Source organism: Ovis aries, chromosome 4, assembly GCF_016772045.2.
Source record: "Ovis aries strain OAR_USU_Benz2616 breed Rambouillet chromosome 4, ARS-UI_Ramb_v3.0, whole genome shotgun sequence".
Taxonomy (NCBI): Eukaryota; Metazoa; Chordata; class Mammalia; order Artiodactyla; family Bovidae; genus Ovis; species Ovis aries.
In genome coordinates, this window is record NC_056057.1 from 56,058,415 (window position 1) to 56,202,593 (window position 144,179).

At 36.4% G+C, this 144,179-nt stretch overlaps 1 protein-coding gene and 1 long non-coding RNA gene across 3 annotated transcripts; both read left to right on the forward strand.

Annotated features, from left to right (window-relative positions):
- The first annotated feature begins 42,572 nt into the window (after positions 1 to 42,572).
- PPP1R3A (protein phosphatase 1 regulatory subunit 3A) lies at positions 42,573 to 82,535 on the forward strand. Of its 2 annotated transcripts, XM_042249195.2 has the most exons (5): positions 42,573 to 43,012; positions 43,291 to 43,373; positions 77,070 to 77,128; positions 77,225 to 77,349; positions 79,264 to 82,535. In XM_042249195.2, exons 1-5 carry the CDS (start codon positions 42,902 to 42,904, stop codon positions 81,640 to 81,642), a joined length of 2,757 nt encoding a protein of 918 aa, XP_042105129.1. In that variant the 5' UTR covers positions 42,573 to 42,901; the 3' UTR covers positions 81,643 to 82,535. The 2 variants fall into 2 exon arrangements, with proteins under 2 accessions (XP_042105129.1, XP_014950782.3); XM_015095296.3 differs by having other exon boundaries at positions 42,573 to 43,373.
- A 37,755-nt stretch (positions 82,536 to 120,290) lies between these two features.
- Positions 120,291 to 121,125, forward strand: LOC105611832 (uncharacterized). The gene is made up of 2 exons (XR_001039881.3): positions 120,291 to 120,328; positions 120,607 to 121,125. It is a non-coding gene; the product is annotated as an uncharacterized LOC105611832 (long non-coding RNA).
- The last annotated feature ends 23,054 nt before the right edge of the window (positions 121,126 to 144,179 follow it).

Sequence of the window (144,179 nt, forward strand, 5' to 3'; positions counted from 1 at the left end):
TTGTAATATTCTTCACTTATTCTATGTCAGTCAGGGAAATGAGTTGGGGATGACAGGTGAGTGGTATAGAGAGGGGGAGAATAGTAAAGGAGATGAGAGAGACTGGGTCAAACTTGAGGAAGGGGAGGATAAACAGAAGTGGTATCCAAGCACAACTGGATATACTTAGATTCTATTTTAGATTATGTCAGATAACACTTTTACCCCTGTACCTACTGGAAACTGACATTTAATTAGAGAATGACAAAGAAATAGCCAGGTGACATGGAACCACTTAAGAATAAAGCCATCATTATTTCTCTTGCAATTTGTACTTGCAAAAGTTTTACATCTTTATTTACTAAACTTTCACAATATTACTGTGATAAAGATGGACAAAAACTAACTATTCATTCTCCACTGTGGACTAAACAAAAGGAAATTTGCTTAAATTGTAGTCAAGTAAAATCATCTTCAGACTCTTTTGTTGACCATGGTGGCTACTCCATTTCTTCTGAGAGATTCCTGCCTGCAGTAGTAGATATAATGGTCATCTGAGTTAAATTCACCCATGCCAGTCCATTTTAGTTCGCTGATTCCTAGAATGTCGACATCCACTCTTGCCATCGCCTGTTTGACCACGTCCAATTTGTCTTGATTCATGGACCTGACATTCCAGGTTCTTATGCAATATTGCTCTTTACAGCATCGGACCTTGCTTCTATAACCAGTTACATCCACAACTGGGTATTGTTTTTGCTTGGGCTCCATCCCTTCATTCTTTCTGGAGTTATTTCTCCACTGATCTCCGGTAGCATATTGGGTACCTACTGACCTGGGAGCTCCTCTTTTAGTATCCTATCATTTTGCCTTTTCATACTGTTCAAGGGGTTCTCAAGGCAAGAATACTGAAGTGGTTTGCCATTCTCTTCTCCAGTGGGCCACATTGTGCCATGCTGACTAAGCTGAAGTTGAACGGATCTATGAAGACCTACAAGACCTTTTAGAACTAACACCCAAAAAAGATGTCCTTTTCATTATAGGGGACTGGAATGCAAAAGTAGGAAGTCAAGAAACACCTGGAGTAACAGGCAAATTTGGCCTTGGAATACAGAATGAAGCAGGGCAAAGACTAATAGACTTTTGCCAAGAAAATGTACTGGTCATAGCAAACACCCTCTTCCAACAACACAAGAGAAGACTCTACACATGGACATCACCAGATGATCAACACTGAAATTAGATTGATTATATTCTTTGCAGCCAAAGATGGAGAAGCTCTATACAGTCAGCAAAAACAACACCAGGAGCTGACTGTGGCTCAGATCATGAACTCCTTATTGCCAAATTCAGACTTAAATTGAAGAAAGTAGGGAAAACCACTAGACCATTCAGGTATGACCTAAATCAAATCCCTTATGATTATACAGTGGAAGTGAGAAATAGATTTAAGGGACTAGATCTGATACATAGAGTGCCTGATGAACTATGGACGGAGGTTCGTGACATTGTACAGGAGACAGGGATCAAGACCATCCCCATGGAAAAGAAATGCAAAAAAAACCAAAATGGCTGTCTGAGGAGGGCTTACAAATAGCTGTGAAAAGAAGAGAAGCAAAAAGCAAAGGAGAAAAGGAAAGATATAAGCATATGAATGCAGAGTTCCAAAGAATAACAAGAAGAGATAAGAAAGCCTTCCTTAGCAATCAATGCAAAGAAATAAAAAAGAACAGAATGGGAAAGACTAGAGAGCTCTTCAAGAAAATTAGAGATACCAAGGGAACAGTTCATGCAAAGATGGGCTTGATAAAGGACAGAAATGGTATGGACCTAACAGAAGCAGAAGATTAATTAAGAAGAGGTGGCAAGAATACACAGAAGAACTGTACAAAAAACATCTTCATGACAAGATAATCGTGATAGCGTGATCACTCACCTAGAGCCAGACATCCTGGAATGTGAAGTCAAGTGGGCCTTAGAAAGCATCACTATGAACAAAGCTAGTGGAGGTGATGGAATTCCAGTTGAGCTCTTTCAAATCCTGAAAGATGATGCTGTGAAAGTGCTGCACTCAGTATGTCAGCAAATTTGGAAAACTCAGCAGTGGCCACAGGACTGGAAATGTCAGTTTTCATTCCAATCCCAAAGAAAGGCAATGCCAAAGAATGCTCAGACTACTGAACAATTGTACTCATCTCACATGCTAGTAAAGTAATGCTCAAAATTCTCCAAGCCAGGCTTCAGCAATACGTGAACTGTGAACTTCCTGATGTCCAAGCTGGTTTTAGAAAAGGCAGAGAAACCAGAGATCAAATTGCCAACATCTGCTGGATCATCAAAAAAGCAAGAGAGTTCCAGAAAAACATATACTTCTGCTTTATTGACTATGCCAAAGTGCGGGGGGGGCCCAGCCCCGGTGGATCCAGGGTGATTCGAAGGTGGGGACAGAGTCAGCATCCTTGGAAATAACTTATTTAATTACAGATAGAGAGGGATTAGAAAATTAGCAGAGAAAAAGAGGCTGAATAACTTGGTTTACATGGAATACCAATCACCACCTACGTAGGTCGCAGGCGTCTTCCCGTTCTCCTGAAGGAGAGGAGGCACTGAGGGCCCCACCCCCCCCAGTCTGATCTTGGAAGCCCAGGCAAAATTAGCAGGCTTGGTGGGTACCCATGCACCAGATGGGAATTCGGCCAGAAAAACAGAGCAAGAAAGAAGCAACATGGGGGAATCAGTCTTTCTGGAAACTGATCCCGATTTCTTTATTTTTAAGTTTGCTTATATACCTTTTGTTACATAGGTATGAATACGGAGTCACATGGGGGTCAACAGTCCTGACCTTTATCAAAATCAGGTGCTTCACATAAATGTGTAAAAAAAAGGGTCTTAGGGGTTTTACATCAACTTCTGGCCATGAGACCTGCTGACATTTTATGACCCTTTCTTTCTGATAACCAAAAAACTTATTTTTTCCAAAGGTGTTTTTTCTTAAACCAGGCACCACCATCCAAATAAAGTTGCATTCCTATAGGGTGAGGGTGTAGTGAGTTACAATCAAGAAAGGAATTTATTTAACCCAAGGTTAACATGATTAATCTTAAAGGTTAATACTTATTTCTCCTATATGTTACTTACATTCATTATAAGGACAGGGAATATGGAGATTTAGCAGCAAACATCAGCCCAACAAATGAAAATCCTTTCACCAATGTTCCCCTTAAGATCTATTTAGTGTTAAGATAGTGATAAAGTTACATTTTTACATAGCAAGGACACAGTGATTTATAACAAAGTACAGTGATCTATTACAAAAGAGAAAATTCATTAACTCAAAAAGTCTAGTATTGCTAACCTTAAAACTACTATATTTCCTTTTCTATATTCCAAATACATTGCTTAATATATTCCCAGGTGCCTAAGGATATGGAGGCCTGGCGGCAATCATTGACTCAACAATGAGAAAAGCCCTATGCTAATTAAGACTCTCAAAATACTCCAAACTCTCTGTGCTGTTTATGGTTGAGAGGTAGTAAACAATCATGTGTGTAGTGGCAGAAGTATGGATAATCCTGTCACACAAGCTAGTCTGTCAGCAGAGAGGTTTGACTTGAGACACCCCTGTCACACCCAGGGCAGGGAATTAGCAGTAATTATTGGCACAACAAATGAAAAAACCCTTCACCAATATAATTCCTAACCAACCCATTATACTGACAATTTCTAACTTCCCAAAGGAATTTGCCTTTAGTAAGTCTAAAATATCTCGTGCCTCTCAGATTGGGAGGCTGTAAACAATCACATGTGGCCAGACGAACCTATACAGGCGGGCTAGATAACCTTCAGAGGAGTCCCTAAGCTGAAACACTCTTATCACGCCCAGGAATTTTTATTGCCTTGGAGCTGAAGTTAACTCCTCTGAGAGAAATGGTGATGGCGGAGAGCCCCCTGTAAAGTCAGAGGTGTAGATGAGAGCATAAAACAGACTCTGGTTTTGGGGTAGATGCTCGGGAACAGGGGGTTTCCTGAGGCTTGATCACGCCTTTGCATATGCCAAGACTCCTTCCTCATGACCTATGGGCAGAGTTCCTCACGCTGGCCCCTGGCACCAAAGACTTTGACTGTGTGGATCACAATAAACTGGAAAATTCAGAAAGAGATGGGAATACCAGACTACCTGACCTGCCTCTTGAGAAACCTATATGCAGGTCAGGAAGCAGCAGTTAGAACTGGATGTGGAACAACAGACTGGTTCCAAATAGGAAAAGAAGTACATCAGGGCTGCTTATTTATTGTCACCCTGCTTATTTAACTTATATGCAGAGTACATCATAAGAAACACTGGGCTGGAAGAAGCACAAGCTGGAATCAAGATTGCCGGGAGAAATATCAGTCACCTCAGATATGCAGATGACACCACCCTTTTGGCAGAAAGTGAAAAGGAACTAAAAAGCCTCTTGATGAAAGTAAAAGAAGAGAGTGAAAAAGTTGGCTTAAAGCTCAACATTCAGAAAACGAAGATCATGGCATCTGGTCCCGTCACTTCATGGGAAATAGATGGGAAATAGTAGAAACAGTGTCAGACTTTATTTTGGGGGGCTCCAAAATCACTGCAGATGGTGACTGCAGCCGTGAAATTAAAAGACGCTTACTCCTTGAAAGAAAAATTATGACCAACCTAGATAGCATATTCAAAAGCAGAGACATTCCTTTGCCAACAAAGGTCCGTCTAGTCAAGGCTATGGTTTTTCCAGTGGTCACATACGGATGTGAGAGTTGGACTGTGAAGAAAGCTGAGTGCTGAAGAATTGATGCTTTTGAACTGTGGTGTTGGAGAAGACTCTTGAGAGTCTCTTGGACTGCAAGGAGTTCCAACCAGTCCATTCTGAAGGAGATCAACCCTGGGATTTCTTTGAAGGGAATGATGCTAAAGCTGAAATTCCAGTACTTTGGCCACCTCATGTGAAGAGCTGACTCATTGGAAAAGACTCTGATGCTGGGAGGGATTGGGGGCAGGAGGAGAAGGGGACGACAGAGGATGAGATGGCTAGATAGTATCACTGACTCAACGGACGTGAGTCTGAGTGAACTGCGGGAGTTGGTGATGGACAGGGAGGCCTGGCATGCTGTGATTCATGGGGTCGCAAAGAGTTGGACACGACTGAGTGACTGAACTCAACTGAACTGAAAATCATCTTGGCTAAAAAATCCATATCTGTGCTAAAATATATTTTTAAATGAATTTCCCATTTTAGTAAACATTTATTGAATTTACCAGGCTTCTCTGGTTGTAGAGAATCTTGCTGCAATGCAGGAGATCCAAGTTCAATCCCTGGGTCAGGAAGATATTCTGGGGAAGGGAATGGCTACCCACTCCAGTGTTCTTGCCTGTAAAATCCCACAAACAGAGATGCCTGGTGGGCTATAATACATGGGGCCGCAAAAGTCCTGCACAACTGAGACTAACACTTTTACTTTTCATTGAATTTAGTAATTTTTTATTTTTTGCAAAACATGAGTTTTAAGCCAGGATGATTACATTGGAAGACCCAAGGTTGAACATAGACATAGGATGCAAAGGTAGCTTTCTACACTGTATGATTTACAATCACTCGCCCTTAACTTTTTTCTCAAAAGACTATCACATTTCCTGAAATTTTCACATTATTGACTTTTGGGGATGAGCCACTGAGGACTCTACAGTGGAAAACTGTGTCTAGAATACACTGCACATAATTCTAGTCATCTGCACTTAGACCTTATTTTTTAAAGAACAATTCTCAATCATCTAGAAAAATTCCAAGAGATTGAAACACAGGTGTAGGGAAGTGAATCCAGAATCACTTAAGCCACAAAAGTCACAAAATTCCCTAGTGGGTGGCTTGTGTGCATGAAAATCCCTAGAGAAGGTAGTCAGCCATTTGAGAGTACAAAGAACATGTCCAGCAATTAAATTTTCTACTCAGCAAATATGTACTGAGCCCATGTAATAATGTGGAAGACATTGTCCTTGGTGCTGGGGCTAGGGTAGTTAATAAAACAGATAAAAATCTTTGTCCTTATGGACTTTTAATTCTAATCAGAAAGGCAATCAAAAATGGTAAATGAACCAAATATATAGAGTGTTAACTACTGACATGGGTTAAGATGAAAAGGAAAGCCAAGAAAGGGGCCAAGAAGTCTGCCTGTGTGTATGCACATGTGCTTGTGTGCACGCTTCCCAGAAAGGAACTTACAATTTTAGAGCAGGTTGTTTTATGGTGAAGGTTAAAGGAAGCCAAGGAATGAGACATCAGATATCTGGGGGGAAGATGCTTCAAGTGGAGGAAATAGCAAAAGGCACTGGATAATCTCATAGGTATAAAAAGAAAGGAATTCCAGAAGGAATGATGAAACACTGCAATCCCTTCCTTAGTAGCTTGGTATACTGTCAGTCTTCCCTTGAACCTTCTTTCCACCTGGGCGCACATCACCTGATGAGTCAAGTGATGATAGCCCTGACTCATCACTCCCTCTGCCAGTGGGGCCATTGGTTCTTTGTGAAAAGCGCTACTATCCATAGGCACTCTTCTATACATTTCATCTCTTTTCAACCCACATTCTCATCTCCCTCTATTCATCACTTGACTATTGATTTCTTCATCTCTGGAACTTGATTCCTCTGTCAAGTTTTGTGACTTCACTACTCTGTTATCAACTTTACAATGTCCAGGTTTCTTAATTTTCTGTCACAGTCTTTCTTTGCCAGCCTTTGATCGTCCCCATCACCCTTGCCTTAGATCAGGTCTTTAAATATGATCTATGTATGGCAGCACACTTTCCTGAATAAATCCTACTACCATCATCTCTCAGCAGTGATCCCATCACCTCATCCCATGTACCACCACTGTGGGCCTTGGGCACACAGCCCGTTGCTGCCTGGCCATGGAGTGGACAGGCTCAGGACACTGGAATTACTTCTTGTTGTCATTTGCTGCCCCTGTGACACTTGTGGGGAAGTGAATCTAGAATCACTTAAGTTACAAAAGTCACAAAATTCCCTAGTGGTGGCTTGTGTGCATGAAAATCCCTAGAGAAGGTAGTCAGCCATTTGAGAGTACAAAGAACATGTCCAGCAATTAAATTATCTACTCAGCAAATATGTACTGAGCCCATATAATGTGGAAGACACCAAGGACAAGGCTGACCCATGTGTAGTTCTAATGCAAATACCACTACCAGCTGCCACAGAACTCTGTCCAGCTTCTTAAAGTAAAGGAAACCCCATTTCCTTCCAGGAGGTTTGTAGCTTTTTAGTCTCAGCTTTGTCAGCCTTTCCAGTATGCCAGCTGATATTGGGAATGCTGAGTTAGGCTGGTGCTTGAATATGATGGGCCCCCAGTGGCTCAATGGTAAAGAATCCACCTGTAATGCAGAAGATGTGGGTTTGATCCCTGGGTCAGGAAGACCCCCTGCAAGAGGACATGGCAACCCACTCTAGTTGCCTGGAGAATCCCATGGACTGAGGAGCCTGGAGGGCTATAGTCTGTAGGGTCACAAAGAGTTAGCCATGACTGAAGTGACTGAGCACGCACATACAGTAGATTGTGATACCTGTCTGGGTACCATTCCCCAAAGGAAGGCAACATTTCCTTTTGAAATTTTCAAATAATTTCTCCTTAGGGAATGAGCTGTTCGCCTGCTTTATCAAGGCAAGCTACCCACGGTACTCCATGGGGACTTGTCCTCTAAGGGAGGATCTAGACAGGAGGAAGTGTTCAAGGATATGAAAGTCACTCTCTGGCAAGCAATAATTAGCCGAATAAAACACTCTTCAGCTAAGAAAATATGAGAAACGCCCTCCTAACCAAACCCCTCTCCCAACATATTGATTTCATCTCTCCTGTATTGAGCCTCACAGTAGTAAAAAGAATTGCCCTAAGTTTTTACGGAATTAACAATGTAGTTGAGAAGACTAAGATCAACTTAACTGAAGAGGAAGAATGCTTTCTTTAGAGTCTCTTCACCCAGAGTTCTCAATTATTTGTTAAGGCTATTGCTGCATAAAGTAAAAAAGAGAAGATAATGTATTAAGTTTCAGATTTGTAACATGTATAAAAGCCATGTAAATTGAGACATCCAAACAAATAATAAAGATAAATAAGGCAGAGGCGGGCTTTATGACTTGAAAAGGGGACTAGGGTATCATCAAAATAGTGATGAGAGGGAAAAAAAGACTAGACTGCTATCCTAAAGGAAGTTGATGCTGTTGTTTAGTCGCTCAGCTGTGTCCAACTCTTTGTGACCGCACGGACTGCAGCATGCCTAGCATCCTTGTCCCCCACCATCTCCAGAAGTTTGCCCAAGTTCATGTTCTTTGCATCAGTGATGCCATCCAGTCATCTCATTCTCTGATGCCCTCTTTTCCTTTTGCACTCAATCTTTCCCAGCATCAGGGACTTTTCCAATGAGATGTCTGTTCACATCAGATGACCAAAATACTGAAGCTTCAGCTTCAGCATCAGTCCTTCCAGTGATTATTCAGGGTTGATCTCCCTTAAGATTGACTGGTTTGATCTCCTTGCTGTCCAAGGGGCTTTCTGGAGTCTTCTCCAGCACCACAGTTTGAAGCCATCAATTCTTAGGCATTCTGCCTACTTTATGGTCCAGTTATCACAACCGTATGGGATCACTGGGAAGATGACAGCCTTGACTATACAGACCTCTGTCGACAGAGTAATGTCTCTGATTTTCAACACACTGTCTATGTTTGCCATTGCTTTCCTGCCAAGAAGCAATCGTCTTCTAATTTCATGGCTGCAGTCACCATTCCCAGTGATTTTGGATCCAAAGAAGAGGAAATCTGTCACTGCTTCCACCTTTGCCCCTTCTATTTGCCATGCAGTAATCACTCACCTAGAGCCAGACATCTTGGAATGTAAAGTCAAGTGGGCCTTAGAAAGCATCACTATGAACAAAGCTAGTGGAGGTGATGGAATTCCAGTTGAGCTCTTTCAAATCCTGAAAGATGATGCTGTGAAAGTGCTGCACTCAGTATGACAGCAAATTTGGAAAACTCAGCAGTGGCCACAGGACTAGAAAAGGTCAGTTTTCACTCCAATCCCAAAGAAAGGCAATGCCAAAGAATGCTCAAACTACTGCACAGTTGCACTCATCTCACACGCTAGTAAAGTAATGCTCAAAATTCTCCAAGCCAGGCTTCAGCAGTTCGTGAACTGTGACCTTCCAGATGTTCAAGCTGGATTTAGAAGAGGGAGAGGAACCAGAGATCAAATTGCCAACATCCGCTGGATCATGGAAAAAGCAAGAGAGTTCCAGAAAAACATCTATTTCTGCTTTATTGACTATGCCAAAGCCTTTGACTGTGTGGATCACAATAAACTGTGGAAAATTCTGAAAGAGATGGGAATACCAGACCACCTGACCTGCCTCTTGAGAAACCTATATGCAGGTCAGGAAGCAGCAGTTAGAACTGGATGTGGAACAACAAACTGGTTCCCAACAGGAAAATGAGTACGTCAAGTTTGCTTATTTACTGTCACCCTGCTTATTTAACTTCTATGCAGAGTACATCATGAGAAATGCTGGGCTGGAAGAAGCACAAGCTGGAATCAAGATTGCCGGGAGAAATATCAGTCACCTCAGATATGCAAATATCACCACCTTTATGGCAGAAAGTGAAGAGGAACTAAAGCACCTCTTGATGGAAGTGAAAGAAGAGAGCGAAAAACTTGGCTTAAAGCTCAACATTCAGAAAACGAAGATCATGGCATCTGGTCCCAGCACTTCATGGGAAATAGATGGGGAAACAGTGGAAACAGTGTCAGTCTTTATTTTTTTGGGCTCCAAAATCACTGCAGATGGTGACTGCAGCCATGAAATTAAAAGATGCTTAATCCTTGGAAGAAAAGTTATGACCAACCTAGATAGTATATTCAAAAGCAGAGACATTACTTTGCCAACAAAGGTCCGTATAGTCAAGGCTATGGTTTTTCCAGTGGTCATGCGTGGATGTGAGAGTTGGATTGTGAAGAAAGCTGAGCACCGCAGAATTGATGCTTTTGAACTGTGGTGTTGGAGAAGACTCTTGAGAGTCCCTTGGACTGCAAGGAGATCCAACCAGTCCATTTTGAAGGAGATCAGCCCTGGGATTTCTTTGGAGGGAATGATGCTAAAGCTGAAACTCCAGTACTTTGGCTGTCTCATGTGAAGAGTTGACTCATTGGAAAAGACTCTGATGCTGGGAGAGATTGGGGGCAGGAGAAGAAGGGGACGACTGAGGATGAGATGGCTGGATGGCATCATTGACTTGATGGATGTGAGTCTGAGTAAACTCTGGGACTTGGTGATGGACAGAGAGGCCTGGCATGCTGTGATTCATGGGGTCACAAAGAGTCGGACATGACTGAGCGACTGAACTGAATGGGGCCAGCTGCCATGATCTTAAGTTGTTATCTTTTTTCTTTAATATATAGTTTTAAGCTGACCCTTTTACTCTCCTCCTTCACTCTCATGAAGAGGCTCTGTAGTTCCTTTTCACTTTCTGCCATAAGAGTTGTATCCTCCACATATCTGAGGCTGTTGGTGTTTCTCCCACCAATCTTGATTCTGGGTTGTCTTGACCCTTCATGGATCACTGCCTTGTCATGGCGAAGGGGCTTGTGTAACTCAATGAAGCTATGAGCCATGCCATGACGCATAGGGCCGCCCAAGACAGATGTGTCATAGCAGAGAGTCCTGACAAAATGTGATCCACTGGAGGAGGCAAACCACCCCATATACCAGCTGTGAGAACCTCATGAACTATATTAAGGAAGTTGCTGCTGCTGCTAAGTCACTTCAGTCGTGTCCAACTCTGTGTGACCCCATAGACGGCAGCCCACCAGGCTCCCCTATCCCTAGGATTCTCCAGGCAAGAACAATGGAGTGGGTTTCCATTTCCTTCTCCAATGCATGAAAGTGAAAAGTGAAAGGGAAGTCGCTCAGTCATGTCCGACTCCTAGCGACCCCATGGACTGCAGCCTACCAGGGTCCTCTGCCCATGGGATTTTCCAGGCAAGAGTGCTGGTTGGGGTGCCATTGCCTTCTCCACATTAAGGAAGTTAGGTCTCATTAAAGATTATGCTGCTTGAGATTTCAATCAGGTGGGTTCAGTTCAGCTGCTCAGTCATGTCTGACTTTTTGCAACTCCATGGATGGCAGCACACCAGGACTCCCTGTCCATCACCAACTGCTGGAGTCCACCCCAACCCAGGTCCATTTAGTCAGTGTTGCCATCCAACCATCTCATCCTCTGTTGTCCCCTTCTCCTACTGCCTTCAGTCTTTCCCAGCATCAGGGTCTTTTCAAATGAGTCAGGTCTTCACATCAGGTGGCCAAAGTATTGGAGTTTCAGCTTCAGCATCAGTCCTTCCAATGAACACCCAGGACGGATGTCCTTTAGGATGAACTGGTTGGATCTCCTTGCAGTCCAAGGGACTCCCAAGAGTCTTCTCTAACACCACAGTTCAAAAGCATCAATTCTTCAGCACTCATCTTTCCTTATAGTCCAACTCTCACATCCATACATGACTACTAGAAAAACCACAGCCTTGACTAGATGGACCTTTGATGGCAAAGTAATATCCTTGCTTTTTAATATGCTGTCTAGGTTGGTCATAACTTTTCTTCCAAGAAATAAGGATCTTTTAATTTCATGGTTGCAATCACCATCTGCAGTGATTTTGGAGCTCCCAAAATGTAAAGTCTCTCACTGTTTCCACTGTTTCCCCATCTATTTGCCATGAAGTGATGGGACCAAATGCCAGGATCTTATTTTTCTTAATGTTAAGTTTAAACCAACCTTTTTACTCTCCTCTTTCATTTTCATCAAGAGGCTCATTAGTTCTTCTTTGCTTTCTGCCAAAAGGGTGGTGTCATCTGCATATCTGAGGTTATTGATATTTCTCCCACAATCTTGATTCCAGCTTGTGCTTCATCCAGCCCAGCATTTCTCTGCATATAAGTTAAATAAGCAGGGTGACAATATACAGCCTTGACGTACTCCTTTCCTTATTTGGAACCAGTCTGTTTTTCCATGTCCAATTCTAACTGTTGCTTCGTGACCTGGATACAGAATTCTCAAGAGGCAGGTCAGCTGATCTGATATTCCCATCACTTAAAGAATTTTTCAGAGTTTGCTCTGGTCCACACAGCCAAAAGCTTTGGCATAGTCAACAAAGCAAAAGTAGGTGTTTTTCTGGAACTCTCTTGCTTTTCAATGATCCAATGGAGTTGGCAATTTGATCTCTGGTTCCTCTCCCTCTTCTAAATCCAGCTTGAACATCTGGAAGTTCATGGTTCATGTACTGTTGAAGCTTGGCTTGGAGAATTTTGAGCATTACTTTACTAGCATGTGAGATGACTGCAATTATGAGGTAGTTTGAGCATTCTTTGGCATTGCCTTTCTTTGGGATTGGAATGAAAACTGACCTTTTCTAGTCCTGTGGCCACTGCTGAGTTTCCCAAATTTGCTGGCATGTTGAGTGCAACACTTTCACAACATCATGTTTTAGGATTTGAAATAGCTCAACTGGAATTCCATCACCTCCACTAGCTTTGTTCGTAGTGATGCTTCCTAAGGCCCACTTGACTTCACATTCCAGGATGTCTGGCTCTAGGTTGCTGATTATCTGGGTCATGAAGATCTTTTTTGTATAGTTCTTCTGTATATTCTTGCTACTTGGTCTTAATATCTTCTGCTTCTGTTAGGTCCATACAATTTCTGTCTTTTATTGTGCCCATCTTTGCATGAAATATTCCCTTGGTGTCTCTAATTTTCTTGAAGAGCTCTCTAGACTTTCCCATTCTATTGTTTTCTACTATTTCTTTGCACTAACCACTGAGGAAGGCTTTCGTATCTCTCCTTGCTATTCTTTGGAACTCTGCATTCATATGGGTATATCCTTCCTTTTCTCCTTTGCCTTTCACTTCTCTTCTATTCACAACTATTTGTAAAGCCTCCTCAGACAACCATTTTGCCTTTTTGCATTTCTTTATCTTGGGCATAGTCTTGATCACTGCCTCTGGTACAATGTCATGAACCTCCATCCATAGTTCTTCAGGCACTCTGTCTATCAGATCTAATCTGACAGGTTTCAATAAGTAATGATTGTAATAAGTAATAATGATTCAATAAGTAATGATCTGGGAGGTTTCAATAAGTAATGATAAAATCTGTTTATTTTCTATCAATGGAGGTATCTCATTTTAACTTCTTAAAAACCTTATGGGGTGGATATTATAATTCCTGTTTTTTTTTTTTTTTTTTACAGATGACACTCAGACCACATAGGTTACTTTTCAAGATCATACCTAAGAATCTGAACTTCAGAGCTGCACTGAAAAAGACTAATGACTTGATGGCTTCTTAGATTTTACATATTGCTACATATTGTGAATTGCTTTGACTATATGCTTGTGTGTAGGTATGTACATATATATATAGATGGATAGGTGTTTGGTTTTGCCTCTGATCCTTAAACTAATCTTGTCTCAAATCAGAGGAAATGTATAAGATCCTGGACTCATAACCCAGAGCCTTAACCTTGTCTTCTATCTTTGTGCATACTCTTCTGCTACGAAATTAAAGTACTCAAGTGTATGAACTCAGATCTTTAATGTGTGAATCTTCCAAGTATTCAAGTTTACACAAAGCTCAGTTTGATGAAGCCCTCTATCATGTGAGAAAATAAATCTAAGAAACTTTTCTGATGGCAATATACCAGCTTTGGTGATTGATTGCATCAGCGAGAAAGTATAATCTGCATTATTACTCTCACTTTCTCTCTAGCTAAATAGATGGGATATTGAACATGAGCCTGCCCCACATTTCTGGCCTGAATTGTTGGATGAATGTTGATGCCTCCATTTGAGATACAGAAGGAATTAATAATAGAAGATGGGGCCAAGAAAAGGATTAAGAATGAAGCCAGTCTGCTGACTAGCTGGCTGGTGGTGCCATCAACTAAAATAGAAAATCCAAGAGAGAAGAATGGGGAGACTATAGTAAATTATGAATGAAATTTTGGACATAAGTTTAATATGCCTTTGAGAATGAAGATAAATATATAACTCTTGACTTTATTTAACTCTTGACTTTAGAAGAGGGTTAGTGTTAGAAAAATATGGGTGTTACCTATATATAATTTTATGTATCTACAGTGGCCATATCACTGAATTGCTTGAAAGAGGAGAAAACATATTAATTCCCAATAGTATTTTAAACTATATCTTATATAAAAATATGGTTGGTTCTCTGTATCTACAGAGGATAAAGAAATAGTTGATACATAGGGCCAAATATCCCTGGAGAAGGAAATGGCAACCCACTCCAGTACTCTAGCCTGGAAAATCCCATGGATGGAGGAGCCTGGTAGGCTGCAGTTCACGGGATCACAAGGAGTTGGACACGACTGAGAGACCTCACTTTAGGGCCAACTATGGTATGCCACTTTATATATGAAACTCCAACATTTTCTGATTTTGGATATCCCCTTGTGAATATTGAGGGATAACTGTAATGGTAATAGAGTAAGGGATAAATGTAATGTGAGGATTTGTGCTTTTTTACGCTTATGTAAAAGCCAAATAAAATTTTATAATTTTATAATATATTGACTTTTTATTGTCATATTTATTTATTATTATTTAAGTCTAAATAATAGCAGTGTACTTGCTTTGTAAATATAACATCAACACAAGACCCTTGGCTTGACCAGATTTTTGCCCTAAAGTTCCACTCATCTAAAATTTTGAATCCATCATTGTTTGTGTAACATATAAGTTTTGGGGATTCACTTTTATTAAGATATTCAAGACTTTGCTGGCTATACATTCAGTATGTTTTAAGAGGAGTTCTACTTTTATTCACTCCTGAACAGTATATGAGATAATTCACAAGGACAGTAAGTAATTTCTCACTAAAATTAGAGAGTGAATAGGAATAGAAGTATAGCAATATATGTTTCTGAAACTCAATCTTGTGCTTACTATTTACAATAATAATTGAATTTATAGAATATCATCAATTTAAAAACACTTATAGATAACAATTTAAAACTTTATTAGTTGGTTACTCAAAGACAATGTTTGTATTTAGTCATAACACTACATTACTCTATAGGCTAATTTTTCTACTTGCCCTCATTTCCATTTATATCATATTACTTTGTATTAAATTAAAATAAATTTACACTAAACTTAGCATTATGGTTGAGAGAAAGAATTTTTATTCAACAAGTAGAGAATGATTTTTTAATTTACATATATTTTCAGAATTATATTTTGTGAACTTTTCTTACAATATTATGAAATTAAAATAATGATTATAAACTTAAAAACTTAAAAGCACCTATTGGACAGATGATTAAAAGTTTCAGAAATTATTGTAAACAATATTTTGATATAAACATTAGTGCCAAAATATATCCTGAAGAAAGTGAAAGTGAAAGTATTAGTCACTCAGTTGTGTCCAACTCTTTGTGACCCTATGGACTGTAGCCTTCCAAGCTCCTCTGTTCAATTCTCCAGGCAAGAATGCTAGAGTGAGTTGTCATTCCCTTCTCCAAAATACAGCCCATTCTATCTATATTCTTTCAATAAGCTTTCTTATACTTGGTCATAATCTTTTAGCAACTTTCTTATGAAAGGCAAGCATGGTGCTATCTGTGACTGTGAACTAGTAGTTAGAGGAGACGTCAATAAAAGAATTATTCCTGATTTTCTGTGAAATGCTTTCTTTAAATCATTCGGAAAATTATTTTTTAACAATATTCAGTGATTGAAACTCATTTCCTTCTCAAATGTGTGTGCTGCGCTGCAAGTAAATATTTTTAATAATATACTTGTATGTTGCTTAATAGTAGGAAGTGTGTCTTTTCCATTTTTGGTAACACTAGGCTTCCCAGATGGCACTGTGGTAAAGAATCTGCCTGCCAAAGCAGGTGACAAAAGAGACATGGATTCAATCCTTGGGTTAGGAAGATCACCTGGAGGAGGAAATGGCAACCACTCCAGTATTCTTGCTTGGAAGATCCCATGAACAGGGGAGCCTGGCGGGCTACAGTCCATGGGGTCACAAAAAGTCAGACATGACTGAGTGACTGAGAGCACAGTGCATGGCACAATCCTTAACGTGTAATAGGCGCTTTACGTCTGTCAACTAATGGAAGAGGCTTTTTTTTTTTTTTTCACATTTATTGAGTAGCATCCATAATTCTCAAGTTTTCTTGCTGCTGTTGCTGCTCATTCTCTGGTGATATAAAAATGTTCTCAGTTTAGACAGGAACCAGGGCTATGCATTTTAAACTGAGCCACTCTTAAAAATATTTTAACAAATATTCTTTTCTTCCTTCTAGGTTAAATCAAAAGTTATCTATTCTGGAAAACATTTTTAAACTGAAACCAATCATTCATATCTAACTACTCAGCGACAGTATAATAGTATATGTTGACCATCATGTATGTAACTTACAGCCTTCCTGAGCTGTATTCCATTAAAGAGATCCTCCTGCTTTGATTTGGGTAAGGTTTCTTCTAAAAAGAATGAAAAGAAAAAGTCTAAGATAATAATTAGTATTCAAGAGTAGACTCTGATGCAAGGCCATAGTCTGTATTTCAGTAATTGAGAAATGAAGTTTCTAAATTTTATTATCTATTATTAGAATAGACTTAGGGACTTAGTCCATAGATTTTTACATAAGCATTCCAGACATAAAGAGGATGAGAAAAAAGCCTGTCCCTTTCTAGTCCTGAGGAAATGTGTGAAGAAAAGAGAGATGTGGGAGAATATGATAAACAGATATATCCTTTCTATGAGTAAAGCTACCAGTGGGAACAGAGTGAAGCCTTGAATGAGGCCATCACCATTTGGGACTCTGGGTGGAGGTACTCTCATAGTTTTCCTTTCTTTGTATCATCTTAGCTAGGTCTCAGCCATACAACCTGAAATTTAATTTTTTCCAGTTTACTCTTGCTCTTTCCTGTATATTATAGGCCCCCGAGTAGCTAAGCATCTGACTGACAATGTGTCAAGACTTGGCAGTGTGGTGTATTTCAGTGAGTGGATCACCTAGGCTTGTATGGAATGGGACAGTCAGCTTACTGTTTATAGCAGCAATATGAGCAAAAGTGAGGCTGAACCCACTAGGGGAGAAATCTACACATCATAGAAGCCAAAGAAAAAGGTTCACAGTTTTCTTATTTACCTCTCAGCACTGGAGGACCATAGAGGATCCAGAAACTAAGCCAAAGGAACACAGCCAGAAAGCTGGCAGAGCCAGACTACTTCACCAAAGGAGTTTTCCACCCCTGTCACCCTGACCACAAACCCAGATGCCCTGTTGGAGAGGAAACTGGGAGGCAGAACAAGAGTAAGGCATCGGAGAGACATGATAGTTTCCTGCACTTTCTGAATATTACCCAATATATTATTTCAATTGTCCTACTGGACTAAGTTTTAGTTAATGCTTCTCTGAATAAACCAGAAGAGGGACCTCTTAAAGAAGACCAGATCAACTACATAAAAAGTAAAGAAATTGTATGCTCTCTAGGAATTAACTTTTGTAACCCAGCTTCATATTTTTATTAGAAAAAAATGAAATTTATTCTCCCCCAATATTTAATTGTACATCTATTTAATTGTACATCTATCTATCTATCTATCTATCTATCTATCTATCTATCTATCTATCTATCTATCTGTCTTTGTACTAGTCTTCAAGGTTGCAAGTACCACAAACTGAGTGGCTTCAGGAACAGAAATTTACTTTTGCATAGTTCTAGAGCCTAGAAGTCCAAGATCAAGGTGTTCGCAGAATTGGTTTCTGGTGAGACGTCTCTTTTTGGTTAATTCTCATTGTATTTTCAAATGCACTTTTCATGGTGTATGGGCTCTTCTGCTGTCTCTTCCTCTACTTATAAGGACACTAGTCATTTTGGGTGAGGGCCCCACCATTTTGACCTCATTTAACCTTCAGTTCAGTTCAGTTCAGTCAGTCTCTCAGTTGTGCCTGACTCTTAGTGACCCCATGAATCGCAGCACGCCAGGCCTCCCTGTCCATCACCAACTCCAGGAGTTCACTCAGACTCATGTCCATCGAGTCAGTGATGCCATCCAGCCATCTCATCCTCTGTTGTCCCCTTCTCCTCCTGCCCCCAATCCCTCCCAGCATCAGAGTCTTTTCCAATGAGTCAACTCTTCGCATGAGGTGGCCAAAGTACTGGAGTTTCAGCTTTAGCATCATTCCTTCCAAAGAAATCCCAGGGTTGATCTCCTTCAGAATAGACTGGTTGGATCTCCTTGCAGTCCAAGGGACTCTCAAGAGTCTTCTCCAACACCACAGCTCAAAAGCATCAATTCTTTGGTGCTCAGCTTTCTTCACAGTCCAACTCTCACATCCATACATGACTACTGGAAAAACCATAGCCTTGACTAGACGGACCTTAGTTGGCAAAGTAATGTCTCTGCTTTTGAATATGCTATCTAGGTTGGTCATAACTTTTCTTCCAAGGAATAAGCATCTTTTAATTTCATGGCTGCAGTCACCATCTGCAGTGATTTTGGAGCCCCCCCAAAATAAAGTCTGACACTGTTTCCACTGTTTCCCCATCTATTTCCCATTTAACCTTAATTACTCCCTAAAGATTGTATCTCCAAAGCCAGGCAATCTATGAGGTTGCAAAGAGTCAAAAACGACTTAGTCACTGAATAACAACATCGGAGATATGGACAGAGGAGCCTGGTAGGCTGCAGTCCATGGGGTCAGGTTGCAAAGAGTCAGACTCAACTGAGCAACTTCACTTAAAACCATTATAATATTGTAAAGTAATTAGCCTCCAATTAAAATAAATAAGTTTATATTAAAAAAAAAGATTAAATGAGGTCCTAAGGCTGGGGCTCTCATCTAAATACAATCACACTGAACAACTGGACTTAGACATAGGCATTTGGCAGGGGGTAGGGGGAACACATCTTCCCTAGTGGCTCAGACAGTAAAGAATCTGCCTGCAATATAGGAGACCTGAGTTCTATCCCTGGGTCAGGAAGATCTCCGAGAGAAGAGAATGGCAATCCACTCCAGTATTCTTGCCTGGGAAATCCTGTGGACGGAGAAGTCCGGTGAGCTACTGTTCATAGGGTCACAAAGAGTCAGACACGACTGAGCTGACTTAGCACGCACGCCTGGGAGGAACACATTCAGTCTATTAATATATTAACTGAAGACAGGAAACTTATCATTATATCCTTAATCCCTAGCATGGTGACTGACACATTTTAAGACACAGATATAAAGAACAGACTTTTGGCCTCTGAGGGAGAAGGAGAGGGTGGGATGATTTGAGAGAATAGCATTGAAGCATGTATATTACCATATGTGAAACAGATGACCAGTCCAAGTTCGATGCATAAAACAGGGCACTCAAAGCCGGTGCACTGGGACAACCCTGAGGGATGGGATGGGAGGGAGGTGGGAGGGGGTTCAGGATGGGGGACACATGTACACCCATGGCTGATTCATGTCAATGTATGGCAAAAACGACTACAATATTGTAAAGTAATCAGCCTCCAATTAAATAAATACAATTTTAAAAAGTACTTAATGAATGAAAAACAAAACACAAAAGAAAGTAATACACATAAAATGCAGTATAATGTGGTGATTAAGGACACAGACTTTTGAGACTTTTCTTCCAGTTATATCTTTTACCCAAACCTAGCTTTTAAATCTGTAAAATAGGCATAATAATAATAATGCCTCTCTTGAATTGTTACAATATTAAATGAGCATGTCTGGTAAGTTATAAGTGCTCAATAAATGTTAGCTATGACTGTTATGATTCGTGGTTCATTTGATCAGCCTATTTTTCATTTGCATGTCAGCCAAAACTGACTTCATTCTTGTCTGAGAAGCAGGATCAGAGCACCCTAGGTTGCAATCAAGAGCTGCAGGCATGGGAGTAGAGAGAGCATGTCATGGAGCCGTCATTCTGGGCAGTCGTTCTCCAGGGATGGTTGCTGTCTGCTTGGGGGCAATATTTTGGCTCTTGTGGTGGCTAATATTCTTAGTGTTTTCAGGCAAAGTTAGGCTGAATTAATTTTAGAACTGACCCACTTACATATTTTTAAACTTTAGACTACAGCAGCTGAACAGCTAAGTTGGACAATTTACAAACTGTATTATGGCTTATATGGAGCAGGCCATTCTCAAAATAGGACCAAGAGGCTCGGAAGCCCAAGTGAGTGGTTCTTGACAGATTCAAGATATCAATTAAATCCTTAACCCTTAGTGGTCTGCTGGAAATCTAACATTTTAGAAGGGGAAGAAAAGAAAACATGCTATAGGCTGTTTGAGGAATAAACAACAAAAACAAATCAAATCTAGATGTCATAGTGAAAGTCACTCAGCCATGTCTGACTCTTTGTGACCCCATGGACTATACAGTCCATTGAATTCTCTAGGCCAGAATACTGGAGTGGGTAGCTTTTCCCTTCTCTAGGGGATCTTCCCAACCCAGGGATCAAACCCAGGTCTCCCTCTTTGCAGGCTGATTCTTTACCAGCTGAGTTACAAAGGGCACCCAGATTTCATAGAACTGTTATCAAATAAATAGAAGCTTAGAAAAGTTTCAATTACATTGAACTAACTTGCCAAATTTTGATTTTAAAATTTGAATTAACTCAGTAAATATGCAGGCTCTTCAAGTGTTCAGGGAATGGTATAAGACTGACAATGTGAAAATATCTCTATGTCCTCAAAGAGCTGAGACTTATACAAAAAGTTTATCCATTCTTATATTACAAAACTCATAACCATATAAACTTTACATGTATATTATCACAAAGAACTAGTATGTATAGAAGGAAATTTAAAGATATTAGAATTTTGTCTCATCAACCAAACTGAAGTATAAATTTACTTCATATGCTAGGATTTATTTATTGGCAAATAGTTTCTTCTTGTCAAAATTCTATTAGGATCTGATTTTCTAAGCCTATTAAAAATAATAGGAAAATCAATAATAATTTAGTGAACAACTTCTTTATACTTCAACATCCTTCATGTAAAATGAATGAGAACATTCCATTTGACTACTTATTGAAAGAGAAATAAAGTCATAATCTATTGACATAGAATCAATGTCTCCTGTTTTGCCTTGGCCTTGCTGTTTTATCTAAAGCAAGTAGATACTACCTTGTGAAAATATTTTGGTTTAAGTACATCCATTTTTAAATTAATTAATTCTAGTCAACTAAAGAGAGTCACAAAAGGGACACTTTAATTCTACCAACATTTTGTGTATAGTAAATACTGTGGCCAAAAAATCTTGGAGTTTATCAATAGCACCAGATTAACAGCATGATTGTGGATCATATTTTGATGGTATGTTACTAGCAACAGTTGTACATAGTTCTAATACAAGGCATCACCGATTCTAAGGACATGAGTTTGAGTAAGCTCTGGAAATTGGTGATGGACAGGGAAGCCTGGCGTGCTGCTGTCCATGGGGTCGCAAAGAGTTGGACATGACTGAGAGACTGAACTGAATACAAGGAATTAAAACATTGCCTCAAGCATATGTTCATAGTTATTGAATTTATTAGCAGTTATTATCTATATTATGTGAGAAATAGTTCAAAAATACTCACCAATATAGACTAAAATCATTAATTACTATTTATGGAGCTGATTACCTAAAAGCATTTTTCAATGACAAGACAAAAAAATCCATAATTAAAAAATGGAAGCATACATGACATTCAAATTTAAAATTACTGAAAAATTAATACAAACACTTCTGCAAGTGGAGGTTGTTTTCATTCTTAAAGGAGAAATCATGGGATAATAATTCACTTTTTTATTAAAATATCAGTATCCCATATCTTTTATCTCCCTTGCAAAAAATAACTTTGAAAACTAAAATCACATCAGTTCTCAACTTTGTGTTTTTATAACTGCTAAAAAGAAAAATGCTATATGCCTTGTAAGCTTGATGAAAAATTTAATCTATACTAGCTGTAAAGTTGCACAAGATATTTTTATAATTTTTTTAGGTAAATGAATTAAAGGTGCAAATGGAAGAAAGTTACCTAAGGACTCTAGAATATCAACATTAAACTGTCCTCTGCCTTGAGCCCTGCCATGTTTTTAGTCCCCATCCTATTTTCAGTTCTGTCTTTGTTCTTAGGACATATTTCAAACTCTATAAGAAGACCTTACAGGGAGTCCTGGCATGAAGCATGCCTTCCACATGCTGGGCAAATAGAACCCACTGTAATTATCTCTATTTTATAACGGATGAAACTGAGATGCAGAAAGGTTAAGCCATTTGTGAGAAACCACATATAAGTAAGCATTCTTTGAGATGGAGATAGAAACCTTTAATCAAGAAGAGGTTAAAATGTCACGATTCCAAATCTGAAATAGATGGTCTGAAATGGCAGATTCTTAAGAGAGAATAATTAAAGGAGTTGATGCCTCATTGTCTTTAACGATATTCCTTGCTGTTCCATCAAATCACTGAATAGATAAGAGGTGAGCAATAAGTTTCAAGCTGATCTTTTGTGTAGCCACATAATTTAGACAAAAGCTCATAGGGATGGTATGGAAAGTGTATTCACCTGCCTGGCTTCCAAACTCCTCAACTTTCAGTAGAGGGTGAGTGAGTGACAGACACATAGAGTGGATTAAAGTGACTCTGTATTTTGATTTCCTTTTTGGAATTTACAGTGTCAGGCCACAGGCCATGTATGCTGATTGTAGTAATTTGAGCCTTGGAAATAGAGATTGCTATGCCACCTCTGAATTTTAGACTGGGCAAATGAACTTTATTTATATGCTATTTTCACTTCACCTATGTTAAGAAGACTTAAACCTATAATGCTACAATATAAGATGGTTAGACCTTATTCTTTGCATAGTGATTATAATTTCAGTTGTTTAAGGGTGGAAGAAAATATTACCTTCCAAGCAGACTAGGACATTTTTATTCACGCTTCTCTTCATGTCGAGGAAAGATCTGGATCAGAAACTTGTAAACCTCCAACCCCTAATTTAAATTTTGACTAGTCTCCTGGAGAAAGGAAATAGGCTAGCCCTAAATTTAAAATTTTTACAACCAGGTGGAAGTAGGGGCAGTATGTATTTATCACACCTCTTCTAACAATTTGAGCTCTATAATATCAATTTTTAATGGATCATTTTCCTTATGCCTTTATGAAAGTGAAAAGTGAAAGTCACTCAGGAGTATCCAACTCTTTGTGACTCTATGGACTATATAGTTCATGGAATTCTTTTAGGGCAGAATACTGGAGTCATCACCTTTCACTTCTCTAGAGGATCATCCCAACCCAGGGATAGAACCCACATCTCCTGCATTGCAGGCATATTCTTTACCAACTGAGCTATCAGGGAAGCCCCTTCTGCCTTTAAATTATGTTTAAAATTATACTTGAAAATGATCTAATGTTAGTATACTTGTCCATGGATTCATAACTGTTTTCTTTTGTACTCTACTGTTCTTTAAAGTTCCTTTAAATTTTCTAACACCATACACAAAAATAAACTCAAAATGGATTAAAGATCTAAATGTAAGACCAGAAGCTATAAAACTCCTAGAGGAGAACATAGGCAAAACACTCTCTGACATAAATCACAGCAGGATTCTCTATGACCCACCTCCCAGAATTCTGGAAATAAAAGCAAAAATAAACAAATGGGATCTAATTAAATTTAAAAGCTTCTGCACAACAAAGGAAACTATAAGCAAGGTGAAAAGACAGCCTTCTGAATGGGAGAAAATAATAGCAAATGAAGCAACTGACAAACAACTAATCTCAAAAATACACAGGCAACTTATGCAGCTCAATTCCAGAAAAATAAACGACCCAATCAAAAAATGGGCCAAAGAACTAAATAGACATTTCTCCAAAGAAGACATACAGATGGCTAACAAACACATGAAAAGATGCTCAACATCACTCATTATCAGAGAAATGCAAATCAAAACCACAATGAGGTACCATTTCACACCAGTCAGAATGGCAGTGATCCAAAAGTCTACAAGAAATAAATGCTGGAGAGGGTGTGGAGAAAGGGAACCCTCTTACACTGTTGGTGGGAATGCAAACTAGCACAGCCACTATGGAGAACAGTGTGGAGATTCCTTAAAAAATTGCAAATAGAACTCCCTTATGACCCAGCAATCCCACTGCTTGGCATACACACCAAGGAAGCCAGAACTGAAAGAGACACGTGTACCCCAATGTTCATCGCAGCACTGTTTATAATAGCCAGGACATGGAAACAACCTAGATGTCCATCAGTAGATGAATGGATAAGAAAGCAGTGGTACATATACGCAATGGAGTATTACTCAGCCATAAAAAAGAATACATTTGAATTAGATCTATTGAGGTGGATGAAACTGGAGCTTATTATACAGAGTGAAGTAAGCCAGAAAGAAAAACACCAATACAGTATACTAACACACATATATGGAATTTAGAAAGACGGTAATGATAACCCTCTATGTGAGACAGCAAAGAGACACAGATGTATAGAACGGACTTTTAGACTCTGTGGGAGAGGGAGAGGATGGGATGATTTGGGAGAATGGCATTGAAACACGTATACTATCAGGTAAGAAACGAATCGCCAGTCTATGTTTGATACAGGATACAGGATGCTGGCTCAGACGGTAAAGCGTCTGACTGCAATGCAGGAGACCTAGGTTCGATTCCTGGGTGAGGAAGATCCCCTGGAGAAGGAAATGGCAATCCACTCCAGCACTCTTGCCTGGAAAATCCCATGGACGGAGGAGCCTGATAGGCTACAGTCCATGGGGTCGCAAAGAGTCGGACACGACTGAGCGACTTCACTCACTCACAGGATGCTTGGGGCTGGTGCACAGGGATGATCCAGAGAGATGATATGGGGTGGGAGGTGGGAGGGGGGTTCAGGATTGGGAACTCATGTACACCCGTGGCTGATTCATGTCAATGTATGGCAAAATCAACACAATATTGTAAAGCAAAATAAAGTAAAAATAAAAATTAAAAAAAAGAAAATATAAAAAAAAAAAAAAAGAAAATATAAGTAAGAAAAGAAAAGATTCTTTTTTTTCTTTTGAGAAATCTATGTAATATATGATGCAAATTTATCCCTTAGGGCCTCTTACATAAGTCAGTTCAGTTCAGTTCAGTCACTCAGTCGTGTCTGACTCTTTGCAAACCCATGAATCGCAGCACACCAGTACTCCCTGTCCATCATCAACTCGCGGAGTGCACTCAAACTCACGTCCATCGAGTCAGTGATGCCATCCAGCCATCTCATCCTCTGTCGTCCCCTTCTCCTCCTGCCCCAATCCCTCCCAGCATCAGAGTCTTTTCCAGTGAGTCAACTCTTCGCATGAGGTGGCCAAAATACTGGATTCAGCTTTAGCATCATTCCTTCCAAAGAAATCCCAGGGCTGATCTCCTTCAGAATGGACGGGTTGTATCTCCTTGCAGTCCAAGGGACTCTCAAGCCTTCTCCAACACCACAGTTCAAAAGCATCAATTCTTTGGTGCTCAGCTTTCTTCACAGTCCAACTCTCACATCCATACATGACTACTGGAAAAACCATAGCCTTGACTAGACGGACCTTAGTTGGCAAAGGAATGTCTCTGCTTTTGAATATGCTATCTAGGTTGGTCATAACTTTCCTTCCAAGGAGTAGCGTCTTTTAATTTCATGGCTGCAATCACCATCTGCAGTGATTTTGGAGCCCAAGAAAATAAAGTCAGACACTGTTTCCACTGTTTCTCCATCTATTTCCCATGAAGTGATGGGACCAGATACCATGATCTTCGTTTTCTGAATGTTGAGCTTTAAGCCAACTTTTTCACTCTCCTCTTTCACTTTCATCAAGAGGCTTTTAGCTCCTCTTCACTTTCTGCCATAAGGGTGGTGTTATCTGCATATCTGAGGTGATTGATATTTCTCCCAGCAATCTTGATTCCAGCTTGTGCTTCTTCCAGCCCAGCGTTTCTCATGATGTACTCTGCATATAAGTTAAAAGCAGGGCGACAATAAATAAGCAGCCTTGATGTACTCCTTTTCCTATTTGGAACCAGTCTGTTATTCCACGTCCAGTTCTAACTGTTGCATCCTGACCTGCATAGAGATTTCTCAAGAGGCAGGTCAAGTGGTCTGGTATTCCCATCTCTTTCAGAATTTTCCACAGTTTATTGTGATCCACACAGTCAAAGGCTTTGGCACAGTCAATAAAGCAGAAATAGATGTTTTTCTGGAACTCTCTTGCTTTTTCAATGATCCAGTAGATGCTGACAATTTAATCTCTGTTTCCTCTGCCTTTTCTAAAATCAGCTTGAATGTCTGGAAGTTCATGGTTCACATATTGCTGAAGCCTGGTTTGGAGAATATTGAGCATTACTTTACTGGCATGTGAGATGAGTGCAATCGTGCAGTAGTTTGAGCATTTTTTGGCATTGCCTTTCTTTGGGATTGGAATGAAAACTGATCTTTTCCAGTCCTGTGGCCACTGCTGAGTTTTCCAAATTTGCTGTCATATTGAGTGCAGTACTTTCACAGCATCATCTTTCAGAATTTAAAATAGCTCAACTGGAATTCCATCACCTCCACTAGCTTTGTTCGTAGTGATGCCTTCTAAAGCCCACTTGAGTTCACATTCCAGGATGCCTGGCTCTAAAACCACTTTAGTATTCTTACCTTGAGAACCCCACAAACAGTATGAAAAGGCAAAATGATAGGATACTGAAAGGGGAACTCCCCAGGTCAGTAGGTGCCCAATATGCTACTGGAGATCAGTAGAGAAAAAAACTGCAGAAAGAATGAAGGGATGGAGCCAAAGCAAAAGCAATACCCAGCTGTGGATGTGACTGGTGATAGAAGCAAGGTCTGATGCTGCAAAGAGCAATATTGCATAGGAACCTGGAGTGTTAGGTCCATGAATCAAGGCAAATTGGAAGTGGTCAAACAGGAGATGGTAAGAGTAAATGTTGACATTCTAGGAATCAGTGAACTAAAATGGACTGGAATGGGTGAATTTAACTCAGATGACCATTATATCTACTACTGTGGGTTGGAATCCCTTAGAAGAAATGGAGTAGCCATCATGGTCAACAAAAAAGTCTGAAATGCAGTAGGTGGATGCAATCTCAAAAATGACAGAATGATCTCTGTTCGTTTCCAAGGCAAACCATTGGATATCACAGTAATCCAAGTCTATGCACCAACCAGTAACGCTGAAGAAGCTGAAGTTGAATGGTTTTATGAAGACCAACAAGACCTTCTAGATCTAACACCAAAAAAAAAGATATCCTTTTCATTATAGGGGACTGGAATGCAAAAGTAGGAAGGCAAGAAGTAACAGACAAATTTGGCCTTGGAATATGGAATGAAGCAAGGCAAAAGCTAATAGAGTCTTGCCAAGAGAACGCACTGGTCATAGCAAACACCCTCTTCCAACAACACAAGGGAAGACTCTATACGTGGACATCACCAGATGGTAAACCCTGAAATCAGATTGATTATATTCTTTGCAGCCAAAGATGGAGAAGCTCTATACAGTCAGCAAAAACAAGACTGGGTGGGAACTGACTGTGGCTCAGATCATGAACTCCTTATTGCCAGATTCAGACTTAAATTGAAGAAAGTAGGGAAAACCACTAGACCATTCAGGTATGACCTACATCAAATCCCTAATGATTATACGGTGGAAGTGAGAAATAGATTTAAGGGACTAGATCTGATAGATAGAGTGCCTGATGAACTATGGATGGAGGTTCGTGACATTGTATAGGAGACAGGGATCAAGACCATCCCCATGGAAAAGAAATACAACAAAGCAAAATGGCTGTCTGAGGAGGCCTTAGAAATAGCTGAGAAAAGAAGAGAAGCAAAAAGCAAAGGAAAAAAGGAAAGATACAAGCATCTGAATGCAGAGTTCCAAAGAATAGCAAGAAGAGATAAGAAAGCCTTCCTCAGAAATCAATGCAAAGAAATAGAGGAAAACAACAGAATGGGAAAGACTAGAGATCTCTTCAAGAAAATTAGAGATAGCAAAGGAACGTTTCTTGCAGAGATGGGCTCGATAAAGGACAGAAATGGCATGGACCTAACTGAAGCAGAAGATATTAAGAAGAGGTGGCAAGAATACAAGGAAGAACTAAATATGGTGAACAGCTTCATATATATGAGACTGTCTATAATGACTGATTAGTACCTTGTGTGCTCAGTCACTCAGCCATGTCTGATTCTTCGAGACCCCATGAACTGTAGCTGGCCAGGCTCCTCTGTCCATGTAATTTTCCAGGCAAGAATACTGGAGTAGGTTGACATTTCCTTTTCCAGTGGGATTAATATTTTAATATATGTTTATTGTTGACTCTTTTTAAAGGGTCTTTTTCAGAAAGATAAAAAGCACTCTCTTTTAGACTCCAGATAGGCAGTGGAAAAATCACCTCCAAATGGGGATAAGCAGAAAAATGACATATCACTGTTGTTGAAAACCTTTATCAATTGTGGAATCATCTTTGGATTTTCCTATTGCCATGGAATATGCTAATTATCCCAGTGTGGTTTCCTTTGATTAAGAGGATAGATACCACTTCTGTTAAGGGGACTTGATTGATTCTCAGAGTTGCATTTTATAGAACATTCCTGTCTTATGTATAGATACAGTAAAAATATCTAGAAAAGAAGGGTTCAGCTGCTACTATTCAGGAAATACCTTCAGGAAAGGCAGAGAGACCCATTTCAAGCAATTCTCTTAAACCAGATCTACTTAGTAAGTTTGAGGAGAAAGACCGCTGATTTGTGAGCCAGCCAACCAAGTGCTGGCTTTGCCTAAGCTGCTAGTGCCCTCATAAAAGGAGGGGGAAAACCCCTCTTTCCTACAGATCTGCTTCTTTTCACAATAAATTGAAGCAGAGGATCAAAATGTCTCTAGAATCACTTCCAATTTAATTATGTTCTAGTACACAAACATCTTCTGGGAAGCCTGTGTACTTAGAGCTGTGGGAGATGTGATAACATATGAATGCTTTTCTAGCCCTTCAATAGCTAGCTCTCCATCATACGTGAAAATGACTGAGACAATTAAACTGAAATTTTGAGCCAATCCTATAATAGGAAAGGAAAATGAAAGTGAAGTCGCTCAGTCGTGTCCGACTCTTTGTGACCCCATGGACTGTAGCCTATCAGGCTCCTCCGTCCATGGGATTTTCCAGGCAAGATTGCTGGAGTGGATTGCCATTTCCTTCTCCAGGGGATCTTCCCGACCCAGGAATCAAACTCGGGTCTCCCGCATTGCAGGCAGATGCTTTACTGTCTGAGTCTACTATGCAAGTAAAGGAAACAAGCTCATAATACTGTCTGATCTGAATCTAGTAACAACTATGAGATTATCTTCATGGTCTGTTTCTTGGGCATGCAGATTTCCTGATAAGAATGAAACACCATTCACCACAGCAATCCAGTGTACTTCAACCTGATGCATATTTGATGTAGGCGATTTACCTAAATAATATGCTGAAAGCTATGGACTAAGATTTTAACAAATTGAAGGAAGTCACAGGCTGATAAACTTTTAAAGAATTAAAAGGATGAACTCTAATCACTGCATACAAAATGCTTGTCTAAATTCACAATGGAGAAGTTAAGCTACATTTTCTGTGATAAATTTTGGTCCCCCTGAAGGCAAGGGAACATTCTATTCATGCTTTCATAAGGTTAGACTATCGATGGGCCTCCCTGGTGGCTCAGATGGTAAAAAATCTGCCTGCAATTCGGGAGGCCTGGGTTTGATCCCGGGGTTGGGAAGATCTCCTGGAGGAGGGCATGGTAACCCATTCCAGTATTCTTGCCTGGAGAATCCCATGGACAGAGAAGCCTGGTAGGCGAGAGTCCATGGAGTCACAGGGTCAGACATGACTGAGAGACTAAGCACAGAGTATCGATAAATATTTACTGAAGTAAATCTTATGAAATAGAAGTTTTAGGAGGGTCAGTCAATAGTGCCTGTCCCAGCACATGCATGTAAACATACAATGAACAAATAGTCAAAATTCAATATACAAATTTAAGCACACTGCAACAAATTTCATGGGGCATAGAGTCAGAAACAGAAAATTAAAAAGTACCTTGGAGATCAACTAATTGTTTTATGATAGTGAAATTTTGTTTTAATGAGAGAATATAACTAGGAATCACATTCTCATTCCATGGAAGCTGAGGATGAGAAATAATTTATATTTAACCTTTCTGAGGGAATTAATAAATTAAAATAAGTTTAAATTCCAGAAGTGTAAAAAGGGTAGTATCAGATCCTTCCCATCCGTACCCCTTTATACTTTAGGGCCGTAGGAACTTCTTGTGTTCTGTTGGACTATTTCAGTGCGGTTTGAGAGTATATGTAGGTGTGTGTTTTTTAGATGAACTGATGGGACTTGGGGCTGGGAAACTGGAAGACAGAGAGTTAACATTAAAGAAACAAGATATGATAATTACAACTCTTCATCTTCGATGGTTCTTATGTACAAGCTGAGCCTTATAAGTTACTGTCTTTAAAGGAAAGTCACACAAACAGAAATAGAATAAAATAAAATTATAATATCTAGTGAATATTGTACTTTAAAAATGTAATATTTTACACAAATTTAAAGCAACAAATTACCTTATTTTTATTTTCACAAAATAACACATTGAGGGAGAATTGATATATTTGAAAGACAGTAAAATTAACTGCCTTTTTTGTTATGATGCCATATTTATGGCACACTAATTATTCTGTCAAGGCCTAGGAGAAAGAAAAATGGATATCAGACATGGATTTAAAAATTGCTGTGAAAATAGTGCAAGATGGAAAATTTTACCAGAGAATTTGATCTTAAAAACTGAGATAAAATTCACACATCTTAATATTCACTTTTCAAAGATATGATACAGTTTTTAGTATTTTCACAGATATGCACAACATCATCATTACATAATATTTTCATCATTGCTAAAAGAAATCCATTACCGAAGAATTGATGCGTTTGAACTGTGGTGTTGGAGAAGACTCTTGAGAGTCCCTTGGACTGCAAGGAGATTCAGCCAGTCCATTCTGAAGGAGATCAACCCTAGGATTTCTTTGGAAGGAATGATGCTAAAGCTGAAGCTCCAGTACTTTGGCCACCTCATGCGAACAGTTGACTCATTGGAAAAGACTCTGATGCTGGGAGGGATTGGGGGCAGGAGGAGAAGGGGACGACCCAGGATGAGATGGCTGGATGGTATCACGGACTCCATGGACGTGAGTCTGGGTGAACTCCGGGAGATGGTGATGGACAGGGAGGCCTGGCGTGCTGCAATTCATGGGGTCACAAAGAGTCGGGCACGACTGAGCAACTGAACTGAACTGATGGGCAATCTCTTCCTAATTCTCTTACCCTCACCTTCTGACAACCACTAATCTATTTTCTCTCTCACTGGACTTGCCTACTCTGAGCATTTCATAAAAATGGAATCATGCTATACGTGGTCTTTTCTGTCTGCCTTCTTCCACTTAGCATGATGTTTTCAAGGTTCATCTGTACTATAATATGTACTTCACTTTTTCTATTGTTGAATGGCATTTCATTGTATATACCACATTTCACTAAAATATCACAGTTTGTTTAGCCATTCATCTGCTGATAAACATTTTCCTTTTCAATTTTGGGTTATTATGTATAAGCTTTTGCGTAGATAGATGTTTTCATTTCTCTTGGGTATATACCTAGGAGTAAAATTGCTGGTTAATATGGCAACTCATACTTAGCCATTTGAAAAACTGCCAAGCTGCTTTCCGAAGTGGTCATAACATTTTACATTCCCACCAGAAATGCATGAGAATATGTATTTCTCCAAATCCTCAACAACACTTGTTATTGTCTGCTTTTTGATTATTGTGGGTATGAAGTGGTACCGCATTGTGATTTTGATTCATATTTCCTTAATTACTAATGAGGCTGAGCATATTTTCATGTACTTATTAGCTATTAATAGATTTTCTTTGGAGAAATGCCTATTCAAATCCTTTGCTGATTTTTGAATGGGGTTATCTGTCTTTTTACTAAGTTGTAAAGGCTCTTTGTGTATTTTGCATATGAATTCTTTATATGTTTATGCAAATATTTTCTCTTATTCCATAGTCAGTCTTTGTATTTTCTTGAAAGTGTCTTTTGGAGCAAAAAAGGTTTTAATTTTATGATGTCCAATTTATTTTTTTCTTTTGTCATTTGTGCTTTTGGTGTCATGCTAAGAAACTATTGTCTAATCCAAGCTCACTAAGATTTATGCCTATGCTTTTGTGCAAAAGTTTTCCAGTCTAAACTCTTAAAAATGTAAGTCTTGGCTTAGTTTCTGAATTAATTTTTGTTTATTGGGAGCCAGGGTCCAGCTTAATTCTTCTGCATGTGGATATCCAGTTTGACCAAGATTAAATTTCACTCGATGGTGAAATATTAAAATCTTTACCACATAGATAAGGATTAAGAATGCTCGTTACAGCCACTATTACTGAACATTGTATGAGATTTTTTTTTTGCTAGTGCAATAAATCAAGAAAGCACAAGATAAAAAGATGAGAAACCAAGAAATAAACTCCCACTTTTCACAGATAACATGATACTGTACACAAAAAGCACAAAATAACCTAAATTAATTACTACAATTAATAAATGAATTTAGTAAGGTCACCAGTTACAAGGTCAGCTTATCAAAGTCAATTGCATTTCTATATACCAACAAAAGGAATTAGAAAATAAAAATGAAAAAATGGAAAATGAAACATTTAGAAGATAGTATAAACACTAGCACAGAAAATTAAATATAAACAAATATAATGTAAACAATTAAATATAAACAAAATTAAATATAAACAAATCTAAACAAGATTAAATATAAACAAATATAAACAAAATTAACTATAAACAAATGGATCTAGTAACACATATGACAGAGCTCCTCACTGAAAACTACAAAGTATCATTGAGAGAAACTTTAAAAGAGCTAAAACCATAGGCCATACCATGTTTGCAGACTGGAAATCTCAGTATTGTAAAAATGGCATTTCTCTTTAAAATCTATTCAAATAATCTATTGGCTCAATGCATGCCAAATAAAATCCTAGCAGAATTTGTTTTTTTGTAGAAACTGATAAGCTTATTCTAAAGTTTAAATGGGGTTGCAAAGAGTTGGACACCATGGAGCAACTAAGCACATATAGAGAGAAAGAGCAATCTTTCCATAATTTATGCAATACACATTGGATATTTTTATGCAACAAAATTAAATCTTGATTATCCTACCTCATATTATATCCATAAATCAATGCCAGATAGACTGTAGATGTAAATGTGAAAGATAAATCATAAAGAATTTACCTGAAGGACTAACAAATGAATTCTACTTCTTAAATTCCATTCATTGAAAGACACCATTAAGAGTAACAGGACAGGTCACATAATGGGAGAAATAATATACATATAGACATGCATACATGTATTTCTGGGAAAAACATTAATATCTATATATAAATTTATTGATTGATTGATTTATCTGACTTCAACAGTCACTTCACAGAACAAGACATGCATATGTTCAAAAAGCGAGAAGATGCTTAACTTTATTAGATATCAAGAAACAAAGGTAAGATACCATTTCATAACGACCAGTGTGACAAATAAAACTACTGACAATACCCTGGGCCTGCAAGAACTCATAGTAACTCAGATCCTTATACATTGCTGTTTGGAGTGTATATTTGTCCCACCACTTTGATAAACTGCATTCTGAAGGAGATCAGCCCTGGGATTTCTTTGGAAGGAATGATGCTAAAGCTGAAACTCCAGTACTTTGGCCACCTCATGCGAAGAGTTGACTCATTGGAAAAGACTCTGACGCTGGGAGGGATTGAGGGCAGGAGGAGAAGGGGACGACCGAGGATGAGATGGTTGGATGGCATCACTGACTTGATGGACGTGAGTTTGAGTGCACTCTGGGAGATGGTGATGGACAGGGAGGCCTGTCAGGCTGCGATTCATGGGTTCGAAAAGAGTCAGACACAACTGAGGGACTGAACTGAACTGAACTGAACTGAGTAGCTTCCCTCCATGGGATTCTCCAGGTATTCTCTGGAGTGGGTTGCCATTTTCCTTCTCCAGGGGATCCTCCTGACCCATGGATCGAACCCGGGTCTCCCTCATTCCAGGCAGACGCTTTAACCTCTGAGCCACCAGGGAAGCCCAATAAATGTTTAGAATATACCTATGCAGTTTAGAATATATGTTCTTAAACTGTCTTTAGGGTTCATATATTAACAAACCAAAGGTCTTTCAACAGTAGAATGAATAGTAAGTTATGACCTTTTTTTAAAATAGAAGAGGACACCTCAAAGAGAATGGATGAATCTCACAAATATTATATTAAGCAAAAGAAACTAGACCAGAGTTTGGTTTCAGAAAAATTAAGCTTAAAAAGAAGAAAAACTAATCACTGGTGATGGAAGTCAAGATAGTGGTTACCTTTAAATACAGCTTTTGAGAGTGGGTGTGAGGATTTCTTGCTGGAGTTGGTAATCCATTTTTCAAAGTAGTTGGTTAAATGGCTAAGATCACTTTGGGAAAAATTCAGTGAGCTGTGCATTAATGATTTGTGAAATTTTAGTATAAATGTAATAGTTTAAAAGTTTTGCTTCAGTTGATACAAAAGACTGTGGTTAAGGCAGTAAGTTCTTATAAGGATATCAAATGCTGCTTCTGAGACAACAATAAAAATAAAACACAAAAACTAATGTAAATTAAACTATAGCACAAAATAATAGAGCTTTTATTAATTTTTTCAAGTGGAATGTGATGCCTCACGAAGCAGTGAGTTTGCTGTCACTGGATTTATACAATGTAAAGACAGAAGCATTCCTGTTTAAGGGCGGGCTTTGGATGAAATGATCGCCAAGGAGCTTTCCAATTCTAAGACAAAATAATGTCAATCTTACAGTGAAGACACAGCCTCCCAAGTGTGTAATACCAGACAATTTGCCAAACAACTGTTAATCAGTGAGAAAATCATTTAAACTATCAAGCTGACTCCACTTAAAAAATACATTTCTCACTTCCTATAAGTTTAACAATATTTTGTTATATAATTTAATATATATGTATATATATGTTATTAAGATACTGAGTTAAACCATAGATTATGCCTAGATCTTTTTAAATATATTTTAAGAAAAACCTAAAATAATCCAGTGACAGTTGACTACTCTATTGGTAAAAGATGATTTGCCACGGGAAAATTTAGAATGATGTCAACTATATTCACTGTACCAAGAATGCCTTATGAAAAATTAAGCAAGTTCTGTTTATTGCTCGCCGAAATAGTCAGATGAGATACACATAATGTGTGTATGTTTTGATATAAATATCATCATGTATTTTTCATATTCCATAACAAAGAGATTTCTTATAAAGGATTTTGATTCAGTTTTGGATGAACTTCAGGTGCATGAGAAAGAGACTCAATTATTCTACTTTTAATTCATAGGACCAACTCCTCTTGGTTGTCAAATGATTATTTTCAGATATCAAAAATTCTTAAATTTTTTGTTTCAGGGCTTGCAATAAAAATTGTGTATAGTCAACACAGTAAAATTTAGACATGAATAAATTTAACATATAATTTTAGAGAATTTTCAGATCCTTTGCCTTCCACCTACATATCCAGCAGTGTAACATATATCATAGGTCCTGGCCTGGTTAAGTAAAATAATGTATATTTGAGACAAATACTGGCAGTGTTTTGGCTTTGTTACAGTATTAAACAATAGTAGGCATCCTACTCTGCATGATACATTCAGTTTGAGATTCTTTAAGTTGTTGAAGAAGCATTAAGTATTTATCATCACCCAAAATTGTGCCAAACATTGCATAAAGTATATACCTGTCTTTGAAACTTTGAGAGAAACCCATAGTTAATCCTGAATTTTTGCCTATAGTAACCCAAATGACATGACATAAAAAAGTAAGTCACATATATTACAATTGTACCCTGTAAGTAGATTGAAAAAACTGTAGTACCTGCATGCTTACATAATTATGTAGGATCTCATGGTAAAATCTCAGAAACTCTTAATTTTCCAAAACTGAATTTTATATCCTTCCATGTCTTATATTGTTTCATTCTATCTTAAATAATTTACTTAATTCTGTAACAATAAGGAAGGACTAGTATGAAGTGGAGGAGAAGGCTAAAGTATCTAGTGGTCTGAACCCATGGTGACTCAGTGCAAAGAAAATATATTTATGCCTCTAAAATAATGAACTAGGAAGTGAATCTGAAACTAATAGAATTCTTTCTTATGTTTTCCCAACTGCATGCATTGGTCTTTACATTTTCTTTACTATGGAAAATATTTAACCTGAACAAAGAATAGAGTATTCTGCTTAACAAATTCTTTTGGCAGATGGAGAATTGCCACATATTCCACATATGAATAATAATTTTTTAAAATAATTTAAAAGTTACTTCAGGATTTTACATTAGAAATATTGACTTTACTATATTGCAGAAGTACAGAATTAACAATAAAAAGGATATTTGAATTCCAGGAAGATGATGGCTTATGTTGAAGTCCTTCATTCTGCTTACCACTCATCCACCCATCCACCCATCTATCCATCTATCTTTCTATCCATGCACACACCCATTTTGTATAATATGGGATATATGGAAATATAGTGGTACACAAGATGAATAATTCTTCTCATGAAGAATTATTCTTTCATGAAGAAAATTGCACAGTGACTATACTAGATGATTGGATTAAAAAATTAGTGCAATATAATTGACATATAGTACTAGTTTGGGGCTTCCCAGGTGCCTCAGTGGTAAAGAATTCACCTATAAATGCAGGGGACTCAGGAGATGTGGTTTGATCCCTGGGTTAGGAAGATCCCCTGGAGAAGGAACTGGTAAGCCCCTCCAATATTCTTGCCTGAGATATTCCATGTACAGAGGAGCCAGGCGGGCTGCAGTCCATGGGATCACAAATAGTCAAACACAATGGAGTGACTGCATGCACCCTTAAGATTATTAGATAATTGTTCCAGTTTAAAGTGTACAACATCTTGAATTCATAAATTTATATTTTGAAATATGATTATAATTTGGTGGTGGTAGTTTAGTCGCTAAGTCATGTCCAACTCTTGCGATCCCATGGACTGTAGCCCACTAGGCTCCTCTGTCCATAGGATTTTCCAGGCAAGAATACTGGAGTGGGTTGCCATTTCCTTCTCTAAGGGATTTTTCTGACCCAGGGATCGAATCCAGGTCTCCTGCACTGCAGGAGCTACCTACTGAGTTACCAGGGAAGCCCCCGTCACATAATTTAGATGATGAAATTTCGAGTGATTTTTTTCCTTGTGAATTTTAAAACCACCATAATTGTATGTTTTTATTTCTTCATAAGCTTTCCATTTATTAACTCATTTGATCCTTGTAACAACCTTGGAGGTAGGAACTATTAGTATTGCTACTGTACAGCTACAGAAATAAAAGCACAGAAAGGTTAAGTAACTACCTAAAGCCCCTCAGCTAATAAACAGAAGCCGGATATAAGCATATACAGTGTGTCTCTAGACACTGTTGTCAAATTCCACAGTTCTATTATCTGTCAAATAGAGGTATGTGAATATGATCAACAATACTGCAATATTATCATCACCAAGAATAACAATAATAATATATACAATTTTTATTCTTTATATAGACTTGTCACTAGGCTTCCCAGGTGGTGCTAGTGGTGAAGAACCCACCTGCCAATGCAGGAGACCTAAGAGATGCAGATTTGATTCCTGGGTCAGGAAGATCCCCTGGAGGAGGGCATGGCTTAATCCTTAAAGCATGCGTGAAGTAGGACCCTTTAACAGTCCTTTAAAATAATAAATATCCGTATTAGCTCTAAAGAGATTATATAATTCATTTTTAATAACTGAGACCAATAGTTCCCAAATAGGAGTATAACAAAGTCTGAGGGAGAGAAGTAAAACAGTGTAAGATATAGTTACCAAAGGAGCAGGGGTTAAAAAAGGTTGAGAGACTCTGTCACAAAGAAAAATTATTGGGACATCTTGGGAGATCGTTCATCAAATGGAAAAAAGAAAGTTCACAAAAGTTAATTGATTATAAAAGTAAACTAAATCTAGAACAAATGAATTTTAATGACTATCTTTCAAAGAATGATTATTTTGTTAATTACGCATTATAAAACCAAAAGTCGGTGTATGGATGGTATACTATGGAGAATACTGCACTGAAAGCAGAGACATCTGAGTTTAAGTCCCAGCACTGTTACCAAATGTTGGGGTCCTTCATTGTTCTTGATTTCAGTTTTCTTATGTGAAAATGAAGGGATAGCCCAGAAGACTGTTAAGTGCCTCAGCGTTCTGCTTCTCTATAACTCACCTAAACTTTTGTTGTTTTTTTGTAAAAGTATTTTGTAGCCTCCGCATAAGAAAAAAAAAAAAAAGATGTGATAATTGAGGGATAATAGCTACAACTCTAATAGAACCTAAGTCCTTGACCCTAAGGCCAACAGACTAGTAGATTATGCATTATAACCATTCTGCAAACCAGAACCACTTGTGGGGCACCAGTAGATCTGTCAGTGCACCTGAGCCTATGTAGTTTGAGCATCTCACTCAGTGATTTTTGTTATGTATCAGTTGGCTTCCCTTGTGGTTCAGCTGGTAAAGAATCCACCTGCAATGCACAAGACCTGGGTTTGATTCCTGGGTCGGGAAGATCGCCTGGAGAAGGGAAATGCTACCCACTCCAGTATTCTGGCCTGGAGAATTCCATGGACTGTATAGTCCATGGGGTCGCAGAGAGTTGGAAATGACTGAGCGACCTTTACTTTCACTTGTGAATATTCATTGTTCCAGATTCTCTTTTGACAAAATGTTACTTGAATTTAAGTTGCAAAGACTTATGCTAACAAGGGAAACAAATGCAACATTATAATTAATCTCATAAAAGACTATTTCTTTTTTAGTCATCTGTGGATAAGATCAATATTTCTTATGTGACTTGCACTGTATCAGAGCTTACAGATCTTAGATACTTGAACTTATCTTTTTGCTGTGATAATAGAAGATCAAGTAATAGAAACTCAGTTGGCATTGAGACGGAATATTCAGAAAATATATATATACACATATGCTTAAACATAGTACATAAGCTCATAAAGATACATAAATATAAAACTTTTAATCTCCATTATCTTTTGTTTGCTCTTCCAAATTCATGCACCACTTTTTTCACCCTTTTCCATCCTGCTCTGTGCTCTGGGAGACTGACCTGAATGAACTGTGATAGTACCCATAGCCTTTGGCCAACGGGTAACCAGTAGGATACTGTATGAAAGGATAAGAGTGAATGAAGTGTTTTTGCCCACGGATCACTCCTGCTCATCTTCAGCTGACTGTGTCCCTTGACTAAAGATCACTGATCCCCTTTAGCCTGGTGAATAGTTTATGACATTCTGTGCTTTGAAGTTTTGATACTTGGCCCCTTTCCTCATTTCTTGAAAAACTGTAGCAGTTCTGATGCAATTGGCCCCAGTTTACTGCACAAACTCCTGTGGATTTTCTGCATTTACACTTTTAAATAGATACTTGTAAATAAGCCCTCCTGGAATTATCAAATTTTGTGCATGGCGTCTATATTTCCTATTTACAGGGATCCTGATTGAAACAGTCTTTTATGTTAAAGGTACCTTTGAAAATCTTTGGTTAAGACAAAAGAAGTAAATGCACGGAAACTTGAACTGCAATTTGATTAAATAAATAAATAGTCATAACTGATAAAAACAGTATACTTAAGTAATTGAGGAAAAATATAAAATTTATATTATTAAAATTGAGGTAGCAGTGAATATAAGAAAATGAGACGTTGGCCTGATATGGAAAAAAAGTAAGGAGATGTGAATTTTAACTGATACAAACACCAAGTCACAAGGCTGAAACTGACAGAGCTTCCTCCATGCCCCAGAGACACCTGATCTGTGCTACTACATTCATCTAGGGGCAGCTCATTACTGGAATAATATAGGCAAGCTGGAAAGATTCATAGAAGAGTAACAAAATGATAAAAAGTGCTGAAGGACTGACCTATAAGAAGAGATTAAAAAGAGGAAATCACTCTGCTTTAGCTAAGCAGTGACTAAGGGGAACATCTATAATTATGCGAAGGTTATAAACTCCAAAAGATAGGCAGCGATTACTACAAATCTAGGGTGTAGTGCTTTGCAGAAAGATAAATTAAGAAAAGGAGATTTTAACTCAAAAAACAGGACCATTTCCTAATGCAGAGCTATTTTACGTCTTCTAAAGCTAAGTGTTCTATAATATAGCCTTTGAAAACGACAAAAATGAAGCAAATTACAAACCATTACTTATTATTATATATATAGATTCTGTACAATATATTTCTATCTATCCTATCCACCTAACTAGCTGATCTAACTATTGGTGTATCTCAGAAATCAACCTTTCACAAACATACATATAGCTATTTATTTAGCAATATATTAAATAAATATTTATTTAGTAAGCATCTCATTTAATTGTTAACATTACATTTTAGCAATCAGAGAAACTTAGGGTAAGAAAATTTAAGCAATGTTCTGAAGGTTACCCAGCTAGTAAGTATCACAGCCAGAGTACAAACCCAGGGGTCTTTATCTCCATGTCTCTGCTTATCATCCCTGAATAGTTAAACTACTTCAGTACATTATTATATCATTTCCACAACAATTCTCCATTCTTGAACAATCCATGTGGTCAACATCCATTCTAGCTATGTGATAAAGCCTAAAGTAGTTTTCATTTCCTGATCCTAGATAGATAATACTTATTTTTAATCTTGCAAAATAATTCCTTAATTCATTATTGTACACAATTCAAGTTATTCGGTAAGTTATAATTATTTATAAAGCTTAAATTTAAGAAAGTATGCTATTGAGTTCTCTTAAAAAAATAATCACCTCTCACAATTTATTTGAGTTGAAAATACACTGAAAGAAAACCTTGGTCAAGGCTAATATTTAAAATAGTACAGAGACCATAAAGTAAAATGAATGAGTCCTTTTCACTTAAAATCTTCAGCCTCTGTGGTTAGAGATTACTGCTATAGTAGTTTCTTTTGTGTATTTCCAGGAATTTTCTATGTCCATATCTGCGTATACTTTCTATTCTTCACTTAGAAGTTATTTTGGTTGTCTTTCCACATCAACACATAAATTGGTACTTTATCCTTTTTAACGACTGTAAAATATTCTATTGAATGGGTGTAACATTGTTGATGGATATTTAGATAGCTTCTAAAATAATCAGTCCTATTATGAACATATATTTACATTCATCTTTGCAGACTTATCCCTTACTGATAGGGCAAATTTGCAGCTGGAGCATTTTCTAGGTCAAAGCATATGTATGTTTACATTTTAATAGGTATTTCCCAATTGTGATCTACAAAATAGATTTTACATTAATACAAAAATATGAGAGTCTAAACAGGCTGCTCACACTCTAAAATTCACATAGAACCCAACATGTCATGGTATTAACTTCTGCTTTGTGAGCATAAAATGGCATTTTGCCAAACATTTTATTCTACATAAATATTTTATTCCAGGTTTATCATTGTCTACTTATATTTCAAGTCATTAACATATTACTTGTTTATATTTTTCTGTGACTTAATTAAAAGAAACTTGCTAGTGTTTGAAATAACAGATTTTACTAATTATTTGTCTTACACCTTAACTTACACGATTTCTTCCACCTGGAAAATCTACCTCATTCTAACCCTACATGTCTATGTCTTATCTACCTTTCATGATTTCTTTCAAATGATACCTTCTCCATCTTAATCTTGTTTCTTTCCTCAGAACTCCCAGCATCTTCTTTAACCATTTAGAGTTACATTATATATAAGTCCATGATCAGTGGTGGCTATCATTATTATTAAATACTGGATCTTTCCAGTTCTATATATGTTCTTATTCTCTCCTGCCTTCCTTTGCCTTCTTCAATGGATAGATCAAACTCAAACTACATATTTAGTATTGTGATACTATTTTTATTCTCTTTTAAAATAAATGGTTCAATTTTTAATTTTTAATATCAACAGGTTAAAGTAATATTTTTATTTAAAGTTGCAGATTTTCAAACACAGAAGAAAATTATTTAAGATGTCTCTTTAGAACTCATAAACACACTCAATTTTAAAAATTAAGAGTTAAATCTGAAACATGCTGCTGAGAGTTAATGTGGATGCTATCATATTAAAGGCCTTTGGAGGCAAGCAAGCATAGTTTACACGCCATCGGACCTATTTATAGAGCTGACTCCTTTTTGTAATGTCAACTGTAACCTTATACTTATTTTAAGCCTCAGTGTCTCAAATATCAGCCTCTACTAGTTGTACAGTTCTCCCTTATTTGATATCAGAGAGCCCAATGGAGCCTTCTGAAGAACCTAGTCAGATTAGCAAAGATAACTTTTTAGAAGTTCCTAGTTTATCTGATTCTCTTTCTGAAGATGAAGAAGTTAAAGCTACCTTCAGACCTGGATTCTCCCCACAACCTAGCAGACGAGGTTCTGATTCATCTGAAGACATTTACCTGGACTCTCCACCATCAGGTGCAAGAAGAGTTTCATTTGCTGACACCTTTGGATTCAATCTTGTATCTGTTAAAGAATTTGATTCCTGGGAATTACCGAGTGGTTCAACTGATTTTGACTTAAGGAAGGACGTTTTCCACACAGAAGAATATGTTTTATCCCCACAATTTGGCTTGCCTTCTTCAAAAGAAGATCTTATGCAACAACTTCAAGTACAGAAAGCGGTACTGGAATCAACCGAGTATCCTCCTGGATCTACAAGTATGAAGGGCATTATTCGAGTTTTGAATATTTCTTTTGAGAAGTTAGTATATGTGAGAATGTCCTTAGATGACTGGCAGTCATATTATGATATATTAGCAGACTATATCCCAAATTCATGTGATGGTGAAACTGACCAGTTCTCCTTTAAGATATCATTGGTTCCTCCTTATCAAAAAGATGGCAGTAAAGTTGAGTTTTGTATACGTTATGAAACTTCTCTTGGTACATTTTGGTCAAATAATAATGGCACAAATTATGTATTGGTTTGTCAAAAGAAAGAACAAGAGCCGGAGCCTGAAAAACTACAGGAAGACGTTCCTAATAGACAAATAAAAGGCTGCTTAAAGGTAAAATCAAGGTGAGGATATATCTTACATCATTACTTTTCATAATTTGAAAGTTTTTAAAAGTCATTCTTTATTTCACTACTAAGAAATAGCCATGCTGTTTAAAAATTTAGTCTTGTTATGTATAAAGCAATGGTGCTAGGCTTTAACAAGGTCAGTGATATTTGAATAATAGCACTGTGTCATCTCTCCTCCAGATGTAAGGAAAATATGGGTATAAGGTAACAGATAGCATGGGGAGTGCAATCTGTATATTTCCTACCTAATGAGCTATAAATTGCTTAAATTCAAACCATGGAATCTAGATTCTTAACATGTAAAACTTTATTTTGCCATTTAAAGTATATTTATGTTTAATATTTTAAATACTTTTGCTATACTTAAAAACATTTCTGATGAGCATAAAACTGTGTTTCAATATGTACCTAGTGCTCAGAAATTCATAGACTTCCCCTCAAAATTTTCAATGACATTTAGTTGTATAGGGATGTCTGGAGTGACACATATTTAGTTACATTTCAAGAGCTATGATGACTTTAGTGATAAGCTCAAAGAAAGTAGTATATGAGCGGTATATGAATTATCTATAAAAATTTATAATTATAACCAAATGTAACATTATAAAACACAAAGTAGTATAATTTAGTAAAAGTAAAGGGAGCAGAATAAAAAAATGACCCAAGTATAAATAAGGATATTAGCTTTATAGATTAGAGATTTGGGATATGACCCTTCATTAGTAACCTTGCTCTCCTGTTAACGTAAAAAAATAAAATAAAATAAAAATAAATAGGTATTCAGTTCTCTCTATTGTAGAGTTGGCTCATTTCCATGACGGTAGGTGAGTAGATAAAACATCCAGGAGGAGATGGATGTCTTCTGCTCCTCAGAGTGTCCCAGAGGAAAATCACATTGCTGTACCAGCCACAGGCAAAAGCTTGATTATTTTCTGGATGGTCCATCCTAACTGTCATTAGACGCAAAGATTCTAGTAACTGCACCAGAAATAGTGTAATATGACAAAAAGGGAACTGTATTAGGAATCAAGACATCCAGATTCTAAGTGGAATTAAATAAAAATAAAAACATAAAGAATTACATTGGAAAATTTTCAATCTCTCATGCTCTAATGCCTTGATCTATGATCTAATAATAACCACTAAATGTGCTATTCTAATGCATTAATGAACTAAATATAATGTAAGTGAAACAATTCAATCATAGAAAATATTTCTGTTTTCATTATTCTTTAAAGTAATTTAAAGGTTGGTTTACCTGACTTTGTGAGTTATGCTGTCTTTCTTAGTCCAAATAAACTTTCTTAGTTTTTAACTGATGCTATTGAGAAATAATAAAATCATAATCTGTGTGCTAAAATAATTTATGTTTATGAGATTACTCAGCAACATGTTAGTTATGTAGACAAAATATGTTCAACACTATTAATAAACTAATTTGTATATATAAACATACACATATTAAATACTTTACAAATAAGATCATCATCAGTGAATAATGTACAGGCTGCAACTTGGTCTATATATTAGAGAAAAGTGAAATTTTAAAAAGGCACACCCGTATTGTCAAAGATCTCATAAAAGAAGGAATGTTTACCTCTGGATTTTTCTGCAAGTTAGAAATGCAGTTTAAAATTATAAGCATTACAAGCTGAACTATGGTAAAGATAGAGGATTCCTTTGATAGACCAAACTTGACTTGAGAATAAGAACAAAAATGGATAACTGCTAGGCCTAATCTACCCCAGTCTTGATATTATTGAAACTTCTCCTAGTCTAAGATATGTGTAACTGGATATATATCCATACCCACATTTATATTCAGAACAGTAATTGTTAGGTTCATAGCGGACACCATTCAAGTTTTAATATTGCTTTGGGGAAAAACTTGAGAAGAACTAAACCACAAAATGGTCTAAAGGCCTGTAAAGTTTCCTAATGAGTTATAAAAATGGAAAAAATCTCTCTCCTTCAAAACCACAAATACATTTTCTGCACTTCTATAACTTAAAAATGACCAACATAATTCAAACCACATTTTGAAAAAAAAATGCATTTGCCTCTGGAGAAGGCCTTTTGTGCTAAGTTTCAGTCCAACATGAATTTTTACATCTGATTTATATACCACTCAAAATGGAGTGTATAAAGGAAATCCTGACAGATCCTTAGAACAGCATGTGCCATAATAGAATATTTATACAGCTTTTCCATGATATAATTTATATGCAATGGGGTTTCAAATATTCCTAAAACTCACACAAGAGAGCATTATCGAATTTCTAAATGAATATTGCAGTTGGATTTCATTGTGAAGAATTTGGTTAAGGAAAAATAGCACATCTTATTAGTGTTCCTTTATGAAATGTGTACTCGGCTAAAGCAAAAATTCACTAACACATATTTGATCAAAAAAGTTACAGCTTCTAAAATATCTTCCTCCCTTCAAAAGTTACAGAATTTTGTAATTTAATTTGTAATTTAATTTAGTGGTCAGTTATTTGAGAAGATAAATGCTGAAGAGAAATATATGTCAATTTTTACTTCATATATGCAAGGTAGATTAATAATAGTATGTAATATAAGTCAGAGTTAGACTGAAAATAAGTCTGTCTTAACGTGGAGAGTAGCAACTAACGTGAATTCCTCTTGATTCCAAAGTTAATTTGCTATCAGGGTCTCAGAGAGTGTATCTTCTAAAAGCGTCAAGAATCCCTTCTAAACAGGTACAGAATGAACTGTGAGAACACATTTAGTGAGGTAGGATTTCTGTTATGTCAGTCACCCTAGGCATGATGTTTTCTCTATGGAAGATTTTTTCAGTTCAGAGTTTGCAAACCTCCACATTGATGTGGTTGTCTGATTTTTTTGTTTATGGTTTTTCTTCATTCTTATTAATCTATCCCCTTTGGATAGAAAGAAATATCTAGTGGGGGAGGAAAAGAGAATTGTAACTCATAGGCATGTGACCGAGAGTGACCCAGAGGTATTTAATTGCACTGAAAGGCATGCATCATGAGATACTTGATAAGTGTTACCGCATATGTAGTACTGAAGTATGTGTTAGCAAACAAACTAAGCAGACTGCTGATCTACGTCCCATGGACATCACTTCAAAATAAGTGACCAAAAGAATTAAATAACATTGATATAAGTAATATTAGGTATATTAGATAAATAAACTAAAAATAACATGCAGAAGCAATATACCTTCAAAGTTAAAATTTGGGTTTCAGAGATAAACATATCTGGGTTTGAGTCTAAGCTGCACCACATGCTAGCTGTGTGACCTTCTGCAAGTTAAACTCAATATCCCTTCTGTTAATTGTGAACAACAATGGTACAATCTCGTAGAGATTGCTAGAGATTTCCATAAAATAATACATACAAAGTTTTGGCCTAGTGTATGGCACATAGTAAGTTATCAGAAAATAATAACTCCTGTAAAAAGCCAAAGCCAACTCTAGCTTTAGGTGGATCTGAAAAACCCTAGAGAGGCCCAAACTATCCAAAAGTTTCTCTTTTCTTTCTTTTCAGAGTTTCTGAAATTTCTGTTTTGGAGAGCAATTTTCTTTGTTTTTTTTTCAGGATTTTAATCAACAAGGGAAACCCACTGAATTGTCAGTTTTCTTAAGATGTGTGTTACCTGATATATGGAACATCTTAAAGTTGGAAAAGATCTTAATGACTATTAAAATTTTCATGCTTAATAAATTAAAAAATTAAGGACTAGATCAAAAGGATTAAAAAAGGCTTGACTGTGGCATTGAACAGATATTATTTATCCAAGTTCATATTCATATTTATAATATTCATAATACATAATAAATATTTATAATATTCACAATGCATATTTATCCCAGTTGATATTCACTTAATAACTATGTGGCTACGGACATATTATTTTACTTCTCTAAGCTGCTATTTCTTTATATGTAAAATAGGGGCAATGGTGCTTGTCCAGTCTTGTGATGATTAAGTTAACATAAAATGAGATTATATTTTTAAAGCTTCTAGTAAAGTGTTGGGCACATATATAGCCATCAAAACTCAAATATAATTGCCATCATTATTATCAAACTGTGTTCAGCTAATTTCTTGGTTCTTGGACTTGTGTTATTTCTTCTGACATCATAGTCTTCTTGTTAGGGTTTTATTCCATAAGTGTTTATTAAGGGCCTGTGTGTCAGGTACTGTGTTGTTAGGCACAAGGTTGGAAACATGACTCAGTGAAGACCAGAGGCCCCAAGGAAAGTGAGGGCTGAGAGCGGAGGGGGTGAGGAGAGAGAACATTAAAGCCAAGCTCAGATTCTTCAGGTAAACAAGGGGAGCCACAGATGAAAAATAAGAACCACTTACATTACATTTTGAGTTTTCTCAGATCTGTGATCAATAACTGATCTTGAGTACTGGCCAGGGGACTGACCTTTTCAGCATATCCTTTTCCCTACCAACAGCTGCTAAATGTTCCCAACTGTTGGGTACACAGACTGACTTCACATGGTCTTGTATTTTATTAAGTGAAACCAATTTATTATTTTAAGTAATGAAATGGCATGATATAGGTGTTGGATGGTATTTATAACTTGGCCAGGTGAATGCAAATAAATTCCTGAAAGATTTCAATGCCAAAGAAAAAAAAAAAAGATTACTCTTCAGTTTCTGTACCTGAGGAATAATAGAAACGGGCACATTCAAGAATGGGAATGAGAGAGAGGCTTTCTAAAGTATGACTTGAAGATTACAGAGAGTTTATCTTTCAGGGTGGTAAACTGTTAAAATGAGGCCAAGAAAAACATTGGAAAATGGTGCCTAATACATGCTCACATTGCCTGTTCCAGTCAGAGCTATAGCATTGTGAGACTTCCTTAATTTACACTTACAGTATAATCTGGAGTGCTGGAAATAGTCCAAAAAAGTGTAAATAGCCCCATGAAGCCTTTAGGACTTAATATATTCCATAACTAACCTGTTTTGAGTCCTAACTAATTGTGGAAGCCTGGTCTGTTTAAGGGAGGGACCTCTGGCAAGGCCACATGGAAACATAAAACACAGCTGCACAGGACCCGTCAAGAGGACTGTTTGGAAACTGCCGGCTGGTTGACAACAAGGAGCCAACTAGCTTAGAGTTTCCTTGGAGATCTACCAGAGCTTTGTGGCTTCCTGGTCTTGTGGGAAATCCATACTCCTATAAGCCTTGACTTTCCCTAGAGTAGTTTTGAACCTTTTCTGAGAGAAGAAGAGGGTCTCATCACTCAAGAGTTTCTCTCAAGCCCTAGCTGAAGGGAATCACTATAGATGCCAGGCCTCAAATGGGTCCTCTGGGATCTCTACGAGCCTGATTTCCCACCTGAAGCCCATCTGCAGCCTGTAAAAATGGAACGGGGGCCAAGGACACAGAGCCAATAAAGCTCCAGGCAAAAGATGATTGTGAAGTGGGACACAAGTTTTTCACCTTCTTCCAGTTCTGCTGACTGTGACTCCTGTCCTTGTTCCAAGGTTTCACCCCAACAGGCCAACAGGAATAGTGTAAGGGAAGTTATCTCAAGGGCAGATACCTGAAGTGGGCCTGATTGCCCACTATGTTGTCAGACTTAAAAGATCATACAGATATAGGTATATGTGTGTTTATATGCGTATGCACACATTTACACAATACACACACACAAAACTCTTCTTAAATGCAGACACCTCCAGGATGGAAGGGACTATACCTACCTTATACCCAGTTAAAGTCAACTGCACAAATGGGCTTTGAGTTTGGATTGAGACAACGGAAATGGATAATTTTAGAGCAGAGAGCACTATGGGCTACAAGGCAGATTTGAGTACAGAGTTGTGGTAAGAGCTGTACAGAAGCAGAAGGGCCCAGGAGATCTGGAGTATGTGTTTATATTTGGGAGGGAAGGAGGATTCCAAAAACAATAAGGCATATTGGAAACAGCATAAGCAGTAAAGTAGGGCATATTTGGGCTTTCATTCTTACTAATTAGTAGCTGTATGAACTTGGATAAATTACACTTTGTATCCATTTTATTTAGATGTAAAATAGGGATATAATTTGTACTTGGCAGAGTTGCTATGAGAAATTCATTAGCTAACATATATAAACATTTATCCCAGTTGCTGACACTTTGTAGATACTCAAAATGGCATTGGTGATATATTCCATATTTTAAAATCTTGTATATGGCTAGTCCTATGACCAAAATTAATGAAGAAATGTTTTTTCCCTCAATATCATTTCTGCTACCTAGACCCAGGTTAGTACAAATCCATAGTTTTGTAGCTCAGTTGGTAAAGAATCTGCCTGCAATGCAGGAGACTCAGGTTCAATCCCTCAGTGGGAAAGTTCCCCTGGAGAAGGAAATGGCTACCCATTCCAGTAATCTTGCCAGGAGAACCTCACCGACAGAGGAGCCTGGTGGGCTACAGTTCATGGGGTCACAAAGAGTCAGGCATGACAGAGTGACACACAGACACATGTTTTAGAATTATAGATTTTTCAATAAGTTTGGGGGCACTAACTAGGGAAACTAATATTTTATAACATTGCTACTATGGGGGGAGAATGATTCTCAAATTCCAGAAACTTCTGGGCTACAAAAATTTTTTGGAACATCAGTCAGAAACTAGGTATTTTTTTTAAATGAAATACAACATGTGTTTTCCTTAAGGTAGTTCTTAAGATGGTTCTTTTGGACTAAAAACTGAGTTGGCTATACACAGTTTCATCTTATCATCTCTGTATAAATACATGAATAGAGAGTGAAATTTAATTTGATATCATTTTTTCCTTTAAGAAGATATATTATGCCCCTTTGAATTTTAATCATTCCTCTGCTTTTAAAGCATTTTCTGTACCCCATCACTGTATAAAAAGAAAAGGGTCCTTAGGACATAACTCTCAAATCTTTTGAGGTTTTTATTCTGCTTCTCTAATAACTTTTCTTGGGTAACTGGCACGGTAGTATTATTGTCTATTATATAAATAATACTGCAATTTCCTGTTAGTATGGTGGTGAGTATCCCCACCTGTCACTCTGGAGACCAGGGTTCGATTTCCCAATGGGAAAGCAGCGGAAACCTTCTGGGCTTCCCTGGTGGCTCAGACAGTTAAGAGCCTGCCTGCAGTTGGGAAACTCGGGTTCAATCCCTGGGTTGGGAAGATCCCATGGAGAAGGACATGGCCACCCACTCCAGTATTCTTCCCTGGAGAATTCCATGAATGGAGGGGTCTGAAAGGCTATGGTTTATGGGGTCACAAAGAGTCAGACATGACTGAGCAACTAACACTTTCACTCTCATATAAATAATAACTGGTTTTGAAACCTTAATCAGACCATCCTGCTGTTTAAAGATTTTATGACCAATAGAAATAAATTGCCACACTGGACTGTTACACAGCACTGTAACAGAGACCAACTGTTCATTAAAAAAACCTGTCCTAGGAAATTTCGTTGTTCCCTCCCCTTATAGTTACTCTGAAAACTGTCTGTCTGTGTTGCATACCAGTGCTATTCGAATTACAACTAGAAATGGGATTCAAACATCCTAAGACAATGATTTGTCCTATGTGCAGCTGTGGATTTGAATTTCATTCACCCCTTTTGAAATTTGTGAAGTAAAAAAGATCAAAATACCCCCAAGGTTTAAATCTATAAAGCATGCCAAACTGTAGATGCTTTTACTAATTATGTGAAACAGATTTTATAGCCCATTTAACACTGATGGTATTCCGCTTATTTTACAGAATTAAACCATGATACAAAGCTATCCTATTGATGATGAAATTATAAGAAAAACCCCAAACTGGTTTTCACTTTTAAAAATTATTATAGATGTCTTCACACAATTACAAATTACATAGAACTGCTTGGGTAACTTTCAGCTTCATAAACCATATAGGAAATAAAGCAGTATTTTTTCATTTTAATAAGTCTCCTCCTGGTGATTAATCTTAAAATAACATATTGTTACTACTTAAATATCCTGAGTATTTTACCAATAGAAAAATCTCACCAAATTTTAAAATTACATTCAGGCACAAGCAGGAAAAAAAAAAAAAAAAAGATCCTCAGATGTAATCTTGAGTATGTATATAAGACTATTGTGGTTTAGTGTAAATGAAATTATAATCGTTTTTCCCAAGGCACTAGATCTGAACAGTCTTCCTTGAATTGTATTGTAGGAGAGGCCATCTAATTCTGTCCTTTGCTTTCAGACAAAATTACTCTGAAAACTACCTAAACCAAATGCTTATAATATTCTCTTCTTAAACATCTCCTGGAGAGATTGTATTCTTTAGTAAAGTAGTCTATCAGGAAATTCTGTATCTTTCATGTAGTCATTCCTGTTGTTCTATGTCTTTAATCTCGTCCTTTTTAATGCTGATTCTCAATTGAAATAAATGTTGGCATTCCTATCCTTATACTTAAAGTTAGAATTACACTGTTTATGTGACTGATTTCTATTTGCTGTATCAAATAAGCTCAATAAACTTAGATCTCCCCTCGAGTTCCTGACTATTAAACTAATAAGCTAGTTTGTAGTATTTCAACGCAAAAGTCAGAGAAGAAAAAGATCACCACCAAGCAGTGAATGATAGCACTGTTATAAGGGCTGTGCACTGCCAGAACCACGGTTATCAGGGAAAGCTGAATGGATTCGCAGGCTAGCTAAGAAGCGCTCCCAATCCTACCTTCTTTACCTTTGAGTCCTGATTATTGAACTCCTGTTGAAGTCATAGAAGGGAATAGACTTTATCTTACTAAATGACAACATTAAAAGTACTTCAGAAGATCATTACATTTATTCCTCAATCCTACATATAAAGTTAGCCGTATTAGATTTGTTGAAGCTCTTTTAGACAAATAATGAATAATTTTGAATAATTGTTACTATTTTCTAGAAATCTAATCTTTAATACAATTCATTCAATAATATACTTTTATGAGTACATTGAAAATAAATTTTGAATAGATTTATAAAAGCAAATATAATACTGACGAACTGAAATTTAAGCTATCTTAAATTTCAATGATTAAATTTAAGTATCATTTTGTAGAAAGGTTAATACTGTGTCTACAAACAGAAGTCATTTGAATATATGTTAAAATGATTGATTCTGTGTCTATGCATGTTTACATTTTTTCCCATATATGATTTTTAATTGGAGGATCATTGCTTTACAATGTTGTGTTGGTTTCTGCATACATCAACATGAATCAGCTGTAGGTATACGTATGTCCCCTCCGTCTTGAACTTCCCTCTTAGCTCCCACCACATTCCACCCCTCTAGGTTGTCACAGAGCTCCAGTTTGAGTTCCCTGAGTCATACAGCAAATTCCCACTGGTTATCTGTTTTACATATGGCAGTGTATATGTTTCCACACTACTCACTCCAAGAGTGTCACAATTGTAACTGAAAGGTATTGTTTGAAGGAATTAATATGTACAGAGTATTGGTACAGTCAACCTAGTTGACAATGCATTTATTAAACATGTGTGTGCTAAGTCGTTTCAGTCATGTCAGACTCTTTGTGACTCTATGGACTGTAACCCCTCAGGCTCCGCTGTCCATGGGATTCTCCAGGCAAGAATACTGGAGTGGGTTGTCATGCCCTCCTCCAGGGGATCTTCCCGAGCCAAGGATTGAATCTACATCTCCCATGTCTCCTGCATTGGCGGGAGGATTCTTTACCACTAACACCACCTGGGTTTCAAAAATTCTAAACATGTCAATATATACATAAAATGAATGAATAAAAATAATCACTTCAGCATGAAATTCTTGAGCTTCCTCCATATTTGTCTATACATTCAATATCTGTGCTGAGCTTCTAACATGGGAGAAAGAATAAGTAATTGTGCCCACCTGCGTGCAAGTCATCCTTGATGCATTTTTTTCTTGGTGGAAAGTACACATATATGTACATAGCAGCTTCTCACTTTTCACAAAGATAGTAATTTTCCAGTATTTTATACTGTTTGTATTAGTAATAATACCTCATTCAAAGCTAACTTTGGTAAATCAAGTTAAGTTTGAGACCATGGCAGTTATACAAATATTCAAGGCATTTATTTACAAATATCATAAAACTCATGCAGTTCAGGGCTACTCCTATGGCCGATTTATTCATGTTAGGCACCTTGCTTTTGCCCTTTCATGGCTTTGACAAGCTTCCTTAAAACTACCTGCATTTCTGGCAACATTTTCCCATAGAGTAGCTACTCCCATGACGCAAAATAAAACAACTCCTTAAATAAAAGGGTTGATGTTTGCCATGTTTGCATCTGATGCAACTTATAGGCAAAGAAATTAACATTCAGTGAAACTTTACTGTTTATCAGATATCTTTATTTTAAGGAGGAAGACTGTTGTCATATACCCCTTTACATATGTTTAGTCACAGTGTTGTCAATACTACCTTTACAACAGTGGCCTTTCCCCGCACTTTCAAAAGTTTCAGAAACTTTTATGTGTGCACCATCTTCCCGATTGGACTGCAAGGTCCTTGAGGTCAGTGATGATATATTTGTTTAAGCATTATTCCCCACTGTGACTGTCATGTAGAAAAGCTCTAAGAAAAATATTGATTAAAGCTGATAACCATAAAGTCTGGTAAAATCCTAAAGTATTCATTCTGAATAATTAAGGAATGAATTATGCTTATTATAACATTAATGAAGAGTGGTTTTATTGGTTTCACAATCTTTAAAACTCAGGGGCCTTCTGGTCATCTCCATCTGGATACCCAGGTGGGAAATTAACTTCCTTATGTCCAAAACCAAAGTTACATTTCCCCTTCAATCCTAGTCCCTCTTTCTTTATTCTATATTTTGTTTAAAATCATAAACATCATTCCAGCCATGAAAATAAGAATTGTCAACATAAGAAATGATGACGTGATTTCTCTTTTGCCAACTCATATTAATTCTGCACTCATATTCTATTCCATTGCCACAGAAGTGATGATTGTGCATTTGATTAAAAATAAACATTATTTTTAAAATAAAGAATAAAGTATACAAAAACCATAGTTACATATAAAAACAACAGATAAGAGAGTAATTTATCCCTGAATATTTGCATATTTGTTGCCTAAATTGACTCAAAATTGAATTTAGAATTGAGCATATCACCCATATTAACATCTTGTAGTCAGTCTAAATTTACTTTCAGGTACCAGGATATCAAAGGAAGATCAAATTGAAAAATAAGTTAATATAGTCAGTGGCACCCCACTCCAGTATTCTTGCCTGGAAAATCTGACAGTGGAGCCTGGTAGGCTGAGGTCCATGGGGTCACTAAGAGTTGGACACAACTGAGCGACTTAACTTTCACTTTTTACTTTCTTGATTTGGAGAAGGAAATGGCAACCCACTCCAGTATTGCCTGGAGAATCTCAGGGATGGGGGAGTCTGGTGGGCTGCTGTCTATGGGGTAGCACAGAGTTGGACACGACTGAAGTGACTTATTATTTCTTAGGCAGCATCGGATACTAAAGGATCATTCAGTCTTCCCTTTTTTGTCTTCTAAAGAGCTGACTCATTTTCTTTGGGACCCTTTAGACTGTAGTCTGCCTGGACGCTCAGTTTATGGGATTCTCCAGGCATGATCACTGGAGTGGGTTGCTATGCCCTCTTTCCTCTAAGGGATCTTCCCCACCCAGGGATCAAACCTGTGTCCTGTGCCTCCTGCAATGCAGGCAGATTCTTTACCCGCTGAGTCATTGAGGAAGCCCACTGAGTCACTACAATGTTACTATTCTGTAATGTCATATAATCTTAATATTCCAAATAAATATCCATTGGTCAGCTTTTGGCTTCCTTCATACCAAAAGGGTTGCAAAAACTCAGACATGACGGAAGCAACTTAAAACACACACACACACGCCACAATCCAGACCAGTGGGAAAATAGAAAAATCCAACAGGTTGAGTAACAAAAGACCAGAAACAGATACTGTATGTCCACCGATCAGAACTGAGTCATTCATTCTTTCTTTTTGCCAGGACCATGGCCAATACTGATTATTCATGTTAGTTCTACTGCTGCTGCTTGCTGCACTCACTGATTCTGACACCTGTGGATTCCGATCTGGCTGTTGTTCTGTCTCCTTTTCTTTACCTGAATGACTTCTTTTGAATGGGCCTTTTGCCTCTACCAGATTCCTCTTGTATACCTAAACCTAAACACTTCCTCCCTGTCTTGAGACTGTAGATTCTCCGTCTTTGTTTATATGAAACCATAAAAACGAAAGCAATTAAAGAGAAATAATGCAGTGTATGTAAATGGTTAACCTTAAAACCTACCTAAAGATAGAATAATGAATCTGCTACATTCTGTTGAGTACTTTAAACAATTACTTTATATATTTTACACTTAAAGAAAAGTTACAGGAATAATATGAATATATCCCATATTCTTGTAAGCTATATAATAGTCCAGTTGCATTGATTCTTGTAGGTAAAAGTATTTATCATTGAAAACCATAAGCAATGGTAACTTTCTGATGTGTAGCTAATTACTGATTTTTGCACAATATAAAGTACATTTAAAATTTTTTGTGAAAACAAGCTCAGATGGAAATAGTAGTTATCACTATATTATAATGCTTTCAATTTTTAATTATAGTATTTTTCTCTTTATGATATAAGAATTAGGAAACATTTTTAGGAAATTAGCATAAATAATTACATATTTTATATGGCAAAATAATAATAAACCCCATGTATAATGATATATTAATAATCTCTGACATCACTATCCTCAACTGTCATCTCATAGTTTTCCTAAGTCTTACTATAATTTTCCTAATATTCTAAAGAGCTTTACTGTATTAAACATGAAGCTTCCATCCAAAGTATAGATGTATTATTGAAGTAGGTAATGCATGGTATTTGTAAGTAGCTATATTTCATTATCTCATAAGAAGTGTTTTAATGAAATGCTGAAAATTAAAGTTTTACTATTTACATTTGTTGTCCAATTAACTTTCAGTATGCAAGTGCGGATGGGTTCCTACTGAAAATGACATTTGTGAGACTGAATTGAAGAATTCTGGGGGATAGCTTAGCTATTGATTGAGCAGTCTGGAGGGGTATTCTTTCTTAATACAACAGAATATACTTGTCTGTGACTAATTGTATCCTCCGAGGAAATTAATTTTTCAAAAACCCTCAAAATTATGTTGGTGTGATTATGAGTCTTTTTTTTTTCCCTGTGTTATTCTTCAATTTCTGGAGAATCTCTTGACCACTTATGGTAATTTTGGACCAATTTGCTCTCATTCTTTCAGTTTTTATCTGAGCATCTATAACATTTATTAGAACCTGTCTACAAAACCAAGTGGGACTCTCATCTTATTCATGGACTGTAGCCCATCAACGGCTGTAAATTTATGATATTTTACTACTTTAACACGTTAGCTTGTTCTTTTATTCAGAAATATCTAATTATATAAACTTAAGGAATGCATGTTTTAAATGTCTCTCCTATTATTTCTTAAGTGATATAAAATTATCTCCCACTAGAACACTTTTATACATTGTAATCAATAAGGCCCACTCTATTTACATAAGAAGAAATTTAAGCAACAAGGGATTTGTTTGATCAAGTTCAGGAAATACATAAGATGAAAAGTTGTTTTGTGATTTAAGTTATTTTGTGATTAAGGTTTCTAATTCCCTGTGCTCCACTAAGCCAATTAATCATAAAGAAATTATGGAGCCCTTGTTTTCTTCTAGTTAGCCTTCTATTTTCAAGTATTAATTTCGTTAACAGATAATATTTATGAACACAAGAAGTTAGCTATCAACACCGTATATGCCAAATGGAATGAAACAGACAGAGGAGATCATAGGAGATATGAACATAGGCATTAGAGAAATGATATACTGCAGGCTGCCCTGATTAGAAACAGTATCACAGAGGAATTGAACTTAATCTTGAAATGGGTAGATAGAAGAGTTAAGAGACTGTTTATACAGTATAAAATATACTTGTGGACACAGCAGCAAATAGATAACTAGGTGGTTTTGTTAGTTAGTTTGACTGCCTGGAATGGAAAGAATCGTGAGAGTCAAACATGAAGAACAATGTTGAGAAAGAACTTCACAGTCTTGCTAGACCAAGGATTTTGAATTTAGTTCCTATGCTCAGGGACAAAGTATTATTTTAGCTATATCAATTCAGAAGGTGCATGCAGAATAAATCAGAGAAAAGTGGAGAGAAAAGCATGAACTAGGTCACTGTCCGTAAGAAGGGACATAGATTTTCAACATTCATAACTGTTTATTACTGTTTTATATGTATAGAATGTTTAAAACATAGATTTTATCCTTTCTCATTTTTAATATCAATAATTGGATTCTGCTATAGGTCATCTTTAATGTAAATAAACATATATATATATATATATATTATGCTACTAATTATTTTTTATTTAGGCATTTCTACACTATTTCCTGGCTGATTTATTGTACTATTCTGGTGATACTTAGGGAAAATTTACTGCTATAGTTGTTTTTTTCACCCAAATTCTCCCTTCAAAATCTAATGTGTATGGTTTGATTTCGTGAAAAATGTTAGTCCAGGTATTTCAGTCTTTATCCTCTTGGATGGCTACATGGAAATCACACCAGTATGATTTTTCTATAATACCAAGATTGAGAGGGTATTGATCTTGGTTCAGATGAAAAAAAAAAAATGATCAAAGTGTTACTAGCAAAGTTCTAACTTTGCTTTTCAGCTTGCATATTAAAAGGGAGTAAAAAAAGATTAGTAACTAGAATAAATGATCTTCATACATTCAACAAATATTTATTGAACACCTACTATGTGCCAGGTACTGTTCTGAGTACTAGAGATACATCAATGGAAAAAAAAAAAAAAAGACAATCCCTGTCCTCATGTAGCTTACATTCTAATGGAAGGAAAACTAATAGGTAATAAACATGAATATTAAGTAAATTATCTTGAAAGATGATATATGCTATTGAGAATATAAAGAGCAGAGCAGAACAAGAAAAATAAGAAATAAAGACTACTTCATTGAGAAGATGACAAGTGATCAAAGATTTGATGAGAGTCAGTCATGAAGAAATCTGGGGGAAGAGAGCTCCATGCTGAACAAAGCAACCACTGCAAATATTCTAAGGAAATTCAAGATCTCCCCTTCTGTTTGCATTAGGTTTTCATGCTTTTCAGGTCTCCAGTACATTCTTGGGCTTATTTCCCTCAGGATCCATCACTACTCACAAAGCCTCTGAGAGAAGGAGGGAGTACAGCATAGGTACGGATGAGAACGCATCACTGGCAGTTTGTCTTTGGCATCAGCTCTTTCAGGGTCCCTTTTCTGCCTCCTCTGGCTGTCCAAATCTCTGTATCCTATCTCTTAGATCCGTCTTTTCTACTGAAGGACTGAGTTGCAATTTTGTCTCGGTGAACGTGCAGTTGTGTTATTGTATCTATCATGATTTTATTTTCAAAATGTTCCAAGTATCCTAACAATTGACTGTGCTGTGCTGTGCTTAATCACTCAGTCATGTCCAACTCTTTGCAACCCTTGGACTGTAGCCCTCCAGGCTTCTCTAAGCAAGAACACTGGAGTGGGTTGCCATGCCCTCCTCCAGGGGATCTTCCCAACCTAGGGATCAAACCCAGGTTTTCCACATTGCAGGCAGATTTTTTACCTCCTGAGCCACCAGGGAAGCCCAAGAATACTGGAGTGGGTAGGCTATCCCTTCTCCAGGGAAACTTCCTGACCCAAGAACTGAACCAGGGTCTCCTGCACTGCAGGCGGATTCTTTACCAGCTGAGCTACCAGGGAACCCAAACAATAGATTATGAGTATTGTAATATTGAATAAGTTTATGTAAACTGATATCTGTAAGAAGAAAATATTCTTCATAAAATCAATGCCATATACATATAAATTAAACAAACCATTTTACATTGATGATTTGGAAAGACAGTAAATGTAATCTTGCAGGTTACTTCACTTTTGTAGCAAATAAGGAAAAAAGAAGACCTGAATGTATGCAGTTTTGATCTTTCTTTATAAAACATTATTTTACATATTATAAACTCCAAACACATTAAACTATCAGTATTATCCACAGATATATTTAAGTTATTACATTGCATATTCTGTTTTTTTCCATAACTGTCAACTCATCACTACCATTTTCATCTCAAGACTAATTGTCTCTTTTATGGGATCTAACCAACTAGTGTCCTTGGCAATGCAGTTTATTGTTCTTGCATTTACAATAATTGTTGGGGCAATTTGCCACATAGTGCAATTGGAAAACATTTTACCATCCCAGGTTTAAGTCTTAATAAACACCATCAATTTTATAATCAACAATACAGTTGTTAAGGTAGAGAAGATTAATGTCTCTTACTCTAAATAGCATCTAGATTTCCTTTCAGTTTAAAAAAAAAATCAGTAAATTTAAATTCATTGATGTATGAATTGGTAATATCCGTGATGAATACAAATTAATTGTTTTGTAGACCTAACAGGAGCAGAAGTAAAATCTTTATAAAATTTACATTAATGCTAACCTACTTGATTATGAATACCCTCTCCTCCTCCCACTCCACAGAAAATCTTCAGTTCAGTTCAGTTGCCCAGTCGTGGCTGACTCTTTGTGATCCCATGCACTGCAGCACTCCAGGCCTCCCTGTCCATCTTAATAGCAGAGTATTGTTACTGAAGGATATATTTTCTCACTATCCATACTTTGATAAAGTAAAAGCCAGTGTAGAACAGTAGTGTAAAGCAGTGTTTCTTAAGCTTGGGTGCACATCGGAAGGGGAAAACTGAGGCACTCTTGCCCAGATCCTCCTATAAGACCACACTTTCATTGGTTGGGGTTGGGTTGCAGGCACAGATTTTTAAAATCTCCTCAGCTGATTCTGATATGCAGTGAGTTGTGAACAGTATAAACAAAAGATGAAACACAGATATTTTGAGTTGTAACTTTGAAAAATTTTTGAAAATCACTTAGTCTCAATATCCATTAAAAGAATAACACTATTAAACAAAGGAAAAATTAGCAAATAAAATAATTCTGTTGCAAATGTGGCATGAGGGATTTTTAAGCATTAACAGCAACATTAAGGACTGTGGGAATTAAGATACCAAATGTAAGCTTTACAAACAGGGCATTTATTAAAGAAATTTTGTCCTATCATTCGTGATGACTTGGGAAAGAGAGAAAAGACTCATTAAATAGCATGGTAAAGTTTTCCATTTAGAATGAAATAAGCTTTCAGAAAGTATTTACTTTTTGAAAAGTATATATTTTACAATGCAGAAAAATCAAACTTTTAAATATGGTATGTAATCTTATTAAAGGATATGATCTTCTTTCAGTCTGATCTCTGCAAACCCATGCACATGCACAGTTGCTATTATCTTCCCTGAGTTTGAGTTATGGATCTTATTACAGTTGACCCTGTATGGATCCTGTATGAACCCTGTTATGGATCTTAATACAATGAGGATACCAGGGGTGCTGATCCTCTTCGTAGCTGAAAATCTGAGTATAACTTACAGTTGGCCTTACATACACTCAGTTCCTCTGTATCCATAGTTCTGCATCATCAGAGTTAACCAACTGCAGTTCAGGCAGTACTATAGTATTTACTATTGAAAAAAAAAAATTGGCATATAAATGGACTCATGCAGTCCAAGCCTGTGTTGTTCAATGGTTAAACGTATTTTCTTCTATAGGATTCCACATTTCCCCAATCCTGAAAGGTATGGCTGTGATTTTAAATGGCCAGTTTTCATTTATCATTCTTCAGACTGTAAGCTCTATGAAGGCAGAGTTGATTCAATCACAGCTTGTGCTAGTGGTTTAATTTCTAGCATGATCTAGCATGATGCCTAGCACAAGTTAACTATTTGTTGAATTAATAAACATTAAATTTTGTCCAACATTATTCTGACTTAGCCTGATTTCCAATCTAATTTATAATAATGTAGAAGGACAGAATCCTTTTAAAGCCACTCGATAGCTGTATTCTTCAGAACGTTAAGTGTAAAGCCCTGTGCCATCATGTTAAAAGTGTGGCAGAGATCCCCATCTTTGGCAGCATAACCGCATCCCTACAGGATTTCGCTCTTGTGTCTGACACCTTCAGCAATTCCAGCCTGTGTCCCAACTTCTTCAGTCATCTGTTCTTTGTCTTTTAGTTCATATTCGTTCTCGTCTTGTCCTTCCCAAACATCATACTGCTCTTCTAATCATAGTCTATCTTAGTGAACCCTTCACACTTCATCTTCTCAGGATTCCCTGGTAATGTATATCACTTTACTTAATCAGGGATCCAAAAGCTTTCAACTGAGAGAGTCATCTCGGCACAGATGAGCTCCTCCTGCCTGCTCCATCTCCTCCAGTGAAAGGCACCAGAGGAATAATATGGTGTTTGTACTCTAGCTTCTTAAATCAGCTGGATTTCTTTTCTTGAACCTGTAGGTTTGTTTGCATCATTGCTGAATCTGCTTACATCTACTCCAGTCTAGAAATTAGCTAGGACCAATAACTAGTGTATGTTTTCTAGCATCACAGTATTGAAATTAACATGAATAAGAATATGAGATGTAGATAATTGCATGTGATAACACTTATAGAGAGTATTTATTTTAAAAATAATATTGCTTACTATTTAAAGAATTTTAATCAAATAGATTCTATGTAGTGTATCAGCAAGTTAGCAACGATCTTAAAGCTAATTTAAAAATTCTACTGCTTGGACATTATCAAAGTTAAGCACTCTGCACTCCAAAAGACACAGTCAGGATAGTGAAAATTGGAGAAAAAACTTACAAATCATCTATCTAATAAATGTCTTACCCAGAAGAACTCTTACAGATCAATAATAAAAGACAGCCTAATCTGAAATGAGCAAAGGATTTAAATAGACATTTCTCTGGAGAAGATACAGTAATGATCAATAAGCTGCAGTCTGTGGGGTAGCAAAAGAGTTGAACACAACTTAGCAATTGAATAACAAAGAGCATGAACAAGAACTCAACATCATTAGCTACTATGAAGTAAGTGAAGTGAAAGTCACTCAGTCATGTCCAGCTCTTTGCAACCCTATGGACTGTACTCCATGGAATTTTCCAGGCCAGAATACTGGAGTGGGTAACCTTTCCCTTCTCCAGGGAATCTTCCCAACCCAGGGATCAAACCCAAGTCTCCCACATTGTAGGTGGATTCTACCAGCTGAGCCACAGGGGAAACCCAGTTACTATGAAATGCAAATCAAAACCATAACGAGATGCCACTTTACGCCCACTATAATGACAACAATCAATAAGAGATAATAATAAGTGTTTGGTGAGAATGTGGAGAAACTGAAATTATAGGATTATCATAAACCCAGCCATTTCACCTCTAGGTATCTAACCAGGGGAAATGTAGACACATGTCCATCCAAGCACTATATAAATTGTTCACAGAAGCACTGTCTACAAGAGCCAAAAGGTGGAAACAACTCAAATACCTATCAACTGGTGAATGCATAAATAAAGTCAGTGTATCTATACAATGGAATTCTATTCACCAATAAAAAATGAAGTATTGATGCATCCTACAACACTGATGAACCTCAAAAACATTTTCCTCCATAAAACAGGGAAGAAGCAAAAAACACATATTGCATGATTCTCTTTAGTATGAAAAGTGCAGAGCAGGCAAATATATTAAGACCGAAATAAGATTAGTGGTTGCCTAGGACTGGGGAGAGGAGGAAAGAGTGATTCTAATAGTCACATCCTTTTGAGGGGTTCTGGAAATGTTCTAAAATTAGATTTGGGTGGTAACTGCACAATTCTGTAAATTGAACAAATCTGAATTAAACATTTAAAATGGGTAGATTTTGTGATATGTAGATTTTAGTTCAATAAAGCTGTTACCTTAAAAAATATATTACTAATTTTGTGTAGAGATACAAATATTTTATGATAAACAGATCTTGATTTCTGAGCTGCACTGCAGAATTTAGGGTTTATAAGTTTAGAAATAAGGGTCTGTTTCTTCTAAAATTTAGTAGAGAAACAGTAGTAAAAGCTTGTTTTGCTTTTTAGATAAAGCTAGAATAAAATGAGAAGAAAATGAATATAGGTTAGCATATAAAGTCCCAGAACAAAAACTGTATTTTCCATACATGGTATGTGTATAAGCTTTAAAAGATACTTGAATACCTTTCCATGACTTCTATAGCTAATTCTGTTGTGGGAATAGGAATATAAGTTTGATTTCCTTCTTCATAGTATGTTAATTCAAGAACTGAACAGCTTTCACTCTATAACATTTTTCTTATTGTTTCAACAGGGAATGCAGATATTAATTTCATCTTTTTTGCAAAGTGTAAAGTGTTGATGTAATAATAATAGCTAATACTTATTGATTGCTTGCTGTATGCCAGACACTGAGCAATTCAAATCCATTTCTTCACTCATGTGTTACATTGGCACAAACACTTACTCGGCTTACTTAATTGCACTCTTTTTCTTGTGTCCTCTTTCATGGCCTTTCTCTGCTCTCTTTTTCTTGTTTCTACTCTGCTACTCTTTCCCCATCCACCTTTAGAGCAAATTATTCAACTGTTGGCTACACTATTTGTTTCAGAGTTTCACTTTTTAAAAGCTAGTGTTTTGTTCACATTGTTCTGCCTTTAGCCAAAGACCAATTTGATATTACAGAAAAATATCAAATCAGATTTTGTGCTGAATTTTGATTGATTTAGTCAAAATGTGCAACTGGTTTGTTTATATAAACCTGCCTTAAATCAAAGAAAGGTGGGCTTGAAGGGGAGGAGGGCTTTGAAAGTGACGTGGTAGATTCCACGGGAGAGTAGAATCTTTTGTGAAAAAAATCTGCCACAGAGGACAAAAGAAAGAAAATACTAGTTGACAAAAGGTGTGGGTGAAGGACTGGCAAAGCAAACCTATAACAGAAGATGTGGACATTTGTGAGTATGCCTCAGTGCATTGCGTTAATAATTTGCATATTAAGAAGTCACGAGTCTTCATGTTAATGAATCCCTAACTAGTCTCTGACACAATAGACTGAGAGTCCCTGGAGGAGTCATTATGGCCCATCATGTCAATGATCCGCATATTAATGACTCCCTTCCAGGCTCATCAACAGGTAGCCTCATAGACTTCCATTGAGTTCTTTTTCATTTGCTTTTTAAATGTACCTTCTTCTCCCTTCCTTTTGTAATCTATTGTGAAGAATTGACAAAAAGGTGCATTAAGATGATTTTAATGGGATGTAAGTTCACAAAAGCATTAAATTTAGAAATAATACCTTAAGACTTTCTGAGTCTGCCTACAAAACTTTTCAAAAGCAATTACATACAAATCCAGTTTGATAATAGCATTATTATTTGGATTTTAACAGAAACCATCCAATCTAATTTATCATATTTCTCTTTTCACTGATATATCAATTTATGCTATGATTAGCATAAGTAGAATAGCTAGTTTAAAAATGTTTGTGAAACTGAATTTCTTGAAAATGGAAATGAATTTCAATGGATTTCATATCATAAAGATTACTAAACACTTACTAAAACTATAAAACTAAAAAGCAGAAACTGCTAAGATATAGAATTTTAAAATAAAAATGAATTTTAAATTAAGAGAAAAAATAAGACAATAAATAAATGGTCCTAGGAGCTAAAAAAAAATTTCATAACTTATAAATTTAACATTTAGTTAAAAGTAATCACAGGAAGGCAGTACTTTAATATTTCTAACTTGATTTGGCTTGCTCTGACTTTTGTTGGTCCTAATTATTATATTATTATATATGAAATGCTGGGCCGGATGAAGCACAAGCTGGAATCAAGATTGCCAGGAGAAATATCAATAACCTCATACATGCAGATGACACCACTCTTATGGCAGAAAGTGAAGAGGAACTAAGGGCCTCTTGATGAAGTGAAAGAGGAGAGTGAAAAAGTAAAACTCAACATTCAAAAAAACTAAGATCATGGCATCCGGTCCCATCACTTCATGGCAAACAGATGGAGAAACAAATGGAAACAGTGACAGAATTTACTTTCTTGGGCTCCAAAGTCACTGCAGATGGTGATTGCAGCCATGAAATTAAAAGGCACTTGCTCCTTGGAAGAAAAGCTATGACCAACCTAGACAGTATATTAAAAAAACAGAGACATTACTTTGCTGACAAAGTCTGTCTAGTGAAAGCTATGCTTTTTCCTGTGGTCATGTATGGATGCGAGAGTTGGACCATAAATAAAGCTGAGTGCTGAAGAATTGATGCTTTTGAACTGTGGTGTTGGAGAAGACTCTCGAAAATCCCTTGGACTGCAAGGAGATCAAACCAGTCAATCCTACAGGAAATCAGTCCTGAATATTCATTGGAAGGATTGATACCGAAGCTGAAGCTCCAATACTTTGGCCTGATGTGAAGAACTGACTCATTGGAAGAGACCCTGATGCTGGGAAAGATTGAAGGCAGGAGGAGAAGGGGATGAAAGAAGATGACATGGTTGGATGGCATCACCAACTCAATGGACATGAGTTTCAGCATGCTCTGGTAGTTGGTGATGGACAGGGAAGACTGGGATGCTGTAGTCTATGAGGTCGCAGAGTCATACATGACTGAGTGACTGAACTGAACTGAATTATTATATTTAAGATATCTGGTGATTTTTTTACAAACATAAAAGGTATAATCTCCTATATGAAATACTGTAGAACTGCTCTATTGGTACTTATATTGAATTACACATCATTTCCCCTGATTTACTCTACAGATAAAGGGAAAAGTATTGATATATGCTTGAAACTCTCAAGAGACAGGAATGGGACAAAGGCTAGGGGAAGAGTTGTAGAAGCTTGCCACTTTGCCCCCCATTAAAAAGAAAAGAACAATCACATGCAAACTATACTATCTTGGAAACAATACAGGGCACAGATGCTCAGGGAAGTGGCTGCCACCCTAAGTTGGGCAGCAGATCCTTGTGGGAGGTGAGGTGTCACTTCCGAAAGATTTGATTTCACAGCCTGGAAGTCTCCTGCTCCTTCGTTTTCCTTCCTGCTCTGAGCCCTTCCAGATACAACCTTTCCACATACACACTGGGAATATCAATTTACATTTTAAATTGCCTTTTTCTTAAAACAGTTTTCAAAGCAATAAGTAACACAAGTTCTGTACAGCTTGGATGTCAAAGCTCAGTATTGAACAAACCAAGTATCTTAGTGATACTCATATGTAGATTTCACAGAGAAAACAGGTTTAATCAGGAGTTCCTTAATTGCAGTTAGTTGGCTCACAGTCATGGCTCTGTGATGACATTTTACACAACCACAAACAAATCAGTAATAAATAAAGCCTGAGAAAGTATCCTTAGGAAAAAACAGATATTAATTCTCTGATAATATTTGAAAGATAGACGAAGTATAAAGTTCTTAGAAATCACTTTGTAGAGGAACATGGAAAATCAGAATGTCAGAATTCTAAAGCAGTAAGAGTCTCAGCTGGGCAATCATTAATTTTTTGTCATCCGTGGACGACAATTACTTCCATTAAGAGCTGAGGTAAAATAAGGACTTTAGACCCAATAAATTTAAGAATTTTTTCCGGTATCTCTCTGATATACATTCTCTGGTTTTTCCTCCATCACTTAAAAACATTTAAATTTCTCTCTTGCTAGAATATAATTGGCAGATTGTGGCAGAATAGTCCTTCGGGCCAGGTTTTTTTTTTTTTTTTTTCCCCATTTAAAATTCATGGATTCTGGTTGTGATTATATTGCTCCCAAAGCAACCTACAATATTTTTGTTGTTCACATCTGAACTTCCAAGATTTGACTTAATTACAGACTAGATTCTCACATTTTTGTATTCCTTTAGAAGACACTCTAAGGAGATCTCATCTCTACAAAATTGCACATGATGCCCAGATTTCATCACAGAATTAAATCCAAATAGTTTTTTCACTCTAATTCCTATGGGATGGGGTGAGCAAGAAAAAAATAGTACCCACCACTTTGATATGACAAAAGATTTGAAAATAGCAATCCTTGGGAGAAAACAGAATTAGGAAATAAGGCAACTTTGGAAAAGAAACTTACCAAAGAATTCTTCAACAGGTTATGTTTTTCAGCTGCTTCTTTCTCTGCTATTGAAATTTCTTGCATCAAAAAGGCATGACACCATTATTGTCAGTATGTTTTCAAGATCAAGGACTGAAGCAATAGGCAATGTGCTAAATTTAGTAGAAGAAATAGAGATTTGGGGGAACATAGCAATTCAGCTTTATGGGAAACAGGAAAGTGACTCAATAAAACCATCTGGTCACTAATGTGGTAGTATATACTTAGTTACCAATACTTAAGCAATTCACTAGAGTTTACTCAAGGGTCTTATGGTTTGCAATGGCTTATGCTTACATTTTAAAAGTAATAAATTAACTTATATCATATATGTTACACAATATATTTGCTCATCCCAATCACTTGTAGATATTGGTAATGTTTTTTCATTATTTGAGAAGTTTTATCTGGACATAGTAAAATAATGGGGGAACAAATTATTGTATAATCTACATTATAAGTACTACAAGACTAGTTGACAAATTGTAGTGGTAGGATTTCTGTAGGTATTAAATTTGAAATGCTAACTATAAGATTTAATTGAGAATTTATCTTTGTATTGCAATGTTAATAGTTATTTCTATTGATCCTTCTAGCATTTATATGTCTTTTGACAATAAATTTTTTAAAATTCCAAATCATATTTCAAAATTATATTTATGGGGTGCTATTAGTTATATAAATATGTAATCTTAAAGCAGAAGGCATACTATTTAATATCAAAATTGAGAAAGGCAAATTTTTTCTATTTTGAACAATAAAGGAGTTGATAGGTAGTGGCTGCCAGGCTGCATAGAGAACGGTCACCAGGCTCAGTCTGGACTCAGCAAGGAAACCCCTTGATCTGTTATCAGTGCTTGCCATGGATGCTAGAGAGGGAGGCCAGCGTGAGAGTATTGTATTTGATATCCCTAATCTAATCCGGAGCTTTCACTTTGAAGATAAGGAATGTGATGCCCACAAAAACCATGTTCTTCAGCATATTAATTATTAGTCCCCAGATTCAGCATCTTAAGGAAATACAAAGTCATTTTAAAATGTTTATGTTTTCTCTTTGAGATTATTTTTCCTTCATTCAATCCTTTATTGATGCAGAAGTGTCTTCATTTTGTTTTCCTTTCCAGCATTATCATCAAGGAACTGAATTCTAATGCATGTTTTCATCCTGAACTCCTTCTGGCATTGTGCCTTTAAACTTTTTTTCCTTAGACACTTTTTTTTAAAATTTTTATTTTTACTTTATTTTACTTTACAATACTGTATTGGTTTTGCCACACATTGACAGGAATCCACCACGGGTGTACTTTTGTTCACAATTAGACATTTATTGCTCTAATTGTCTTTCTTTTGATCAAATATTTCTTTTCTGTTTTCAGTTTTATTCCTGATCAAAAGAAGACTACTAGTGTTTTAACACCAAAGGATTAAATACTGAGCCCTTGTAGTTGGTTAATGTATTATGAACTTCACTTCTCATTAAGTACAAGTTTCTGCTCTCCTCCCTCCTCCAAATCATAAATGGCTGTAAAATGTTAGAACATAAGAAAGTCCATTTTTAGAGAAATATCACAATAAGACTATGAAAATAAACAACATATAATACATAATTATTTATTTCAGGGAAGCCTTTTCAGTATAAGTATCTACTTAGCAACACCAATTCTAATATTAAATAATTCTTCTTAAGCGTCTTTTAAAAACTCTTAAATGAGGCACATATTATTTCTAACTTACAAGCTCTCCATTCATTTATTTTCCTTTCTTCCTTTAGGGAAGGAAGGTAAAGGAAATCAAATGAGAGCACCAGCTTTGAACAAAGAGGGCAGACTTAACATACTTTTTGAGGAGTTCAATATTGACTTTTTAGCTGCTTTATCAGAAAAAGAGGTGATGCCTAAGAATTCCAAGTTGGTTATCTTTAGTCAATGCTGAGTACTTTCAAGCAGAGTTGTTAAAGAGACACAAATGCAACATTCATGACTCATTTTGGAAATGATCCTTTTTTTATGCCAACTCTTTGATTCCTCTTGGAACAGAGTTACACTTCTATAACTACAACCTAATCCTGACATTTACCCTGACTGGCTGGGTAATTCCATCACATTAGACAGATTGTGTGGAACAGGTTTCACTCACATTTTAAGAGATATATGAGCTTTTAGCACAATAGCATTACAGAAACTCAGGAAAAATGATATTACTACTTATACTAAAACTATTACATTTTGGCAGTGTTAAAATTAACCATAACTCTAAAAGCCTAAGTGCCACATACCTAGAAACTGCAGGAATATTAACAGGGTGCATAGATTCTGACACTGAATAAATCAGTTGGGTAATAATAGAGAGTGTGAATTAGCATTCCCATGCAAACTGTATTTGGTGAAGACATTTTTAAATAGAAAGGTACTTTCACTGATGATCTAGTGATCTTTCTTTGGAGGGTGGCCTTCTGATAGTAAAGGTCTATTTTTTAAAAAAAAAACTAAGCAAGTATGTTATCATGGGCTGCCAGTTTTACACTTGAAAGTAACTTGTGGGAAAAAAGGTAACTTGTGGATTAAAGACAAGAGAGAATGAAGTAAACCTTAAAAAATATATAGATAATTGCAAGTAAAAGGAGAAGCACGGGAATTGGTTACTGCAGCAGTGGAGAACTAGTAATCAGCATGGTATTTACTACATGTCACTAATAATGATAATAACAATAGTGATAATAATAATAATAATGCATTTATTAAACATTTCTGCATATTGAGAATTATGTTAAATAATTGCCCTGTGTATAAGGACTAGGCAATAATTGGAAAAAAATGATACACAGGTTAAGTGTTGTGTTGAGGTTAAGGCTTGTTGGAGGTTGCATGGCTAGTAAGTGACTTAGTAACTTGTAAGTAACAGGAAAGACAGATTTGAATCCAGGTCTTTCTGCTCTTTTTCGCTATGAACTGACTAAAATAAAAGCCAGGAGACTAGGCATAACCTACTGATGCACTGTTCAGGCACACATACCCGAGAGTAGAAAGGAAGGCTGGAAAGTGTCGACATGAGCACTCGAGAAGCAGATTACCCAGCCTGGAAGACATCAGAAATCAGCCAGCAGACTAATTCAAGACTGCTGATTTATAGGACAGGAGCCACAGATGACCACTGACTTAATTCTCCCTTGCTTAGATCTTGGAAAGGGCAATACTTGATTTCTAAATCTCATGAATACAACCAAGGTTAGGCAGAAAGAAGGCATCTTTAAAATCTATATCCAGGCAAGTATGTGTGTATTAGCTGCTTAACGTGGCCGACTCGGCAATCCTATGAACTGTAACTTGTCAGGCTCCTCTGTCCAAGGAATTCTCCAGGCAAGAATACTGGAGTGGGTAGCCATTCCCTTCTCCAGGAGATCTGCTGGCTCAGGGATCGAACATGGGTCTCCCACACTGAAGGCAGATTTTTCACCCTCTGTGACACCAGGGAAACCCTATATCCAAGGAATCAATCAACAAATCACACTGATGCTACAAATTTGATTCCTCTTCACCCTCCTAATTGCCATCACCTTTATCATCATTTGTGCCTGAAGTACTGCAGGAGTCTCATGACTTACCTTCCTGCTTCACTATGGCTTATCCTATTCAGGCTCTCCTAAAGAGAGATCCTTAAGGGTACTTCCAGAGATTGGTCCCTAAATGTAAAACCTACCCTGTCTCTCCCCATTTAACTCCTCCATTGCCCCCTTGTCACTGCCACCCCTTCTCAAGCATTGATTTAAAAGTAAATAAAGAATTCAGACATTCAGTCCCACTTTTCCTGGCATGCTAAGTCCTTTAAAGCTGACTTAAACTAACCCCGGTACTATTCTTGGCATTAAAGAAAAAAACACAAAACACAGCCCAAACCCTCTGAACATCTCTTTGTTTCTGGATGGTTCTCATCTTTTTGTGCTTTCTTACCTTTAATTATTTGACCGCTTCTAATTTTTTCTGCCTGGAATGACTTTATCTTTTTTCTCTAGTTGAGGAAGTCCTATTTCCCATAAACATGAATTTTCCTTTGTGAAAAATTCCCTGATTCCTCCAACTGAGTGCTCTCCTCATTTCTGTTCTTTGTTCTCTGGAAAATATCATATCCCATTATTTATTATAAAATTTATCACATTATCATAATTGCTTGCTGATATATCTATTTCTATCATTACATTAGAGCTTCCTTGAGGTAATTGTATATATGCATATATAATTCATCTTGGATTTCTCAGTGTTTATTAAAATGTATGACATATAGATTTCCCAGTGTTTATTAGAACTTAGGGCATAAAGTGGGTTCTCAACAATGACCTGTCTTATGATTAAATGATACTAATGACTGACTACAGTATATATTTAAGGTACACTAGCAATGAAGTATCCCTCCACAAATGACATATCTTTTTGACTTTTTAATTTCTAAATTTATACTAGATTTAAAAATTTTTAATTATTTAAGCCCATAGTTAAAAACTTTGCCTTTTAACTTTGGAGGGAGAGGTACTTCAAACATTATAAGACACAAAAATATGCATGCTTTATTTATGACACTAACTTTTAATGAGGAAAGAAAAGAAGAACAATGTTACGATAATGCTGATAAGAGGTAGACAGAAAGGAAGAGTAGAAAAGACACTGCATTTATTCAGCACAATGTCAGACACTGTTAACCACTAGGAAGGCCAGTAAGAAACTCCCCTGCTCAAAAAGGACTCAGGGAAAAGAAAATCTCTTTAACAAGTGGTGCTGGGAAAACTGGTCCACCATGTGTAAAAGATTCAAACTAGAACTCTTTCTAGCACCATACACAAGAATAAACTCAAAATGGATTAAAGATCTAAATGTAAGACCAGAAACTGTAAAACTCTTATAGGAAAACATAGGCAGAACACTCTCTGACATAAATCACAGCAAGAACTTCTATGACCCATTTCCCAGAGTAATGAAAATAATAAACAAACGGGACCTAATTAAACGTAAAATCTCTTGCACAATGAAGGAAACTATAAGCAAGGTGAAAAGGCAGCCTTCAGAACAGAAAAAAAATAATAGCAAATGAAACTACTGACGAAGAATTAATTCTCCAAAATATACAAGCAGGTCATGCAGTTCAATACCAGAAAAATGAACAACCCAACCAAAAGTAGGTCAAAGAACTAAAAGACATTTCTCCAAAGAAGACATACAGATGGCTAACAAACACATGAAAAGATGCTCAACACCTCTCATTATTAGAGAAGTGCAAACCAAAACCACAATGAGGTATCATCTCACGCTGGTCAGAATGGCTGCCGTCAAAAAGTCTACAAACAATAAGTGCTGGAGAGGGTGTGAAGAAAAGGGAACCCTCTTACACTGTTTGTTAGAATGCAAACTGGTACAGCCGCTTGGAGAACAGTGCAGAGATTCCTTAAAAAATGAAATAGAACTGCCATATGATTCAGCAATCCCACTGCTGGGCATATACACCAAAGAAACTAGAGCTGAAAGAGACACTACAGTGTTCACCACACCACTGTTTACAATAGCTAGGACATGGAAGCAATCTAGATGTCCATTAGCAGACAAATGGATAAGGAAGCTGTGGCACATATACACAATGGAATATTAGTCAGCTATAAAAAGGAACACTTTTGAGTCTGTTCTAATGAGGGGGATGAAACTGGAGTCTATTAAACAGAAAGAGAAACATCAATACAGTATATTAATGCATATATATGGAATTTAGAAAGATGGTAATGATGATCCTATATGTAAGGCAGCAAAAGAGACACCGATGTAAAGAACAGACTTTTGGATTATGTGGGAGAAGGTGAGGATGAGATGATTTGAGAGAATAGCATTAAAACATATATGTTACCATATGTAAAACAGAAAACCAGTGTAAGTTCAATGCATGAAGCAGGGCCCTCAAAGCCAGTGCTCTGGGACAACCCAGAGGGATGGGCTGGGGAGGGAGGTAGAAAGGGTGTCCAGGATAGGGGGACACGTGTATGCCTGTGGCTGATTCAAGGCGATGTATGGCAAAAATCACCAAAATATTGTAAAGTAATTATCCTCCAATTAAAATAAATAAATAATTTTTTTAAAAACAGACTCAGAATATAAAGGGGAGACTAGAAATTTTCTCTAACATATTTCATTTCTACCATGACTGTATATAGTTCTGGGGCCTATCATCATCAACCATAAAGTTCTTTGCCTTTATTTTCAAATTTTCTAAAGTTGTTTTAATTAAACCCTTTAAATGTAATTGGTCATATAACAGATACTTTGGGTTTTGGAGTGGGATTTTATCTATACACACCCTGTAATTTAGACCAGAGAGCAATCCATTTGTCTGAATATATTACCTGAAACTAGAACTTAACAATTTAAATGACATTTTAAATGATACAATAAACACCTGTAAAACAAAACAACTTATCATTTCCTCATTCCTTTCCTCTGACTCACCCCACTGTTATGTAATCATAATCTTGAAAATCAAGCTTTCTTGTTTACATGAATTATATCCTATGTATTCCTTAATAAATATATTTAGATTATTTCAATAGCTTTTATCGCAATAAAAAAGAACCTACTCTGATGCAATGTTTTAGCACTGATCATTTAATATTATGTGTTGCTAAGATTTATCCATATTATTGTGTGTCTCTGTGTATTTTGAATCAATTTTGAGTGCTATATATATTTCTCTTGTGGTATACCAAGTTTTGCATCCAAACTTCCATTGATAAACATTTGGATTGGTTCAATTTTATGTAGTTGATGACGATCAACTATCAACTGATAAAATTGATGGTCAGTTTTATAATTGAATAAGTATAAAATAGCATCTCCTTGTGGTCTTGATTTGCATTTCTCTGGTTTTTAATAATGCGGACCATCCTTTATATGCTTATTGACTATGAGCATTTTCTCTCCTGTGAAATGTCTGCCCCTCTCCCCTGATTCTATTGAAATGTTTGTGCTTTCTTATTGAATTGTAGAAGTTCTTTATATTTCTTGACATTTATTTTGTGTTGATGCTGTATAATGTAAGGATCTTCTCCCAGTTTAGTTATATTTTTCTGTTATAAGGAGGTCTTTCAATGAACAGAAGTTTTAAATTTTGATAGAGCTAAACTGATAATCTTTTTTTTTTATAGTGTTTTTTTCCTTCTTTAAGAAAACATTTTCTACTCTGAGGTCTGAAAAATATTCATATATTCTACTAAGAATTTCAAGGTTTTTGACATATAAAATTTTAATCCATCTGGAATTGATTATTGAATATTTGTTGTGCTAATTTCACTTTTTTCCCCTGCGGGTAGTCATTTTCCCTATCTCCTTTTACTGAGAAGTCCCTTATTTCACTGATGTCTGACATGCTACTTTTATCAAATACCAAAGTTCTAGATATGTGTGGATCTGTTTATAAGCTCTCAATACTTTTCTGTCTCAGTGCCAATATAATTGTTTTAATGACTATATCCTCATAAGAAGTACTGAAACTACATAGAGGTGCTTCCTCTACTATTTCTCGGAAGTAGAACAGCTATTTTTAGTCCTTTATTCTTCTCTTTAGAATCATATCTTCAAATTTTGTGAAAACATGTTTTGAAATGTTGATTAGAGGTGAATTTGTAGATCAAATTTGGAGATACTATCTTCATAATTTTCCTATCTATGAACATGGTATATCTCTCAATATTTTCTAGGTCTTTAATACTTATTGATGCAATTATATTCTTTTCCCTGTAGGAGTTTAACACATTTTCTATTAGTTTTTTAAACAAGTATTTGATATAATACTTAAATTTCATCTATTTCGGATTCTTTTTCTTGTTTTTACCTATAAATCTAAGATTTCCCTCCTATATTTCTGTCTGTATGTAATGTTTTCGTAAGATATCAAATGGTTTTGTAAGATATCAAAATAGTAATACCCAGTTTGATACCTATTTGTCCTCACAGTGAGTTAAAAGCAAGTTCCTTTCCTTTTGATGAAATTATTTTAAAAATTTAAGCATTCTAAAGAATTTAATAAGAAAAATGATTAGTAACATTTTGTTTAGGCAAAAAATAAAGCTTTAATGATATTTTCCTCTACAAAGGAGATTTTCAATATTGTTATCAGATGAAAGATAAAGAAAATACTTAAATGCTGTTTAATGGTTTATATATTTTTAAGAGTACATAGATTTTCTGGACATAGAGAAAGAAAAATGTGTTAACTTGCAGTTGGAGTTCACAAAAATGAATCTTTGTATAATTATAGGCCTGATAAACAATATAGATTATATATTAAAACGGTATCACTTATGGTAGTATAATATTTTCTAATGAAATTGTCTATGTAAAAACATTATTTTCATTTCTGGGCCCACTGCAAGGTAGCAAATAGTTTTGGCAAAGCTAAAATTGAGCATCATAAATGTATACAAAGCTGAATTACTTCTTACATGGTCAAGATGGAAGAATTTGTAAATTTCTTGTGATTTGTCAAAACAAGATTAGCCCTCTGGGGATTTGGATCAACACTGTCCATGCAATGAAAACTAGGTTCTATTATACAAATTCACCAGTCATTGTGAACTCTCTGGATTTCTTTTATTGCAGAAAAATCATTGAGAAAAGTCAGTAGGAGAAAATTCAGCTGAGACAGTACAAGAAAATGTGAATGTTGGTCCAATCATTTCTGACAGACTGACTTGTGACATAACTATATACATAGTGAGCTTTTCACTAACTATTTTCTTGCTATTGTTGTGGGCAAATCTAAATTCTTATAATTCCACAAATACACCTATAAACAGAATACATTTGAAAGGAAAAAGTATTTAGCTTTCTCAAAAAGTATGCAGAATATGAGAGAAAAGCAAGTATAATCTGAATTATTTTAAAGAAAAAAAAATATATGCTTCCACATGAATGGCCAAAGTCTTGGCTGTAAAACTGGCCTTTGGCAATACGCACATGAAGTCTTTAAACTGTGTATAAATTTAGCTGCATTTTAGTTTCTATTAAATTTGTTTGTTTTCTCCTTTTCTGGAGAGAGAAAGTTAATATTATGTCAGTTCAACTGGAAGAATTTTGAGTAAAAAGGAACACAAAAAATTAATAATTGGAACATTAGAAAGTAATTTCAATGACCACAACAGACTGTCAGTTCATAAAACTTCATCATTTAAAACAAGAGAGAAATATTTGGACTTTCAAAGTGAAAATTATGGGATAATCTAGATTTATATATATTTTTCCTTTGGCTGTATGTTTTACTATGAGTAGAATAATTTTATTTAGAATTATGGTATTTTGTAAATAATTTTTACATTTTTCTACAACTAATATACATTATTGCATCATTCTAAGAAATTGTTTTAATGAAAAAACATACAAAGTAATGCAAGAAAATGTGAAAAGTTAAATAATATTTTTTAACTTGTAACTCATTTGAATTTCCTATAATAAAAATGCTATACATTTATAGTTCCTGAAAAAGCATAACATTTTGTTGTAAATTTAACAGTAAAGAAGAATCATCGGTAACATCAGATGAGAATAACTTTGAGAATTCAAAGGTTACAGGTAATATTTCCTTAATTTTTAAACAGAATATATTTCTTTTGTTAAAGCCTACAACTGGAACAATCTTACATAGGTACAATTATCTTAACTTTTCAGATATCTATGTCCCAACAATTGTTTGTTCTCATGAGGACAAGGAAGATTTGGAAACCAGTAATCAAAACGTAAAAGATGTAAACAGGGAACAGGATGAATGTAATGAAAAAGAATTAGAGCCGATGGTAAGTATTCTGGCTGCCAAGGTATTAGAGAAGATGAATCCATTTACGCTTCAAAGATGCTGCAATGTCTGCTTTTCAACAGCTTCATCTAATATAATTTGCAAATGTGAAAGCATAGCCTATTCTGTCTTTGCGTCTCTGGCTTCATCAACAAGGCTAGTGATTTGATTTCAGTATGTTACTTCAGGTCTCTGCAGTGGCAAATTAATGACATTCATTTCTTATCTCTTTACCAGCGGCTCTGAGTAACAGTTTGTAGGAATTACAGAAGAGGTAGCGCTATCCTGATGTGCATTTCTAATCTTTGTGACAAGTGTACACTTATAAACTCGTCTGTAAAATGAGAGGGCTGGACTGGATGATTGTTAGGGTTCTGTCCAGCTCTACAAGTCTGATTCTTGCATTTAGCAGTTTTTTTTTTTTAACTTACTTCCATCTTTGTGAGAATCTCTAAGTTCTATATCATTGGAAAGTATTAAATTACCAAATGAGGATAAAATAGCTTGCATCATAATTTTAAAACAGAAAACAAATTTAGAACTGTACAATTTAGTATTAAATTTGTTATCATAAATTTCACACTTTATGAACATTCAATCTATTTGGGACTTTTAGGGGGATGGTTTAAATAGCATTTTTATCACAAAGGAAGAAATAGGAGTAAATGAGTCACATAATGCAATTTATCCTTTACTGTATTTGGTTGGAGCTCATATCATTAGGATACATGGATTCATAATCATCGAATATTAAAATGACATTTGCCTCTTCAAGTGTCAGTGCTGAAACAGAAAAGAAATAGAGCTCATCTCTTTCCCCACACATTCTACCCTTTCTATAGTGATATGGAAGCTGCATCACTAAAGTATGCAATTTACTTTGCTCCAACTTTAAGAAACTACAAAGTTGTCACCCACTGTGTGAATTCTCACCAGCTGAAAGTTAACACAGCCATTTTTTTTCAAACCACAGAATATAATGAAAGGACTCTGAAAAATCACATACTTCACCAATACACCTCATTACAATGAGCAGGCGCAAATATAAAGTTTGTTTAGAAGTTACTGAGATTGTACGTCCAATAAATGAACAGGGAGCTGTAATTTAGATGCTAATTTGCTCCATGCTGACGTTAATGCATAAAACAATGAAGCTCTATAATAGATGGAAATACAACCAAATCTGTGGAACCCACAGGCATTGGCTTACAAGACAGCTGTGCAGTTGACAAGTAACATGAGCCTTATGTGAGAAGAAGGGGAAAACGTAAGATTTGCATATAATTATTGAGATCATGCAAATGTCAGTTATGAGGAGAAAAAAAAACACAGGCATCTCACTGTTAAATCCTGACAGTTGGCATCACTGAAGAGCTCAAATACATTTGAGTACCAGTTGGCAGAGGGTCATTAAAACAGAATTTGCAGAGACATTAACTCCCTCACTTTTCTTTGAGTGACGTTTTGCTATTAATAGTTTGCAGAGGCTTTGCAGAAAACATATTAATAAGAGAAACTATAATAGGGGCACCTACAGCAAGTGTAAATGCAGCAAGGGGCATCCAGGAAGCTGCTCTCTAATTGATCAGCATGGAGCTATCAATGTGTATATCCTAAGTGAGGAGAAAGTGCAATGACAAGCAAGAATAGTTGAATAATACAATGTGATATTTGGAAGCTGGGAAGGAGAGTTATTAATTTTGGCCCCTTTTCTTATTAATCTCATTCCTAAGTCATAGCCTAGAAGAATCTCCCCCAAACATTCATCTTTCAGAATTTGTGCAAAATCTACAAATGAAATGAATTGAGGAAATCTACCAGATAATCACTAGCCAAGTTAATGAATCCTATCTAACTTGCTTTGTAAATTTAAAAACAATAAAAATCATTATTTTTGTTGTTTTTACCCCTTAAGATAAACCAACACTTGCTAAGAAGTACTGCTTCTGGAGATGAAAAGAATACAGTCAATTTTCCAAATAACACTGAGAGATTAGAGAAGAAGCAAGTCCATGATGATGTATACACTGACTTGTTTAAAAGGCCTTTGTCTTCAAGTTCATCGGCAGAAAGATCCTTAAAGGGAGATTTTTACCACAAGGAAAAATATTTCTCAGGAAATGAGCACACTTACCCACCTTCAGAAGAATTTACTTCAGATACAGGAGAAGTCAAGCTGTCACTGGGAAATACTAGCAGTGATGAAGTAGTACAGTTATATAGTGGCAGCAAAGAACTGGATGATAATGCTAATCCAGCCAAAGTGAGAGGCAGAGTGCAAATGTCTTGTCCCTCTGCAGACCAACTAATGGCAGACAACCTTAACAAAAAACCTGAAGGAGAAGCTAAAGAAATTGCAGTAAAAGATTGGGAATGTTTAAGAGGTGACTTTCACTTGGATTTCCATTCAGAAAAATTGACAGAAAAAAGATCTTCCAAGAAAGATTATGGCAATGGTAAGAATGAGGAGGAGGAGCAAAGAATATTCTTAGGTGTTAATGAAAAACAAAGCAAATGTTTTCAATCAGTCTTACATGACCAAGAAAGAAAGACGAGCCACTCTGAAGTAAGTGTGGAAGGGATGGGAGCCAGTAACAGAGACCTAACTGCTCTGCCGAGTAAAGACACTGCAACTCATGACCAGTCAATCAGAGCAGATACGTTTCATTCACCAAGGACAAATCTAAGCCTGGAGGAAACTGTGTCAGCAACCTCAGACTGTGATCTCTTGGCTAGCAAAGTCACTACTCTAGGAGGGATGCCTGGTCAAGCTGGTTCACCAAGAAATGGAAATGTTTTGAGGAATAAGTACCTTTTCCAAGCTGAAGAAGAAAAATCAGTTTGGATTAATCCTGAAGATCAGAATAAGAACACACAGCATAAACAAAGTTGGAATGTTCTGGAAAGTCAGGAAAGAGCAAGAGGGAGTAAGACAACTATAACAGAGCAGTCCATAGAAAAAGCAGATTGTGAAGACATGTGGGGGAAAAGAGATGATACAAGGAGCTTGAAAGCTAATCTTACAGAAGAATTGTTTACCTGCCAAGAAACAGCAAGCTGTGAACTGTCTTCTCTAGCTGATCATGGTATTACTAAGAAAGCAGAAGCAGGTACAGCTTATATAATTAAGACAACATCGGAAAGTACTCTAGAATGCATGTCTGCTAGAGAAAAAGCAATAATTGCTGAGCTACCTCAAGAGACAGCACAAAGTGACAGGCCCATCGAAGTAAAGGAAACAGCGTTTGATCCATATGAAGGGAGAAATGATGATTCACATGATACCCTTTGTCAACGAGATACAGTAGGTGTAATCTATGACAACGATTTTGAAAAGGAGTCATGTTCAGGTATTTGTAATGTACACGTAGATGAAAAGGAGAAGGAAGAAACCATAGCTATGCACAACCCTGGGAAGACGCATGACAGGAAGAAATGTGTCACTGGGAATACAACATCTGTAGAAGAATCCTCACAGGTCATTACAGACCATCAAAAAGCAGCCTCAAAACTAGGTTTACATTTGGGAATGTTACCAACAGACAAAAAAATATTTCCAGAAAATAGAGATCCTGAGCAGGTCCAAGAATTATCAAAGAAAACAATTACAGATGTCACTATTCATTCTTCTTTAAACTCAGACGCTAATAGAACTTCTCAGAATGGCTCTCAGGTTTCCAATCACCATGCTAAAAGTTCAGTGTCCTCTGATGAACAGGCCACTACTATAGAGCATGCAGTTACTACCATGCCTCTCCAATCTATTTCTTCTAAATCAGAATTTAATTGTAATCCAACAAGTGAAATCCAGGGTACTGAAAAGCACTCTCATCCTGCATCTCCACTGGAAGAAGTTTCCAAAAGTTCAGGAATAGTGACATCAGATAGTACAAAGGAAAGATGTATAGGCCAGATTGTCAAACAAGGGGAACACAGTGTGGAGAAACCTCTAGGGCCAACGATTTTAATCAGTGAAGCTTCTGAGAACATAGAAGGGGTAAGGCACGAAAATGAAGGATTAATAAACTCTGGACAATCACTGTACTCTTCAGGCGACAAGGAATCTGACAGCCCTGCTTCTGATAGTCTCCCTGCCCAGGAAAGTCAATCTCAAAGTGAATCTCTGCTTTCAAAATACATCAACTCTAAAGTACCTTACTTCCTTTTGTTTCTGATATTTCTTGTAACCATCTATCAGTATGACTTAATGATTGGCCTGGCATTCTACCTTTTTTCATTGTACTGGCTATCCTGGGAAGGGGGAAGACAAAAAGAGTCTGTCAAAAAGAAGTAACCTCAGCACTATCATTACTCTCTCTTAAAAGATAAGCTATTTAGCCCCAAACATTTGGATTGGTGAAAGAGACTATTCATTGTTCAAAGAGCCAGTGCAGTTTTTCTCTTGAAGGATCATTTAAAAAGGAATGCGTATGAAGTTTGCTCCTTCATATAAGTAATTATTCTATATAGGACCATTATATTTGGATCATTAAATACCTATATGAATATGAGATCTGAAGCACGTCAAGTTGAAATTAGGTACAGCTGTTGCTCCTTAGCAGGCTATGAAGTTTCAATGCTTCATGTCTCTTCACTACTTAAAGTGCCATTTCTTGCATTCATTTCTTTTGCAGTAAAGCTTCATTTTTTTCCCTGAGCGTATTTTTCCCTCTGTGGTTTTTAAAAATAGATAAAACGTGGACAATGACAGAGGACTCTTTTTGGTCTTTGAATATTGACTATGAAATTTGCATTTACCACTGTATCACTTATCAGCACATTCTGATAAATCAAATCTTTCAACTTTAAGTTCATATTTTTAAGAACAACATCCAAGCATAGATTTAAGCTGAAGAAACACATTGTGTACCTGAATAACAATACACATATATACGTTTTATGTCCTGCATACCTACAAAGTCCGGGCATTTGTAAGCCAAATTTGACAAAGACCGAAGCAATTAAGAGATGATCTTTCAGTTTTACAAAATTTGGGGGATGGCCTTTCTTTAAGCAATATTTTTTCTCTTTTAAAGGAAGATTGTATAACACAGTTGAACAACTTTGACGTCAACTATTATTCAGAGCTGGAAATTTAAATGAAAAGTTCCACAAGCATTGCTTCAGAATGAATTTGTACCTATAAAGCATTAAATGGTAATAATTAAAAAAAGATTTACAAATGAACTACTCGGTATTTTTTTTTTGTCTTCAAGTAAATTTTTAACTTTCCTCACTATAAAATAATAAATTATTCCCCAAGGTGCTTTAAGAGAATAAACAACTAATCGTTGGTGATAGTCATTATACAGTTACCAAGTTGTTAAATGATAACTCAAATTTTAAAAAGTCAAATAGGCAGACAAGGAGATCTTGTGATGGAGAAATGAATATCCAATATACCAGTGACTGGTTGCTGCTATTAGCTATGGCTAACTATGTGAAATAATGGAACTAATCATTTTAGTCACATAGGTATAATAAAAATATTACTATACAATTAATTTCAACAACTATTTATTAAATGACTCTTGCCTGGAGAATCCCATGGAGGGAGGAGGCTGGTAGGCTATAGTCCCTGGGGTCACAAAGAGTTGGACACGACTGAGCGACTTCATTCAAAGTATGCAAAATCTTGTGGTTTGTTCTCCAGCAGAGCACTTCCTTTGATACCCCAAACAGCTAATCCTCAGGGAGGAGGCATCAATAAATAATTTGATGCTTTTGGCTTGGTCAGAAATAAGGGACAGAGTCACACTGAGGGAGCCCATTTGGGTGATTTCTTTTTAACAGGAACTTCTTTCATAGAGAAGGTAACACTGATCTTCAGAGAGAAAAGGTAATCTGTTTATTAACATATAAAGGTAAATTCAATGACTAACACTTGTATATACCATCCTATACTCCTAAGAAACATGCATGTATGGGAAGACAACATGAGAATGAAGCATTCAAACTGACTTTCATGTGGTAGTAGATAATTTCCGTAATTTTCTTAGGTTTAAGATAATTTTCTTAATTTCTTAATTAGGTACACAACTATTTCCAAATCTCTTAATTGCATGCTTGACTCAAGCCCCACTGAAACTGAATGCTTGACTTTAACTTCTTAGTTGAACAAATACAAACATCCTGAAGTAGAACTGAGAGCAAATATTTGATTGTTTGAGAAAGCATATTTTCATTAAATACAAGTGGGATACTGTAGGCTGTACTTAGAATATTATCTCTAAAATTGCTATCTTGATAATTTTGTTGACAGGTCTATATTACAACAAAGATAAAGTTAGCATTTCTTCAGTTCTGAATGACTTGGTTTTTGCATTCTACCTTTAAGAGTTTCAGTCAATATGCAATGTCTTGTTAACGCAAAGAACACTATATTACTTATGAACACAGGTGTCTGAACTGTAACTATTTTCTTATACATAAAAGAATGCAACGTCTTTAATCTCTTTTATTTGATTTTAACATTAACTTACTAAACCTTCTCATGCATACTTGCAATACTACAAAGAAGTTTCAAAGGGCTTAAAATACGTCATGTGTACTTCAGTGCAGGCAAAAAAGAAATAATTAGTGGTTTAACTGATTTTGCAATGACCACTTGTGAAGACTTGGAAATAAAATCGCAAGACTTATGAAACTATTGCTAGGTGGAGGGGAGGTAGGTTTTTGCAACCCATTTTGGTCACATCGCTATGTTGAACAAGAAAAGTGGATCTCAGGAAGAACTGGCAGCCCCTGGTTAATAAAGATTTTACTCTGAACCATCATAACAAGGGTCACCTTTACAAGCTTAGCTGCCTTCATCATGTCCCCTCAAGTACTGGTTAAGAGCCAAAAGAGGATGTGGCATGAGAATAAACGAAAAGAAGTGTATTATTGCACATCTGTTTCTATAGTGGGTAAGAAATGTGATGTAATAACCATCACCTTTTATCTTGCTGGGCTTCTGACTATTAGAAACAAAGTTCTAAAAATTAATTGATGAGTCAAGCAGGTGTAGGTAGTACAATCAAATATCTTTTAAAAATCACATCTACATAAGCCACCAACATCTCAACAAATTTTTCAGTGTAAGAATAAATGAGCCAATGAGATGACATTCATCTCTCAAGAATATTGGCTTAATACTATATATATATACTATCATCATTTTGTAAGAGAGATAGGATCATATTTTATATGTCATCATAAGCCAATCTTCTGGTTAAATGGAAAACTTAAAAATATCCAGAAATAAGTACATTTTTTCCCAGATAACACTCATGATACTTTCTTAGTAATTTTTTAGTCATGGAATATTATTTTATATTGCCAGACCTGCTATCTTTATTAGGCTCAATTTTTCCATATAAATTTTGGCGAAAAAAGCAAACAAAACAAAACAAAAAACGAGCAGGGGAACTAGTGAAGATGCAGGCAAGAGAGCAGCCACCCTCAGAGTCAGTTCATCTACTGAACTCTGAAACCTTTAAACTTTTCAGAGTGAATACAGAAACTGAACTAGGCAATAAAGATTGTGGTTTGCTAATTAAGTTCTGTCTTAGCTGATTCTGTGGAGCTGAGGAATAGGACCTACTGTGATTCTGCCACAAGGTAAGAAAAGAATAGGGAAGGACATGCTCTTCCAACATCTACGCAGTTGTACTCCTACATGAAGAGAACAGCTTAAAAAGTTACTTTTATTTATTTAATTTGCTTAATTTTTTTCTATTTCAGAAATAATTCATAATAAAACACAGAAATGTAAGTTACTTTTCATCTTTTAAAAATGGATTCAGTCACTAATAAAATATATTTCCATAATTTTACCCAAACCTCTTTAAAGAGCTAATCAAATTTTTACTAGCTTTGAACATGTTTTATAAGGAATGTCATTACTATACTGTGCTAAAACCTTATTAAGCAAATAAACTCTTTAAAAAGTTCAGTATTTTTATTTTGTGTCAATTCTGTATTTGTTAGATACCTCCATACTACCTTCATTTGTCAGATATGAATCAATGTATTATATGAAAATTTAAGAAAAAATGAGCTAAGTCTTTTCCTAATATATTCAATTCTTTTATTCAAGATAGTAAAGAGTAGTGTGGGTAAGTCAAAAGTGGATTACAGAGAAATCATTTTTGTTTTGCTGAGACGACACCAAGACTCGATTTTGCAGCATACTTCAATGTCTAATTAAGTTACTGGTCTTAGTTGGAATCAGTGCATTGTCCTTATCACCTCATCTAAACCATGCACCCCTAATTTCCATCGCTCTTTGCTTCAAGTCTTCTGTCAGCTAAGCAGCTCACACTGTCCCAAGAACATGCCATGTTCATCTGTTCCTCTGTGTCTGCTCATGTACACGTCTTTGTCTGGAAGATTTCAGTTACCTTTCCTCCTCTCCTCATTCCCAACTCTGTACATTTTTCTATGGACCACTTTAATCCTTGCGAAGTCTTCTACTATTTCAGTTGGTGGTGTCTCTTTATTTTCAGGTCTCTTATGACACTAACTGTTGTGTAGGCACCAGTAATTTGACTAATTATCCTGACTGGACTGCCTGTTTACTTAGGAGAGGAACATGAAATCTTCCATCCTATCAGTTCACAAGGTCTAGTTTGTAGGAATCCATAGTCAATACTTGTGGATAGAATAGAATTGTAGCAATATCTTTTTCTTATCCTATCCCTGAAATGCAGACAGGATATTCTGAGATCTGATTAGCAAGGCTAAAATGTTTTTGTATTAATAAGCTACCAAACACAATATAGAAAAAGGCAAAGAAAATGTATCTACAAGACAGAGTAGTGCAGTGGATTTTGGATGTGGGAAAGAGGAAAAAAAAATCTTTTCTCTCATACCTCTTAGCAATTAAATTGTGTTTTATATTATTTCTTCCTGGCACAGGAAACATTCCCTTCATTCTATTTCATGGGAAATATTATATCGATTATTTGTTAAAAGAATAATAATGAATACCTTAATTCACTGGCTAATATGAAAACTAATAGAAAAAGGCATGTCTTCAAATAAAGAAGCTTAGTAGATTAAAAACCAACAGACATCACAAGGTATAAAGTGTAAGAAACTCAATCTTCCCAACTGCTGCCATGCCCTTCAAAAATGGCTGATCTCTCAATTTCACACCTGTTCTGCATGTCAACTTTTAGGATGCACAAACAGAACAACTAGCAAAGATAGTAAGTAGATTTTTATAAATGGAAATATTTGCCTGATTAGCACATGAGATTATCTATATATAACTCAAACATGCACACATATGCACGCACACACACACACATAAATACATGTATTCTAAGATCTAATAAATGACAGTAATGATAGTAAACTAGTAAACAGTCTACTAATATCATATGGAGTGATATAGTAGTGAACATAATATAATATATAAAAGGTTTATCTTTTCTTTGAACAGACTCATTCTATTATATTTAGATATGAAGTTAATTTTTATTGATTGATTGATTGACTTTTGGCCATAGTACACAGTATATAAAATCTTAGTTTCCCAACCAGGGATTGAATCTGGACCCCTTGTATTGATGTGTGGAGTCTTAGCACTAGACCATCAGGGAAATTCCTAAATATGAAATTAAAATAACACAAAGCTAAGCCTGTTTAGCAGGTAGAGTCTAAAGGAAAGCAGTATATGGCCTAGAAATGTAGTAGCAAGGCATTTAGCAGCTTAAGACCATTAGACCATTCTTTAAACTCAAGATTTAAAAAAAAAGCCAGATACATGTCTAGTCTATCGTAGAAGTCATCAATATTATATATCAGTTGACTTGGTTTTGATTGGAAGCAGATTTAAAATTCCCTAAAGATACACTCTATAAAACATAATTTCAAACAACAGAGACAGCGGGTTTAAAAAAATCACTATACAAGGTTAGAAATTCTCTTTGTAAACACTTAGCCCATAACCCACTTTTAATAATTCTATGTAGGTAGCTTTTATGTACAGTTAATAAAAATTTTTAGCATAAAGTATTTATGAATATATAATACATCTAAATCATTTTTACACATATAGTCTACAAATGATATTTGCTATTACATATTAAGTAATTCTTCACAGTTTATCCATAAATCTTTGGGAATTCAGTTGTCATTTTTCATTATGCACCTGAACTTTCTGTGTTTAATGAAACAATTCTAAGCCCTACCTAAGAAAGAGAATAAAAGCTAAAGAAAAGATAATTTATTTCCTATCTTCACAGATATGGGCAGGTATATTTTAAATACATCTTTACTCTTTGAAAATTGGAAAGAAAAATAAGATAAGAGATTATAAATGTCATTCATATTTATTTCATAGTCTTTGGTGTTTGAGATCAGGCATATTTTAAGCTTTTTTTCCTCCCATTTGAATTCTTTGGCCTACATGATCTTACTCCCATGTTTAAATTAGTATTTAAGTGCAGCGTGTTAATGTTTTATTACATGAATAAGTAAACAAATCAGTTGTAGCCTGAATCTTTGAGTATAACATCTATATCTGTATCTTTATTGATCTATGCAAGTGAGGTTCAACTTTTAACGATAATAGGTAGTAATAGTTATAATGACTATTATTATTACACTATAATAGCCACCTCTTGAGTGTTAAATGTAATTGGGCACTGATTTAAGTTCTTGATGTGAAAAACTCATTCATGTTTTACAACTTCATGAGAGAAGTTACTGTTACTTTTCCATTTTATAGACAGAAATAAATGCACCAAGGCTAGTTTTCCCAAGGTCATATGCTGGCACAGATTAAGACTCCAACAGTCTTTCCCCAGAGTTGATCCTCTTGAACATTATACCATGTTGTTCCTTCAATTTAGATATACCGAGTTATCTCAGAAACTGTACTTATATGTTACCATGCTGCATGGTGCCGTACTAGTATATAAGTATATTACATACTGCAAGATATCTCTCCCACAGATGATCGTATCTTTGTAACGCTCTTGTAAAGTTCCTAAAAATATTCAGTTCTCATCAATTTATTCAAATGACCTAAAAAAATACACATTGACCTCCTTCCAAGCTTTGTGCTAGTCCCAAATCTTGCCTAGTTTGAGTATAGTGAAGATAGAGTTCAATAATCAATTGCAATAGCTTGTTGCCAGTTCAACAGTAGAGTTAAGATCAAGGAACAGAAGTGGAACGAAGGAAGGACTATTTGGTCCTGTGAGGACTCTGCTTCTTATATTCAGTATTTCATAAATGTATTATCCTTACACCACTATAATTTTTGGTATCAAGGAAATCACAATAAAACCTTCCAAATGTCCCATTGTAACTGGTGTACTACATAACAACTACAATGAAGATACATGTTGATGTGACTGGTATAGTGCTTATTTATGATTGATGTCCCAGTGTAATTATTACTAGCATTCCTTTCACTTTCAAAAGCAATGTGATTTGGATGAAAAATGAGAAGGTCAGCCTAAAAGTCCAAGAAAATATCCTGCTAATAGGTGTATTTCACTCTGTGTCCAAGAATAAAGGGGGAACTTCCCATATGAATGTCATCTATAACCTACTGGCAGAATTCCTGTCCTTAGGTTTGTATAGTATAATTCAGATATACTATTCCCTGGTCAGCCTAGGTAAAGAAGAACAACATTTCTGCAGATTCAGTATTGCAGAGGGCAATTAAAAAAAAAAAAGTAGGGATGTTTTGTAAAGAATGTGCTGGTCAAAATCCATTAGAGAGAAGTCATTTACATTACTGACACTGGATAATCACAACACTTTGGAATCTGATACTATAGCCTAAAGCCTACTGAGACGGCTCAGGATATGATAATTCCATCATTCAGTATAGTAAAAGTAGAACAAGAAGGAAGAGACTTATGCCCAAGTTGTGGAAGCCATTGCATGTTACTCAAAATTATAATGGCATATGTTGCTGGAAACTTTATTATGAGTATATGCGTTGTTCATAATTTGTAAGAGGAACAACATTTTTGTACATAAACTACATATTCACTTCAGTTCAGTTCAGTCGCTCAGTTGTGTCTGACTCTTTGCGACCCCATGAATCGCAGCACGCCAGGCCTCCCTGTACTGATATTTAATAATCATGAGGCAAGACAGTAGTATTTTAACAGCAAAATAATTAAAATATAAACAAATAATCACAAATAACCAATAAGAGACAAAGACATTTTAAGGCAGAATGAGTGTCACTCCATCTAGTTTTGGCCTTTACAATAACCTTCACTTTTGGCCTCATTTCACACAGGTGCGCTGTGCTAACATAGCGAATGATATTGGATCAGCATTTCTTTCACTTCTGCTTAAAGGGTGTGCATTGGCACCTTATCCAAAGAACAACTATCATAATTCAAGACTGCAAAATATACTCGTAATGAATGAATGGCAAAAAGCTAGCATAGTTGTCCTTGTTGTTATTCAGTCACTAAGTTGTGTCCAACTCTTTGCAATCCCATGGACTGGAGCCCACCACATTCTCTGTTCATGAGATTGCCCAGGCAAGAATACTGAGGTGGATTGTCATTTTCTCCTTCAGGGGATCTTCCTGACCCAGGGATTGAACCCACATCTCCTATGTCCCCTGCATTGGCAGGTGGATTCTTTATCACCAAGACAGCTGGCAAGATGCATAGTCCCTCAAATAGAATTCTCCAAAGGTAGTCTTGCATCCTGAATATATATATCCACAAGTTAACTGGTGGAGTTCCCTGGATCTCAGTTCTTAACTCCTAGAAGAGAGAAATTTATTCAGATGTTCGTTCTAGATGCAATCCATTGTTTCCCAGTAACTGGAGGCAGAGGGTGATGGACTCTGAAAAGAAAATGTTTGCAGGTTCTTGAAGGGTAGGTAGGAATATGGAATTTGTAATGTGTGTTTCTAAAGTGCTGATTTTTATATTTTATAGATATATTTCTGCCTCTCTTTTTCATTTTGTAGATTTGCATGGCCCAAATTTCTATAGATTTATAGTAGATATTGATACCAGGTAAGGCAAATTCCTACACATTGTTCTTTAAAACTCTGTAATGCTTGTCCTTTGCTGTGCTTCCACATAAATTGTAGGATCAGCTTATCAAAATTTCATGAAAAAATTAATTTTTAATGGAATTTTACTGAATGTACATATTAATTTGGGCTTCCCTGGTGACTCAGATAGTAAAGAATCCGCCTACCATGTGGGATTCCTGGGTTCGAACCCTGGGTTGGAAAGATCCTCTGGAGGAGGGCATGGCAACCCACTCCAGTATTCTTGCCTGGAGAATCCCCAGGCACAGAGGAGCCTGGTGGACTACAGTCCATGGGGTCACAAAGAGTTGGACATGACTGAGCAACTAAGCACAACACATACATTAATTTGAGGAGAATTGACATTAAAAATATTTTTTAAATTAAAATATTGTTTTCTCCATCCAAAAGAATAATATATTTCTTATTCATTTCTGTTCCTTCAATTATGATTCCAAAATATTCTCCATAAATACATTGCATGTTTACTATTAGATATACTCCTAAATCTTGGAGGAAGAAATGGTGACCCATTCCAGTATTCTTGTCCAGAAAATCCCATGGAGAGAGAAGTCTGGAGGGCTACAGTCCATAGGGTCACAAAGAGTCAGACCACGACTGAGTGACTGACCACCATACTCCATAAATACCTTATGGATTTTTTAATTATTATTTTGAGTGAACCATTTTCCCTATAATATCTTCCTTGGGTAAATTATTGATATTTTGTAATGCTTGATTTTTATTTGTCACTTATTCAACTACTTTGCCAAAGTTTCTCACTAGTTCTACTAGTTATTAGTTTAATATTTTGATTATTATGGCAATAATGCATAAAACACTATTGAGTTTTATGTGTCCTTTTATGTTATGCCTCTTGCCAAATTCTATCATTAGTACAACTAGTTTGTGTTATGTTTAATTCACTTACTTCTATTTTCTTTTTCTTGTCTTCTTGAGATAAATGCATATCCTATTTATTTTTAATCCTTTCTCTTAAGAAAAGTTCATATAAACCAAATATTTTTAACCATGTTCAGTTGATTTTAAGATAACTACCTATATCTTAAAAACATATATGTGTGTATACATATATGCAATATTTAAACATTTTAATTCCCTTTTATTTCCTGTTTCCCATAATTTCCAGTGTAATTTAACACCTTAGTTATTTAACAAGATATTTAATTTTTTATGATATTTTATAATTGGTACAAATTACATTACACCACTCTCATAGAACGTGATTGACAGCTATTGTTTGAAGTGATATTTTCTTTGTAATCTACTGCATTGTCAGTGTAATTAGTCTACGTACACACTCTTTTTTGGGTAGAGTTCTCTATGTATTTATTAGGTCATTCTTCATAAATCTGTTGTTCAAATATATTCAAAGTCTAGAAAATACCTCATGCACCTATTGTCAACTAATTTATGGCAGAGGAGGCAAGAATATACCATAAAGAAAAGACAGTCTCTTCAATAAGTGGTGCTGGGTGAATTGGACAGCTACCAGCAAAAGAATGAAATCAGAACATTCTCTGACACTATACAGAAAAATAAACTCAAAATAGATTAAAGACCTAAATGCAAGATGGGACACTATAAAACTCTTACAGGAAAACAGAACACTGTGACATACATGACAACAAGATCTTTTTTGACCCATCTCCTAGAGTAATGAAAATAAAAACAAAAATAAACAAATAAGATTTAATTAAAATTAAATGCTTTTGCACAGCAAAGAAAACCATAAACAAAATGAAAAGACGACCCACAGAAAGAGAAAATATTTGCAAAGAAAGTGACTGACAAGGGATTAATCTCCAATATATGCAAACAGATCATGCAGCTCAACATCAGAAATGCAAACAACCCAATAAAAAAAAAAAAGGGTGGAAGATCTACATAGATATCTATATATACATGACAGGCTAAAGCAAATCAAGCAACAACCAAAAAAAACCTGTGACTTACTTTAATTTAAAACTGTACATGGTATTCTCTATTTGCTAGAAGTTTGATATTTGGAAAGAAGAAGATACAGTCAGCCCTTTGTATCTGCATATCCATGGATTCAACCAAAGGATGGCAAATAATTGAAAAAAATTCCATGAAATTCCAGAAAACAAAACAAATTTGCCACCCATCTTCAACTATTTACATAGCACTACATTATATTTGAGCTTTCCTAGTGGCTTGGACAGTAAAGAATCTGCCTGCAGTGCAGGAGGCCTGGGTTGATCCCTGGGTCAAGAAGATCCCCTGGAGAAGGAAATGGCAACCCAGTCCAGTATTCTTGCCTGGAGAATTCCAGGGACAGAGGAGCTTTGCAGGCAACAGTCTATGAGGTCACAAAGAGTTGGATGTGACTGAGTGACTAACACTACAGTATGTATGCATAGACATCTTCCAAAAAAGACATACAGATGGCTGAGATAATTGAAAGATGCTCAGCATCACTAATTATTAGAGAAATGCAAGTCAGAAAAACAATGAGATATTACCTCATACCAGTCAGCAAACATGATCAAAATATCTACAAACAATAAATATTGGAGAGGGAGTACAGAAAAGGGAACCCTCCTACACTGCTGGTGGAAATATAAATCAGTACAGTCAGTAAGGAGAACAGTATGGAGGTTCCTTAAAAAAATAAAAGCAGAGCTACCATTTGATCCGGTAATTCCACTCCTGGGAATATATCTGAAGAAAGCCATAATTTGAAAAGATACATGCTCATTGCAACTCTATTTACCATAGCTAGGACAATGAAGCTATCTAAATGTCTATCAACAGAGGAATGAAAGATGTGGGGGCTTCCCTAGTGGCTCAGCAGTAAAGAATCCACCTGCCAGACGCAGGAGATGCAGGACTGAACCCTCTGGAAAGATCCCACGTGCTGCAGAGCAGCTAAGCTCATGTGCCACATCTACTGAGCCTGTGCTCTAGAGTCCAGGAGCCACAGCTGCTGAGCCCACTTGCTGCAACTACTGAAGCCCATGTGCCCTAGAGCTCATGTTCTGCAACCAGAGAAGCCATCACAGTGAGAAGCCCACGCACCACAAGCAGAGAGCAGCCCCTGCTTGCTGCAGCTAGAGAAAAGCCAATGCAACAACAAAGACCCAGCACAGCCACAAATAAATACATAAAAATTATTTAAAAAAAAGAATGTGTGGTGCATATACACAATGGAACATAGCCATTAGAGAACAAAATGATGTCATTTGCAATGATATGGATGCACCTAGAGATTGTCATACCGAGTGAAGTAAGTCAGACAGAGAAAGACAAATATCATACAATATACCTTACATGTGGAATCCAGACAAATGGTACAAGTAAGCCTATTTACAAAACAAAAATAGAGTCACACATGTATAAAACAAACCTACAGTTACCAAGGGGTAAGGCGGGAGGAATACACTGGGAAATTGGGATTGAGGTATACACAACTATATATGAAATAGGTAAGTAATAAGAACCTATTATATAACAGGTGACTCTACTCAAGACTCTATAATGACCTACATGGTAACAGAATCTATAAAGAAAGGTCACATGTTTGTCTATTTCATTGTGCTGTACAGCAGAATCTAACACAACACTGTAAATCAACTGTACTTCAATAAGAGTATAGTTTAATTCTAACTAATATTTAGCCTGCTTTGACAATCATTATTTCAATTTTCCTAATGCTATAAAATTATCCATTTCTTCTTGTAATTGTGCTAGTTTTGCTTTAAATATTTAACACTCTTAGCTTTCAGTTGCAAATAAAATGCAAATTTTACCATTTTTAGTGACTTTTTCCTGTATTATTGTACATGGCATTCTTATTAATAATTGCCTTAAATTATATGCCATCAGATATTAATATTGATGTACTGGGTTTCTTATGATTAGTGCAGTTTTCCTCATCACTTTATATCTCTTGCAGTTATACTTTAAAAATACAACCTATAATCTGTCTTTAACACAGGAGTTTGAGCCATTCATAGTATTTTGATTAGGTAATACATTTGGACTTATCTTTACCATGTTATTTTGAGTTTCTATTTAAAATTTTTCTTTTCCCTCTGTCCTGTATTCTTAATGAATTTCTTGAATTACCCTTCTAATTCAGTAGTTGTGTCTTCTACTTTGTCTAATAGGAGTTATTTTTCATTTTAATAAGAATGATTTTTATTTAAATACATAGAATTTGTTCTTTTTCATACTTAGCCATTTTCATTTATTCTTCTTCAAAAAATAATTCTGTACACCTGAAACTAAATCAATATTGCAAATTAGAAAATATTGTAAAAGCATGTTCAAACTAACACACAATTGCAGTCATCTCACATGATAGTAAGGTAATGCTCAAAATTCTCCAAGCCAGGCTTCAACAGTACATGAACCGTGAACTTCCAGATGTTCAAGCTGGATTTAGACAAGGCAGAGAAACCAGAGATCAAATTGCCAACGTCTACTGGATCATTGAAAAAGCAACAGAGTTCCAGAAAAATATCTGCTTCATTGATTAAACCAAAGTCTTTGACTGTGTAGATCACAACAAACTGTGGACAATTCTTCAAGAGATGGGAACGCTGGATCAATGCCTCCGGTCCTATCACTTCATGGCCAATAGATGGGAAACAATGGAAATTGTGACAGACTTTATTTCGTGGGCTCTAAAATCACTGCAGATGGTGACTGCAGCCATGAAATTAAAAGATACTTGCCCCTTGGAAGAAAAACTATGACCACCCTAGAAAGCATATTTAAAAGCAGAGAAATTACTTTGCTGACAAAGGTCCATCTAATTAAAGCTATGGTTTTTCCAGTAGTCATGTATGGATGTGAGAGTTGGACTATAAGGAAAACTGAGCAATGAAGAATTGATGCTTTCGAACTGTGGTGTTGGAGAAGATTCTCAAGAGTCCGTTGGACTGCAATGATGCAAGGAGATCAAACCAGTCAGTCCTAAAGGAAATAAGTCCTGAATATTCATTGGAAGGAATGATGCTGAAGCTGAAATTCCAATACTTTGGCCACCTGATGCAAAGAACTGACTCATTGGAAAAGACCCTGATATTGGGGAAGATTGAAGGCAAGAGGAGAAGGAGACAACTGAGGATGAGATGGTTGGATGGCATCACCAATTTGATGGCCATGAGTCTGAGCTAGCTCCAGGAGTTGGTGATAGACAGGGAGGCCTGGTGTGCTGCAGTCCATGGGGTTGCCTAGAGTCGGATATGACGGAGTGACTGAACTGAACTGAATTGTTATGCGAAGTTAATTTCTTGAATATTTATGATGGATCCATAAATCACACCATTATATATCCTTTTATGGATTTCAAAATGTGTAGAGCTTATATTTAAAAATGATCATGTTTGAAAGGGAAGGAAATGATCTATTACTAGAGGGTCTTAGACATTTGATAAAATACTGGTTTCACTATGACCTAAGTATTCTCTAGGGTTTGAAAGGTACATAGCCAAATTACTGGTGCAATCACACACCATTTGTTCTGAAATTCAAGTTCATGTGTTTGAATTAGTTGATACTAGTTTTTCTCATAGTCCTCCTTCTTGTAGCAGGGAAATTGAACATAGGTTGTGCAAGAGAATACAATGTCATTGAGAAACCTGAGAGAGAAAATTCAACTTTTGGATTTTTAGGCTTTATCTTTGCCACTTTCATATTACATCCCACTCTCCTTTTTATTTCTATCTTTGCCCCTTTGAGTATATTACATATCAAGATGACCTCAGACATTAAAATGTATATACATGTAAATTTAAGGACTAGGTCAAGGCAGATTAGTGTTTGCTATGGTTCCACTAAAGTATAATCTCACTGAAATATGAAATATCACCTAATATTATATAGATTATTCTCATTAAATGACTAGAGAAAAGAGATTAAAAAATTATTTCAGTGGCTAAAACCATATTAGCCAAAGACTGATTTAGACTACTCTCACGTTTTAGTTTCAAAAGTCATGACCAAATTGAACCACATCAAAATACTTCATTTCAATCTCACTGTTGGATATTTATGCCACTCTACTGAACCACACTGTGGAGTATGGCAGAGTTAACAAGTTATCCAGTCCTGACAATTATAAAATTGCTTTCATCTTATTCAGAGAAGGCCTGGTATATATTTATTTTTCATTACAGGAAAATACATTTTTATGGATTACCTCATCAAAAACATTCTGTAATATTACCTAGAAAATTGAGTATGATTCCTCAGATAACAAAACAATTCTTGTATGGGAAAAGATTGAATTAACTTGGGATTTTACTAGAATATTGAGTAAATACTTCATCTTTCATATGTCAATGCTACCTGAGGACCTTCAGAGAATTTTTTCCTTCCAACTTATAAATTAAAATTCTACTGTAGATGTGACCAAGTAGATTCCCTGAGAATATTCCTGAGTATATTCCCACTCAGGTCTTTCGAAGTATCCTTCTTACCACAAGGATAGTTTTTAGAATAATTTAGGTAAAGTCAGTAGAAAGATTGAGTTCAAAACACAAAAGTTTAGACAACCATATGTTTTATTATGAGAAAAAGTTAGTAATTCTATAGATATTTCTCACATTATTGCAACTATAACTGACCATAACTATTTCCTAAAGTAATAGATGTTAGTTAATTGCTATGTAAGTTTACAAGTACACAATTCTGTGAAAATGTTAATCCGGGGGGCATTGGGAATGATTTCACAGAGAAGCTGGCTCATTAGTAAGTTCTTAAAGCTAGCATAGGATTTTGATAGGAAGTGAGAAAGTAAGAAGTGTTTTACCCAAGAGGGTTGAATTAATTTAACTCAACAAGTAATTAGAACAAACTATAATATATAGGGTTAACTTCTAATCAGCACTGCAATGTGCTTAGCACTACTCTAAATATTTAACATGAATTATCTAGTTTAATCTATTAAAAAATACCTGTGTTAGGCACTATTAATATTTTCATTTTATAGATAGAGCCCTGAGGCACAGAGAGATCACTCAGCTATTAAGTGGTACTATCAGGATTCAATTCAGAGCAGCCAGCTCCAGAGCCCACACTGTTAAAAACGAGGATCCTGGAGTCAACAGCCTGGCTTCACATTCTGGCTTCATCTACAACACTGCGGTTAGTTCCTGGCCCCTCTGGGTAAGTGCCTGGATTGCTGTTGTTTAGTCGCTCAGTCATGTTAGACTCTTTGTGACCCCATGTACTACTGTAGCCCACCAGGCTCCACTGTTCATGGGATATTAAAGGTAAGAATATTGAAGTGGGTTGCCATTTCCTACTCCAGGGGATCTCCCTGATTCAGGGATTGAACCTGCATCTCCTGCTTGGCAGGCAGATTCTTTGCCACTGAGCCACCTGGGAAGCCTGGATAAATGTTAACTATTTTAATTATGTTTATTGTTATTAATAATGAACTTCTCTGTCATTGCTACTTCTCTGTGGCTATATGAAAGTTATACAATGTACTGTAGATGATACAAACATGCCAGATTGAAAGTCTTAGTCCTCAATGAACTTTCAGTTTTCTGGGAGCAACAGATATAAACCCAGCAGTATAATAGGCTAAGTATAGGGGAGATTAATTTCAACTGGATGAGATTAAGGAAGACCCCAGAGGTCGTTTCTGATCAGAACATAGGATGGTTATACTTACAGTTGAAGACACAAGAGGGAAGGCTTACAGGATGAGAGGACCCTGTGCACAAAGGCACAGTGTTTTAGAAATGTTCAGAATATGTTTGGAGAATAGCTTAACTCATATTTACTTTAAGGGAGAGGAGAGCAGTGAGTGCAAAGGCAGGAAAGCAAGCCTTAAGTTCATGTCTCCTGGAGCCCTGAAGAGGTCTTTAAACAAAGCAGTGGCAGTTCAAAGGCATTTCTGGAACACATTTTAGTAACAAGACACAGAGTAGATAAAGAGAGGGCAGGGTTACTAATACAGACATGAAAACGAATTCAGGCTTGCTGCCACCATTTTATTCGACCTTCATAATTCTAACTAAAATTTGATTAATTTTGTGTGTGTGCTGGACTATTTTGGTCCTCAGTTTCTCACCTACAGAATTAGGGAGTAAAAATTGATAAATATACGATCATTAGCTTCTAGAAGTCATGGACTCCCTGTGCTTGACTTTGTGCCTAAATACTTTCACATGTAATTTTTGTTCATGATGTGTGCTGTGCTTAGTCCCTAGGTTATGTCCAACTCTTTGCAACCCCATGGACTGGGGCCTGCCAGGCTCCTCTGACCATGGGGATTCTCCAGGCAAAAACCCTGGAGTAGATTGCCATGTCCTCCTCCAGAGGGTCTTCCCAATCCAGGGATCGAATCCAGGTATCCCACATTGCAGGTGTATTCTTTACCATCTGAGCCACCAGGGAAGCCCAAGAATACTGGAGTGGGTAGCCTATCCCTTCCGCAGGAGATCTTCCTGACTCATGAACCAGGGTCTCCTGCATTACAGGTGGATTCTTTTATCTGCGGAGTTATCAGGGTTCATGATAGTGGTCACAGATATGAATATCTTCCCTCTCTAAGTAAATACTGATTTTATTTAATATTTCTATCCATTTAGCACATAACCCTATATTATTATTATCTTATTTTCATTTCTTCTCAACTAAAGTTCATTAAAGACCATATATACTCCTATATATGAACACATTAGCATATGATATAAGTGCAAATAAATTTTATTTGATTGATTAGTTGATTAACAGCAATATGATATTCTATGTTTTGATTAGATTCCTCTACCAGTAGTCAAAAAATTTACCAAATTAAGCTTTTAGAACAAATTCTGTATGTGAAATTAAAAGGTTAATTTATGTTACTATCACTGCTTATGTAAACTAAAAATTTGCAATTATTTCCGGCATATGTATTTTTATATCTCATCTTCAAAACTGGGAGAGGTACCACAAAAAAGAGTGGAAGAGGATTTTTTTCCCTCAAAATAAATATACAAATCCACAGAGTAAGAAACAATCACACAAAGTTTACTTTTAAGATTCTGAAAAGTCTAAATATTTTATCTATTCCAAGTAAGGAGAACTGACCTCAAGTTAAATGGCTTCTATTTGGGAACTTTTGTTGTGATTTTTACATTGACCATATATAGTCGCATTGCTCTTTGGACTAGAGTGAAACATAGTATTCCTTGATAGTTGAAGTGTGAATGTCCCCTAGATACTTTAAGATGCTACAGCAAACAAAGTCCTGTTGGTCTGAAAAGCCACAAGAAGCAAATCTTAAAACTAATTATGGTTCTTCTGCTGAGAGTTTCTTCAAGAGTCACTTTCCAATTTCTGTCAAACATTTGCAGTTCTAGTACAAATACATTTATACTTTTTCAGAATCAATGCATATCAACCTCAGGATAATGTTTGCTTTTCACTGTGAAACAGAGAAAGGTTGTGAAGAAACTTCCAAGGAATTAAAATATTAACTCTTAATATCCTATTTTAATTTTACAAAAACCTAATGGACCCACTCTTAACCATCATACAGTTATACAAGTATCTGAAAGATTTAGAATGATCTCATTGTCAATTTGGGCTTTGAAGAAAACAAAATCAGGTTCATTAAAATGTTTCATAAAAACTCTCTGAACTGATAGTATTGCCAATCTAAACTTTAGTGGATCATCACTAACCATTCTTTATTCTGGTTACTTTTATTACTTTTCCCCACAGAAAGAGCAGCGATATGTTCCCTGTATTATTTTCTGACCATCACAGCTGAGGCAGAAGTGGCTGTAAATGACACATCTCCCTAGTCAAGAGTTGCATGGACTTTCAACATTTAAGGTGTCTCTGCTGACACCATTTGTTGTTGTTGTTCTAGAAAAGGAAGAAAATTGAATTCAGTCCAGTTTGTCTCTAATGCGCATGTCTTAATATTTGTTCAAAGAGAAGAAGCAAAATCAATCAAACTCTAATTGAGCCATTTTCACCAATTATCAATAGAAACTTATTATTTAAAAATCATTTGGTACTTAGGCAAATGCCATATATTATAAGAATTATATGAATAAAAAACTTGAATTTGTGTTAGATTGTGAAATGCAAAGGTTAATTGTCACCATCTCAACTAAATAATTCATAGAAGACATCTCTTGTGGCCTCTAATATATTAACCACCTGAATGAATGAAGGGTACTATTTAGAATTCGCTAACATATCCAATAAAATGTGTAAAGTAAGTTCTATTAACTAGGTTTACATAATGCATTTTTCTTGACAATCATACCTCTTATAATATTCAAGGATATATCTGCTTTATACAATGTAAGTGAATGACTCACTAATTTTTTTCTTGTTTCATTGTCATTTGACTGAACCCCACAGTTATATTCAATAAGAAGTAAGTTAAAAATTTAGTTTCTGTCAACTATTTTCCACTAGCAAACATAGTGACTCACCTTCCAAATAAAAGCATATCAACATGAAAGTTTCCCAAGGGTATATTCTAGGTCATAATCTTTATGTTAATGAATTCCTTACTGAATAGTAAATGGTAAGAATATATTAACTTATTCCTCTAACACATTACCTGTCAGCAGGTAATTATCCATCAAAACCTAAACAGAGAGAGAGATTGCCCTGTGACACCAGTGACCCCTGCAGGTAAAATTAAGGAAAAAATGTACACTGTAATTGGACGAAAGATACCACTGCCTATCTCAATGTAGCAAGATAATGCCAAAGCATAACATTTACCAGTAACTCCCCATAAGACTTGTTATTATTATTTTCTAGTTGCCATTGGAGATTTTTAAATCTGTGGAATAAATCAAGCATACATTTTTGTATTAGCTATTATTTAACTCATTTACATTTTGCATATCATGACAGTTTCTAGAGAACCTTGTCCAAATACAGAAAAGCTATTTAGAGTTACTTGATTAAGGATTTGAAATAGATAACAAACAGTCATCTGGTTTATCCGAAAGCATGATAATTAATTTCAATAACCAGCATATGTATTCTGAAGAATTCCCAGTGAGATAAATAATATTTACACATTATAGAAAAAGATGGTTAAGTGGCATTTACATTGCAAAGCTGGAAAACATTCCCAAAGTATCTGTTCCTCGGCATTATACTGTCAGACAGGGTGAAGTCAGGTTCAGGAAAGGTCACACAACCACTATGTATACTTTAAGTCTCAACTTAATAGCATACATTCAATGACCACTCACTTATTTAACAAGTAGGAAATGTTTACATATGTCATGGGCTGCGTCCTGAAGAGATACAAAAAATAGCCAACAATAAACATGGGGGATTTTTTAAAAGAATAATCCATCACATTCATAGTTTAAATAAATGCCATTTGATACTCTGATTGTAATAGACACCAATTCAAACATTTCATATATATAATTGAGTCATTGTTTGTAGTACTTATATCAACATTAAAATTCCGCAACAACCTATGAAAGGTATAAACAATTTTTATAGCTACACTTTTTTTTCACCTTAAGAGTTATCTTTAAAAAAAAATGTGCTTTGGAATTTACTATTAAGTGCAGCTTTGTTTTTTATATTCTCCATTACCTCATGTAAAATGCAGAAGAATGATGATTTTTGTTACTCTTAGAATATAATGAAGGAGGGCTATGGTTAAGTATTGCTTTTAAAAGAGCAATTAGTCAACCATAGAACTCCTAAAATCTTAATGTTGTTCCTTAGCCACATAACAAAAAACAAAAGCAGAACATTCAATATCTTGCTAGTTCCCTGACTTCTGTCACATGCTAGTAAGCAGACTGACAACAACATAAGTGTATCAAAAATCCACCAGGAGTTCACAAGGAAACCAAGTGTTAAGTGCTTATTAATTTTTCCCACAAATAGTTAATAAACATCTTTTATATATATAGGCAATGAGAAGGAACCTGGGTATATTGTGGTCAACAAAACAGATATATTCTCTGTATTCACAGGGTTTACAGTCTAAAGGGGGAACTGATAATAACAGGTAAATGAATAAATAATAAAAGGTGTAAAGTCTTCTTAAGGAAATAGTGCAGAAGCTTAGAGAATGACATGGTTGGAATCTATATTAAACGAGTAAACAAGGAAGGCATCCCTCCAAATTTGAGCTGAGGCCAGTAAACAGAAGGAATAGCCCTTGAGGAGGAGAGGGAATAACATGAGCGGAGGGCCCAGGAAGGGAAGGAACTTGCTCTTGTTGAGGGACTATTGAGAACTACAAAGTAGCCGGTGTGGCAGTAAGGCATGTGCTGGACAGCAGGGCAAAAGAACTGAATCAAGACGAGGCAGCTTCTCATGAACCACAATGAGGAGGCTGAATCTCACTTAATGTGTAATGGATGTCAGGTAGAGATCAACAGAACCGTCCCTTGCTGCTGTGTAATCATAATTCATGGATGGAAATAATAGGAACAAGGGGAGAACAAAGAGGATGGTACAGTAGATAAAAGCTAAATCTTACCATTAAAACAAATGATTTCCTCAGGTTCCTGTAAATGGATCAGGCATAGGGGTACTGTCTTAAAAATACCAGGTTGTCATACTAATTCTAAAATTCAAGGTTTGTATATCTTGAATTCAGTTTTGGTTATAATAGATAAACACATGTGTTGTCATTATTATAATGGTTTATTGTATATGGTTTCAAATGCTGAGTGTGGGCTCTAAAACTAAGTAAAATAAAATAATATCCCTTTTAATTAAAAAAAGCCGAAAAATAATGTATTAATCTTCCAAAAGACTAGGAGAGAAATAATCTTCCAAAAGACAAATTAAGGATGAATTTTTCCCTTTATAATAAGCACAGCCCAAGCATAGAACAATAATTAGTCAGTCTGTACATAATGCCAAACAGCCAGTCTAGTAACTGAGGGAAAATTAAGAAAGCCAGTTATTTAGCTTCAAGGAGAATTCAAAAGGGTGGGTTTTCTGTATTTAACATGTTATAAGAAGCAATTGTCCTCATGTAACTACTATTACTTCATTCACTTATATGTAAGATGGATAGAAAATGCCAATACAATGGGACTTCTGGGAGAGTTGTATGAAAAGCTTCTTGCTCAGAGCCTGGCACGCAGTAGGCATTTCATCTATAACCAGAGATGAAGGCCCATCTAAAGAGAATCTAAATGACAGACAGAATTAGAGATTATGAGGCCTATGCTAATTCATTAGTACCCTGATCTAAATAAACATTTAAAATAAATTTAAAAAATAAAATTAAAAAATCTACTTTGTATGACATTAATATAACTACTAGCTTACCTTTGGCTAATGTTATATCTATTTACAGCCTTTTATATCCAACCTTTGAGTCTTTATCTCATTTATGCAGCATAGAATCAAGTCTGCTTGATGCTTATTTGGTTTTGTTTTTTCACTGAAGTGTAATTGACAGAGAGATGGGCTTCCCTGATGGTTCAGTGCATCAAGAATCTGTCTGCAATGCAGGAGACACAGGAAACATGGGTTTGAATCCTGGGTTGAGAAGATCCCCTGGAGTAGGATATGGCAACCCGCTCTGGTATTTTCGTCTGGAAAATTCCATGGACAGAGGAGCCTCGTGGTCTACAGTCCAAAGTGTCACAAAGAGTCAGACATAACTGAACAACTAAGCATGAATGTATAATTAACATATAATGTTTAAAAAATTACAGGTTATTTTAAAAATTTCATCAAACAAATCATAAACTATGAACAGGAAACTGTTCTTCAAATATACTACAGTTTTAAAACTATAACAAAGTGAGAGGTGAAGTCGCTCAGTTGTGTCCAACTCTTTGGGACCCCGTGGACTGTAACCTACTAGGCTTCTCCGTCCATGGGATTCTCCAGGCAAGAATACTGGAGTGGGTTGCCATTTCCTTCTCCAGGGGATCTTCCCAACCCAGGGATTGAACCTGGGTCTCCCGCATTGGAGACAGACGCTTTAACCTCTGAGCCACCAGGGAAGCAAGAATGCTGTAATTAGATTGAGAAGGTAAGAAAGGTGGTAAAATTCAAACAAGCTTCAGGTATTCTCACAATTTCTTCCTCTTCTTTTTTTTTTTTTTTTACTGAAATGTGCTTTTCATCTATATGTATGATCCAAAATATATCAGGTTTCGGAGAAAAATAATTGAGAATTGTATGGGTTAAACTGGTTCCTTCACAGATATGCAAAAATCCTGAAGTGAAAGTCAACGTGTTAGTTGCTTAATTGTGTCTGCTCTTTGTGACCCGGTGGACTGTAGCCTACCCAGCTCCTCTGTCCATGGAATTCTCTAGGCAAGAATATTGGAGTTGGCAGCCATTCCCTTCTCCAGGGGATCTTCCTGACCTAGGGATTGAACCTGGGTCCCCTGCATTATAGGCAGATTCTTTGCCATCTGAGCCACGAAAGAAGCCTGCAGAAGTCCAAACCCCTTAGTAAATCAGAAAGTGAACTGATTTGGAAGCAGTCTTTGCAGAAAAGTGGCCTTGTGATAACAGAGGCAGAGGTGGGAGTGATGTGTCTAACAAGCCAAGGAATTCCATGGCCCACTGACGAATATCAATAGTCGGAAGAAGCAAGGATGGATCCTCCCCTACAGATTTCAGGGAAACGATGGCCCTGATGGCACTTTGATTTCAGACTTCTAGCTTCCAGAACTACAGGACAATAACTTTCAGTTATTTTAAGCCTCCTCCTTTGTGGTACTTTGTTACCACTGCCCTAGGAAACCATCAGGAGACTAGAGCTGCACAGAGACTGAGCTGACAGTAAACTTCAATGACAGGTTTTTACTCTCAAACCAGGGAAGCTAAAGCCCACATAGAATGAGAGGGTACACATTCTCAACTTTGATTTTCATCTGGTCCAAAGCATGCCTTAGCAAAACCAAAATGAATCCCACCAAAAAAGCAAGCAAAGGAGCAAACACCCCTCCACATGCAGATTAATTATCGTATCTTCCCTTTTGAGTCACTTATGCCTCATTTTAAGTGATAAATATTTATCACTGCTGGACTCCTAGAGCCTCGCCTGCTGTAGAGAAATAAGGTCTATTCCACTGACTTTATGCATCTTTAACAAAGGTGCCATTGCAGTAGAACCCCAGAAATCTCTTTTATTGGTGATGATATATGCAGCTAAAAGAACACAATCTGATTTTTTTTCAGACCTAGATACATGAAATTGAGCATACAGTGCTGCAAGTTAGGAGGATCTTGTTTTCAAGGCTGTAAACTGCATATAACTTTGTGAATGTATTCATATGCATGATATTAAAATAGCTTATCTGTGTCTAAAATCCTAGATTATAAAAATAGCATTGAGCTAAGAACTGGATTTTTTTTCAGCTGATACTCTGTCTTTCTGTGACCATTATAGTTTTCTGTGTCCTGTCTTCCCTGCCATTTTTATTTGCCATCAGTCTTAATTCATTTTAACAAACAAATTAAGGCAGAGAGCCAGATGAGGTATGCAACTCTACTCTCTATCATCCACTTGCCTACGCCTCTGTCAGAATCAATAAATACTCATTCAAAGGAAGGGGGCCAAACAACTCATTAATCCTCCTGCTCACTGCTTCCAAAATATGGGTGGCTTGTTAGGTGCTCTCTGAAATCCACAGTGCAAAGTGCAGCTCTTGAGTCCAGTTAAAGAGCCAGCAATACAGGCACAGAGCATGAGGAAAGGGACTTAGCAGTGACTAGATGGGTGTATGTGTGTTCTGTCATTTATCCACTCACAGCATTTTCCAAATAATACTTTTTTTCCTTCATATAAGATATAGATTGTCTTTGTTTTCTAAGACTCTTCCGAGCCTGATGTCTCCTCATTGTTTAAATCTGTCCTTGAACATAAACAACATCCTGGAAATTTCGAATTTCATATAACACTTTTCAAAGCACATAAAAAGAAAATTCTTCAAGCTCAAAAGAGTAAAGAGTGATTGCTGACTTGTTTGGAGTGAATACTGAAGGAGAGATGCTGTGTAGAAACTCCTTCAGCAATTTATGTGAGGAATGTGGCTATCAACATCACAGAAAGTTACGTGTAATATTGGGGGTTAAAAGAAAGCAGACAAGACTTGGACTGGATCTACATGCTTAGGTTTCTCTCTCTCCTTGACTTTAAAGTTAGAAGTGTGATATCTTGAGTTTACTCTTCTAATTCTTTTGTGTCTCCAGTTTGGGGGATTTTATTGTTATTCCTCAAGAATTTTCTAACTCTAAGAGAAGTAATGTGAATAATAACATCATCCTGAACTCAGTAACCTCTACTTTATTTCTTTGGCTTGACTTGGCTTAAAGCCATTGTAGCTGCTGTTTATTATTTCAAAACACCATTAATATTTACTATGCGATTCACTCCCATGTAAATTTTTCTTTTAGAGAGCTTTGATTTAGAGCAACGTATGCATTAGCTGGAAAATATAATATAATTATTTACTCAGAAAACAAGAAAGAGGAAGGGTGAAGAAAGTACATCCCAGGAGATTTAAGACTGACAGATTAGCAGCAGAAAATCTTTTGTCTGAAAAGTAAGACAATGAGTGTAGGAGCTAAGCACAATATACCTCTCATCTTGTCAAAACCAAAGAAAGTACTTTATATGTGCAAAATGTCCAATTCTCTATTCTCAATACACAACTAACTTGGAAAATAACCAAGTTGAAAATAAAACCTGAAATCATAAAAAAATTATAGATTAAAAACCACTGGATTTTTTCAGAAGTAGGATTTTTTGCTCCACACATTTAAATATTTATTCTAGTATATTAAATAATTATAACAAGGTTATAATTATATTAAATAATTTTAGCAAAGTATAACGCAATGATAGTTTACAATCAGAGAATATAAAGCACCAAAATTTTAAGGATAGTGAAAATAATCATTTCCACCTTCTAATCATTTATAAAATTCCAAGCTTAATGCTAAATCTTCATTTAAAAATTTCCTTCTAATCCCCACAGTACACACAGAGTAATGTACAAAAGTGGTGGAGACAGAGGGCTTAAGTAAATATGTTCAGGAGAATTGTAAAGGTTCCACAGAAAAGTGAGCATCTCAAGGGGTCGTAAAGAATAGGAAAAGACTTTCCAGGAGACAAGAAACAGGTCTTCCTAGAAAAAGATGAGTGAAGGCTTAACCAGCTCTGCAGCTAAAACATGTGGTTATTGCCAGGGAAGTCGTAAGATGCAAGGTAAGATACAAAATTGGAAATTTATGAATTCCACTCTAAGCAACTTGAATGTTTACTAGGCTTTGTATAATTTAAAAATATACAATTTGAAACAATCCCTTACCAAAAAACACAAGTATAGGACAAAAAAGCCTCTTCTCCTCTTGAACCACTTGAGAGTACACTGCTGATCCGATACACCCTTTCCCTGAATTATTTACAGTGTGTCTTCTAAAACAAGGATATTCTCCCAAATAGCCATATTACAATTTTGAAATCAGAAAATCAACATTGATACATTAATGTCATGTAAGTTTTAGACTCTATTTGAGTTTTCTCATGGTCTTGATGATGCTCTTTACAGCAAACACATCCAGTTCAGAATCACATGTTTCATTTAGTCGTTTCAGTCATTTCCAGTCTGGAATAGTTCTTCAGTCTTTTATGTCAATGAGTTGGCATTATTAAAGATTACAGGCCAGATACTTTGTCACTGTTCCTCGATTTGGTGTCTGATGCTTCCTCATGGCTTGTTTCAAGTCATGCATCTTCTGCAGGACATCGCAGAGGAGGGCTGTGCTTTTCTCACTGCATTCGGTCAGGTGATGTGCAATTTTAGTTTGTCCCATCAATGATGATGTTCAATTTTATCACTTGACTAGGATAGTGTCATCCAGGATTCCTGACTGTGAAGTTCCTTTCCTACTTTTGTAAATAATAAATATTTGCATGGGGAGGTAATTTGAAAGTGTGTATATGGTTTCCTCACTAATGGTTTTATTTGTTTACTTAATTCAATGGATTATAAGCAGTTACTTTCCCTATTTTGATGCTCAGATAGTTCCTGAGTTGGCCAATAGAGCCCCTTTAAGCTTTCCACTGTATCCTTTTGCCACCTCTCATTATTCTTTATTTTCTGTCACAAGTGGTTCTAAAATCATCTTGCTTTTCCCCTAGTTCTTGAATCAGCCATCTCTCAAAGGAGCCCTGGTTCCTTCTAATGAAGAGTGGCATGTGCCCAAATCAAGATCTGGGCACCAGGTTTGCTCACTGCTGTTGGAGTTGAGTGCCGTTGCTGCTCTTGTGCCCTCTCACTGGACACAGTTAGGGAATGTGCACACAAACATACACACGTGTATGTGTGTATATACCCATAAAGTGCTGTGCTGCGCTCTGCTTAGTTGCTCAGTTGTATCCAACTCTTTGTGACCCCGTGGACCCCAAGTGACCCCAGGCTCCTCTGCCCATGGGGATTTTCCAAGCAAGAATAATGGAGTGGGTTGCCATGCCTTCCTCCAAGGGATATTCCCAACCCAGGGATCGAACCCAGGTCTCCTGCATTGCAGGCAAATTACCGTCTAAGCCATGAGGGAAGCCCAAGAACCCTGGAGTGGGTAGCCTATCCCTTCTCCAGGAGATCTTCCCACCCCAGGAATTGAACCAGGGTCTCCTGTATTGAAGGTGGATTGTTTACTAGTTGAGCTACCAGTGAAGCCCATTAAGTGCGTATACAAGCATATATAATGTGGGAAATTGTATTTTCCAAGCTAGCTATAACAAAATCTCTCATCCCATATGATCCATATAATCTTTTTTACAGTATAACATTAATGCTTCTCCCATCCAGAAGTGAGAGCCATGCTTGTCTCCTTCCTTGAACTGGTGGTTGCTATGGACTGAAATGTGTTCCCACAAAATCATATGCTGAAGCCCTAACCTGCCATGGTATAGTATTTAAAATGGGGCTTTTAAGAGTTAGGTTTAAATGAGGTCATGAGGGTGAGGCCTCATGATGGAGTTTGTGATCTTATCTGGAGAGATACCAGTGTCTTGCTCACTCTTCCATATAGTAAGAAGGCAGATCCCAATCATGCTGGCACCTTGATCTTGGTCTTCCAGCCTCCAAAGCTGTGAGAAAATAAATCTGTCATTTAAGCCACCCCATCTTTGGCATTGTGTTATAGCATCCCAAGCTGATTAATACTTAAGACCATAACAGAATGAGGTCTGGAGACTTAAAAGATTACACAACTTCTCTCCGGTCCTGTTAGGATACTTGCTCTTGGAATCCAGTCAGCATCCTGTGAAAAACCATACAGATACAAGGAAAGGACAGGTGTACATGCTGTAGCTTATAGCCCCTGTGGAGACCCCAGCTAACAGCAAGCATCAAACTCTAGCCTCCGGATGATTCTAGCTCCTAGCTGCCAAGTTGTCCCCAGCTTTCAAGTCTTTGCACTTGAGCGTCAGGATATAAATTGTCCACATGTGCTCTTTTCAAGTTCTTGATGCAAAAAAAATCATGAGAAATAACATGACTGAAATGTTTTACATCACTGCATTTGAGGGTAATTTGTGATGCATTAATAGATAACCAGAACACATACTTCCATTATAATGCAACACCACAGGATTCATTATAGTTATCTCCCTTTCCTAATTTGTAGACCCCTTTCAAAAACTGGGAAACCTACTCTCATTTTCCTTAATATTTTCAGTTGTTTTATCAGTCCTCCTGCTTGTAACTGATCTTTTAGCCCCTTCTCTTATGTAGATGCTCTCCTGATTCTATGCGGACATTGCTACCCTGAGATGGATCTTCTTTCCTGCTCATGGGACTCAGACGCTTGATGCCAGACTGCCCTCACCTTTGTGTAAATAGATGCCTTACTCACCCTGCTTGGGCTCTGACTCTCCACCTATGCAAAGATGACTGCCTTACTCTGTCTCATTCAATGGCATTATCATTGACTAGTTTAGGAAAGAGAAGGAAATGAAAAAAAAAGAGAAGGGAAAGAGAGGGAAAAGAAGAGAAAAGAAAAAAAAAAGGGAAAGAGATGGAAGAGGAACCATATGAAAATCTTGGAAATTTAAAATAGATGACTGAGAAGATACAAAATGCAAAATAAATCAATTATATTAAAAAATAAATATCAGCAAAGCTATTTTCCAACAGTTTTCTGTTAATTGTTTTTTCTTATGAAATGTTTATCAATTACTGAATAAAGTAACTGATGGAAACAGGTAAAGATTATCATAGAACCAATAACTAAAACCGTGGTCCCTAGGTCAGAAATTTTATTCATAGAAAAGAAGAAGGAAATATATTTTATTCATTTGTCTCAATTTATTTTGGCTTTTTTACTTTGTTCAAAGATACACATGTGGGATCAAGTTCAAAATCAAAAGAAAACCTCTAAACCCCAACATACCACATTTCTAGCTGCTTTTTTCTGTATTTATCTACATGTAAGGCTAAAATTCTTTCTGGAGTTATTTCTCCACTAGTCTCCAGTAGCATATTGGGCACCTACTGACCTCGGGAGTTCCAATTTCAGTATCCTATCATTTTGCCTTTTCATACTGTTCATGGGGTTCTCAAGGCAAGAATATTGAAGTGGTGCCATTCCCTTCTCCAGTGGACCACATTCTGTCAGAGAGCAAAAACAATACCCAACTGTGGAGGTGACTGGTGATAGAAGCAAGGTCCGATGCTGTAAAGAGCAATACTGCATAGGAACCTGGAATGTTAGGTCCATGAATCAAGGCAAATTGGAAGTGGTCAAACAGGAGATGCCAAGAATGAACGTCGACATTCTAGGAATCAGCGAACTAAAATGGACTGGAATGGATGAATTTAACTCAGATGACCATTATATCTACTACTGTGGGCAGGAATCACTTAGAAGAAATGGAGTAGCCATCAAGGTCAACAAAAGAGTCCGAAATGCAGTACTTGAATGCAATCTCAAAAACGACAGAATGATCTCTGTTCGTCTCCAAGGCAAACCATTCAATCACAGTAATCTAAGTCTATGCCCCAACCAGGAACGCTAAAGAAACTGAAGTTGAACAGTTCTATGAAGACCTACAAGACCTTTCAGAACTAACACTCCCAAAAGATGTCCTTTTCATTATAGGGGACTGGAATGCAAAATTAGGAAGTCAAGAAACACCTAGAGTAACAGGCAAAGTTGGCCTTGGAATGTGGAATGAAGCAGGGCAAAGACTAATAGAGTTTTGCCAAGAGAATGCATATAGTAAACATTAAATATATTGCCCACTTAGCATATAGTAAACATTAAATATATTTCTTGAATGAATGAGACAATATGGTAATAAAGCTGTAGCTCAACAATTCTTTAAAGTTCCACAAACAGGACTGATGTCAGAAATTCCATATGGATACATTCCAGTACATATTCAAGTCATGCACATCAGAAGAAATAGTGGGAGACAGTCTAGTGATAATAACCAGAGCTGGGATCACTTTTAATGCTCTTAATATTTCTAACATCTCTATTAATATGCAAACCATTTCTTGATTTAACTATTTGAAACATGTATTCAATTGCTGAGACGATAGATAAGTCAGTGATATAGCTATTACATGACCTCAACACCTTGCCTTATCCATTCTCTTACATAATTATAAAGCTATTTTAGTTAAATCAAAGAAGAGCATTTTCATGATTAAGCCTGCATATAGTGTATACTATGGAGCCAAGCTTTTCAGTTTTATTTATTTTTCATTTATCATTTTACTTTTACGTTTCCATGGCATTAATTCTTGCATTTCTTTTGTCTTACATTATATTCCATTTTCATATCTTTTTCAAACTGTCATATCAGAAATTCTATCAAATAACCTTTTCCCCAAATACATCTTTCCATTTTTCCTGTTTCAGTTGGGACTCAATTTCCAGGTCATTTGCCCAGAGATTCTCCTGGGTTGCATTCAGTTCTCCTGTCTTCCATTCTCTCTCTTTCTTGATTTCTGATGTCACTAAAGCTACTTCTTAATGTCAGATTTAAGAGAATTAAAATTTCTGAGCTCTTACATGAATGAAAATTTGTAAAGGATAATCTTTACATAAAGTCTAAAGAAATTGCTGGGTCACTACATTCAAATACATGCATAATAAAATAACTGTTTTTCCTCGCTCCTTTTCCTTAACCAGTTTGACTGAATTATGGGCAGAGGACTAGTGAAATGATTATAACTACTTTTCAAGACCATAAAAATGACTTGGAATCTCTTTTATTAATAACCTTAGGATTCAAATTTTATTAATATTGAAGCTTGTTATTATATATTAGAATTCATTCTCTTTGGAAATTGTTTTTGTACCTACTATCCATACATATACATATATATATACACATATACATACATACATACATATATATATATACACTAACAGCTAGTTTACAGTTACCTCTGACTCATTCTTTTCTTCCCATTGGTTCCCTCCTCCCCAATACCACTACTGAGAGAATGAGTGTAGGAACAATTTTGAAGAACTATTTAGAAAGTATGAGCTTGAAAAGCAAAATTAATTTAGAAGGGCTGATCCTGGGGATATCTGTATGTGTGGTGATTCCCAAGTCACCTTATTATATTTCAAGTCACACTATTAAACTTTTGATGTGCTACAGATTAAAAATTCATTTGGAGTAACAAGAATTCTTCTTTAAAGATGTGAATATTTCTTTTAGAGTTTAGTAAGTGGTGTCAGTTTTCCACACTTTCAAAAGAATTACCTCCCACCTTCAAGCCCCCACTGCCACCCCAATGTTTCTCTGATATCTAGCTGAAGTTAGTAGCACTGGGGCAGAGAAAGTCCAGATAATATCAGTAAATGGTACAGCAGACTCAGAACAATGACAAGTCACCTAAAATGCATATCAAGTGAATGTGACCCTGGCATCACTATCAGGAGGTAATATTTGTCAGGTAAACCCACAAGAAATAGAAGTGGTTCTAAAAAGGTAAGTGATGTTTGAGGCAGCTGCCCCATCACAGTATGAACTACTGTGATAAGTATCTGTGATAAGACTGGACTTTTCCCCAAATTCCCAGTGGCCTTCTATGACACATAAAATAAAACCATACTCTTTACCAAGACCTTTAGGCTCTACAGAATCACACTTCTGTTTATTTCTTCAGCCCCACCTCCCATGACCGCCTTCTCAGCTCACTAAACTTCAGCCACACTGGCATCCCAGCTATTCCTTGAACATGCTAAACTTGTTCCTGCCTTAGGCCTTTGCACTTGGTGTTGCCTCTGCTGGGAATGCCCAACCCCAGACCACCTGGTATCATTTTCAGGTCATTCATGGTCCAGCTCAGATGCCATCTCCTTAGAAAGTCTTCCAGTTGAAAATGGACACTCCATTTCCACCAGCTCCTCTTCCTGCATTCTCTATCTCTCCAGTCTGTTTGTCTTCCTAGCAAATATCTCTTTCTGAAATTATCTTGTTTGTCTTGTTGCCTGACTCTGCCCTGAGTCTATACATTTTAAGAGCAGGGACTTTGTCTTGTTAACTTTTTGTCTCCAGTTCCTAAAACCATGCCTAGCTTGTAGAAGGTATTTGAAAAATGTATGCCAAATGAATAACTAAATAAATGAGCTACAAAGAAGATGCAGCACAATTGAAGATGGAACCTCAGCAGGCTGGTCTGAGAGGGGAAAAAGCCAGAATATGTTAAAACCATGATGCAATGTTAGAACGAAAGCTCAAATCTGCCACTCTGTGACAGGGAAAGAGTTAATCTTGCTAAATGTCAGTTTCCTCAGCTCTGAAATGATAATAACTATTATATAGGTCCAATTTAAAGATTTGGTTAGGTGAGATGGTGACTATATAAATGTGTACATAGGGAGAAGAGGCAAAGAAGGTTCTCAATAAATAGTAGCAATTGTAACTACCAATATTGGGACAAATGGATTTTTTCATGTTCACTCTGTTAACACTGAAGATGGGGAAGCATATGTGTCCCCTATTCAATTTCTTTATTTTTCTAAAATGTGTCTTTTATAGGATTTATTATATGTTTATAAAAATAACAATAACTTTAGTGTATTTTGCATATAAAATAAAATATTCATATAGTCTTGGTTTTCAGATGTAGCCAAATAATAAATTGGACCATAAAGTATGAATACTATACCTAGCGATGAAATAGCAGTATACATGAGTGAAGAGACATAATGGTTGGTCATAAAATATGATTAACCTAGTTGAAACAAAAGGCCTTAGTACCTCACAAGTAGTGATCTCATTAGTGGGTTATAGGAGTTCCACATGAGTGAAGAAATCATGTATAATGATTGCCCATTACATACCCTATTTATTCTGAGGGTGCCTTTTTTGAAGCTTGTTTTTTCTATTAAGTTTAAGCAAGAAGAGAGAAAAGTATGATATAAGAATATGCCAATTATATTTTAAAAGAGCATTATTATTAGAAGTTGGTCTCTATTAATCAAAAGAAACTTAACCCTTAATAATAAAGTGAGTTTGGTGTGTATTCCTTACATGACCAAGCCATTTAACATTGCTTTCAAATCAAGATTTTTATGAACCAGAACCTTTTGATGGGCTATTTCTCTTCCCTCTCTCTGTTTTATTATTACCATTATTGCTTCTGTAGCCCAAGTTTTACCACCATTTCTGTGACTTTGGATAGTATAATTAACCATATTGGGCCTCAGTTTCCACACTTGTAAAATGAAAGGAAGGACACCAGTGTGGCCCACCTCATAACTAAGAATTGTGGCAATACTTGTGAATGCTGGAAGCACTTGAAATCATGATATGCTATTACACACAATGTGCTATTACAGAGAACTTAGCACTTTTGTATAATGGGTGTTTAATAAATATTAACTGAATGGGCAGAACCACAGTGAAAAATAGGATCAGCCTTGTTGTACAGAGATTTGTGATATAGGACTCTGACTTATCTTTCTTCCATGTATTTTATATCTGTAAGTGCCAAATGATAAAAATAGGAAAGCCTATGAATACTTACCTCATATTTTCCTCCATTAAAATATTTGAGGATTGAAAGTAAAGTCACTCAGTCCTGTCTGACTCTTTGCGCCCCCATGGACAGTAGCCTATGAGGCTCCACCATCCAAGAATACTGGGGTGGGGAGCCATTTCCTTCTCCAGGGGATCTTCCCAACCCAGGGATCGAACGCGGGTCTCCTGCATTGCAGACAGACGCTTTACCGTCTGAGCCACCAGGGAAGCAACGTTATTTAGCTATATTTCACCAATGCTAAGATTTTTGTTGCTGCTGTTGTTGCTCAGTTGCTAAAATGTGTCAAACTCTTTGGAACCCCATGGACCAGGTTCCTCTGTCAGTGGGATTCTCCAGGCAAGAATACTGGAGTGTGTTGCTATTTCCTTCTCCATGGTATCTTCCCAATCCAGGCCGAACCCACATCTCCTGCTTGGCAGGCGGATTCTTTACCACTGAGTACACAGTAGGAAATGGAAATACTTTAAATTTTTATTTAATTGAAAATGTTGTACCTTTTAAACTGGTTGCTAATAGAAATTAGTAATTTAGTAGTTCTAAAATGTATTGTAATATTATAACATCCTACAATATCTGTTGAAAATGCTCATATTTGAATAAAATTTTGCATATCACTGTTTAAAAACATTGTGGTATTATCAGAATGCTGTGTACTCAAAACTTTGAGTTAAATTTTTTGACTTGTTAAAATAATTATAAAAATAATCTATGGCAGTTTATGATTCAAGGGTACAAGTAAAACACTAAGATAAATAAATTGGTTGTCAATTTTCTTTTAATCCAATGAAGTAAACTAATATAGTTTATCCATCTGGTTAACTCTAGCCAGAATATTTTATTTTCTCAAAACCAAAATTTCAGTCTGAACCATCCAGTGACCCCAAACCATTCCTCTAATTTGCCAGTGTGCTTGTTGGTCACCTCTTCAACAAATTTTAGAGTGTGCAACAGTCAATACATTAGGATCAGGAGAGTAGAAATTGTTGAGCAGTCCTTATGCTGAAAGAGGTCACAGCCTCATAGGCAGTGCTAATGAAAATAAAAGATTGCATCTATTTAATACAGGCAAAAAGAACTTAAAGATTAATTTTAAAAACAATTATCCAAAATCAAAATATCTTCTTTGGGTTAGTCTGTTAGCTTAACTCTCCACACTGATGTTTCAAAGTGGGTTCATTTAACTGAGCTGCTTAGTAAAGGCATTTTAAGGTAAGATTTCAGAGCACAGACCCTAGAGCCAGACATGGGAGTTTGAATCTCAGGTTTAATACTCCTGTACTGTGTGACCTTATATTATTACTTAACCTCATTGTGTATGAGTTTCCTCACCTGAAAAACGTGGATAATAAGACTACTCACCTCACAGGTGGCAAGTTTTAGCAGCAAAGCACTTAGAAGAGTGCCTGACAGAGTGTAAGTTATAGAAGTATAAGCTATTACCAGAAGAAATAAAATATGTATTTAAATAAACCAGGATATGTATAATTATGATATAACATGATAACTGCATATATCATACAGATATCTATATACCTATACATACGTATAGATGACAAAGCAATTTGTAATACTAGCAAACTGAAAGTTATGTCTTAGATAAGGAACACATTGCTTATATTGAGATGGAATAATAAGGAATAAATGACTTCCTTTTTGTTTATCCACTAAAATTTAAAATTTACCTTTTTATAATGGATATGGATCAAAGTGAAGTTGTGTTGACATGGACTGGCATATATAAGTAACCATTGTTGGACTTCTCAAATATTGATGGTAAGAAGGAAAGATGTGAATCAAATAGAATATTTCCTAGCCACAGACATGACTGTTTTTAATAACTTAATTTAACATAATTTACTATCTTGTACTCCAACACTTAGATCTATCTATAGAGATTTAGAAAAAAGTTTTACAGCTCTGGATCTAATTTAAGGCATATGAAAATTCTTAATGTTTTAAAAAAATCTTCAGAGAAATAAAGCAGCATCCTTTATTGAAATAAAATACTAAATCTCTGAAGATTTGAATCAGGTAATGTTTTAATTTTAATGAAATTGGCCTTTGTCTCTGAAAGGGACAAAATAAACAGATTGGCTAGTTCCTGAACCCTGCTACATCCAGAAATATTTCTCAATCCATGCAGAGATCTCAGGAAAGGAAAGCACCCTTGGCAGCTAGTGTTGTAGTAAGTGAGCAGCTCGAAGTAGGAGAACATAAAGGCAAAAGGAGCAGCTGAAAAGGAGAGCATCAGAGCTGCTCTCAGTGAAGAGTCTCCTTCCAGCTCATAATTGCTAAATTCTTAGTAAGCATTATTTTAATAGAAAGACTGTCCTTAGTAAACTTTTAATTTTAACTACATAGAATTTATAAAAGTATTACTTATTATACTTATGTTTTCATATTACATTTTAAAGTATTACTATATATTTATACCTTGAAGTTTTTCAAAGTAGGTAATAATTCATATTCTCTATTGCTATATTTAGCTGTGATTTTCCTGCTGTATTGTATTCCTTTTGGAGACTATATATAACAATTTAGTTATCATTTATGGATAGACATTTGTGTTGTTTCTAATTTTATTTTGTATTTTAACCTTTTGCTTTTATACACAATTCTATAACCATAATGAAAACATAATATTGAATAAATAAAAGCAGTGTGCATAAGACTAGATATCAGTTGAATAAAGCACAAAAGCAAGAAAAACTTGGTTATCTCTTGTTTGAGAATATACACATATATAATTAAAACTTTTCTTTAGTAGGAAAAGATTAAATATAAAATTTATGATAATGATTATTGCTAAGGATGAGATGGAGAAAAACACACTGATTCAATAGTATTTGTACCATCCTTCAAAAATATTTAAGAGAGGTTCAAGAAGGCCCATATAAAAATCATTTTTAACATGTAATTATTTTGTGTGTATAAAATGTCAAATATTTTCAAAATAAGAAAATATATTACATTTGTTCTTCAAACTAACTCTGTGAGGCAGGCTGAGTAGAAACAAGTTCCCTTGTTTAACAGATAAGGGAAATAAGATGTAAGTAAGTGATTTAAGCAGGACCTAATTGATGGTGAATTTTGGAGAGGGATTAGAAACTTTTCACTAATTGATCAAGTAATCAATTCAATCAACATTTCCTCCATTACTCCTCTTCTCTGTGAGATAGTACCATCCATCTAGTGACTCAACTACAAACCAGAGTCACTCATAAGGCTTCCCTCTCACTGCTTCTATAACTGGTCACCAGTTCTTACTAATATTATCTCCTTAATAGACTTAAGTAAGTTCTTTCCTCATTATTCCCATGGCCTGACCTTTATATCAGTTCTTCATTTTACCCTCAGGTTGGGACAACTACCTTCTTACCTTGTATCCAATTAATAAGCGTGTGCTAAGTTGCTCCAGTCATGTCCAACTGTTTGTGACCCTATGGACTGTGGCCCACCAGGCTCCTCTGTCCAAGGAATTCTCCAGGCAAGAATACTGGAGTGCGTTGCCATTTCCTTCTCTAATAATAACTACAGTTTTATCTAAAACAAATCCACTGTCAAGATGAAATCCAAAGTGCCCCTTTTAACATGTGACTCTGACCCCATTTTAACATTTTTTTAATGTCTCCATATTCTCTCCAGGATGAACTTGATGCTTCTCACTATAGCACTGGGCTTCCCAGGTGGCTCAGTAGTAAAGAATCCACCTCCAATGCAGAAGACCTGGGTTCAGTCCCTGGGTTGGGAAGATTCCCTGGAAAAGGAAATGGTAACCCACTCCAGCATTCATACCTGGGAAATCCCATGAACAGAACAGTCTGGCGGGCTACAGTTCATGCAGTTGTGAAAGAGCTGGACATGACTTAGCAACTAAACAATAACAATAAAAACATCATAGCATTTCAAAGCCCTCCATAACTTGTCTTCTGCAGATCCACTTCCGACTATTCTACCCACTCAATGCCATAACCTCTTCCTACTGACATCTAGGACACAGACTCTTTTAAAGACTCTCACAGGCCCTGGGAATAATTTCTTTTGGAGATTTACATCTTATCAGACATATTATAGTAAATTGGCATTCCATGTGAAAAGGAGTTACAAATGACTATAAAAAATGTGAGCCATGCTGTAGTTGACTGGTTGAAACAATGCCATGTTTTATAGAAATGAATTAAATCATTAATTCATTCAATATTGATTACATGGCTTCTACAGGTCAGTCTTTATTTTAGGTACTATAACACTTTAGTGAACAAAACAGGTATGTTTCTACTTTTGCGGAGTCTAGAAAAGTTAAGGAGACTGTGATTAAAATGAAAACACAAGTCTGAAACATTATTGTGGAAAATTTGACCCTGAAATTGTGTGCCTTGTTTCATTCCAAGTTTTCCAGAGATCCTGGGAAACCATTTTGAGAAACTATACTAGATCATTGACCAATTCTCTTCCTGGTAAAAGAACTACTTTAACACAAAATGTGCAGTAACAGCTTGCCTTGAATTTTGTTTTAACTTTCTATTTTAAAGGAGCAATACTTTTAAAGTCCAAATAAGTGGAGCCACATAGGGACTTTGCTACAATATTAAAGAATCCTGACCTTTAACACATAAAATTATAATTCGGAATTTCTTTCATTAATTTTATCTACTCTTTGATGTACATAGTTCAGTTCAGTTCAGTTCAGTTCAGTCGCTCAGTCGTGTCCGACTCTTTGAGACCCCATGGATCGCAGCATGCCAGGCCTCCCTGTACATAGTTAAAGACTTACAATTTTGCCCTCTGTGTGTTGTGGACTCAGCCATTGATGTAAACTGTCAGTCAGCCTCTCTGCTCCTCTTTTAGAAGTACTGTCTATATCAAATGGCCGTGACGTGTAACAACTGGTAGATAACAGTCTGGGATTACTGCATACTGCTTAAACGAATGACTTGCACCCAGAGGCTTCCAGTTTGAAGGTGGGAACATTTACTTGAAACTAGGGGGACATTACTAATAAGTTGATTTTGCTTATGATGAAATTTTTAAAAACTTGCTTTTTCAAAAAGTGCCATCTCTGTCTAAATTAGTGTTAACTTTTGTCAATACTAGGCAGGGCTTTTTTTCTTTGCTTATCTCTGTATAATGTATAGATAATATATTTGACATTTTGCTAGGGTGAATCATATAACATATCATAAGAATGCACAAAACAAATGATCAAAATCAAATTTCTAATAGACCTTTTCTTCCTCAGACTGATGTTCATTCCTTCACAAAGGAAGTTACTCAGAATGGTCCTGAACAAACCAACAGGGGAAGCTATTAAATATTTGCCAGCTTGTGTTAATAATTTATAATGTAAAAGAACTAAAGTATAATGCATACACTATTTACAGAAATCTGGACATATGGGGGAAAATATGCAGAAACGTATCTGGCACCTCGGACTTTGTTAGAGAAGTAACGGAAGCTCTGAGAGGCATGCAGGTGGGGTAGCAAGAGAATGTGACCACAGAAAAGCCAAAGCAACTAAAATATACATTCTGTTCAGGGTTGTAAATGTCAAGAATGCACAGCTGAAGAAATTCCTGAGATACCAACTCTTGAAAGATTTGTGGATTTCAGATTGTTGATATTAAATCTAAATATGCTGGAATGAAATCCTTTGTGGATTTTTTTTTCATTTTGTGCAGTTTGGTTACACTTTCCTGATCCATGTATATGATATGTGATCCATAAATGTGGAATTATTAAAATACAAGAATCTTCTGTCTCTGAGTCTACTGGTTAGTACACATGTATTAGCTTTTCTACTCTGAAGAGAAAGGTAAAATCAGTGTTGTTTAAGGCAGCAATGACTTTAATGAGGGTGAGTCATAGCACTCAGGGAGGCAAACCTATTTATTTTTATTACACAACACTTTTAACTGGGACTATTTAAAAAAGGCCAAATGACAGACAGGCGCCAAGATTAGATGCATCCTCAGTAGACAGCTGGCATGCCCTGCCAGAAGGAGGATTTAGAGGAGTGTGGCTGGAAAGAAATAGCCAACAATTGGGGGAAGGGGAAGGCAGAGAAAAATAAACTCCCCGAAGAAACTAAAAAAACAGGTCACAGTAATTTCCCTCAGGACTAAAATGTGTGACATGAGCTTTTGCATTAAGTCAGAAATTTCAAGAGCAAGAGGAACTAGGAAAGAACCAGAACCATGGGGAATAATGTTGCTATTGTATTTGGGAGGGCTCAAATAAAAAGTTACTGAGTCCTTTCCAATCTAACTTGCTAAATGGTGTGCTATTTCTCAAAAAGAACTTGCTTCCAGGAAAAGGAAATTAAGCTTGCTTTCCTATTTCAGATTTAATTATAGTAGTGAATTTATTAACTAATCAACTAAATGCACATGGTAAAACAAACAACAAAAAACCACTTTCTTGCACTGCAGCAAAAAGCATATTCCATGACTTATCAGGTGACAATACCTTGTATTGGACACATGATATCACTGAAGCTAAGTCACCATTGACCATATCCAGAAAGTTATAATACTGTTTCTAGCTTCTTCTAAAATTGACTGTCCTGTCTACAGTTAGCCTTTCTAAGAATGTCATTCTCCTGCATTTGAATTAAACAATAGTTTAGTGCATAAGTTTGCATTTGGGTTTGGGGATTTTTGCTTGAATACACTTTATTTGTTTTCCAGAAGCAATATAAAAATGATTGTCCAAGAAGTTTAAAATAAGCAATCAGCTCCCTGGGAGTAAATGGTATACTTCTCTGAGATACGTGCATTCCAAAAGAGGCAAGGGTTTCATGCACAAAATAAACACAGGAATCAACAGCATCTTCTTGATCTGAACTACAGAAGCTACAGGGGAAGCTGCAGTTGCATTTTTATAGCTGTGTGCCCTTGGAAAGAGATGAAGCTCTGCCAGGAGATCCTTAGGGATGTGGTGGGGGTCTAGGGGTGGGAAGTGATGCTTTGGTATTGTCAGGAATGGATAAATTGTCTGGAACTCAATAAGTGTTGAAAAAATAAAGAGTGACTTTTGATATGGCAGTTATGAATAATTCTGCACAGTACAAAAAATTGCTACAAATAAAGTTAATTATAGAATCATACAAAAGTTTTCTAGTATGTTGAAATTTGTATAGTTGTACTGTCTCAATTAGGATTTAGGGAAAGACTGAGGAAATAAAATGGTGAAAATAAAATAAAGTGATCTTTTAAAAAATTAAAGCATAAGAGATGTTTATTATGTCAAGCAATGATTTTCTAATTCACAACTACTTAAAGAATAATTTCTTTGATATGTATTTTTCTTATATATGTTATATTTTAATGTATATCTTATATGCTTTTAACAGCAACCAAAATTAATCTTTATAAGTTAAAAATTATATAAAAACAATATAATAATTCATAAACTGATTTTATGATACATGAATGGTATGTCAATGATTTTATCCAAAGACTAAGATTTTGAGACTATACATCTATTTAATACATAAAACAACAGATTTGTAGCACAGAAGCGCATTGATTTAAATTTATAGGGACATTTCCTTAAAAAAAAACAAGTTCATGGTTACTTTGCATGTGGAAATTTGGCTCTTTAGACAGTCTCTCAATAAGTAAAGAGAGAAAAAAAGACAGAACTTAATTATTGTGTATTAAAAACCCTTTAGTTTCCTGACAGAAGTGTTGGTGGGGCCCAAAGAAAAGTGAAGAGAGAAGAAGAAAGAGTGAAAAGGAGGACGAGAATAGAGGACTTAAAGAGAGCATTGTCTTAGTGATGGCTAAGGAATGTGAAAGAATAGGGTCTGATCCTGAGCTAGAAATCATTTATTATGCAATCCTGAAAAGAATAAACCTTGTCTCTGACTCCAGAGTTTGGTACAGACATTGCCTATTATATCACAAATTAAAATATTTTATATACAGTGTAGTAAAATGAGCTTCAGATTGACAAATATTTTTGACATGTGCTTGATGCTGTTTTGGAAACTTTATTATGAAAAATTGCAATAACATAAAAAGGAGAGATTAATGAAGTTATCGCTTAATTGAAACAATGATCAACTCAGTCAATTTTGTGTTATGTATACCACCTCATCTTTTGCTGCCCAGCTGGTCCTGGATTATTTTAAACCAAATGCCAAATGTCCTATTATTTTATACATAAATATTTTGGTCCCACAGAGAATTTCCATATCTATAATAACACTGAAGTTTCTTTTATAGGAAGGGGGATAACCACATTTATTGAAGGGTCACAGCAAAGAGTATTTCCAGAGTGCTTGAGGCCTAAGGCTTGAGCACACCCAAGGAGTGGACAAGTTGGTTACAGTCAGTCTTCTGCAATATAATTATTCATAGTACTTTTCCATGGCACAACCATATCACTTCAGTTGAAAAGTGACACGTGGACTATTAATTTAACCTGTATCTAAATATCAGCATATTGAAAAGAAAGAAATGTTTGATAAATGAAAAGCCTTGCTTTTAAAGCATTCACTTTGTAACTTGATATGTAGAACAGATTATTTTAAAATTAGTTTTAAGCACGGTAACTATGTGGTATTAATATCATGACTACTAACTTGACTTTCTTTTGGTTCCAGCCTAATCTGGTGCTATCTGTGGTTATGTAACTATGCTGCCTGAGTGGCCTTAATTGTATTCATTAATAATAGAAGGCAAAATGGTTTTCAGAGTTTTCTCTAGCCTGACGCATACACGGGCACACATACTCTGTAGTTATAATCAGGCATGCCTATAATCATGTTTATGGTGAAGAGAATGCAAAATAATCTGAGCTTCAAATTTTCATTTTAAAACAGTATGTCTTTTCACTGATACACATGAAATACATCACATCTACCGAATTGTGGTGATTCAAAAAAGAACTACTAGAAAATTTACCTCAAAAAATACGTGAAAGGATAGTTATTATGTCAACTAACCCAATGTAGGAAGGGGGTGTATGCTAAGACCAGTGTGTTCTCTTGGCGAAACTCTGTGAGCTTTTGCCCTGCTTCATTGTGTACTCCATTTCGTAATGCCAAACTTGCCTGTTACTCCAGGCATCCCTTGACTTCCTACTTTTGCATTTCAATCCCCTATGATGAGAAGGAAATCTTTTTTTGGTGTTAGTTCTAAAGGTCTTGTAGGCCTTCATAGAATCGTTCGACTTCAGCTTCTTCAGCATTAGTGGTTGGGGCATAGACTTGAATTACTGCGATGTTGAATGGTTTGTCTTGGAAATGAACTGGGATCATTCTGTCATTTTTGAGATTGAACTCAAGTACTGCATTTCAGACTCTTCTGTTGACTTTGAGGACTACTCCATTCCTTCTGAGGTATTCTTGCCCACAGTGGTAGGTATACTGGTCATGTGAATTAAATTTTCCCATTCCTGTCTTTTTAATTCATTGATTCCTATAACGTTAATGTTCACTCTTGCCATTTTCTGTTTGACCACATCCAATTTACCTTGATTCATGGACCTAACATTTCACATCCCAATGAAATATTGTTCTTTACAGTATCAGACTTTATTTCACCACCAGACACATCCACAACTGAGCATCATTTCCAATTTAGCCCAGCCTTTTCATTCTTTCTGGAGCTACTTTCCCACTCTTTCCCAGTAGCATATTGGACATCTACTGACCTGGGGGGCTCATCTTCCAGTGTCATCTTTTGGCCTTTTAATACTGTTCTTTTAAGCTAAAGATGGAGAAGCTGTATACAGTCATCAAAAACAAGACCTGGAGCTGATTATTGCTCAGATCTTGAGCTCCTTATTGCAAAATTCATGCTTAAGTTGAAGAACATAGGAAAAATCACTAGGCTATTCAGTTCAGTTCAGTTAAGTTACTCAGTTGTGTCCAGCTCTTTGCGACCTCATGGACTGCAGCATGCCAGGTTTCTCTGGAAGCTAATCAACTCCTGGAGGCTACTCAAACTCCTGTCCATCATGTCGATGATAATATCTAACCATCTCACCCTCTGTTGTCCCCCTCTCCTCCTGCCTTCAATCCTTCCCAGCATCAGGGTGTTTTCCAATGAGTTGATTCTTCACATTTGGTGGCCAAAGTATTGGACTTTCAGCTTCAGCATCAGTCCTTCCAATGAATATTCAGGACTGATTTCCTTTAAGAGTGATTGGTTGGAACTCCTTGCAGTCCAAGGGACTTTCAAGAGTCTTCTCCAACACGACAGTTCAAAAGCATCAATTCTTTGGTGCTCAGCTTTCTTACAGTCCAACTCTCACATCCATACATGACTACTGGAAAAACCATAGCTTTGACTATATGGACATTTGTTGGTAAAGTAATGTCTCTGTTTTTTAATATGCTGTCTAGGTTGGTCATAGCTTTTCTTCTAAGGAGAAGTCTTTTTTAATTTTATGGATATAGTCACCATCTGCAGTGATTTTGAAGCCAAAAAAAAAAAAAAATAAAGTCTGTCACTGTTTCCATTGTTTCCCCATCTATTTGCATAAAGTGATGGAACCAGATGCCATGATCTTAGTTTTCTGAATGTTGAGTTTTAAGCCAGCTTTTCACTCTCCTCTTTCACTTTCATCAAGAGGCTCTTTAGTTCCTCTTCACTTTCTGCCATAAGGGTGGTATCATCTGCATATCTGAGGTTATTGATATTTCTCCCAGCAATCCTGATTCCAATTGTCCTTCATCCAGCCTGGCATTTTGCAGGATGTACTCTGCATATAAGTTAAATAAGCAGGGTGAAAACATACAGCCTTGATATACTCCTTTCCTGATTTGGTACCAGCCTGTTCCATGTCCAGTTCTAACTGTTGTTTCTTAACTTGCATACAGATTTCACAGCAGGCAGGTCAGGTGGTCTGGTATTCCCATCTCTTTCAGAATTTTCCACAGTTTATTGTGATCCACACAGTCAAAGGCTTTTGCATAGTTAATAAAGCAGAAGTAGATGTTTTTCCGGAACCCTTTTGCTTTTTCAATGATCCAGTGGATGTTGGCAATTTGATCTCTGATGCCTCTGCCTTTTCTAAATCCAGCTTAAACATCTGGAACTTCATGTTTCACGTACTGTTGAAGCCTGACTTGGAGAATTTTGAGCATTACTTTGCTAGCATGTGAGATGAATGCAATTGTGCTATGCAAGTCTGACCTAAATCAAATCTCCGATGATTACACAGCAGAGGTGATGAATAGATTCAAGGGATTAGATCTGGTACACAGAGTGTCTATAGAACTATGGACAAAGGTTCATAACACTGTACAGGGGGCAGTAACCAAAGTCATTTCCAAGAAAAAGAAATGCAAGAAGGAAAAGTGATTGTCTAAGTAGACTTAACAACTAGCTTAGGAAAGAAGAGACATGAAAGGCAAAAGAGAAAGGGAAATATATTTCCAACTGAATACAGAGTTCCAGAGAAAAGCAGGAAGAGATAAGAAGGACTTCTTAAAGGAACAATGCAAAGAAGTAGAGAAAACAATACAATGGGAAACACTAGAGATATATTCAAGAAAATTGGAGATAGCAAGGGAACATTTCATGCAAAGATGGGCACAATAAAGGACAGAAATGGCCAAGGACCTAACAGAAGCAGAGAAGATTAAGAAAAGGTGGCAAGAATACACAGAAGAACTATATAAAAAAGGTCTTAATGACCTGGATAACCATGATGATGTGGTCGCTCGTCTAGGGTCACCTCCTGGAGTGTGAAGTCAAGCGGGACTTAGGAAGCATTAATTATGAACAAGGATAGTGGAGGTAATAGAATTCCAGCTGAGTCATTAAAATCCTAAAAGATGATGCTGTTAAAGTGCTGCAATCAATAAATCAGCAAATGTGGAAAACTCAGCAGAGACCGCAGGACTGGAAAAGTTCAGTTTTCATTCCAATTCCAAAGTAGCTCAATGCCAAAGAATATTCAAACTATTATACAAATGGACTCATTCCACATGCTAGCAAGATAATGTTCAAAATCCTTCAAACTAGGCTTCAGCAGTACGTGAAATGATAACTTTTAGATATACAACCTGGATTTAGAAAAGGGAGAGGGACCGGAGACCAAATTTTGAACATCTGTTGGATCATAGAAACAGCAAGGGAATTCCAGAAAAATAGCTACTTCTGCTTCATTGACTATGCTAAAGCATTTGACTGTCTGGATCACAAAAAACCATGGAAAATTCTTAAAAAATAGGAATATCAGACCACTTTACCTGCCTCTTGAGAAATCTGTATGCAGGTCAAAAAGCAACAGTTAGAACTGGGCATAGAACTATGGAATGGTTCAAAACTGGGAAAGGAGTACATCAAGGCTTTATATTGTCACCCTGCTTATTTAACTTAGATGCAGAGTACATCATGGGAGATGTCAGGCTGGATGAATCACAAGCTGGAATCAAGATTGCCAGGAAAAATATCAATAACCTCAGATATGCCGATGATTACCACTCTAACGGCAAAAAGTAAAGAGAACTAAAGAGCCTCTTGATGAGGGTGAAGGAGGAGAGTGAAAAAGTGGCTTAAAACTCAACATTCAAAAAACTAAAAGATCATGGCATGTGGTCCCATCACTTCACGGCAAGCAGAAGGAGAAAAGGACAACAGCAACAAATTTTATTTTCTTGGGCTCCAGAATCACTGCAAATGCTGACTGCAGCTATGAAATTAAAAGATTCTTGCTCTTGGAAGAAAAGCTATGACACACTTAGACAGTGTATCAAAAAGCAGAGATATCACTTTGCTGACAAAGGTCCATATAGTCAAAGCTACAGTTTTTCCAGTAGTCATGTAGGGGTGTGAGAACTGCACCATTAAGAAAGCTGCATGACAGAGAATTGATGCTTTTGAACTGTGGTGCTGGAGAAGACTCTTGAGAGTCCCTGGGGCTGCAAGAAGATCCAACCAGTCCATCCTAAAGGAAATCAGTCCTGAATATTCATTGGATGGACTGATGCTGAAGTAGAAGCTCCAGTACTTTGACCACCTGATGTGAAGAGCTGACTCATTGGAAAAGACCCTAATGCTGGGAAAGATTGAAGCAAGAGGAGAAGCGGGCAACAGAGAATGAGATGGTTGGATGGCATCACCGACTCAATGGACATGTGTTTGAACAAACTGAGGGAGATAGTGAAGGACAGGGAAGCCTGGCATGCTACAGTCCATGAGGTTGCAAAGAGTCAGACAGGATTTAGTGATTGAACAACAACAACCCAATGTAGGGGCTTCCCCGATGGCTCAGTGGGTAAAAAGTCTTCCTGCAATGCAGGAGACACAGGAGGTGTGGATTAGATCCCTGGGTCAGGAAGATCTCCTGGAGGAGGAAGTGGGAACCCAATCCAGTATTCTTGCCTAAAAAGTCCCGTGGACAGAGGAGCCCTGCGGGTTATGGTCCAAAGAGTCAGACATGCTTGAGCACACACAGATACAATCCTATGTAACTTCCTCTCTTTCCCTTTGGTCTATTAACTGAAGGATGTGTTAACTCTTAAAAATAGGTTTTGAAGTATTCCAATCATGACTGGTTAACGTTGGAGGTTTCATACTATGAAAAGCATGACTCAAATCTTTCTGTTCCCATGTTGATTTTTCTCTCTGTGCTTTTCCTTTTTTCTTTGTAACCTTTTACTCTCTTAGCAATGTTAATGATATGATACAGAGTTATCAACTATATTTCTTTATTTGTTGAATGCATTTGAGAAATCGGTATGATACACTTTATAGGATCTTTGTGAATATGAAGTAAGTCTGCCTGTGTGAATTTCTTTACATGCTGGATATATAATAGTGGTTCAATAAACACTAGTCCTCTCTCCCCAGCACCCTTTTTTATACTGTATATACACAGCCTCTACAGTATTAAATATACATTTGACTATGCTTGAATGAACCATGTATTTGCCTTGATATTCTAAAGAAGAATGGCTTTCCTTGGGTAAGGTCATTATATGTCAGATATTGTCCCAGAAACCTGAGCTGCATCTCTTTAACTTTTTCCAATTAAAAAAAAAAAATCTCTTTGGATTGCCAAAATGAACAGGGATATTTACTGGCTATTAAGAAGTATGAGTTATCAGGTTACTTTAAGAGCTCAAGCGTTTCAGAGGACATTTGTCAGGTGGATTAGAAACGTTTTTACTAACCAGAAGTTATCACAGTTCTGGCTCTACTAATAAGACATTCCCTGGTGGCTCAGAGGTTAAAGCATCTGCCTGCAATGCGGGAGAACCGGGTTCGATCCCTGGGTCAGGAAGATTCCCCTGGAGAAGGAAATGGCAACCCACTCCAGTATTCTTGCCTGGAGAATCCTATGGTCAGAGGAACCTGGAGGGCTACAGTCCACAGGGTCGCAAAGAGTCGGACACAGCTGAGCGACTTCACTTTCACTTTCAGGAGTTATAAGGGGAAATTAGCAAGGTAACAATAAGAGTAACAGTGAAGTTTGCTCTTCTGATGGATGCAGAAATAAATGTTCTTTCCAAAGCTGTAGGAAGCTCTGGCTGATTCTGCATTACAAAGTCCGTTCGTAAGCAGACACAATACAATGCCCACTACCTACTGTGCCCTCCGCAGTCATTCGTCAGCTATGAAAATTGGCTCTGGGTTGATATGGAGATTTCCTAAACAATATTAACAACAACAACAAAAAACTTTTGATGAAATAAATTATAAAGTGAGACATGTGTATTTAACTTCAGAGGATATTTATTTAGACAGTTATTAGCACATATTTTTAAATGATGGTGCTAATCACAAATGAATCCCTTCTCATTAAATTAGGTTTTGAAGGACCTTTCTTGAAATCTAGTTAACCATCAGGCCATAGTCATCATTTTAGCCATTTCATTGATCACCATGGAATTAACCCCTCAAATTTGTCTAGATCAGTGTGGATTTACATTATAAACTACAAAAGCTGGTCTACAGGTCCGACAGACATGGCAAAAGATATTAACACTTCAAAACACTGCCAATTTAGTGACCTACTTTTAGGGAAGATTAACCTATAGTGAGGATGTGAAACTAAATTAAATTCCAGTTAAATACAAATATTTTTCTTCACATACTGAGTCATCTGACTCAGACCCCGCAGGGTGCAGTGTTACCTTGCTTGGTGAACTGCATAATTATTTATAGATTTTCTCAACATTAAGCTTACCCCTTATCTAACTTTACACAGGCAGTCTAGTTAGTGACTCTCAGAGAGATACCCTGCTGTATAATATGGTACCACATGGTAGGTCAGGGCCTAGCTGCCCCTTTTTCCATTCTTTGTTGATGGTTTGAAAATATCAGGACAATGACTGCATGCCACATCGGTTTTATAATTCCTAATCTAATGTCTCTACAGGGGGTTCTAATTCCATATAAAGTGTATAAAACAAAGAGATAAATGTTACTTATTATTGAGAATGGAGGTTCAAGGACCTATTGTGAAGCTTTGTACTTATTGATAGAATTCTAAAACTAGGATATAAAAAAGTCATTTCTTGATGAAGCATTAATGATAAATAACAAGTCTTCAGGAGGCTAAAATACTTAACACTCAAAGACATTTGAAGAATTTTTAAGAATGTGAACTAATGGAATGCAAATTGTATTTCTCATAAAGTACATTGTTAGTTCCACAGTGAAACTCAGTGTTAACTGAGTGAAAATTTTAAGTTATTAAAAGTAATAATTCATGTGTATTTTATTGAAGCTAATTTTTTAATTAGAAGATGCATATGGTTGACTTTAGGGCAACCAAATATGTTTCTCTCATTTAAGAATAGAGTAAGAGAAAAACTTCATAGAAACATACTGCTGAGAACATGTCTTTACTGTTCAATGTAGAAACAATAAGAAAACAAGGAAGTGATAATAGTATCATCTAAGGGAAGGCCTCCTGAAGCCAGACAGAATCAGATAAAGCATAGATTACATTGCCCATTCTTTTTGATGGCCATAAAACTACCCTACAGATAGCCTTAAAAAAATTCCTTAGGATAACTGGTATAACCAATAGTCTGAGGGACAGATACCAGAATGCCAATGTACTAATTTGCAGTTAGAATTAGTGCAGTCAGGTTGGACTAGATTACTCTACTGGCTTGACTAGCATTTTCTCTCTTGCATAGTCAAGCTACGTAAAGAAAGTGAACCATAATCAGAAAGATACTATTTGAGAGTAGAATCTGAACAAAAGGAGTTAATATAAATATGGAATTGTCTCATTCTAAGTACTCTTGCCTGGAAAATCCCATGGACGGAAGAGCCTGGTAGGCTGCAGTCCATGGGGTCACTAAGAGTTGGACACGACTGAGCAACTTCACTTTCACGCTTCACTTTTGTGCATTGGAGAAGGAAATGGCAACCACTCTAGTATTCTTGCCTGGAGAATTCCAGGGACAGAGGAGCCTGGTGGGCTGCCATCTATGGGGTCTCACAGAGTCAGACACGACTAAAGCGACTGAGCAGCAGCAGCAGCAGCAAGGTGGCATAACACATCATTCTCACAAAGTAAAGGGTTTGCCAATAGAACTAGAAATCAGTAGAGTCCACCAGTTATAATCACTTCCACCATGCATCTCCATTAGAGGGATAGATTTCTCATATGGACTAGAAATACCTCTTGGTTGAGGGCTGAGTCTTTTTCTACAGAGTGTTTGAGTGGGCACTGCTAAGACCTGGCTCTATGACTCTTTATTTTTATGCTGATCAATTGCTTTTCTGATAGACATAGTCCTTTTGAATATGTATGAATGTGTGTGTATATATGTGTGTATATTTAGATTAGAGTTAAATCCAAATGCATGGCCTATGAGCTATCCTGTTTCTTTCCAGTGATTGGGTATGTGTTCTCCCATTCATTACTTTTTGCTTTTATAATTTACTTCTCCATGGACAAGTTCATTTTATTTATTTCTAGGTTCCTTGTGGGACATCTCTATGTAAGTACATAAACCTATTAAGAAATGTTATCATATACTTTCTTTCATCAAAAAGCAAATAAATGGCCTTGGCATAACAATTTTGACAACTAATAAAATTCTTCTTCTTCAAGTAATGAAGTCTGTTTAGTAGTGCTAAGCAAATTTCTATAATGGCTGCAAAGATTTAGTTAATGAATAATTCAAATTATCTGGTGTGGGTAACTATCTGTTGAGTGGTTTATAGCATCTGGGCACCACCCATACAGACCCTGTATTAATCATCATATAAGCTGATTTACAGCATAAGGAAAGGGAATTTGATGTTTGTTCCCACGTTTAGGTTCCATATTACCACCACTCAGACCTTGTCTTGGTTTGGATACTATGATATAAGCATTACAATATTATGGAAGCAAAAAATATTGAACAGTTAAAAGTGGAGTTTTAACCAGTATACACACTATTGTATTTAATTTTCCACAAACCATGCTCCCAGGATTTGTTTAGAAGTATGAGTGGATTACGCTTAATAAGACTGCATGAGTAATGGCTTGAGTGTAGTACTTTGAATGATGTTCTGATGTTGTTTCAAGAGGAGTAACTCTGCTTTCTAAATTCTGTTAAAAGAATCAATTTGGTTTCCAAAAACAGGACTCTAATTTAAATATTTCTTAAGACATTAGTCAGCTTCTTCACTAATAACTGATTCCTTATGGACAATATCAGCACTTTAGATGCTACCTTATTAAAACCACAATGCTGGCTGACAACAGAGATTTCTAGCATCACCTGTAGTATTGTACACAAAATCCTGGGCTAGGGGTTAACAGATCTAGATTTTAATCCTGACGAACTGTATGATTTCAAATTATTTAATCCTTGGCTATAAGACTCTGTTGGGTTAGATTGTGTCCCCTTCAAAATTCATATTTTGAAATCCTAAACCCCAGGACCTCAGAATATAACCTTAGTGGATATTGAGGTTTTACAGCGGTAATCAAGTTTAAAATGAGGTCATTAGGGTGGGCACTAATCCATTATAACTTGTGTCCTTATAAGAAGAGGAAACTTGGATACAGACATGCATACAAGGAGAACACTACATGAATATAAACAGTCATATAAATTCAAGACAGAAGCCTTGATCAGATCTGTTCCTCCCAACGCTCAGAAAAAACAGATGCTGCTGACAACTGGGTTTTAGAACTCCAGCCTCCCAAACTTGAGACAATAAGTATCTGTTGTTTAAGTCACTCAGTTTGTAGTACTCTATTACAGCAGCCCTAGCAAACTAATACAGCCTCTTAGGCCAAAAGGTGATAATGAAATCCTTCTATAACAGCCCTACAAACCCTTATTTTCATCTTTTCTGTGCTAATGCAGTCATTATTTTAACTCTGTGCTTTACAATCATATTTCTGAAATAAAGATCACATACAAGAAAATTATGGGAACAGGACCCTGGACAGCAGATTTAAGGGAGAGTATGTAGGAAATGGGAAGAAGAAAGAAATGGTAAATTTACATAACTTTTGTGTAAAAACTTGTTAATTAATGTTTAAGTCAAGCAAAATTAATTTGAAGGTTTGTATATTCAAAGATTTTGTTTTGTTAGGTGTTGCTAAAATTTGTCCAGCCTTCTAGTGGTATGAATATCTGCTTTGTAAAACATTTTTAGAGTTGAAATTGTAGAGTTTTATATATGGGAGCAGATATCTTAAAGAAGAGGCTTTCTATATTTCCAGGAAAGCCTAGTCAGCTTTGCTCAGTGTTGACATAATACAATGCTTAAACCCTTTCTGCCTCATGCATTATATGAGGCAAATATAGTTTCTTACCTCACAAGACTGTCAGACACTTGAGGTCAAGGACTGCATCTTAAATATTTTTTCAATTTGCTATATATAGTGCAGTAGTGCAGGACTTGACACCTGGTATAAAGGAAAACAACAAAACCAAAGAACAAAGTACACTGAGTTTGAGAATGGTTTAGGTCTTGATTTCTTCCCTTAAAATTTGCATTGGTTATCTTCCAAAAATATTTTGCTCAAAGTGTGAAACATCATAAATCTATCAATTTATACCATTTTGGTAACAGTATAAATCATAATTTTGAGAAATAATAGTTACAATATGGTATTGTCACATACCAGCTAGACTCCAGAATTTATTGGAATAATCAAAGACTATTTTTTAAATATAGAAGTCTTTGACACTAAGCATTTATGAGAATGTCAAGAGGAACCCCAATTGCCAGTCAACCCCTGCCTTCTGGGCTCATATTTGAAACCACTCAAAGTGGTTGTCTTCTTTCTGCAAAGCAGCGCTAGTGGTCACTTTGAGCTGCCATCTGTGGATGACTGCCCACTATGGAGATGCCCTTTATCATCACCATCAGCCAGGATACTCCAAAATGAATCTTGTGCATACCATACCAAACATACTTTGCAAATGCATTCAGCCATTCTCCTGTGATCTGATAACCAATGGAGACAGAAACTTAATTTCAATAGATAAAGATTATAACCAGAGTTTACTTAAGAGAAATAGCTTTTTTCTTTTTTTTTTTTAATGCCATTCTCCCAAATCATCCCACCCTCGCCCTTATCCCACCCTCGCCCTCTCCCACAGAGTCCAAAAGACTGTTCTATATCTCTGTGTCTCTTTTGCTGTCTCGCACACAGGGTTATTGTTACCATCTTTCTAAATTCCATCTATATGTGTTAGTATACTGTATTGGTATTTTTCTTTCTGACTTACTTCACTCTGTATAATAGGCTCCAGTTTCATCCACATCATTAGAACTGATTCAAATGTACTCTTTTTAATGGCTGAGTAATACTCTATTGTGTATCTGTACCACAGCTTTCTTATCCATTCATCTGCTGATGGACATCTAGGTTGCTTCCATGTCCTGGCTATTATAAACAGTGCTGCGATGAACATTGGGATACATGTGTCTCTTTCAATTCTGGTTTCCTCAGTGTGTATGCCCAGCAGTGGGATTGCTGGGTCATATGGCAGTTCTATTTCCAGTTTTTAAGGAATCTCCACACTTTCTCCATAGGGGCTGTACTAGTTTGCATTCCCACAAACAGTGTAAGAAGGTTCCCTTTTCTCCACACCCTCTCCAGTATTTATTGCTTGTAGACTTTTGGGTAGCAGCCATTTTGATTAGTGTGAAATGATACCTCACTGTGGTCTTGATTTGCATTTCTCTGATAATGAGTGATGTTGAGCATCTTTTCATGTGTTTGTTAGCCATCTGTATGTCTTCTTTGAGCTGCCATCTGTGGATGACTGCCCACTATGGAGGTGCCCTTTATCATCACCATCAGCCAGGATACTCCAAAATGAATTTTGTGCATACCATACCAAACACACTTTGCAAATCCATTCAGCCATTCTTCTGTGATCCAATAACCAATAGAGACAGAAGTTTTATTTCAATAGATAAAGATTATAACCAGAGTTTACTTAAGAAGAGAAATAGCTTTTTTCATAGCCTGTCAAGACCTTTACATTCACTATTTTGTAACAATGTACTCGGACTTTAAGACACTCAGTTAATGTGTAATTATAACAAAATTGAAAAGATTACCGCTAACAAAAATGACTTATGGAGTAAGTTAAAGGGTAGGATTGAGGAAGATGAGAAAAGTGGATGCTATAAATGGAAAAACAAAAACAGCAAGGCTCACAATTCACACAGATCCTTGGTATATTATTTCTTGACTGCTCAAATGAAAATTGAATTATGGGGGATTTATAGTGAAGGAAAAACCCTCCAAACTTTAGCAGCCTAATTGGTAGCTTTAAAAAAAAAAACTGTAAAGGGTTTTAAAACTACAATTCCAAATTCTATGAAAAAGAGCCATTTTAGTGCTTTTAGACCCTATTATTCTAAGTTTTAACAATTTTTCCTGAACTAAGGGTGGAAGATTAAGGTAATGTAATTTGGCTTCTGGGTCAGCCTTGGCATTCTTCACCTTGCCCAGATGTATATGATTACATTTTCTGTTATGTGAGCCATGGAGACATATGGTATTTTCATCAAAAAGTGATGAAAGAAAATATCTTTAGGAAAGTTGAAAATATTGCCTAACTTAGGAAACAAGCTTCTGAGACTGGAGATATTTTTCTGCTTGGCTACCTGGCAGTCTAAGTGTTGTATGTGTGTGCAGAGTGTTGAGGGATGGAGTATAGTTAAAGAACAAGCCTGCACATAAATAAACCAAAAAATGCATAACTCACAAAATTTGGTCAAATTCTAGATTGTTTGTGATTGAGTGATACATGTAGGAATTGGTCAATTTTATTTCTGAAAAAATTTGGGAAATGGTAAAGATACTTGCTAAAAGGTAAAACTACTTACTCATTCTCTATTGTTTCTGGACTTAACTTTTGCTTAACTCAGCAACCAAGCATAGGTACATACTAAGCCACATCAGTTGTGTCTAACTCTTTGAGACCCTATGGGCTGTAGCCAGCCAGGCTCCTCTGTCCATGGGATTCTCCAAGCAAAAATACTGGAGTGGGCTGCCATGCCCTCCTCCAGGGGACCTTCCTGACACAGAGATTGAACCTGGATCTCTTGTGTCTCATGCATTGCAGGCAGGTTCTTTACCACTAGTGCCACCTTTGTTGTCTGGAAATCCCCACAACAAAGCATAGGATTTTGTTAATCAAGACACCTAATGAATTAAATAAATGGGGAACAATATCAAGAATATTTTCACCACACATTCTTCTTCTTCTTTTTTTTTTCCAGGTCCCTCTACAGCCAGAAGTATTTTTTTTTTTCCCCTAGAAGTGAAACGCAACTAAAAGTTGTATCAATGATGTAGCATCCATTTAATGAAAATGTCTGGGACAAAAGATATAATCACATTTAGTGGTAAAATACCTGTCTGTCAATGCAGGAGACATAAGACACACAGGTTTGATCCCTGAGTTGGGAAGATCCCCTGGAAAAGGGCATGGTAACCCACTCCAGTATTCTTACCTGGAGAATCCCATGGACAGAGAAGTCTGGTGTGCTACAGTTCATGGGATTGCAAGAATCAGGTATGATTGAAGCGACTTAACACACACTTAGTCTTCTTTGAAAACACATTTTAAAGAATTGATACTAAACCTGTTCTGTAAAGAACAGGCAGTGTTGAGACATTAAATAGGAAATTTATCTTGATATGAAAGAATGGAAGAAATTCAGGATTTTTGCTTTGAAATCAAATATTTTCCTATTAACAAGATATCCATTAAGTACAAGAATGTGGCTGGAGAAGTATTTATCTTGGTAGTTATAATTATGCTTTTACGCTATCTACAAACACCAAGCACATTATTTGCACTTATTTATTAAAATAATCTAATTTTAAAAATTGATTTCCACTACTCTATTATTCAGGAACCATTTCTAAGTAGATCATTGGTCTTTCAAATGGAAATACTTTTTTCATGTAAAGACCACTCTGTGCCATTGTTCCTGAAATGATCAAATAATTAGAAACTGAGTCCAATAAAAATATTAGAATGTGCATCAAAGTAGTTACTTCAGATGATATGTTCTTAAGAATATTTTCCATCTTTTCCTTTAAATAGTTTTTTCTTTCCTAAGAAGCAAGGTGTAGAAAATAAATAACTTTGAGTAGAAAACATAATGTTCCAAGAAATGTAGAAAGGGTCAAAAATCTTTTAGGAAATATGCAGATTTAAATGTAATTACTGAGTAATAAAAACGATTATAATAATAGAGAAAATACAGTTCAAGAGTAAATATAAGAAGCATAAGAGAATTTAATAGTAATAAAATTACACTCAAAAAATGATAGTCATTCTCTGTGTTCATTATTTGTCTTTAATGTATTGGATTTTAATGACAGTTCCTTCTTTACTATTTTTTGCAATATGCTTTTGCTCTTGCACTCTTGAATCTGTATGTTTGAACTAATTTGTTGTTGACAGCAAGTAATGCTTGTAAGTATACATAGGCCCTCCCCTCTGGTCTTATTAATATATAGAAACACTACATCTGTTTTGATATAATCATAATTTTGAAACCAATGGTTCATGATTATGGCTAACTTTTCTATTCAAATACCCTTTTTGAACTTTGATAAAGTCCTTAGTGTCATTCTTTGGAATAACTTCATTAAAGGCATAAAATATAAAATAGTGCAAAATATGGAAGTTTAGAAAAATCCACTCTATATATGAAAGTGGTTTGCTTTAAGGAGGAGTAGTTACAGATTTGATAGTAACATTAAAGGAATAAATTTCAAAGTACAATGACTTTCTCAATATAAAGTGAAATGAGATAGGGAGAAATATTTGCAAATTTCACTTTTTAAAATGTGTATACAAAAACTGGTTTTAGAATGTATTTGAAATTGTTCTTTTTACCCCACTTTGCTCACTTGTTAAAATAGTATTCTAGAGATAATTTTGCAAGAAGTGTTTTCAGACTATAAATACAGTACAGAAACTTGATTATTTTCTTGGGGAATATTTTTCAAGCCCTATGAATGCAAAACTGCCTCTAATAAATAATAAATTAAATATTTATACATTAAACATTTATAAAATTAAATATATATTAATTAAATTTATGTATAATTAAATATATATTAAGTACTCAATATATATTAAATTATATATTACATGACTTTCCAAAGCAAATAGGTCATTACTCAATCTGAAAGCCATTTTTAATGCTTATTATCTTCATCTCTTTATAGTGTTTGCTTTAATTTGCCCGTTCCTTCTATGTGAAATAGTGATTTCTGACTTCCCTGGTAGCTCAGACAGTAAAGTGTCTGCCTACAATGTGGGAGACTGGGGTTCGATCCCTGGGTCAGGAAGATCCCCTGGAGAAGGAAATGGCAACCCACTCCAGTATTCATGCCTGGAAAATCCCATGGACCGAGGAGCTTGGTGGGCTACAATCCATGGGGTTGCAAAGAGTCGGACACGACTGAGCGACTTCTGTGTGTGTGTGTGTGTGTGTGTGTGTGTGTGTGTGTGTGTGTGTGTATGACACTAGAACCCTTCTGTTTTCTTGTCACTGTTCATCGCTCCCTCTTTTGGGAAAGACAGTGTACATGGCTCAGTCCCTTTATTCCTCCAACAGCTCTGCCCATTCTGTCCCCATTACCTTAGTAGTTTCTTTTCCTTCTTCTTCTCTGACCTGTTGGTATGCACCTAAGGGTACAAGCTTCACCCTCTTCCCTTTCATACAACTCACTATTCCTTAATAACTTCATCACTCAGTTACCAGCCTAAACTAGTAACTGCCAACTCATCTTTTATCTAGACTACAGGATGCAAATTTTTTCTGTAAAGGCCCAGATAGTAGATAATTTAGGCTTTGCACACCATACAGTCTCTGTCACAACTACTCAACCCCACTGTTGTAGCACAAAAGCAGCCATAGGCAACATAAATGAAGGAGCACAGCCATGTTCCAATAAAACACTGGAATTTGAATTTCATGCAGTACGGAAGTCCTGACTCCTACTACCTCAGAAATATAACTGTATCTGGCAATAGAATCTTTACAGAGGTAATTAAAGTTGGGCCATTATGATGGGCCCTAATCCATTATGACTGGTGCCCTTATAAGAAGAGGACACATAGAGAGAACAACATAGTAGGAAGATCATGTGACAACCCAGGGAGAAGACAGCCATCCACAGCTTCAGGATAGAGGCCTCGGAAGAAAGCAATCCTTCCCATACCTTGTGGACACCCAGCCTCCAGAACTGTGAGAAAATAAATTTCCGTTGTTTAAGCCACCCAGTCTTTCGTACTTTGTTACAACAGTCCTATAAAACTAATATAACATATTCTTTTTAGAAAAACTAATTAATTATTTTTATAGTAGGTCCTTAACTTATATGTAGAGTACATCATGAGAAATGCTGGGCTAGAAGAAGCACAAGCTGGAATCAAGATTGCCGGGAGAAATATCAATAACCTCAGATATGCAGATGACACCACCCTTTTGGCAGAAAGTGAAGAGGAACTAAAAAGCTTCTTGATGAAAGTGAAAGAGGAGAGTGCAAATGTTGGCTTAAAGCTCAACATTCAGAAAATGAAGATCATGGCATTGGGTCTCATCACTTTATGGGAAATAGCTGGGGAAAGAGTGGAAATAGTGTCAGACTTTATTTTGGGCTCCAAAATCACTGCAGATGGCGACTGGAGCCATGAAATTAAAAGATGCTTACTCCTTGGAAAGAAAGTTATGACCAATCTAGTCAGTTCAATTCAGTCGCTCAGTTGTGTCTGACTCTTTGTGACCCCATGAATCACAGCACGCCAGGCCTCCCTGTCCATCACCAACTCCCGGAGTTTACCCAAACTCATGTTCACCGAGTTGGTGATACCACCCAGCCATCTCATCCTCTGCCGTCCCCTTCTCCTCCTGCCCCCAATCCCTCCCAGCATCAGGGTCTTTTCCAATGAGTCAACTCTTCGCATGAGGTGGCCAAAGTATTGGGGTTTCAGGTTTAGCATCAGTCCTTCCAATGAACAACCAGGACTGATCTCCTTTAGGATGGACCGGTTGGATCTCCTTGCAGTCCAAGGGACTCTCAAGTCTTCTCCAACACCAGAGTTCAAAAGCATCAATTCTTCGGCGCTCAGTTTTCTTCACAGTCCAACTCTCACATCCATACATGACCACTGGAAAAACCATAGCCTTGACTAGACAGATCTTTGTTTTGCAAAGTAATGTCTCCGCTTTTGAATATGCTATCTAGGTTGGTCATAACTTTCCTTCCAAGGAGTAAGCGTCTTTTAATTTCATGGCTGCAGTCACCATCTGCAGTGATTTTGGAACCCCCAAAATAAAGTCTGCCACTGTTTCCACTCTTACCCGATCTATTTCCCATGAAGTGGTGGGACAAGATGCCATGATCTCAGTTTTCTGAATGTTGAGCTTTAAGCCAACTTTTTCACTCTCCTCTTTCACTTTCATCAAGAAGCTTTTAGTTCCTTTTCACTTTCTGCCATAAGGGTGGTGTCATCTGCATATCTGAGGTTATTGATATTTCTCCCGGCAATCTTGATTCCAGCTTGTGTTTCTTCCAGCCCAGCATTTCTCATGATGTACTCTGCATAGAAGTTAAATAAGCAGGGTGACAATATACAGCCTTGATGTACTCCTTTTCCTATTTGGAAGCAGTCTGTTGTTCCATGTCCAGTTCTAACTGTTGCTTCCTGACCTGCATATAGGTTTCTCAGGAGGCAGGTCAGGTGGTCTGGTATTTCCATCTCTTTCAGAATTTTCCACATGACCAATCTGGATAGCATATTAAAAAGCATAGATATTACTTTGCCAGCAAAGGTCCATCTGATCAAGGCTATGGATTTTCCAGTGGTTATGTATGGATGTGAGAGTCAGACTGTGAAGAAAGCTGAGCGCCAAAGAATTGATGCTTTTGAACTGTGGTGTTGGAGAAGCCTCTTGTGAGTCCTTTGGACTGCAAGGAGATCCAACCAGTCCATCCTAAAGGAGATCAGTGCTGGGTGTTCATTGGAAGGACTGATGCTGAGGCTGAAACTCCAATACTTTGGCCACCTCATGCGAAGAGTTGACTCATTGGAAAAGACCCTGATGCTGGGAGGGATTGGGGGCAGGAGGAGAAGGGGACGGCAGAGGATGAGATGGCTGGATGGCGTCACCGACCCGATGCACATGAGTTTGGGTAAACTCAGGAAGTTAGTGATGGACAGGGAGGGCTGGCGTGCTGCGATTCATAGAGTCACAAAGAGTCAGACACGACTGAGCGAATGAACTGAACTGAACTGAAATTTGTCCTAACCTTTAGTCTTACTGTTCACATTCCTACCAGAGAGACTAAATCTAAATCTAAGTACATTGTCCTTCCAAAGAAAATCTTTTAAAGATTCTCTGTTATCTAAACCCTAGGCTTCTGAACGTGATGTACATTGTTCTCCTTTCGGTCTTTCTTCATCAGATTCATTCTTCCGTGTACTCCTCTTTCAACAACAGTTCAAATTAAATATTTGCCACTGCCAGGAAGGGTCGTGAGATTACTATCTCCCTGTCTTCATTTATGTTGTTCTCTTTGTAATACTTTACTTTTCCCTCTTGACTTGATGGGAATTTGCTCCTTGATGATGGGAAATATTTTTCATCTTTAGCACTTATACAACTTGAGCAAAAGAGAGGTTCTTCATAAATACAACAATTAAATATGATCAAAAAAGCTGTGTGAAAGATAATAACGTATATACACTTGCATGTGCACATGTATGTGATCTAACATGCATGTGTTCATGTGTGTGTTTGTGCGCACAAATATACACACAAGGTCTGTGTTTTCTGCCAAACAGTGTTATAACAGGTACAACAATTTTTAGAGCTGGGTTGAAGGATGATTGAGCTCCAAAGAGTTTGGATCCAGAATCCCATCAGTTCAGGACATATCCAGAAGTATCAGGGAAAATGTTCTGTCCATTTCCTGCTCACTCCCTCATTTGGAGCCCATTCCAAGCATACATTGTCTTTTGTTTCTAGTTACTAAAGCCCTCTATGCCTTTCAATGCTCCACTCAGGGATCCAAAAGCCTGTTCCTGCAATTCCAAAATTTAGTAACTATTATTTTCTCTCTTGTAACATTTAATACTCCCATCAAGCACTAGCTTTTAAGTGCTCCTTCTGATGTCGAGACTTGTCCTCTTGCTTTGTAAAGTACTTTATTAAATGGTCATCTCAGCACACATCTTAATCCCAAGCACCATGTAGGCAGCAGGTAATTGAAGGACCCAGGACAGAAATTATCCTTTGTTTAGATCATCTTACAGCTCTGAGAGTCTACTCTGTATTGCATACATGAATTTTAACATTTATGGGGTTGGTGAATTTTTTGAGAATCCAGTAGATACTATCCTTCTTCTCAGAGAAACCATGAATGTACACACACACACACACACACACACACACACACACACACACAGATGCACGCCACATATATGCACACACAATTTTGAATATGATTTTAAGGCTTCATCAATTCCAACTTACAAGGCTGCAAGTTTCTTTACCTACAGAAAATGTATTATATCTTTTAATACTTAGCACGGTACCTAGCTGCTCAATAAATCTTGTCTGAAATAAACAGCATTGAACTCAAGCCCTTACTAGAAAACATTTTCTGTATTTGTATTCCATGCAGTACTTAGCACAGTGTCTTGGCCATAAAGGTAATTTAATAAATATTTGTCGAATCAAATTGAATTCTGCTTTCTTTGAATCTTGGAGAAATACTAATTACAGAGATATAGGTAGATGGGGCTAAATAAATATTTAGGATGACTCTTTCAACACTTAATCTTATTGTTTTAACGTTCTACAGATCTGAATCCACTAATTTAAGTATATTAGTGTTAATAGATACACTCTTTTAATCTTTTTAAAAGAAGTGTTTAAATTTTAAAGCATTTAGTTAGAAAGAAAGAATTCATCTGTCCTTTTATAAATGTCACTACATTCTATTTTGAGAATAATGTGAATAAGGACCAAGTCTAAGAATTCTAAAATAAAGCATTTCTACCAGTGAAGGGAAAGTTTGAGGCACCTTTTTCTTCCACAATCAACCCAAATGTCTCACCACTTAAAACAGATTCTCTTCTGCTTGAGTAACAATCCTGTTCTTATCAGTTTTTGGAATAATGAACAACCCTCTTCATAATGACAGAAGTTTGAGCCTTAAAAATAAAATAAATAATTAAAAAGGAGAAGGGAGAACTGACTGATTGAAACGACACCAAATTATTATTTTCAATGGCATTTGTAGCTGCTAGAAGTGACACAATTTGTGTCAGTCCTGGAACCTGAGGTAACCAAACATAAGTTGTAATTGACCAAATTAAAG

What these genes read in the sequence shown, in the direction of transcription:
- PPP1R3A (XM_015095296.3), top strand. Translation starts at nt 42,586, where the DNA reads ATGGAGCCTTCTGAAGAACCTAGTCAGATTAGCAAAGATAACTTTTTA. An exon ending in TGAGAATTCAAAGGTTACAG is followed by an intron (nt 77,129 to 77,224) that starts GTAATATTTCCT and finishes TTAACTTTTCAG; the next exon opens with ATATCTATGTCCCAACAATT. An exon ending in AAAAAGAATTAGAGCCGATG is followed by an intron (nt 77,350 to 79,263) that starts GTAAGTATTCTG and finishes TTACCCCTTAAG; the next exon opens with ATAAACCAACACTTGCTAAG.